Here is a 144,179-nt window from a genome sequence, read left to right on the forward strand (position 1 = left end):
CATAAATTTGTATAGCAAAACACAAGCAGCTCAAGCAGACCATTCAGTCTCGACATTGCAACTCTGTAGCACTGAAGTTTGGTTTTTGAGGAGCGATCGCTAAGTCTGCTGCTTCAGATTTACTGAAATAAATGTCCATAATGTGCATACAAACAGTTGCAAACTTATTCGTGCATGATGTAAATTGCCAATTCGTTCATTGTTACTATTCACCGTCATTTCCACAACACAACTATAACTGTTAACTTATCTCTAAACCACGGTTTTATACATAATCAAATTTCAAATTAGACCACCTGTGTCACATACATGACTTAAGGGTCAAAATCAGTCGTCCAGTAAACATTCCCCACCAATACGCCATTTGGTTCAGTCCAAAAATCAAACACATTCACACACACACACACACACTGTCTCATTTAGATTAGAGGTGCAGTAACATATGCTCATTCTTCTTGTCACATCAACCCTAATACACAAGCCTTCGCCACCAATTTTTCACCCTGCAGCTAATTAAAGCTCCATATAGCAACACAAACATTCGCTCAGTCTGAAACATAGGAAGTGAGTTCACCAGCTCCTTACGCTTCATTTGCACTAACAAACATCAAGAATGCTGGGCAGATGGTAAAAACATGATGACGAACATTAACACCAGACATGTAAACAAAAGAAAATAGGCTTTGATGTTGTAAATATGACAGATTTGCCAAATTTTGTATCAAAGACACAGAATACACAATACTCATTATACTTCCATTATGACGCTGTGCCTTGCTGTTTGCACGCACAAGGACAAAGGAAGGTGAAAGAGGAAAATTTTCAGATTACTTGTGTTTGTGTTTGTCCGTTTACCATTTTTTGCAACAATTTCCATCAAATATTTTATTTCAGCTCACACTGATTTATCTCTCAAGATGAATTCTATCTATCTGCCTTAACCAGCTAACCATAAAACAACATAAAAATGCAGATTTCTTGTTTTGGGTAGATTATCACAGGGACCCTTGGAAACAAAGTGAATTTTCTTCTATAAAGAACATGAGGAGGAGTTAAATGAGAGCAAGAATAAACTGTAGCATGTAATTTTCTTCTTAAGGTAATTGTGAGACAATTATAGGCTAAAGCTTTGTTTAGACAAGAGCTCTGAAGGTGGGTGCAATTATCATCCAAATTACTCTGTTTTATTTGTGTAATATGGTGTGATGTATAAACTTGTCCCTATATGGACAACAGATGTACATTTCATCAGTACATCTGTGGACTTTTTAAATGTAGCTGTCTTTATTTCTTTTTATTCAATATTGTTCTTTTCTCATTTTCTATTCTGTCTCATGGCAAGCGTCTCGCACTGTCATTGCCCCCCCCATCTGTTCCATCCTCTCTCTTTCTCTAGTCGTCTTCCGCCTCTCTCTCTCTCTCTCTCTCTCTCTCTCTCTCTCTCTCCCCCTCTCTCTCTCTTTCCATCCCTCCCTGGCTGTCTCCAGCATTATGCTAACACATTTAAAGGCAGGCTCATGCCGTGCAGTGTAATCCTTCAGTGAAGCTGCACTCCCTTAATGTGTCTGCAGGGGCCTGAGATTCCCCCCCAAAACGATCTATCTCTGGGATGACATCAGCCCCAAGGTTAAACCAGGGTGACACTCACAGGCTGCACACACACACACACACACACACACACCTATGTTTACATGCAGGAGCACATTCACGCTAGACACTTCCGTTTTTGCGACAGAGATTTGTGTCACTTCTAGAACTAAGAATATTTTAACTCTGATTGCTGTGTTTTGTGTTTTTTATATCAGCACTAACATGATGTTTATTTCTCAGTGAACAATGACACACATACATAAACACAGTCATACTTTTGAATGTAGCCATGTGGACTTGCATTACTAATCATGCATGGTTCTTTTGAAATATAATTAGTTGCTACTCTTTTTCTTGTAATCATGATAAGCTCCTTAAGAAACAATAACACAGTGTGTATTCAAGGTAAGCAGTTCAAGGTCATCAGTAACAAAATGAAAAGACTTGCTGAATGAGTGACCATTTCAACAGCGTTCACAAAATTTGTGCTCAAAAGACTTGTTTCGCTTTACTGTCCTGGGACATCATGACTGCATTTAAGAAAGGATTTGCTCACCACATCCCTCTTCATTACTGTGGCTGTTACTGTCATCGGGATCAGAAAGCGGGGGTTGGTTTATGTGATGAGAATGTTATTAGAGCACCAGTTGGAGGGAGTGGAGGTGTAGGACAGCAGATCCTGCAGGGGTTCCATTTCAAGAATAACACCGAAGGCAAAATAGTCTTATGTAATGCAGATACACAGGCTATAAAGAGCAGAGTGCAGGGGCCACGCTTGGCTTGCTAGCACTGATGATTAGTGTGATGTGAGAGTCCTTTTGTTGCTGCTTCTCTGCTGTTAGTAAGAGCAGCAGCATCTGCTGCTAGCCAGCCATGAGTTTGACGTGGAGAGCATGATGTTGAAGGTTCCAATTTGTCTCTCCAACCCCTGAACACAGCCACATCAAACCCTGCAACCTAGTCGTGAGAACTTTACCAGCTTTTTTCCTGAATACATTTTCATTTACTGGACTACTGGGCAACTTGTTTATGATCCCTACTAGCCTATTCTGTCGCTTGTTGCTTCCCCCTCGCGGCTCTGGCAGACAATCTTTGCTGGTTGATGTCAAACACATCACTAACAGTGTGCCAGCATGGGAAAGTCATCAAATGCTCCATTTGAAAACCTTTGGTGCACTGAAAGGTTTATCTGGCTGTCATACAGCATTGTGTGAGATTTTTTGCTTGCTTATACATACATACATTCATTTATATGTAAAAGCTCTTTAATGAAAATTAATTGTGAATAACTCCAGCCAAAGCTGGAGTTTGTCTTCCAGAACTTTCTAGAACATGATGTCCTCGGTCCTGCAACTGAATGTCCAGTCATCCAAAGACAACTGCGCACAATCTTGTGTGTGATTGTTTTGAAATGAGTGTGTGTGACCATTCTGTTCATTTTTTATGTTGACATATGTGAGATCGAGCATATGTGTGCACAGTGCCACTGCTCTGTTCGTTCACTATGTGGGCCTCCTGTTAAAGCTCAGTGTGCAATTTTGATTCAAAGCTAAGCAGGTGTCGCTCTGGCTACAGGCAGATGGGAGACCTCATGCTGAAACCGAAATTGTGTCCTCTCATCTATTTCTCTCTCACTCTCTGATCTGTCTGTGTTTGCCTCTCTCTCCAGTTTTATCATCATCAGCACATGCAGCCTCTTCACTCAGGGGCTTTTACGTTGACAATTTTATACGAGTCTGGTGGGTTTTCCCTAAACCTAAAATTTACAATTATGGTAGGATTGTTTTTGTTTTGTTTTTTTCTTTTTTGGTTGGTCTGTAGTTTATGCGTGTTAAGAATACAATTAATGCTTCCATATACAGTTTACGTCATGAGAAAAACAATGAAAAAAAGAAAGTACATCACATTTGTGCATTCAGCAGACAACAATATTCACACCTCCCCATTAACTCGTGAGGGACATGGCTTGGACTTCAGCTCCTAAATACTCCACTTTGTTCACCAGCTAGTCACTAACTGTGTCTGTCGTTTGATGTATGGAAGTTTTCAGTGGACTAGAAAGGTGGTTGATGATACTGAAAGCAATAAAAGCAAAACAAAGAGCTGAAAGATGCTTAAATGCACCGTGGAGCTGAGGTAAACTGCAGAAAGGGGTGATAATTCTCGGTAAGCTCAACTCATTGTATGTTCAGTAATGTTTAGTTATAATATGTAAGAGTTATACCTAATACATATAAAACAATACATATATTTAGTACATTATATAGAGTTGTGAAGTTTTAAGTAAAGGGAGAGACCTAATAACATTTAAATGTAACAAAGCAGAATTAACTTTAATGCTGTCATTTGTCAAGGTGGCCCTAACTATAACTGTCTGGTGGTCTAGTCCCTGAAATTTCCCTGAAACTGAAAACACACTGCTGTGCAAAGTTTAGGTGAATGTAGTGAAATGTAGAGTTTCCCCATAAAATGTACAGGAATTTAAGTATAAAGTAGTATAAAATGAAAACAGTAAATACAGTGTCAGCATAACTTCATAACAATGGTGGGACAGAACTACACTTAATGCTGATGATGATGTTTTCTGAAGACATATTATTAATCATAACAACAGTAAACACGTATAAAAGGAGGGAAGTAGGGTTAGGGAGATAGCAGACTATTAAACACGGGTTGGAACTCGAAAGGGAAAAATCTCTTTCAGTCAGTTAGCATTTTTTTTTCTCAATACTCCTCCGTGCTGGTCTCTGTTTTTCACTTTTTCTTAGTCTTCTCCCTCTTGTATACACAAACTATAAATCTTTTAAGTCTTCAACGACTTCTTTGTATCACTGGCTTTTGTATTTATTTATTTATTTCTGACTCCTATATCTTGCCATTTATAATGTTGAAGCTGTCTTAGTCAATTACTTAAAAATGTTTTTCCTTTCTCTTTCTACTCCATTTCATATTCTGTACACCCCTTACTTTTCTGTCTTCGTCCAACATTGTATCTTTCATGTTGTCCTTTGCACTCCATTCCTCTCACTGTAGATCTGTCTCACCTACTAACTTATTCAGCACACCCTGTTCACATTTTGTATGTTTCTCTCTCTCTGTAATTTTTCTTTCTCTCGTCGATATGTCTGTCTCTCTCTAAGCACTGTCTCTCCTCGCTCCCTGATGAGGCCAGCCCCTCCATGGTGATGAGACCGACAGAGGGTGATTAAAGTGGAGTCTCATCTGGTGGGAAAACTGACCTCAATCAGAAGTATTCTACCAAGAGGACGCTCCCCTCCTCACTGTTTCCCTCAACTCATCCCTCCTACTCAGTATATTCCTGACTCTTATCCGCCATCCTTTATTCTCCCTGACCTGCTCCCTCACCATGTCAGTGCTCCCCATCTCTCATCTTCCCTCTCCTGCTTTCTGCTCTCATTTCTCATCTTCCTCCATCCACTCTCAGTGATCACTCTCAATTTGTCATCATGGACCACATTGTTCTGTGATGGTAATCCTTTTGGAGAACTCTTTTATTTACAAAAATTATACTTTTTAGGAAATGTTTTTTATTGAAAAGTTCTGGATTTACACGTTATGATAAATGTAATGGAGTTATTGGTCTTGTTCTGTATTGCCAGAAAATATGGTTCACTTTATATGGTTGTTGAATACTGCACAGCACTGGAAATCCTCAAAGACTTGTTGTCTGTTAGCTTGGTTAATGAGCTAGCTAAATCGAGACCCGTGTCAATGCCATACCACAAGCATCCATCCAACCCTCCACTCAAAGCAGCTTCCAGAGCAGCGCTGTCACATAATAGTTAAGCACAGTGTGATGCTAAGAGCCAAGTGAACTCTAACTAGCCCTGTTTTTAGATTGGTTCCTCTGGTTCCTCTGCAGCTACCAGCACATGCACAGGAAAGTTGGGGACTACCTTCCTGCTAAGTCACTCCTCAAAACCGGTTGAGGCTGAGAGCTCTTGGAGGTATGCAGCACCTGAAGAAGACTGAGTGTCTCAACAAGCCTTTGATGTGGAGCTGACAAAAAGCAGGGGGGGAAATAAACTAGCCTTAAGGCTTTATGTTTCAGTGGTTGATAGTCTCACCACACTCTTACCTGAGACAAATCTGGTCCAGAAACTCTCGAGAAGTGCCTCTGGGTAGAAGAGCTCTTTCTTGGCTTTGTATAGTGAACAAGAAGTAGAGCTTTGTTGTTAGGAGAAACAGACAGGGAGCAATACTAGGAAGATGAAGAAGAAGATATATATAGCTAGATATAGATATAGATATATATTATCTCTAGCTTCTTTGCTGTGGCTTAATTATGATAGACCTATAATCCATAAGATGAACAATACAGCTGCAGAAGAACTGCACATGCTTGTGTAGGTATCGTGTGTGTCTGTGTGTGTATGCCAGGTTAGACGGAGAGCCGTGTGTGCCGTGTGGATTCTGCTGCAGGGCATAGTTATTGCATAGTTGTGTAGTTGTGGGAGTGGCACTATCACTAATGATATTAGCCCTGGTTATGTATATGCAAAGCATGAATAGCCTGTAAAGCAGTTGATCACCCAGGCTTTCTGTCATGAATCAATATTTAGCGATACATGTTTTGTTTTCTTGGTCAGTTCCCAAGGAAAATCCAGTTTTCTGCATGCATGAAAGTAAAAACATACTCATACATACTCTGTCACTGTCACTATGTGGCCCAGTGATGCAGCCTCTGTGCTCCAGGACTGCTTCCAGTGCACAGACTGGAGGAATACACCTCCTCCGTCCTCGGCTTTTAAGACAGTAACCTGCTTTCCCAACCAGAAACCCTGGCTGAACGCTGAGGTGAGAGCTCTCCTGAAAGCTAGGGATGCTGCGTTCAGGGCAGGTGAGGCATCAGCACTGAGAGTGGCAAGACTAGACTTACACCACTACCCGGTGACATGCCCCTCTGTGTGTCCACAGCGGATGTGAGGAAGACCCTCAAAGGTATCAACCCCCGCAAAGCTGCTTGCCCAGACTACATCCCAGGGCATGTACTGAGGGACTGCGCACACCAGCTGTCTGAGGTGCTGACAGACATCTTCAACACCTCACTGTCACTGGTGTCCGTCCCCACCTGTCCCCATCCCAAAGTGTTCCACAGTGACAGGCCTGAATGACTACCGACCCAATCACAAGTGAAACTACAAGTGCAATACTACAATTACAAGTGCAATTTGGACTTACAGGTGCTATATGGACTACTTTCCTGGACTACCTCACACTAGCACACAAATGTTTTCTTTCTAAGAATGTTTAGTTTTTTGTGTTTTTTTTTTGTATTGTATTTGTCTTAGCCTATATATTCTACTCTTAGCCTATATATTCTATTTTTACTTAGCTTATATTTCAATTTTTTATTCAACTTTTTATTTCATATTTTTTTTATAAGTATGTAAATGTGAGCTAGTATGACGATAAATGTTCCTTGATCCTTGATCCTTTCTTTCTCTTTTCCCAATTCCATAGGTCCTCTGTAACATCAAGAAGTTAGCTAACAGTTTTGCTTTGGGCTGATTGTCCCTAGTAGACTAACATATTGAAGAAATACTGATCGATGTTCACACTTTGTAGCTGCACTATGAATGCACAGCTGGTAGTTACGAGTACGTGTGTGTGCTCGTGTTGTATGCGTGAATGGGGAGAATGATCCCAGTGTGTCTTCTTTTAAATGTCTGTCACGTGCAATGTGTGTTGTGATGGCAACATTTATCCACAAACTAAATAAATCCTGTTTAAGGTTTTCAATTACTGCCATGCGTCATAACTGTCAGCCTCTGGTACACTCTTTGACTTGTTCTGAAAATGTAACACATATTTCCTACAAACATTCATTAGCCCAAGCCCACACTGAAGTCTGTGAAGTGCGTGAATGAATCATGCATGTGTCATTTTCTCAAGGTGATTGTAATTTGTAGTGAAGCCAGAGGTGTATGCTTTTGTCCCCTTCTTTCTATTGCAATGCTGTATAAAAAGAAGAAGGCAGGCAAACACAAAATAAAAAGAAAAAGAAAAATCTGTGTACGTAATGAGCAGGGATTATTCATTTGTTTATTGGTCTTCTTCATCTTTCTTGTCTTAGTTTTATCAGCTGGCAGCTACAAGGTGCAGCTGTCACACATTTCCTCTCATATTCAGATGAGGCGAGATCAACAGCAAAATTGTAATTCAGAAGTTAAAAGAAGGGAGTTTCACCCTTTATATATTTCGTATGTGATTAGCATGGTGATTTTGTACTTAAAGCACTCAAGGGCAGATGGTATTCAACATAAGTGCATACCCTTGGTGACACTGCTGGGCAAGACATGATTTGAATCTTCAGTCTGCTGGTGATCCTGCGTGCAGGGTCATTTATGACATTATGCATATGATTTGGAGTATTGAATTACTTGGCCACCAGAGGCATTTAACTAGCTCTGCTGAACCGGAAGTGATGCAATCACACCGGCCCCGTTTCCAGTGATATTTAAATCCTTTTCTGCGTGAACGGTCTGGCCAATTGGCAAATCGCTCTGCCTCTGTGCATGCCCTGTTTTTGATTTGATTTGCAAGGAATGTTGGTGCAAGTGTGTAAGTGTGTGGGTGTGCTGTTTTGTGCCATTTGATGTGATTTGTGAAGATGTGTGCGTGTGGCCATCCTTTGGTGCTTAATCCACAATCTGCTGTCTGCCAGAAAGGAATGTCTTTTTTTTTCCTCTGTGCGCTATGCAAAAAAACAAAACAAAACAAAAAACTCTCACTTTGCAGTGACTCCTAAGTAGCCTTGCATTTTCACCCTTTTTGCAGCAATTTTTTAATTTGTTGATTCAACGGCACCTAAGGCTTACTGTTAGCTCAGTGTGTAATTTGTTGGTAAGCAATTTTGAAGCAAACAGAAACAGTTGGTTCAATGTACAATATTAGTCTTAATTATCCAGTGTCAGTGTTTGATATTCTTCTTTTAAATAGCTAATCTCGAGCAAATCACTCAGTTAAAAAGCATGTTTTTGGTAGATAGATAGAACCACATCGAGTCAAAGGAAATATGATGCTCTAATTTTACACAATACAATATTATTGTGTCAGTCCCTTTAAACCACAGTGCTAATCAAAATTGTGAACAGCTGTTGTTATGGAATGTTCTTTTTCCTTTCCTTGTTTTGTGTGACTCACTTCAGGGAAGTTATCTTCCTGATCTTGAATGAGACATTTTAAGAGTGATGACAGTGATGATTATTATGATGATGGTGATTGTCGCAAATGATTGCCATGCCACCTGAAGGGGTACTGCAAGTGTCGACAGATGTGTTTTAATGGCATTTATTAATTACAGTCATTCACTCTAAAAGAAAATGACTGTCTAATGCTCTCTGCAGGGTTTTGTGCTTTTTTTCCTTTTTTGCTTTGACCATTGCCTTTTGACGCTGATCTGAATGAAAGCAGCTGTCATCTCTACAACTGTCACACCTTCATATTTACTTCTGTCTTAAAAGATCCCCTCTGAGAGTTCACTGTCATGTCTTTAATGGACTACGTCTGATGCACATTACCTCCGCTCAGTTCATCTTTGTTGTGTATAGCTGTTACTTTTCAGAATAAGATTTCACGAACAATAAATGCACGTAATACTAGTTATCCCATACTTTTATTAACTGGTCGAAATGATCTCCACTTCCACCAGGTAAAATGCAGAATGTGCTTGTTAATGCCTTAGTGAGAACATTTAAATTATTCATGATATTTTAACATTGTGAAAATGGCCATTATGCCCAAAGAGGACTTTTATTTTTTACTTTTGACACCTAAAGTAAATGTTACTGTTCATACTTTTGTACTTTTGCTCAAGTTAAGTCTTAAATGCAAAACTCAAACTTTTAACAGAGTATTCTTTTTTTCAACATATATGAGTACTCCTTCCCGTAGTGTAGTCACTGTTGCACTGTTGTTTGTTGGGTTGTCAGCAGTTTCTGTATGCTATCACAATCTGCTAGCAGCCTACCCATGTGAAATACGATTAATTTCAGTGTGATTTAACTAGCTTCACATCAAGCAGTGGAGCAGAAAGAGTGCTGACACAGATGAATGCAGGTTTAATAAGTTAAAGTCCCTGCTGACGTAATGGTCACATGTCCCAATACTTTAGTCCATATAGTGTATGTATGGCTTGCCGGTGTGCATGACTGCCCTACATGACAGTGGATTTGTGAGGAGAAAATTATGCAGCTGAAACACGGTGTCAAACACATGAAATGGCTCATGACATACAGTTGAGCTTTATTCACTGTGTCTGTGTGCACGTGTTAGCGAGAGTGTGACTGTTTTCCAAAAGGTGAAACTGACAGGGAGGATCCGGTCAGATGGGGCGTCAGTGTACTATTGAAACAGTAGCTGTGCTCACGAAATGTTAGTGACAGAAAAAGGCACATGTGTGAAGGAGTATGTAAGAGAGTAAAGAAAAGGAGAAAACTAAGACAAGGACACTTTATATTCTACTTTTCTGTGATGTATTTCTTACCTGTACATATGAAAGTGAAAAGAAACTGAATATATGAATGAAAAAAGTTGTCCAATTTGGAATATTTTTTCCTCTGATGACTCATATTTTCAAAATAAGAGTACTGGATTGTAGAATTTTTGCAAGTGGCAGCTTACTTACACAGATGTTTTTCATTAGACAACTGTTACTTAAGTCTGCCACACATGCACAGAACCAATAATCAGCCAATGTTAATATTTGTATCTACTCCAGAGCTTTTCAAAGTTCTGATGAAGGTCACATGCACAAAGGCGAGAAATAACTCATGCACAAGCACAAAAAAGTACATCAACAACACAAAAAATTGTTCACTCACTCACGCACACACACACGTACAAACCCAACACGTCACATCTGACAGTCTTTGAAGTTGTCAAAGTGTTTTCCCTCTCTCTCTTATGATGTTTTATCTTTTTGTTTCCCCCTTCATCTGTGACACACTTGTATCTGTCAGTCACCCCAGTAACAGAGACACATTGTTAGTGCGGCTCATTTAAAGCATGTTGTCTGGTAAGGCGGGTTCTTTTTCAGAAAATCATAAAAACACACTGATCTGTGGACAGTAAGATATGAAATAAATGAGATACTCTGTGAAAATTTCTGGGTCACACTGTTTCGCTGTGCGGAAAAGAACGAAGAACTACATACTGAATTTCTGAGGCCGATACCAGTATGGATATATGAGAGTTTGAAACATCAGCTAATGATATATTGGCCAATTCTATACTTTCTTTCTTTTTTTTTAGCATAAATACCTGACATACCATATCCAGTCTTGTTATGTATCCCATACAGATCCTAATTTATTACTTTATCTTTAATGTTTTATCTGAAGACTGTCCTCAAATTGCTGTATATTTAATGTTTATTATGTTTTTTTCTGTTGTCTACTAACTTTTTACACCTTTTACACTTTTTACATACACGCACTCCTCTGAGGCAGGCCATTTTTTTTGTTGTAGGCTACAGATTGCACTCATATATTTAGGCCTATACACTCAGCATGAAATGAGCATTGGAACTGAGACAATTCACTAATTCATGCATAAAGAACATTTCTTTTTTGAGCCAAACACATCCAAGCATAAATAGATGTGAGATCCTCTTGATGTCGCAGAAGAAAGCCAGATTTGACTGCCCCATGGTGTTGTCTGTCGAAGTAGTTTATAGAAAGTTTGGACAGAAACGAAATACGTAAAAACACGTATTCACGGCAACTAATTCTGATGATGATGATGTCAGAGAGCATTCAAATTCAGGTTTTTCTTTCCAGCAAGATTAGAGATGTATTATTAATTTAATAACAATTGATTAAACCAAAAACCTTGGGTATCAGAATCTGGAAGGACAGATGAAATGCTTGAATCCAGGAAAAATCCCTCATCAGATCACTGGATGAATTAGTTCTGCTGGCACTTTTGTGCTTTTGTTTCCACAGTTGAAACTTTTCTCTTCAAAATGACATATTACCCAAAGACAGGGGCTGGAATGAATCATTACAAATCTAAACTTTTTTGAACATAATCACAGAACACACACACCCACATAGACCATTCAGCTGTTTTCCCCCCTGTGCATTGCTGCTTGTAGAGTGGCGCTTTTAGGAGCCCATGGCTAAATTGATGTCATTACATTTACTGCGGGTTGAATGATGGATGACTGTATCATTATATGGAGAAGTAATGGGACGAGACAAAGCACAGGTAGGAACTATAATTAGCAGCTAGTTCCTGGCATGAACACACACATTCAAGTAAAGATACATGCTTATGTACAACTGTGGGATCACTCGTCCACTCACACTGGAATATGGCAATGGCACTAAATGCTCTTAAAAATGTAAACTGCACTTAATGATTATACTTCAGCCTCTGTTGGTGACTGGTGCGCTTCATGAAATTAATCATAGCACTGGGCAGCTCTTGAATCAAAGCATTTCCAATTATGAAAAGCAGAATCCTTGAAATGTTGCATGTGTTTCCTCTACTGGTCATTAGTTCTTGCTGTGTGTTATTTTATTATAAATCTCTGTTCACTCATTTTGCACAGCAGTTGGTTTCCTGCTAACTCTCGCGAGTGGTTCATAAAATTGCTCACTCCGTGGGCCGAATGTTGTGGACACAAATTAATTAACATTTCTCTTCTCCATTATTAAACGGATAACGTGACATTACCTGAAACTGGCAATAATGTATACTGTTCCTCTCAATAAATTTAACGTTTTTATTCAATTAAACTAATCAAACAAAACTACAGTTCACCATTGTTTTTATCTGCATCCGTATGTAAACTTGGAGAGGGTGGAGTTTAAACTGAAACAGGACAAGAATAAACAAAAGTTGTTAATTACAGCCCGGAATGCATATGGATATGAATATGGAACGCTTTGAACAGGTCAGAACTGAGCTTCAGGTCAATGTTTTTGATCAGAACGGCAAGAGAACTGTGAACTAAGAGTTCTATTAAGTTATTTTATTTTGTCGTTTTTGTTTTAATGTACGTGAATGAACTTCAGTCAGCTATCCAATGACGATTTTGGTTAGAGTTAAAAACAGAATAAAAACAGAATGCAGTTATTTGGAAATGAACAGTTTACTGTCAATGGTTTCAAAGATACTCCTTTCATACCCAGTCATGATGCCTTCACCTGTTACCAGTGAACCTGTTAACCTGTGAGATGTTCCAAAACAGATGTTTTTTGAGCAGTATACAACTTTTCCATCTTATATCTTATATCCATAAAAATCAGTTATACTGATAAAGTAAAACATTTAATATATTAACTGCTTTAAAAATTTTGAGCCATTCCAGTCCCAAAAAGCTGTAAACTGTGAATGGCAAGTCCTAATTCCAATGTTAAACCATTAATAGAGTATTATTTGAGAGCGGACTTGGGGTAGGTGCTCTGGAGAGTTGTTTACATTTACTATTACTCGCCAGATCTCTTTACTGTGTATCCTTGGGTCAAACACTGATTTTATTTCCTGCCTCGCACAACATGTGCGAAGCCAAACATTCACCACCTGTAGATCAGTGGGCTCGTCTGAAACCACTGGTGGGTCTATGTAATGCCTCAGCCATGTGCACATGACCATAGGAATTCTTATGAGCTTGGATGAGACAAAAACAAAACCAGGACCATTTCTTATGTTGTAGTTAACCCTAGAACACTAACGTTAAAATTAGTAACACCATCACTAACGTTGGGTATATTTTACCCGATATAATATCTCGGATAAAATACAGTTTATCACACCAGCGTTCATCATGCCATATAGGACACACAGTGGCCACCTCTTGGTTTTTCTTTCACAGCTGTACTGAGCACACATTTGGTCGAAAGTATCAACACATCCCTTCATTTGGTTGTAAAATTCGATCACTTCAAAATTGTGTGGGTGAAAATCACCCGACGTTAGTGTTCTAGGGTTAAGGAGCTTTAACAGAACACTGGACACCAAACAAAGTTACCATCAAAAATTATTTATTGTACAGAAGCTGTGTTACATTTATTTATTTTAACATTATTTCTGCTTTTATTCAGTATGATGCGATGTTACTTAGGGTTTAATGGTACAGCAAAACACTAAAACAGATTCATTGAGCTTGTGGCATGCAACAAAAATGACATCAAATAGGCTCATCAATTAGCTTTGAGTACAATACTGTGATTTCATGTTTAATAAACATTACATTATTTTTTTCATAATAATTTATGACAATGGAGCACTATGGAGAGGTATATTTAATATTTACCATCAAAACACAAAAATTAAATGCCGGTCCCCCATGTGATTGTAAAAGAATGATCCACAGGGACATTTGTTGAAGTAGCATCTATAATCAGCTCCTACAGACACAAGAAAGAGAAATGTTATTTCTTTGAGTATGCACATTCCTTGTTGTAAAACCAGACACAGTATATATCTCCTTAAATAACGCAGCATGTACACAGATATGGAATTCCAACCTACACATTGTCAATATTGTCAGCTGACTGCTCACTAATTTCCTCTGTTCATTTTTACTCTTTATTTTCTTTGTTTACACAACATAACCAAATATAGCTGAATGCATGGTTATGACTTGCTCCATGTTTAGCAACTTGTTGTCTTTAAGAATGTGAAATATACTAAATACAAGAAATGTAGGACCATGTACAGCACAGTTCTCTTGTTTTGCTCTATGCCTTGTACCTGACTTGAAGAAAAAAAAAATCCCTTTTCATTCATGTCATGTAGATGGCATGGGTCTGCAGTAAAGTTAAACAAGCCTGGGTTTATGCATGTGATGTGATATTCTGCATGACAGCATAAGGAGGCCTATATGGGTTCAGAATAAAGAGACAGAAATAGCTCTCCCACCTCGCTGTATTTAAATGACACAGTGCCAGCTGCTTACTGCTTCTTTCAAGTTGTTGCCCTATCAGACAATACTTAAGGAGATGAATGGATTGTCTCACACTGAAAAACCACTTATTACCATGCTCATACTGTATCATCCTCTCTCTCTCTCTCTCTGTTCTCTTTGCCTGTCCTCCCTCTGCCCATCTCTCATTCTTCCCGTTTTATCTCTTTCACCTCTCTATTCTTCTTTCCATCTGTTTTCTGTGATGCATACTCTCTCTCTCCCCTCACTCTGTCCCTCCCTCCTTTCTAAAGATGAACTGTCTTTCTGTCTTTTCATTATTCTCTACCCATACTCACATCCCCAACACACACACAAACACACACACTCACTCTCTAAAAATCCCTCTGTCATTCTGACTTTCTTCATCTGCAGTTCTTGCCATCTCTTCTTGCTTCTCCCTGTCTGTCTTCTCCAAGAACAATATAAATCATCGGCTTCTGGGCTTTCTCACCTACGAATATTTATGGAGCTGCTGTAGCTATCATTTTCATGCTCCCGATAAGTGCATTGAGTACAGTACACAGCCTCGACAGGAATATTTTATCACAGACTAAATGAGGAGAGGAGAACAGCACATGCTATCTTCTTAAACTTTGCCCTAACTTTCTTTTTTCTTCTGCTTCACATTCTTGTCATAAACCTTCATATTGCCCATTCTCAACCTCCAACAAATCCCCATCCTCTCTTTCCACACACACACACCAACAGAGCAGGGCATAGGAGAGACAGGTGATGTGAATGATGCTAATGTGCTGACAGACTTAATGTTTTTACATTTTTAGCTTTTTAGAGTGAGAGCAGAGAATATTTGGTTAAAACGGACTGGTGACGCCATTATTCCTTATTGTTCTCCATTAGGTTGGCTGGAAGTGATTTAATGTAGACTGTGGCCCTGCTGCATTTTACCTGGAGTGAGCACTGAACTGCACCACACTCTGTTTCAGGAATAGCCTTTTAAATGTGACATCCCTCGTCAGCAATCAGTCATATTTTAACCTAGGAGGCATTTTGGCTTTGTGTGCTCCGATTGATTTGGCAGGTAACATAACAGTCAGAATGTTATTTTGATGAAAACTCAACTCATGGCATTTGCTCCTGGTGTTCTTCACTATTTTTGAAAAAAGAATATAACAGGACTAACAGACCAAAGAACTTCAAAAGTTTTTAAATTAGTGCTGTGTGATGGATCTAAGAGTGGTTCATGTCGATTTTGAAAGCTGTCAGATATTCTTCAGCAAGTCTGCATTGTCATATGAGAATTTTAAATTGTAAAATTTGGTAATAGAATTTGGTGTTGTGGTAGGAGGCAGAACGAGAGGGTTTAACAGGGCAAGATGGAATCTGCTTTTAGGTTAACTCATTATACTACAAACTAATTGGTGCAACCTTTTAATGTTTGTACTGAACCTTTTCATTTTCATTCAGATAGAACAGAAAAGTGCACAAACCGGCCTGTCCTAAACTAGAGAGGAAAAAAGACTGAGATTGAAAAGAATGAGTGGATCACTGTGAAATGAAATAATATGGTAAAACTTGTAAAATATGTGTCCTTTAACTGTTCATACATATCCAGATGTTCTGTAAGCTTGAACGCTACTGCAGTACTGTGCAAATGTGCTTTGATGTAAAGAAGTGAAATGTATTTGTCATAAATTTGTAATCAAAGTAAATGTAGTACCGCAAGGAACATTGGATAAAGGAAACACATCAAGTATCAAGTACTGTAACACGTCGTACATTTTACTGTGCACATTATTCACACTGACTCAGTCCAGTTTGTTTCTGCTCAGCTGCTGCAGAAGATGATGGAGAGAGTGAAAGGAAAAACTGACAATCATTTTACATGAGCAGCTTTAAAATCACATCCTGAGTCAAGTCTTCATCTCTGTGTTCGTTACAAAACAACGGTGTCAGGGGGGAATGCAGAGTTGATTACAGCTATTAGATGACAAAGTGTGGAACAGCAGGGGGTGGGCTGTGAACCTGTGTTTTTTGTTGTTGTTGCTGTAGTGACACTTTTTGACTGGCAGGGAAATGCTCAGTCAATTTGAAAGCTGGGTGTGTTTATGTTTTTAAATGTGTGCATGCCATGATGAAAGATGCTCACTGAGCTATGATATGAATGTGCAAAATGAAATGCTATGACGCTTATTGTATGTATGTTTGTGATTAATGTGTTTCTTTGGAGGTTATTAGAGCTGACATTTGGCTGAGTGAATTGTGAGATGCAGCAGGATGTGTACACTCGTATGCACATGTATTATTATATTGTTCCATCACATCAAAAATTTCCCATCCCTCCTAGCAGATGCCTCAGTCTAGTATTTATGTTCTTAATGATCAGCGAATAAGACTGTGCAGAAAAAAGTTGTCACTGAATAACAAGATTTGATTTTGGGTAAATTCTGTGAAGCCATTCACTGTGATTTTTTTTTATTTTTTTTTTTTAGTTTGGACCTACTCCAGTGAAAATCAATCACATTCTCAGAAACATGGATTCAGACAGCCAGGCCTTTACAAATCCTGTCAACTTGCTGGGTGGTGCTACAGTGCAGCAAGGGGTATCAGAGGAAAAGCTGGATACAAAGCTTTGTGAGTATTTTGCAAGTTTCACTATTTTTAAAACTGTGGCAGAGAAGTCTTCTGTTTTCCGTTTCAAAGTTGCAAAAGGAGAGCCTTCATGTATCACCATTTGAAAGTCAAACTTGCAGAGAAAACATGGGTTTGCAGTAGCCATTAAAGGTGTCAAGATACCAGAATTTTAAACTTTGATGGAATACTAGTATACAAAAACAGTACTCGAAAACTCTTTCCCAGACATACAAAATAGGATTTTTTTTTCTTTTTTTCCCTTTACACACATACAACAACACATTTGTAATAATGTTGTAGTTTTGATAGCATCAATTGTGTGTTTTATCTCAGTCTGCTAGATAATGTTAGGCAACGTTAGCCTGCCAAGTGACATGATAATTCATGGAAAATTGCTGACATTTTGTATGGCTTGGGAATGTTAATGGTGACACTGATCAAATTTCAAAACATTTTCTCATATAGCAAAGGTGCTGAATTAGGTGATACCTTAATTCTAACTATCATCTATTTGGTATGTAATTTTGATGAACAGAGATGAGCTTTTAGGGTTTAATCAAGCTGTTTGAATCCTGTCAGGTGAGGAAATTTAAAATTTAAAATTTCCTCACCTGACAGGATTCAGCTTGGATAGAGCTTGGTAAATGAAATAAAACGTAGAAGAAAATGAATGAATAGTATATATCACACATTTTCATCCGCAACTCTGTGCAAAATACTAAAAACTATGTTTGCCAGAAACTGGTATTTCATTAATGTTAAAAGCTTTTGTGGTCATAGACCATTTCCTGTATTTGATAGTGACAGTGGCCAGCAGTCTGCAAAATTGAGTTTAGGAGAATAACAGAATCATTAAAACCACATCATTCCATGCCTATTTAAAAAGGATGGTGGATGGAGGATGATACTATTTTCAGTTATGATTAATCTGATTTGTGCTGAACTAACTGTGACTTGTAATTTAATACAGATACATATTTAGATAACTGCAATAATTCTATCATTACTGAATTCACTATGGTAAGTAAATGGTGAATAAAAACACTTCTGACCTCAGTGTCAAGGTTGTGCTGTGGGGTCAGCACATGTTGCGTTCCACTTGAGTCTGTCAGTTTCGCCTCTGTGATTTTAACACTGCCTGCGCCCCAAACCTTCACCACACCCAGGGTCAGCCGGTCAGCAGCAACCAGACCACTGGCGATGATCTGGCTAGACAGTGTTTTCTGGAAATGAAATGTAGGAGAAACATGTGAAACAAAGAGGGATCATTCGAAATCAATAAATACAATAATAATAAAAAATAATGTTCTAAATTCAGTAAGTAATATATCCTCTATGTTGTCCTTCATCTCTTTACTGATGAAGACTTAATGTATCTTTCTCTGTATTATTAGGTTTAAGTCTACTATTCTACAAATTTTGCTTCATATGCTTTGCTTTTAGCAGACCCTTAAAGATGAGAAATTCTGAAAGCTTCTTGCCTAGAAATGGTCTCACTCTGAAGGTTCATACTCATGTGGAGCTACAAGAACACATGCAGACACACACACACACACACAAACACACACACCCCTACATTCATATATCCATCCAAAATGGCATAAGATCTGCTAATCTACCAGGCAGCACTGGCCTCATTGCCCAACTTATCCTCATCTTCTCACATCTGCCTGTTCACACACACACACACACACACACACACACACACACACACACACACACACTTTCACAGTCTTTCTCGCTCTCTCCCCCTTTGGCTGTCAGACAGTGTGCCTGTTTTATCGCTGTGTGAAATTGCTTTGGAATGAGCCTGATGGTAGGCAGAGGACAGCCACAGATGTTTGGCCATGGTCGCTGTATGTGGGTATGTGTGTACTGTAGATGCACGCATATATGTATGTGTATGTGTGAATATCTGCGATTAAACGTGTGCTCATTAATATGTGTCTGTGTGGGATTGTGTGCCTTTGCTTGGCTAAGAAGCAAATAGGGTTGGTTTAGTCCCATTAGTCCCAGTGATTAGGGAGTGTCTGTCATGTTGGACTTCAAATGTGATCAAGCTGTGGCCTGGTAAACACTCACTTCTCATTAAACGTGGCCATAAGAGTTAAACACATCCAACACAAACTCTTAGGGCATTATTTTTCTGCGTTCTCACTGTCATCTGAGGTGCAACCGCAGGCACAATTTCATAGTTACAGTCCTGAATGTATCTGTTCCTTTTGTATTATGGCTCGGCATAAAAGCACATATGCCAAGGTCAGTGGGGTGACACAGCTGAGGTTGCGCAGATGGTTGCACAGTGCAATTTTGGTAACCATTTGGCATTAAATTACACCCGTATTTCTGCTGCTCAGACCACCTGTTTTTATAAATGCAAGCACACAGAACAATGTTTGTGGTGTTTTCTTTTCTGACAGACCCTGCAATGCATCTTAGTATCTATGTAATCTGTTCCATGTCTCATCATGTGCTAAGTAATTAATTATTTGTTATTAAATGAAGATACGTTGTTTGACCAAATAATAAGATAAGGTATTCACCAGTTAAATTTGACATGTGCAAATCAATACCAAATAATCACATAATCACAAGGCAAAAGCAACTACAGGAGTATGTTCAAGAGTTTTTTCTTTTTTTTTGTTGTTGTTTTTTTTTTTGGGGGGGGGGGGGGTTCTGGCAATTTGGAGTCAGCGTTTGCACTTGCCAGCTAAAGTCACAAAATTCTCTTTGTGCTTGTGTTTGTGATAAGAGGTTGTCTGAGTGCAATTTCATGCCAAAAATACAAGTACCAGAAATACATGGTGATCTGCATAAACACAACCACAGCTGCTCCACTCATGAGCATGTTCTCTTGGAGCCATGAAAATACTATGCACAACAAAAGCCTTGCACCTGATGAAATTAAATTGTTCCTTCATTAGGATAGTTGGCTTGGTGATGGCACACACTAAAGGCTCTTGACTCTTACTGATACACTTGGAACATTTGATTTCAATATAAAAATCTGCTATAGGACTAGAGTTTTTTTACAGTTACATTCATATTATCATCCCAGACTTAGACATGTATTCTGTACTAATTCTGCTAACAATTAATCTTTGACATCCACCTATTGCAGCCCTGTTACATGTCAAAACATGGGCTTATTCTTCAGTGTCACTGCATTAATAACAATAATGATGATATAGTTAAAAAAGTACTACTGAAATGTAGTTGTCCTTTGAACTCACCGATTGTGCTGTAAAGGAGGCCAGAAGGTATTCGTTTTTCTCAACTGTGTCTGAGGAGAGAAAATAAGAGTGAACTACATCCAGAGGGAGAAATGGAGACAATGGAGGGACAAAGAAAATAGACTACCCGAATAAATGTGAGAGGAACAGAAATAAGAGAATAAATAAGAGACTGCATGAATAAATGAGTATTCGTATAGTATAAGGTTCATGTAACTGACTGGATTTACAAAGAAATAAACGCTGGATAAATGAGTGAAGCATGTTGTGAGTGAGTGCATGAATAAAAAAATCAAAAATTCAAATCCTTTACTTAGGTAAAAGTACTAACACTGTGAAAACCCTCTGCCTTGCACTGAAAAAATGTTGCCATGTAAAAAATATCTAAGCATAATCATAAAAATGTAATAAAATTAATAGGATTCAAAGGAGAAAATGTCCAGTTTGGTTGTTAGACGAGTAGGTATTATCACTTGTTTTTTTGTTTTTTGTTTTTTTTTAAAAAAGCAGCAAAAACAGGATTTTACTGTTGTGGTGGGGTGAAGCTATTTAATGATTTCAGGTGTACTTGTACATATTCATATGTTTTGTGTGCAGAAATCTTAATTTGTAAAACTAGTATCTAAAGCTGTCAATATAAATGTAGTGGAGTGAAAAGTACATTATTTCTCTCTAAATTGTGATGGAATAGAAGAAGAGAGTACAGGGCTTGAGTAAATCCTGTACAGTAGGTACGCATTAATAGCTTTATCCATACAGTGATTTATTATGGGCTGATTAAATGAGTAAACATAGAGGTAGGGCATTTTGAGAATAGGAATGGTTGAATGAATGAGAGAATAACTTATGAATGACTAAAGCACAGATGAGTCAATCTGACTGACAGCAGAGCAAACAGCTAACCCTCTGAAGTCAAACTCAAACATGCAGAACTCAAGAAAAACAGATAATACAGATAAGCAGGAGCCATGGCAAGAGGCAAAGTAAACAAGAAAGACATAGGGAGGCTACACTGCAGACAGACGAGGAGACGCAGGAGAGTGGAGATAAAAGAGGAGTGATAGAGAGCATATCTCCAGGCAGCGACATGGGGAATTACTGTAATAGTTTCTGTCACTCCCCTTCTCTGTCATCCCTCGTTCTCCCTCTATCTCCCCCTATTCTTTGTCCCAATACAAACATGCCTTTCACAGAGGAGTGCATCTTCTCAAGGAAGCACTTCAGAGACTCATTCTGTTCATATATCTGTGTGTGTGTGTGTGTGTGTGTGTGTGTGTAGAGGGACTATGTTGTAGTTGTCTGTGTCTATCTGATAAAAAATAAAATAAAATTCATATTCAGTAAAATGACTCCATCTGCACTCCCATACTGTACATGAATTTCAGACATATGGGGGGGAAGACCTTCATATGGATTTCATTTCCTGATTTTAACAACCTTAGTAGAGAAATAAATGAAAATTCTGCCTGTTGCAACATTAAACAGCAGTGCTAACATTATCATCTGTAATACACAAAATGAATACGACCTTATATTTAATCCTTTTGGTCTGAACACCAGTTTGGTAACTGTCATCTACGCTAATTACATTGAAAAAGTTTTTTTTTTTTGTCAATTATAATATGGATCACATGTCAGCCATATCAAGAGATTTTGAGCCCAGTGGCAGACAAAATTACGTATTGAAAGAAAGCTTTATAGGAAACCGATCTAAATGCTGACCGTGTCATTATTCTATATCCATTACACTGTGCAATCAACATTTACTTCATAATAACAATGACCTCAATAAATTAACATGTAAAAACATTAATTTAAATGCTACTCCCCCCCTCTCTCTATGTGTGCATGTGTGTCTTACCTATTCCTTCTCCATCATCCCAGAAGAGTGATCCTTGAGCAGTCCCAGAGTCGCTCAGAGCAACGAGCAGTCCTAAAGGATTCCTCCGACTGAAACAAAAGGGGTAGAGAGTGCTATAGCATATTGCTAAAGGACAACATCTATTTATACCTGCTGCTGAGGACAAATATGTTAACATTCCTGCTGAGGGCATCCACCTGATCTCACTGCTGCTGGAACACTCCTCACCCTCTAACTGTCTTTGGTGTTCATTCTCACTGTCTCTTTCTTTCACACACACACACACACACACACACACACACACATGATCATCGATGCCATTCATTTTGTTGAGAGCAGGTCACACATGGCAGAGTCTTCGTTCAACCACACAAGCAATACATATGCATGTACCCCCGACCGCTGCAGCAGCACACTGCCCCTCTGCACAGACTGAGGCGCAAAAAAGACTGGAAACACACACACTTCACTCTAAAGACCTGTGGCTCTCTACTGCCATGACATGTGTGCACTTACCTGTAATGTGTATTGTTCTCTGGTTTCTGCCATGGTAAGATATATCCTCCTCTGATATGAAGGTTAATATGGTTCAAAGGTGTAGGCATCGTAACCATTTGACCACGCTTTCCAATATATTTGGCCTAATGAAAGCAGGAATAATTACATTCTATTAATGCACAAAAACTACTATAGGCAATTAAGCTTTGAGTCATTTTATTCAGCAGTTCTTTTGTAGGAAATTGGCATTTGTGTGCCAGTAAATCACAAAGCACGCAGTAAAATATGTGACATCTATAAAGGCTACATCTGAAAGATTTCAGTAATTTATCACACGCCAACAGAATTCTTTTCCCAGTATTCTCCACTTTGTCCTCAGTGCTGTCTCTCTAACAACTTGCCCATCTCTGCCTGCTGAGTTTAATGAAGGTAAGCACTTCTCTTCATTGTCTCATGCCTCAATTTACGCTATTGTTTTCTTGTGCTTTGTTTAATCGCTTATCTAGAAAGTAATAGAGCAATTGGATGATTGTATTTTTGTCTCCAAGTTGCAACTCTCTAATGACGATGTCAAAGATGTATTATGTTAATGTCCTGTGTTTTCAGTACAAGATATGATGCACAGATGCACTTTCATATATTCAGAATATAAAAATGCCTCCACATTATACATGTGCTATTCAGCCACTGAGATGTGGTTACTTCTTTCAGTCATAGATACTGAGCGCCACTCACTGTATTGTTGCACCAGAGGTGTGCTTTACTGTGTAGGTGCATTTTGATTAATAGTATTTTTGCAATGCATGACAGGGAAGACTTTGGATTCAGTCTAGTAATGGACATCAACTCACCGTGTGGTAATCATACCAGCGTGCATCAGGAAAATAGCCATCCACATTCCTCGCTCCCTGTGAGTTACAAAGTCGGTTACTCAAAAGAATGAGTCCAGTCAAATCATACAATGATTTAAGTTAAAGAAAGGTGTATCTATGTTTGTGTATACCTCGTCAAGGGCAGGTGAGATGAGTAGGGCAGGTCCCCAGAGGAACTGTTTCTCAACATTCCATGTTCTTGGATCATTCACAAACCTAAGACACACCAGCACCAATGCCATTAAGTCTGACTGAAAAACATGTTACTTACAATGTCTCCCGTGTCCTCAGCCCAGACTACTGTTCAAGTACTCATTCAGAATTCAGTAGTTTGAAGATGCAAGCCAAATAACCCTGCCAGACTCACCCTGCCAGCTCCTTAAATACCATCTGTGTCTTTAGAAGAGTCTCTTAAAATGAATAAATATGTCTTTTTTTCAAGCAGTTCCACACATTCACATCTGGGAGCTGCCAAGTACAGTCACAGTCATCTACGGCTGGCCTCTATACAGTCACACTGGAGTCAAAACAGAAAGTGCCACAAATGCCTTGCTCAAAAGCCTCTTAATGGCAGCTGCTGTGGCAGGGAGGATACTTCTAATTTTTCGTACTCTGTCAAGATGTTCAAATGAGCATTAAGTCATGAGGGAGGCTTCGGTGGCGATATAGTTAAAAACTTAGTTGAGCATTAAAACAGAGTGTGGCTAAAAACGTGCAGGAGCACTTAAATGAAAGCTCTACCTGTATTGATTTTTAATCCAGTACATGTATACATTCGAAGGAAAAGCAATGTAGCATCTTAACATCTTGGCAGCAAATGAGGAAAAACGATCCATCCTGGTACCAACTAAATACTCTGATTAGGTGATTACAAGTAATGCTTTAGATTTAGACTTTGTGTGTTTTGTGATCTGTGCTTACTCGTGCAAGAGTGGTCTGACTACTGTGCTTCCTTGGGTGTGAGCCTCAAACATCAGTGTGTAAAGGTAGGGCAGGAGGGTGTAACGGATGTTCAGGACATCCCGGGATGCTTCAGCGAAGGCGGTGTCCCAAGCGACAGGATCTTGTCTCTGATGGGAAAAAATAGAATAAAAACAGTAACTACAGATAGGAAGTTACCAGAATTAAATATTCATAAAAAAAAGTAGAGACTCAATCTTATTTAGAATTCACAACATGTTGAAAAAGAACAACTTTGAAATGTTACCATGTGTGACGAGAGACTGATGGCAACACTAGTTAGTTTGCAGCATGCCAAAAATACTCAAATGGCCTGTGTGCTTTAATACTGATGAGTGATGCCCAACCATTCTGTCCCACACATTCAGTTCATTTTAATTAGCAACAAGTGTCCAGTAAGGAGACAAGGACAAAAAAAGAGGACAGGGTGTACTGTCATTCTGTGGATGTGGGTCATTCCAAATGTATTAACTCATTTACTGAAACTGTATTAAGGACAATAATTGGTCTGGTCAACTACATGTGTGCACACGCACGCACGCACACACACACAAACACACAGACGATCATGAAAATTTTTGTCTGAAGTGTCATCACCATATGCTTCTCCCTATTGGACTGTGTGTGTGTTTGTGTCTTGGTGTGTGTTGTTTTGCATATGATTATGTGTCTCTGCGCATGTCTTCTTTTAGGGACATCTTTCAGTGTATTGTGCATTTAAGTGTGTAGCTGTGTGTATGTGAGGCTCATGTCTTCTATTTAAGAAAAAAAAAAACACAAGATACTATCATGAAAATCATCAGAGAGACCAATGAAATGACGTTTTCTTCCCAGCTGCAATTTAGCTGGGTCAGATTTGATAGTAGTTATTAACTGTAGCCCAATGGTCACTAAGTACAGGCCTAACAGCACATGATTGAATTCAGAACATTTCCATTATCTTATGACCTAAGGAGTTTACCAGATTATCATTTAATTTTCTAAGGAAATTTACAAAATTGTAATTATCTGGAAACTGAGGAGTTCTTCTACCTGCCTTCCTTTTAGTAACCCTCCTTTTGCACCCTAATGCCTTACAATCAGATGTGTTCACCAGGAAGTAATTACCATGGAAAGGTAGGTGTGTGCTTGTGTGTAAGAAAGAGACAGAAGCGAGAGTATGATCAAATGAATTTGAATGACTGCAAGTGGGCTTGCTTTGCTTTCACAGTTGGAAAGGACGGATACAGCTCCCCTGCCCAACTCAGACTGGAAGAGTTCAGACAAGGTATTGGGTTTTGAACACAGGCTTTGGCAGGTTTTGTTATGTGAAACCTCAGGCTAATTTCAGGTTTGGTTCTTTTCAGATGTTATTTATTAAGACACTTCTCTCTGTGTGTTGCAAGTAGAAACACAATGCACAGTGGGAAATAGGAAGAGAGATGAACTGCAGTATTGAATCAGCCTGTAGAGCTAATAATCAGTCCAAAAATATTGCTAATAGAGAGCTTATTAAAATCCCAAATTAACTGGTGAAGGACAATGCATAATGGAAACATTCGGGCCTTATTGTGTCAACTGATAAATGTGCAAAGTAGAGACTGCATTGGTATTCCGACGTAGCAAGACAAATCGCATTATGTCTGCAGAGACACACAAGACGTTGCTGCTGCCATTCAGAGCAAACAAAAAAACAGATAAACAATGTTGTCAAGCTAGCATCCTGACAGCTGCTGTCTTTCGTGAAACTACAACAATCAAACAAGTGTGTGGATTTCTGTTTCTGTCAGGCTTAACAGGTTTTATATACCTAGCATATACCTGGCACTTAATTTAGGGGCTGGTTGTATTCAGGTTGGCTAAGGTTAGCTACTTGGCTATTGCTTCCCATTGTGTAATACCAAATACCATATAAGAAATACTATAGAAAACATCTACATTCCTGTGCATCCTTTGATGCATCAAATCCCAAATAAGGTGATGGAACCTTATTATTAGGCTACCTTATTAGGTTATTAGGAGTGTAAGGAAATATCAGTACACCCAAGTATCGTAGTATTGTTTAATGTGAAACAAAATATTGTACTGAATTTTAATTATCAGTTCACATGCAAATATTCATGTCCGTGATTCATTTCCTTCTTCAGACTCATGCCAGTGGAACAACAGGAGCAGCAGAAACAGGAGGAAGCAAGCACTTGTTGCTAACGTAAACACTAAGAACAACAGGATAAACTTGAAAGAACTTGCTTTCTACTTTTTTGACCACACAAATCATGCATGAGTTGACAGTTAGACCACTGTCTGTTGGGCCCTCAAGGTAGACTTCTCATGTGTGTAAAACTAGAGGAAGGACTGATGAAGAGATGAGAGCAGGGAGTGCTGAGGACTGAGAAGCAGACAGAGAATCCATCTCATGAATTCACCTAATTTACGGTCACATTTATAGGTGGCAAAAGGCCTTGTGACACACTGATTGTAGACGGATATATATTTGTGTGTGTGCACCCCTACTTGCACAAACACCTTCAAGGAAAAATTAGGTTATCTGGCTGTGTCAGCCCTTCTCATCTTTTCTCTCGCCTACATGGTCTTTCTCTCCATTTATCTGTCTGGAATCTACTCACTTGCCCCATCTCATAAACCTCCTGAGTTTCTGTCATGCATTGCAGAGCTCAGATCATAAAAAGAAAATATATTTAGACAAACAGCGTGTCCCTTCGGGTGAATAACAATATACATGACTTGAATATGACTACACTGCTGAAACAACTATTGGTGGAGAATATATCTTGTTTAATTAATTTCTCATTGTTCTGATCTGACTGTGAACATTGAAGTATATTGCTGGTGCAGTGAAATTATCTCAATGTCAACAGTGAAAGTTGTCTGAGGGCAAAGAGACACTAGGCGTGACGGAGCTCTGGGAATGACTCTGCAAAAACTCTCTTCTCTCTTTCTCTCTCCGCTGTCTCTGACCTTGTGTACCCTCTGGCCTGGTTTGTGGTGTTAATACTTTGTTGTCAAATGCCTTGTTAAGCAGACTGGAGGTTACAGTGACTAACTGTCTGATGATTGGGGATTTTGTATGGCTGACTGGAAAAATAATACAGTTTTTAAAGTAGACCACATAAATAGATGACCTTGATTCCCATTTTCTGTCATCTCTCAGATCTGGTTTGTGTTTGTTTTTTTTTTTCTCCTTTCACCAAGAACCATCCTCACTCACATACCTTTTTTGATTCAGTCGCAGGTGTTTCATTATCTAACCTGTGTCACCACCGTTTAACTTGCTAAATTTTCATCTTATTTTTATCCCTCGTCTCTTTTTTCTCGTTTTCTGTCTCATAGTTTATGAACTTCTCTTCCTCTCCTTGTTTCTTTATCTGTATTTGCTTGTCAGTAATTTACTTCTATTCTTTTTACTTATACATTGTAATAAAACCTTCACTGCTGTTTGTTACCAGTTCTCTCTCTCTATCCCTCTTACTATTTTCTCTTCCAAACTTCTCTTCTTCTGAGACTGTCATTTTATACTGCCCCCTCTCATGCTTTGTATGTGTTTTTTTCCGACAATTTTCTCCATGTTTAAACATCTATTTGCAATCTATTATTAAATGATTGGAACCATGGGGTGTATGTGTGTGGAGTGGAGGTTAGGTGGTGTGCAGTGGTGCCCAGATCACCTTGAGAATTCAATTATATCCCCACTCCATGCTGTTAAAAAGCACACACACACAGAGGCATACACACTCACACACGCAGACACACACATCTGTGTCCTGTCTAGTATTGCAGACTCCGGTGCAGAGAAAGTTCGCCCGGTGGGATCGATCTCCGGACGGGCGTTATTGGATTTCTCAGATGTGTTCCAATGCTCTTAAAGGTCACAGCTAGAATGAATGCCACTGACACTACACCACCAAACAGGTCTATCTTTTTGTGTGTTTGTGTATGTCAGGCACAGATTAAGACAGAGGCGGGCAGAGAAAGCAACGTTTTTTGCAATTTTTTTTTGGTAAGTATTTTTTGTATAATTATGTTCACATAACTTGAGGCCCCATTTTACTGAAAACAGGGACATGCTAGCTGAAGCAGATATGTGGTCATCTCTTTAGCACCAGCTTGGTGGCCAGCGTAAGGCCACTCAAAGTTCTCACACTGTCTGAAGACTTTTGGACTCATTTTGTGTAGCTATAAAGCAGAACATGCAGAATGCATTCAGATTCCTGCTATTCCTCGGAATATGCTGTATCACTGTTATCATGGGATTTGATGAGAAGTCCCTGGAAATAGTTCAATTACCAGCTTTACAGTAAACCTTGTCAAATGTTTGTGGATGCAATTCCACATGACTTTAAAGTCAAGTGAGGTTGAGTGCACAGTAACAGTGATTAAGCTGTGAAATGGCAATAACCACAAATAAGAGCAAACGAAAATTAATTTACAGCCCATCTCTATGTGAATGTTTTTTCTCCTGTTTTGAATTCACTCACCGGGTTACCCTTGCCATTGTGGTTGCGTGCGTATGGGTAGAAGGCACCCAGCTGCATCCAGCGAAGACACATCTCATAGTCAGCCTTATTAAAGAACCCACATATGTCAGCCCCGGTCTGAAAAAGAGAGAGACAGACAAAAAGTTTCAGTGTATTCTGTATGTGTATGTATGAGTGAGGAAACAAAGATGGACTGATAGATGGGGAGAGTTCATTTAAATATTTTTTTTTAATGTACAGTCAAAAGAATTTCAATTGGAGCTGGTGTATTTATTTTAAGAATAGCGAATTAACTTTTCATGGGCACCAGAGTGTGGGTGTGACTTGAGTTGTGACTGAGTTATGTTGAATCACCCTTTAGCCACACTAACTGAGGTCACACTACTTTTGTTGCAAGCATCATGTTTCTGAGGTGTCTGAGTGCAAGACACCACATGAGTGAAGAATGTGGTGTATCTGACCTTCTAGCTGGGCTGAGGCCATGTAAATGATTTCCCATACAGGGATCAATAAGGTGTCCGATTATAATTATTATTAGATACACAGAGGAGGTGAGAGACCACAGTGAGCCAGCATGGGAGGGAAAGAGGAGAAATAAAGACAAAGACATGGAAGGGCAAAATAGCAAAGCCGGGACAACAACATATAAAAGAAAGTTTCATTACAAGACAACTTAATAACAAATGTTCATAGGTATCTCAGTCAGAGTAAGGCTTGTAGTGACATGCCTCACATTGTTTCTCAAGATGTCCTCTGATCAAAGGGTCTAGCAAACAAAATAACATCACTAAGGGTGCTGTAATCTACTTACAGAGGACAAGGTCACATCAATAAGATTATGTCTTGTCAAAACTGAGATCAGATGATGATACTTACATAAGGGATGCCAAACAGACTGAACTCCATCATGCCTGAGGAACAAAGGAAAATGGGGAGGTTTTTTTGTGTTGCACAGTTTGCAGGCATGTGTCACTATCATCAGATTACTGGTTGCAATGCAGACTGCCATTGCTCATTGTAAGTTTTATTGCAAAGAGGATATTTATGCATATGTACCTATAATGGATTTGTACAGCTGGTCCCAGCTGGCTACGTTGTCTCCGAGCCAGTGTCCTGCCCATTTTCCACTGGAGGGATAAGTGGACCTGGTCACCACTATGCCTCTTTTATTTGTCACATTCAGCAGGGCACTGAAGAGAAAACAAGGATTTTTCATATGCATGGAAATAATGCAAAGAAATAAATAAACTAGCAACAAGAAGAATGTATAAGTGTCTTTTCCCTCTCAAAAAGTGCATTCCTTTTAGAAGGGAGTTAGCCAATTATCTGCAATTGTTCGCCACAATGGGCAACATAAAAAAAAATTGCCACAATGCCAACGTGAAACAGTTCCTAAGTTAAAGCATATGAGCTCAAGGCCCATTGGTGCAGAGCATCCCTGGGCTCCTCCATAGCTAACTCTGCAATCTGGCCTCCCTGCGGTGAGAGGAAAATGTCACCACAAGGACCAATGTAGTTTCACATTGGTGATTATTACCATAAAGATTTGATGAGACTGTGTTTCTGTGAATAGCTTGAAGATATCAGTAAAGCATCTCCCGAGTTTTCATTTTCTTCCTAAATGTGTTTGCAATAATAGTTTCTACTCTTTCTGTTCTCTTTTCTCTTCACATACATCTGATCTGACTGTGTTCAGATTATGAAGAACTGAGATTATTATTGTTTACTTCCAAAGTAGTCTGGTAGAAAATATATTTTTTGGAATCACACACATCTGCCAGAAACATGTACTGTTAACTCCATTCAAATATCTCAAAAATCCATTAAACAGGTACACATAAATATCAGCACATATTCACTTACTCATAGGTGGGCTTGGTGTGGGACCAGCCATACAGGTTGTGGACATCATAGTGTCTGACTTTCTTTCCATCGCTGAGTATTTGCTCGCTGTTCATGCACAGAGTCTTATGATTTAAGCCAAGGTGTTGAGACTCCAGGGCTTTTGGAAAGGCACATCAACAAAACAAATTACATAGAAGCCTTTAAAGGCATACTCTTAATGTATTATCATCACTCAATAATGTAATAAGAACATGGGGAGAACAAAATATAGAATTGTTTGTATCTTACGTGGCATATAGGGAGGGTTCTCTAGAAGTGGATTACCGAGACAGTTCCCTCCAACTGTGCCATGGACAAAACTGGCAGGCTCATTCATGTCCTACAGGTGAAGACATAAAAGTCAAAAGAAAGTCAGGCAGAATGAGGTAATAAGGCTACTTTGCTACATTTTGTTTTCTTTCAGGTTACTCACAATCCAGAGGCCATCAAACTTCATGGTTTTCTCATAGAAATCCTCGATTTCTTGTCTCCACCACGCTGCTGTTGTATTTCGGAAGAAGTCAGGGAATGCAGTGTATGACCTGTATAACTGGACAGAAATGACAGGAGATGAAATGTTGAAACCTCAGATCTTATTGCACTTTAACTGTCCATCACTCAATTATGGCAATTTCAGATCCTGTCTGTCAGAAGTTGGAATGTTTAGCCATGCTTTTCCATATGCTGGAAGTTAGAAAATGTCAGTGTGGTGAATATCGAAAATATTGTACCTCTACTTGGGTATCCCAGTCTAGACTTTCATCTACTGTGATATTGGGATAATCTGGCCAGACCTGCAATAAAAAAGCCAAATAATTATACCAGTGTACATTATGCAAAAACAATCAATTTGTCTGTTGGTTTCGATTTCTCCATATCAATACATGCTTTGTTTTGCCATCCCTTCTTTCTTACCTTCCCCCACACAATTTGATCACTGAGGTTTTCGGGCCATTTGATGAAGACGTCTGCTGCTTTACCTCTCTCAAAGGCAGGGTAGTAGCGTGTCTCATTGCCTGAAATGGCTGGATCCTGGAATTATAATATGTTGTTAGTATTCAGCAGTAGAGACTTACTAGTGATTCAGTAATTTAACATTCAGCCTTCACAAACATAAGCTTTTAGACTTCTTTGATATCCCCCTGCCTTATGGTAGCTTATCACTGAGTGCCTGGCAATGTGACTTTATCTGTAGTTATCTGGCATATTTTGCCTTACCAGAATGAAGATGAACCTCATGCCCTCTTCTCTCATGCGATCAACCAGGGCAGGCAGTTGGGTAAACTCCGGGTCCAAAACAAAGTCAAGTTGACGCTCCATGTAGTCAATATCTGCATACTGCACATCCTGGAAGAGACACCAGTTAAAGCTCAAATTAACTAAAGTAAAACTGACTTTGTTTTATGAAAAACAGCAGAACCAGACAGGAATTAAAACAACACAGAAGTAATTTAAACAGGATGTCTCTTTGCATAAAATTCGAGTGTTCTGTTTTTATTCTATTGGCTTGACAAAATCACAGTAAGAAATACGACATTTAGTTTACTAGGGCATATAACTTTAGTCGCTGGTTAACTGTTTGATGCGCATTCAGGTCCCAGAACTTTGCAGCTGGAATGTTTGTCTTGACATATGGTGTGCAACACCTGAAATATGACAAAAGTCGGGGTTTCATCTGTTTCTAGCAGTGGAAACAAAACTTAATCTGCTCTGGCTTTCTGCTGTGTCTGTGGCAGTTTTAAGGTTGGTTAATCTATAAAGCTAACTTATGTGTTGTCTTAGTAAGTAGCTGCATTTTCTGCTTCTTTAATTCCAGTTACTGTCAGGGAGCATTGCTGGTTCTGGTACAAACTGGAAATATCTAGTGACTGTGAAATCTATACTGAAATGGATTTCAAATGGAATTTAAGGTCATACTTCATTAGTTTAAACTAAACGTACCCAATGTAATCCATCACAATACTGTCTCCATTTTTCTTTAGTCCAGTAACTTCTTTTGTCTAATTTAGTTTTATGTAGTTATTGTCTGTGTGCACTAAATCATATTGTAAAAAAATGGGTGGATACTACGTTGGGGTTTGCTCAGTTTAGGGTCATGTTCCTCTATTGTGTAACCTACTGTCGACAACATTATCGGGATGCGTTTGTTCGAATGTGGACTATAAACACATTCCTTGTGTTGAGACAATGCAAATGCATGGGGCGCAATGCAAATCTCACGAGAGCCAACAGTTAAAACTTTCTGCTGGAGGGAGTGGGTGGTCCAAACACTGAACTGTGGGATTTTAGGCAAACGTTTAGGCAAAGTGTTTTTCTTGTCAGAGACTTAGGCAACTAAAAGCCAAAGTACTTATAAGCACTAACAAAACAGGTTCATTTTACCCTGAACATCCCTGCACCTAGAATTGGCAGTCTATTGAGCCAGTGGGAATGGTCAGAATGTTCTTTTTGTTAGTGGGAGTGGAACACACACATTGTGGGAACTGATGGTAATGGTTAGAAATTCGGTAATGGTCAGGGGGAGCAGGCTGGATTACCTGCCTCACACAGAACTCTAGATTTCATTTATGAAGTTGTGATAGCTCATTTCTTTTATCACAAATGCATCATGGCTGGATGGATGGATGGATGATTTTATCTGGTGCAGTGGAACCTAAGTCAAAATTTCATTTGGAACATATGATAGGGGAATTTCTTGTATTCTTTCTTCAATGTTAAGAATATTCTTTTCTGCTATACATACTCTTGTGGCTTTTGCTCCTCTCATTTTGAATTCGGACATATTAAAAAAAAGTCTGGGAACTTACATAGGGTATACCAGCTTCTAACATGTGTTCGTACAGATCTGCTATCTCCTGATGATTCTTGTAACCATAGCGACAGAGCTGGAACCCAAGGGACCAATAAGCAGGTAGAACAGGTCGTCCAATCAGCTGTTAAGAAGAAAAACAAACACGGAAGTCAAAACAGTTCAGCACAAAAAAAGTCATTTTGCAGGAAATCAGGACAGTGCCCATGAAGTGTTTGTTTGATTGTTTGTGTGTGTGTGTGTGTGTGTGTGTATGAATCTCTGTGTGTGTTTAGATAGGCTAAATGAGAGAGCGCAATGAAGCGAGGAACTCCCAGCTGCTACAGTCCATCAACAGCGGCCCAGGGCCAGACACAAAACACACACACGTAGGTGTAGGAGCACACAAAAATGCACACACTCAAACAGACCAGAAGGCCAAGAAGACTTACTGCAGTGTACTCTTGCACCACCATTTCAGGCGTAGGTCCCATGACCATGTAGAAATCCAAGATACCTCCCAGAGTTCGGTAGGTTAAAGCTGGAGTGGGCTGAAAAGTCACATCTGGAAATAACACAAACAAGACATTTATGTCCCTTAAAATCTTATATTCAGCAGTATGTACAGTATGCATGTTTTAGTACTTAAAGAGTAAGCAAGCAGTATAGGAGGGGGTGATACAACTAAAATATTCTATCCTATAAAGGTGTACCACAGTATGTGTTGCTGTATGAATTAGAAAATCATTAAATTTAGATGTCTGTTTTGCAAGCAGAGAAATGTATTTATATAGCAATATTTGTGTATGCGTGTCTATGTTTTTAGAGTGCGCATTAACGTTCAGTATGCAAATATTCAAAATGAGTTGAGATGAGTAGAAAGTACTCCAGTTTTTTATTGGCCTTATGTAGGACGTGCTCAAAACATGGAAAATGGCTCGCTCATTACAGTATTGCACAGAGAAAATGCTCACTGCATAAGTAACGAAGTGTGTGAGCAAGTGAATGTGGTTGGGTGCATTTGAATATTACATGTATGGGCAATCTATGTGTATGCATTGAAGAACGTTTGTTTCCCTCACCCATGGCATTGCTGTTTAGTAGCAGCACACCGTGAGCATCAGTAGTGTTTTCAAGGCCCATGTAGAAGGGATGCACTCCATAGCAATTCATCTTGTACTGCAGCAAGGAGACAGACAAGATGAGAAAAGAGAAACAAGTGTGAGAAGGGTGAATGAATGCTAAAGAACTGGTTTGTTCCGTGGTTTGTACTAATGTTTGCTTAAGCACCAGTTTGTTTATTCATGAACGTTTGTCTTTCCACCTGACAGGGCGTTTCTCATTGTATTTATGGGTATGACAACTGTGCTGCCGGTGCCGTCAACATTCAAAGGCATGAAAATTAATGTACCTTGAGTAAAACTACTTTTTGTCTTAGTTGTAGCGCCCAGTTGTGCTCCAAAATCTCCAAAATTTTTCTCAGGCTTGAGTTTGGGAACTGAAGCATTGTAAGTGGACTTAAGTTGCTGCCAGGAGCTGTAGTAAAATCAGGAAGTCCTAAATGTAGCGTACAGTATATTTAAATTACTGACAAAATTGCAGCTGTCAATGAGCTCAGCTTGGTTCTTTATCTGAAATAGTTCACAGTACCTTCTTAACCACTTACTGAGTGAGTTTGTATGACTGAAAGTAGTTTATCATTTTGTGTTCTTTTTCTGAAACATTTTATAACATGTTAGTATACAGCTGCCTTTTGCAGATGCATGTGTGCATTTGCTTGTCTTGATTTTCTGCATGCACATAGAGCAGTGTGCTTCAGTAATTATGCATATGTAACAATATGTTGTTGTAGGCTGTAGAAAGGAGTTGAATTTCAAGGTGTGAACTTCTGTAACTACTGTTAGGATCCACTGTTGTCTTCAGTGTTTAGATGAGGATGGAACAAGACAGACTGGGCTAAGAGGAACAGATATAAAGGTGGCGGGGGACTGGAAATCTGCCATTTTCAGATCCTGTCCTGCAATGAAACCCCATGGGTATGTCACACTCCATCAGCCTTGTGCATTTCTGGTAAAAAGTTATTAAACAGTAATGTATGAGGACTAGCCCTGTCTCTGTGTCAGTTTTGTTGAGATGTGTTATTTTCTTGATGTGCTATTTTCTTGCTCTGTGCGCATGTGTGTGTATGTGTGCGTGTGTGTGTGCGCATGTGTCCCGATGGCCCTGCTACATGGTGTGATGGCCTGACTCAAGAAGGAGAAAGGTCATTAGCTCATCCACTAACAAAGCCTGACAGGCAGTGACAGAGTTCTCTTGGTCCCATTCTGTTGGATTTTCCTCAATCATTCCTGGCACATTTACATGGATTGCAATTTACTGTGTGCCTTATAAAACTAACATTACTATCAATTTGTGAGAAAAAAAGTTGTATGTTTTCTGCAGAAGAAGTTTCGGCCTTGCAGTCAGTTATCAAGAAGTATGCTTTATGTTTAGCTAAAATGCCATCAACAATTTATCACCCTGTTTTGCATGCCTTCTTCACAAATTCATTCAAACTCTGACTCTTTCCTTATTGCCTTGCGTGTGCTCCAGAGCCACTTGAACTGATAACACAGCTTAGTGAGCTTTTAGCAGGTGCAGTGGAGGAAACAGAGAGTGACTGAGAGTGAACAGGACATATGAATGAGTGGCAGGGAGAGGGTGACTTTCTGATCACCAATTCACTGGCTCAGCCTGTTAGTAGTAGTAGTGGACTCTGTATAGAATAACTAGAATAACATCATTACTAATCTAATGACTAGTGACTCAACATGTAATTAAGTGATTTAAAAAAGTGAATTTAGTCATTCTTTAAATAATGTCCCAGACAGTTAATTTTCAATGTATTAATATAATTACGCTGTGACCTAAGTTAGATTAAGCTAATCAAGTATGTGTTTATGTGGTGAACTCCTATTTAAAGTGTAGTCTCATCTGGTTTAATATCAAAGACTGTGTAAATACAGGATCTGAGTCATCTTGTCTGCTCCATATTTTTTGTCTCTCATTTTCCTCCTCTTTTCCTATCCCTTCTTTTTGTAACTCTAATTCCCCTGCTCTCTGAGGGGCCCCATAACATTAGCCTGAACCCTGTGGAGCTGTCTTGACAGCTCAGCAATTAGGCTTGATAATGCTGATGCACGTGGAAACCTCATCCTGTCTGGCCTTGACACTGGTAGGGGAAAAACATGATGACACTCTATAACCGCCGCTCTTATCAGCAGTACCACATCAAAGTGACACAAATGTGAGAGAGACAAGTTTACATACTGTGCAGGAAGGTTGTTTACAAGTCACCTCTGGAGTCTCTAGACATCTAGTGCAGGGCTCTCGGTTACATATGTCACATCGAACACAAAATTGCTTTTGATGGAACATGCCAGCGCTTTAAAAAGGAGGACGAGGTTGCTACTGTAAACAATAATGCTAAATTTTGTTCATGGCAATCAGTACCAATCAAACATGCCTGCAACAACAACAGCACAGTGCAATAACAGATAAAACTGACAAGCACATGTGTGTGAAGTTGTGACATGTACATAAGTGTGATACTTACACCAGGCGGCTGGTCCTTGGCGAACATACCCCAGGTGTGATAGTTGAGGTTGTGTTTATAGGTGGGATGCTCTGTCTCCCCAAAGCCATAGATATACTCTGATGACAGCAGAGTAGACACTTGGATGAACATGTCTGAGAATGTAAAACCTGGCACAGAGGAGTCCCAACTGAGAAAAGTGACAGAGGATTAAATCAGTGAGAGATGGAGGAAAAGGGGAGAGGGGATTATTGTCAAAGGGAGTTATTCACAATGTGTTTGACACAAATAAGCATAATAACCCGTCGGAACTGCAGGCATCACTTCAACATACTTCATAAATTTTAATTAGCAAAATTTCAACTGACACGTCTAAAAAACAGGGAAGGCTTAACTACAAAATAATGTCACCCATACTCAAAGACATGCTTTGAAAAGTCTTTCTGACGCTTGGGTGCTTCGCGTGACATCATCACAAATGCTGAACAAGAGGAAACTACTTCAGGCACTCATAAACACCACGACTTTCCTTAGCATATCTGATTGGGTAAAAGTGCTAGGGGAGTTGAGTCAGCACTGTTACTTTCAAAAGAAAAAAAAAAAAAGTTTTTGTTTGGAAATAGTTGAATAGAATTTTTATCCAATGTCTCACGTTATTGCTTGTTAATGGGAGCATCTATATTGCCTGGTATATTGCCTGGTGAATCACTGCCCTAAAGGGGCCAATTTAAAGGACAATGAGAAGCAGCTGAATCGTGATTGTGAAAACAAAATATAGCATGGGGTGCATATTCATTTACCTTAATGATTAGAACAGTATGCAGTTTATTTATTTATTAGACTCTTATTTAGCCATAAAATTCTCTTTTTTGGGAGCCACACAGGTGGGCAAGAGGGCAGCAATAACAAGGAGTCCAAGGATTATACAAAATATGTCACCATGTCAGAAGGCCCAGTGAGTGAGATTTAGGGGAGTTTAGGAGCAAAAGTGGAATATAATATTCACAATTATGTTTTCATTTAAGTCTAAATACAACCTCTTGTTACCTTGCACCTTAATTTGTGGCCAGAATATATGCACTAATTAACAAAAAGGATTTTGACAGGACCTGAATGCACTGAATGCCATGAACTTTACACCATGTGCTCCAGATTGTTTCAATAGAGCCTAGTTTTTTAACTGTTGACATTTAGACATTATGTGTGTTCATGAGAGCAGTCGTAAAGCATAATGAATGCATTATTTTACACCATTAATACCCCCAATGCACAATAGATGTGGTGTTCATAGAAGTTGCCACTGCTGTTGTTTGACTTTGTTAAAAGAGTTTCGGTCTCTAATAGAAAGCACTGTAGTGGATTCCACTTTGTTTTAGAATATGGAAAAAAAAAGTGAACTACTCATGAAACAGCTGCAATAAAACCCCAAACTCATAAAATAAAACAACCTGAACCTTTCATATGAATGAAACACTCACATTTTGGTTCCTGTGCTTTTCCTTATGACCTGGATTCCGAATGGGTTGTGGGTAATAAGGACTTTATAAAGCCTCTTGCTTTCATTAGTCTCAGGATTATCAGGAACTGACAGTGGCACTGGAACCTCATAACGATCTGTGGCTGGGTCCCAGATCTGGACAGGGAAGGGATGTGAGTTAGTCACTGTATGTGTGTGTGTGGGTGTGTTTATATGGAGCGGGTAAGCAGCATGGATGCATTGCAAAGTAGTCAGAGAAAGACACTGAGAAAGAAGAAACCTGATACACAAGAAAAAGCTACAGCAAGCACAAACACACACACACCTTGAACTGCAACATGCTACTGGTGTGGTAACTGATCTCAACACGGAGTGTGTCGATGTCTGGTGAGCCTGGACGACCACTACTCCTGTACTTCCTGTTACGCGTGATATCAACAGTCATGCCTGAGGGGCTTTCTGTGGTTGTTGTAACGGTGTAGCCATAGTCTTTGGGATAGAAGCACCACGGGACACGTTCTATGTTGCTTGTCTGAGTGAAGACAGAAATGAAAGCGTATCAGAATTTTATAGCAGTTAAAAAATAAAATAAGTAACAATGTGTATATGTGCATGTGAAACTCATTTGTGTCACCCCTCACCTCCCATATGCAGCCTCTGGCCGTGCACTTAGCCTCACTGGCCTCCTTTTCTGGATAGCAGTCAAAGCGCTGGTACTCCTCCGGCCACAGTTCCCACTGCACCATATAGGTCTGCCCCAGAGTCAAGGAAAGATCACGCAGGAATAGAACCTGTGTGTGTGTCATGAAGTGAAAGTGACAAAAAAGAAAAGCAAAAATTATTAAATCCAAGGATGCCATTGTGAGAACATTCTCCTCAAGTTGTCTCTAACTGAACTATCCTGTTATGTAAGCCTATACTTGCTTCCTTGAGACAGAATGTGTGCTTGATGTTGCATGTGCTATCAATTAGGACACAGCTGTTAATTTCCTGCGCTGTTTCAACAGACCCTGTCGGGAATTATGAGTCATTCTCATGACAAATCTTGGGAAGTCCCCTTTCACTCCAGTCACCGTCACCAGCTTAGGATGTTTCAGATGAAACAAAACGTTTTCATCTGATACATCCTAAAGGCACAGGCCACACAAGTGGTTGCCTAAGGTGCTGCAATCTGGTGGGCGCTTGCTGCCCTCAAAGAAAAATAAATAATAATAAATAAAAAAATGTCTCAGTTCTTTTCCGCATTTCCTGTCTTGAGGTAGCAAATGAACAAATAAATCAATAAAAGTACAATGTGCACCCCTGCTCCTCACAAGTTTTCATCTGGCCTGACTTGTACTGTATGCACTGAAAGTGGGGGATTGTTGTTTTGACAGACAGCCCAAGTCTGAGACAGATGTACCAGAGACTGCTGATGATGTCCAGATGTCAAGAGGCAGATATCTATTGCATCAAGAGGAGGAAAACAAGAGAAAGGAGGGGGGGAAAGAATCTGAATAGCAAGCCAACAGCTAGCTTTCCTGATACAGCAACGGTTCCTTCCGAGAACAGAAGACATTGTGTTGAAATATTGCTAATCAGTATTGGCATGTGTAACAGTTAAGTTGTTATTTAGAGCTATGTTATAACTTAGCTCTGTGATGCAACTTCTTATGTTTTAATAATGTGTAAATCACAACTAGCTATAATTTACATTATAACTAGGCTAAATGTGAACTTAAAAACAGCTGGCGCAATAGGCTTCAACAGCTGTTTGTCCTCGACTCTGCAGCTACATGTTTTGCTCGTAATAGCCTAATATCTATTTTATGTATCTGCAGAAGCCCCCAGCTGCTGGTGAGGGAACATTTGATTTTCCATCTCCTGAGCCCTTTATTTGTGGTCTCTGTTTGATTGATAATACAGTGTTACTGCTTCACTGTTGTGGTCAAATCATTATTATTATCGTTATCGTTATCATTATTATTATTACTGCTATTATCATGGTTGTTGTTAGTGGTGTTAGTAGTACTAGTAGAAGTAATATTAATGTTTTAATGTCCCTAACTAAAAGTAGACCATCATGACACAAAGACATGAAGGGCTTAATTCAGTGGTCTAACAGTGTGAATCTACTTTATGTGTATGTTTGACTACAGCTGCATGCACCATATCAAGCACTACATCTTCTTCCGGTGAAACACAGCCTGCAAGGATATTACCAAGAGGTAAAAAGGTAGCTGGTAAGTAGCTAAGTAACTGGTCATACTTAGCTTTAGCTCAGCTTCAGCATTATTTGATACAATTCATTTGTCTGAGATTTAGTTTAATTTTTCTTAAATCAAAAATATATATTTTTGTCTTGAAACCACTTTTCTGCTAGGGCACGAAAATGGCAAGAACCATCCCTGGCTCTAAAGAGAGCACAGGGACCATTAGGGAAGCATTTTACACATACACTGTGAACAATATAGCAGGCAGCAAGGCTATATAAGACGCAGGAAATGGTTTTAAAAAACAAATGAAATCAAGTAGAAAATGAAATGAAAGAGAAAGAGCCAAAGTGACTCATGTATTGTACTGTTCTATTTAAGTGTGTATGGAACTAATGATGTTTGGCAGCTGTGAGCTGTATTCAAGGCCCTGTCTGAGGAGGCACGCGAAGACTGATGAACATGACAAGCTGGAGTTTAGGTTTAACAGCAAATTCACCCTTCACCCGCAGGAAATGATTACTGCTGAGAGTCATTTGATAAATCCTTGCTTGCGTGTGTGACCAGAGAGACCTTGAGTATCTACGCAAGCATAGCACAAGGCCACACAGACATGAACACATGTGCACACACAAATATACACAAGTATACAAAGCAAAACTTCATAGTATCACTTAAATGAACCTCTTGACACTTTATAGATGCTTGTCTTTTGCTCATCCCCCTGGGTGCGCACTGTGGGATCATTACTCTTAGTCAATTAGTTCTTTCTCTCTCTCTCTTCTGCTTCCTCGTGTGCACACACACACACACACACACACTTACACAGAGCTTTTCCGATGCTCACCTAACCTAAATTGCCACATTTCTTACACTTAGAAGATAACCTTTCAATGTACAGCAATGGCTTCACTCCTGGTCATATTGAAACAGATGACAGACACCTACAAGAGCAGCCACTGTAGAACTCAACCACTCTGCATCTGCCCTGCATATGCACGGCAAGGTTCTTGTGATGAAGACAAATATGTGTGGTTTTGACCTTTTCACATTATCTCTGTGTAGTTATATCATGTCATTTGACACATTAAAGGCCAGTATTAAAACAACAACCACAAAAAATTAATACATTATTTAAAGCAACATAAATGATTTTTTCTGGCAACTCAAAGGCAACAGAACAACCTGTAAACAGAGCATTGACATCCCATTTTAAAGCTGTTATGGCAATCCCCAAACACTTGTCTCTTTACACATTCATGGGGTCACATTATTATTTATTTTGCATTGACTCTCTGGTCACGTGGTTAATGTAGTCAAAATTCACTCTCTTTTTAGTTCTCTATCAACTCTAGGGGGGAAATATCAAAGTCCCTAACCCTTAAATGCTTTGGCATGTTAGTCACTAACTTTGTATATCTGCTGTTTGGTGCCACAAAGATGGTGTACAGTGGGTTTATCATTTTTTATTTTTTTGCTGCTGGAAATACAGTTGTAAGAGAAGAGAAATAGAACCTAAACAGCCAAGTTATGGGCCATGAAACCCAAATGGTGAGCTGAAAGGTATGTAGCCAAAGGGAACTGCAAAATCAAGTGATACTGTAGCTCTGTGTGGATTCAACACTATAAGCGCAACTCTTCAAATTACAACACGGTCATGTAGTCCATTGTTGATAGTGCAATCATATGCCTCCACACATCCTAGAAAGTGTAAGATTATACCTTGTTCCTTGTGTGAGCATGTTCTCCAGTTTAACCTGACATGATAAAAATGGTTTCTGTTTTTGTTTTGCATGTGTGCACGTGGATGTCTGTAAACGTGTGTTTACCTTTTTGGCTTCATCGTACTGTATGTTGTTTTCCGACAAGATAGTCACATGGCTTTGTGATGGAGTGATAACATGAGTCACAGAGACAGATTTGGGAGGAGCAGGAAAACCAAGGATTGTAATGTTCTCAAACTGCAGGTTGTTGGGGTCCTCGTAGCCAGCATGGGTCACCTGCATTGTGAGTTCTCCCTATAAGGCAGAGGATACACAATTATAAACCTAATTTGAACCCACTGGAGTAATTGCATGCTGTCAAACGTAAAATGATAATTACTGCTAAATTTACTTTCTGCAGCAGACAACAGCATTTCCTTTTTTTGCTCTTTTGAAGAGAATGGCAGGTTCATATTACAAGGTACAACAGTTACAGCTTACATTACTTGGGGTTATTACAAGCAGCCAATTTATAAACTCATGTCCTTCAGTCAGACAGACTTTTTGAAAGATTTTCTTTCTGTAAACCCCTCACCATCACCACTAAAATGGTGAAGAACCTAATGCTAATGCACAGGAAGACATCAGTGTCATACATTAAATATACAAGGCAATACTAAATCCTGTGTGAAGTGGGAACATGAGGTACTTGATCCAACAAAGCTTCAGCAGTGTAACATGGATCAATCATGCTTGGTGTTCTGCAGTGGGCAAGTCTAAAGTCTCTGGTGGTTTTGAACTTTGAACTTGAGTTCAGATCAGAGGGAATATGTGGAAGATGGTGTGGACGGATGTGATGGAAACTTACATTTGAAACGGAGAACTCGTAATGGATGTATTTGCCTGTTTGGACTGTTTCTGTAGAAAACAAGAGCAGATGTCTCAGCAGTTTAACAAAACTGATGTACAGTCATGCAGTGACCACGAATTTTTATATATGTCATGATTTATTTGGTAAGTCTGTTTCTATTGCACTATGTTGCATTTTTATTTTGATGATGCAAGTGTGAAAATGTTGTTCACTGGAATCCAAGACATAATAATCCATGACTTTTTTGACTTGTCACTGTTTCCAGTCAGGTTTTCAGGTTTATACTCAAAATGAACACTGGTGCAGTGGTTAGTGCTGTCGCCTCATAGCAAGAGGGTTCCAGGTTCGAATCCTGGTCTGGGCCTTTCTGTGTGGAGTTTGCATGTTCTACCTGTGCCTGTGTGGGTTTTCTCCGGGTACTCCGGCTTCCTCCCACAATACCAAAAACATGCACATTAGGTTAATTGGCTACTCTACATTGCCCCTAGGTGTGAGTGTGAGAGTGTGTGTTTGTCTGTCTTTGTGTGTCAGCCCTGTCCAGGGTATACCCGTAGTCAGCTGGGATAGGCTCCATCCCCGCCGCGAGCCTGACAGATAAGCGGTATAGAAAATGGATGTATGTGCATGAAAACAGGTGGATGGAAACCCACCTACTAACTGATGTGATGCGTTGTACTTAACAAGATAAAAGCTTTAATTTGACGCTCATGAAAACTGCCCATGAGTGAGTAATAACGAGATGCAGGTGATCCTATCTCTCAGACACACCAACACAATTTACACATAGTACCTCTAGAGTCTCCATCATCCCAGAATAGCTCCCCAGCTGCCTGGTTGTTATCATCAAGAGCGATGATCAAACCCATGGGGTTACGGCGACTAGAGGCATACACATAAACACAGGTACAAAAGTACAGACAACATATACACATGTAATTATAATTTAATGAATTAAAGCACTACTAAATACACCTGTGCGCATGAATATATAATATAGGAAATAAAGTTTGTGATGCTGTGCACTTGTGTGAAAATGGGTTTGCTTATCTGTGTGTATGCTACTGTGATAATATGAATGTACATCACATGTAATTACTGACAGCTTTCTGAAAATCTGAAATCTAGCATTTTTCAAGGTGGTCTGTGTGTGTGTGTGTGTGTACCTGTATGTGGTGGTGACATCAGGTTTCTGTATTGGGAGGACTGCACCACCTCTGATGTGTAAACCAAGCTTTTCAGGTGGTAGATACATATCCATATAGTTTCTGCGGTTTTCCAGTCGTTCCATCTGATTGGGCAACAGAATCTGTTAACTCATTCATCACCACAAGTGATACTCAGCTGGCAGCACAATCCCTGTGATCAGTGGCCTTCATTTTACTCAAGTTTGGGCTGGAAAATATTGGTTTAGGGCTTGTGTGAGGCCCCTTTAACACTGAAGCAGAAATGAGGAAAACCTGTCTTTGTCATTGTTGTAAATGAGTGAGTTATTAGTCTGGGTCTGGAAACTGCAGATGTGGTCTGTGGTCTGCTAAGACATTCACTGTATGCAAAGCTACTCTGCAGTCAAACACAGTGAACACAAGATACTATAGCAACTGGTGTTTTACAACAGCATAATAAAGCCAGAGATATTGATGATAATTATAGGCCTGCTCAGCTATAAATTCCACTCTTAAATATAGCAGATACTTGAAGCTGATTGCATCAGTTGCATAAGGTTTCATTGTATATGCTCACAGAATAATTTGAAAAGTAATCAAAAAATGTTTTGAAGGTCTGAAGTCCAATAAATAGATGGGTAAATAAATAAATATATATATTGTTTTACTTTAACTTTTCTCAGTTACCTCCACTGGTACCTGGCCATCCACATGACCTTGGTTCTATGTGGCCAAGTTTTCAGTTATTTCTTTACTCTAGATACTCCACAGACCTCACTGATTATCTTTATTGTTTTTTTTTGTTTGTTTGTTTGTTTGTTTTGTTTGTTTGTTTGTTTGTTTTTGACAAGGGTGTATATGACGGTGGCAGTTTTGAGCTGACAAAAAAAGTTGAAAACACAGTGAGTGAGAGACTTGAGAAAGATGTTATTTTTGCTATTTTAAAGGGAAAAATATGCTAGGCTGCACTGTTCTGCTGAGAAACACTAACTTAAGATGAGGAGACAAATTCCTCTCTTCCTCTCTGTGTGTCTCTCTCTGCCCCTCCACTCATTTCTCGGAGGGCCTGGACAGAGTACAGTTAATTCCTGATCCCCTGAAGACTGAATCCTCAGACCAGCCTAAAACAATTTAAAACTCTCTTCTCTCCATCTCCTCCTACCCACTTCCTTCTCAGCGTCCTGTTATTCTCTCTTGTGGTGCTCTATTTTTTTTTTTAACCCATTTTCCCTCCATTCCCATGGAGGTGTGTGTGCGTCTGAGTGTATGTGTGCATGTACCATTTTATACAGTACAGTAGAGTATGGGCAAGTGTGTGGGCTGGAGTTAGTGGAGCGTCTACAAGCAATTTCAGATCTTATCAACTCTCCCATTGTCTGCCTTAAGGAGGTCTTCTCTAGACTTGTCTTCGCTTCTTCTCCTTTTTATTCCTGCTGGCCAATACCCATCTTCTCACAGCTCTAATTGTCATCCCGCTTTGTTTCTCTTCTCATCTTCCTCTTTGTTTCTGCCTTTCTCCCTCTCTCCATGTCATGTATTGTCATTCTTTTCCCGACTTTCTCTTTGTTCAACTCCCATCAAGTCTGTTTTCCCTCCTTCATCTCTTTGTTTATCTATTTTTCCTTTCCTCTGTAACTTGTTTTTCGTGGTCATTTTCACTACATAAGTAACACTGCCCTAACAGCCACCACCACCACCACCCTTCCAACCTCATATCCAGATAATCACAAGGGACCAACCAGGACAAGGGGCTTGCAGCAAGACAGCCAATCTAATCGTTCATCTGATCAGTGGGCGCTTTACATCACTACTGTGACACCCAAATAAGGTCCCAAAGGAACTCAACACCTCTTTTATCTCTCTGTCAGGGAGATAGTCTCTCTCCTCTCTTGCCTGTCTCCTCTTTCACTCTATCTTTGTCCTCACTCTTGCTCCGTCTTATCTCTCTTGTCTCTCAGTTTCAAAGAAATAAAGGAAAATACTTAAAATAATAACAGAAGTTGTATGGGTATGCTTCAGTTCCATGTATATTACTTATAAGACCCAAATGCAATCATTTTTATTTAGCATTACATGGTTGTGTTACTAATTAATACTGAACACCTGTACCACCCCATCTATTCTAACACAATAACCCTGCAGTTTATTCTGTTTAAGCCTATTTGCTATCCAGTTTTCCTGTTTATAATATTTATGAGACTTATCACATTGTCAGAGATGTTGATTCAAAACTGTGTTGTCTAATTCAAATATAAATGGAGTTTTCTCACAGTGCCTACTAGAAAGACTTTTAGAGCTCTCAGACAAGAATGTTAATCATCTTCTTGTGCATTTTGCTTGGAGAGCCATCAGTTTGTTGCAGGTATAGTTTCTTTTTAATCAAACAGCAGTCACTGTAGTGTCTGCTGTAAGTATATAAATGAATGCATGGATATTAAAACAACACATTTACCAGATGCAATTATCCTAATTATCATACTACTGAAATTTTCTGCTGTGATACATCTGAAGAGGAAATGGATGTGTTTTCCAACAAATTATTTAAAAGTGTGTAGAATGGTCTTACCGTCTCATAGTTATACCATACAGCATCTGGGATATATGCCCTCACTGTGGACACGCCCTGCAGAAAACAAGAACAAAGATGCAAAAAATACAAAAAGTACATCTGATTTGTGGAGTAAACAACAAAAGGTATGAAAGCATGTCTGCATTTGATTTGTGTTTGCAAAGAGTAACACGTGCTTAAGCTCACAATCCTAACACTTTAATCTTTCAAGGCTAAACATGAGGAGAGAAACTGCAATACACCACAAAGGATGCTTGGATATGTCTTGCTGCTATGAACCACTGTGGCTTAATAATAAATAAGAAGAAGATAAAATGTTTCCATCAAGGAGGGTTATTTTAAAACTGCCTATCATCTGATATAAAGTTTCCACAAAGCCCTTGTGACATTTCAGACTACAGTGCTTTAGTGCAACAGATGATGGAAAAGACAGCATCAAGCCACGACTGATAGGTGACACCCTTTGATGGCTTAAGGTGGTGGACAGACAGGAGCAATCAATAGAAGAGCACCAAGCCTTTGATAGCGTTGTCACTTTCCTGCTCTTTCTGACAGGGCAGAACAGTGAGAGAGAGAGAGAGAGATAAACCTAGAGAGCGAAAGGCAGAGCAAACCACAGATCCTTCTCAAAACACACCAAAAGCTATATAATATGTCAGCTGTGTAGGCCAAGGCCATCTGTTAGAGGCACCAACATCTTTCTCCTTTTCTCTCTCTCTCTTCTGATGCATGTCCTGTTTTGTGGCCCTCTCAGGCCCATTATTAGGAACAAGAAAGAATGGTGACAGAAAATCAGGAAGAATTGGACGGGTAAGACAATATGGAGCAAATGATAATTAAACACAAGCGAGCAGAGCAGATTTGAAATGCACACTACCAGAAAAGTACATGCAAAAGGAGAAAACAGTAAAATATGGTAGAGACATACTGCTCTAATGGCCTGCTTACCAAAATAAATGACTTAATGTCCTCTTTACGGACCACATTTGCAGTTTGAGGCATATCACCTGTCACAACCACTGCACAGCCTGTGGGATGACAGCCTGGGGAAATGGATGCTCCCTCTGTACTTCGTTTTCTAGTGTCTGATTTGCTCGCAGCGCCTATCACTCAGCCCACTGACAAATGGTCGGGGACCGCAGGACTTAGCATGGCTGCTAAATGTGATTGAGAGGGACAAGTCATGAGGCCTGTATCCTCGTTTAGAGTTCTGAAGCTCAGTTAGCCATAAGGTAAGGTTTGATCAGGTGAGCCAACTATTCATACTGGCAGAATGATCAGATGGTAGCTGAGGTAGATGAGAGAGGTAGAGAGAGACACAGAGACAGTGAGGGCTGGTGGGGGAGGGGGGTGGTGGTGGTGGTGAAATTGGATCACAAGGGTGAGTTGACAGCAGCTGATTAAGAGAATGCAGATGAGATAAGGGAGCCAGCATTTGATGAAAGGATGAGCTAAAAAGAAAAGGGAGTAATGGGCAAGAGGAGGAAGAGTGGAAGCACGGATGAAGACCAGAGGGGATGACACAGAGAGAGTGGAGAAGATCGCCCCAGTTTATCACTGAGATCAAGGTTAAAGCATCGACTGATCTGAAGGATAAAGCAAGAGCATCATTAGAGAAAGGGAGAGGCAGGCAGGACAGAGCGATAAATAGAAATAGACGGAGAGAGATGAGAATAATGAAAAAGGAAAGTGAAGGTAGGATGTGAAGGGCTGTTAAAGATCAGCCTGTGACCTTATTCAAGTGGCTGACACTATCTCTTCATGTGGCCCTTCACAGCCTGATGCTTCTGTAACAGATAGCATATACTCTATTCTTAATGCCTGCCCTCACCCTGGCTTAAACCACAGCACCATGGCTCAGCAGCACACTGTCACCACAAAGGATGAATATTCAGCCACATTGGATGTGTCGTTTGGAAAGAGCCCTTTTCAAGGAGTGGGACACAGGTCCAAATTGCTTCTAAAGCTTATGTCAACGTGCTGTTCTGCGCTGCTATGTTTGTCACATTAAGGTTTTCATATCAAAACAGGCCATGTTTGTAATCTCGTCTCAGATATCCTGGGGAAAAACAGCTCTATATACCATGAATGAGAAGATAAAAGTTGTATTTAAACACAACCTAAAAAAAAAAAAAAAATCCCTTAAGTGACATAGCTTGTACCTTTTTGGTATCTCTCTGCCAGCCACGAACTTCAATATGCAGAAGTGGGAAGTTGTAGTATTCCTATCAGTATGGATCAAGTAGCATGGTGCAACTTTGTTTTACTCTGGTATGTTTTGACTCAAATTCAGAGCACATGAACAAATGTTGATCAAACACTCACAAACTGTGTTTGTGAATGATATGTTGGCCGGATTTATTTTAAATCTAACCTCTCTCAAGGAAAGGAAAAAGCAGTATACTGTACTGAAATTCACACCACAGTGTGAATTTCTAGTTTTGAACATAGAGTTGTCAGAGTTTGCCATGATGCATTAAGTGAGAATTGTAGGGGTGAATGCCATGTCTGCACAGGTCAGGACTTCACCATTAGATGCCACCTACAACCAAACTGTTCCTGTAGTAGCATTCAGTGGCACAAAACCAGCTGATGAGCACACATTTGATCTAAATCCCTATTAAGTTTATCTAAAATACTTTTACAACATGCATGATCACAAGAAAGGTCATGAATTTTACTCTTTTTAATTGTCAGGTCACTTTGATGCACAGCACATTGCTTTTAGAGGTTGGTCATAATTGATACCAGCCCCTAACCCACCCACTGATAATGAATTTCGTTTTTATCCTATCCTGTTTCCAATTGCACTACGGTTTACCTGTGCCTCTGGCCTAGAAAGGACCCAGAGGAGGTGCACTTCTCACTGCTGTTTGTGTTTATCTTCTTGGATTCACAAAAAGAACAACGTGCATGGTTGCCTTCTGGCCCTTTTCCCCCCTGCCCTGAGGAGAGCTCAAACCCAAGGCACTGCAAGCATAAACCCTACACTTCTTGTATTAGAAACTTTTCACACTGATGGAAGTTACTTTATCCCTGGCCCCATGAATCCAATTCGCTTTCGACTATTCCGTAATTCACAAGAGGCCTTGCTAAATTGCTTATTAATCAGGCCACTTTGACATGACCGCAATCGCTGTGTATGCACACATACACATGGAAGTACAGACACACACATTTACACGTACACACAGGGGCACACATACACATACACACTGAGACAAACATGCACAAACACACAAGTCTATCTGCACTTCTAATCTGCTAGTAATGAGGTCAGTGCTCTCATTAGAGCTGAGAGAAAAGAGGGAGGATATGAAAGAGAGAAGAAAGAGGGATGAGAGGAGGGGAGGGCAACAAAGAAAATCCCATGTCATGTTTTCCCAGTGGAGGTCAGGGTGTGTGTGTGAGAGAGAGAGAGAGAGAGAGAGAGAGAGAGAGAGAGAGACTAATCTCCATCATCTACAAGACATGTGTACTAAATGTACATTTCTGTATGTACTGTATGTGGCACTTGCAACCTAGATATGACAATATAGTAGATGCCAGTGTATTTGATTAATCACATGTAATTGACAAACTAAAGCATGTTCATGTAATGTATCTTCATGTGTGTTTTGAGAAGTTTTGTTTTTTCGTTTGTGTGTTTGCTGACCGGGTCCAGTACAGGTGTGATGAGCAGGTGTTTTCCCCAGAGGAACTGGCGGTCCACTGTCCAGGTGTTGCTGTCAGAGTAGAACCTGGGCAGTAACAAAGAATAATGTAGAATCAGTTATTATTATTATTATTATTATTATTATTATTATTATTATTTTTACTATGATTTTGATGATGTTTATTGTGTACAACCAACATCTACTTCTTTTGTCAATAAGTAAATTCCCTACCTGTCTTTGACAGTTGATGGAGCAATGTATGTTATTTTTTTTAAACATTACGCCATTGTTTCCACCCTCACCATTCATTATTCATTCAAGATTTTTCAAAGAAAGCAAAACTAACAAGTCATGGTGCACAAAATTTTCACTGAGGCTTGCATTGTATTTCAGATACAGGAACTTTGTCCAAGCTGATAAAAAGACCACATATTTCTACCGGTCACATAGTTTCCCTACCGGGCTGTTTAAAAATGCAAAAACAGCTGTTTGAGTGGCAAACACTGCATCTTCTTAAAAATAAAACTATATTTATATTTATAATAACAATATTCTACATTAATGTGTAGTTTAGGGGATAAAGAAAACAATGTTTTAAATAATCTATATAATCCAAAATGGAAAAAAGTATTAAACAAAGTACGGGGCTATTTAAACATCAGACAGAGCACAGAGGTTGCACTTGTATTGGCATTAGCTGTTGCAGTATGGTTTACAGTAACTGGCTCATTCACAGCTGTTTGGCAAGTAATGTCCAATCATATTCATGCAGGCGTACACAGGGGACATTACAACCTGTCAATCCGCTTTCGACCTTGACAGCTCACCTTGTACAGTCTGTGCTTCTCGTTTTTCTTTTCTGCATTTTAAAGAAGTAAATGATTGCAGATGCATGCTGTCTGCGGCAGTCAGCTGGTTATCAATGGAAGCTGAGTTTCCCATTGCTCTATTAGGAGACTGTTCACTGGATTTCCCACATACAAGTGTGCCTGGGTCTAAGCTAAGTACCTGCTGCTGTTCTGCTTGTGCTTCCATTATTGCTAGTAATATGACATGCAAAAGGAGGTTGGAGCAGCAATTTTAAAAGTGTGGTGCTCCTACAGGTTAGATGTAATAAAGAGCAGTAATATTGAGTTAAAAATGTACATTGCAGGAGCATGTCCTTCACTCCATGGTACTACATTTTAAAGAAATTCAACAGTGATGGAATAAGTATTCAGACCCTTTACTTGAGTAAATGTACTAATGCCATTCTGTGAATTAATGCATTCAAAACCTTTTTTAAGTAAAAAATGCTGCAAAAAAAAAAATGCTGGAAATGCTGCATCTGTGCTTGTGAGACGCGTCTCTGCCACAGCCATCTTGCAGAGATGTTTAGACCTGTAGTAAGTCTTAAATTTATCACAATAAGCTGTCCTTATTTTAAGATAGCATAAGCTTAAGTCACTGTCCTATATATATATATATATATATATATATATTCTCCACATCTAATTGCATAATCAACATACATGTCATAAATGGTCAATTACTTGACAAAAGTGTCTCTGGCTGAACTGATATGATAGGAGACAGTTTTGAATGACTTACTCGTGCATGACAGGACGTACAACAGTCTCCCCTGTTGTGTGGGCTTTGTAGAAGAGTGTGTAGAGGTAAGGCAGAAGTGTGTAGCGTATCCTTAGGTAATGTTTAGAACTTGCCACCAGCAGTGATTCGGCGCCATATGCTGCTGGATCCTGAGGCTGGAGACAGATAGATGGATTAAAAAGAGATGAATTAGTTAAAAGAAGGGAGGAAAGAAAATCAAGATTTGTCTTTTACCCTTTAAAACACATATGTCAAACTGGTCCACAGGAGGGCCGGTGTGGCTGCAGGTTTTTGTGCCAACCAACCAAGAGCACACCGTTTGACCAATCAACTGTCTGAAGACGGAGATCAGTTGATTAAATGAGTCAAGTCTGGTGTGCTGCTACTTGGTTGGAAAGAAAACCTGCAGCCACACCGGCCCTCCTGTGGACCAGTTTGACATGCCTGCTTTAAAAGGAGAAAGAGGTTAGAGGATGAATAAGGAACTTGTTTGAATGAAATTAGAAGGGACAAAGAGAAACACAGAACTATTTATTTTTAAGCATTTAACCAATTTCATGATAAATAAGTGGACACTGACCTTATTAATAACGATTAAATGTTACTTAACCTTGGACTAATCTAAAAGCAGCATTTAAACGGAGAACAAGTAAAAGAAAATTTGAAAGTAAGAAATTAAGTAAGAAAAAGTGTGTGAGAAAGAAACATAGAAGATTTAATTTCTATGATAGTGGAAAGTGAGAGGGTGATTAGCTGCTAACAGGCCGTGCTCCTCTCATCTAGCTAATCATTTATGCCCTTGGCACCTCTGAGAGTGTGATGAGAACTCTGTGTGTGTGTGTGTGTGTGTGTGTTTGGACTGGTCTGCATGACCGTGTGATGAGAACCATGATTAGGGCAAAGCAAAGGTCACACATTAGCTGTCTCGTTTAGTGGAAATCGTACTTCAAATTCATCATCATCATGTCCCTGTCCTCCAGCAAATACACCCCCTCCCCCAACTTCCTCCTTCCAACACACACCATTTCTTACTCACCCCCAAATCCTCACCACCGCCACCACCACCTCCTCAATGCTGTGCTATTTTTGCAGCAGTGATGAGCATGGAAATGTCACGTGTTGGATGTTACGAGAGCACCAGTTTTCACGCATTTGGATGCCTGAGACTGACTTTTCTCTCATTATTTGTGTTGATCTTCAGCAATAGCTCAGTATGTAACATCAATATGAACGCTGTTTTAGGCTCAGGGGGTGCTTTTCCTTGTGTATTGCTGCAACATTTACTTTGATCTTACATGTGACATTTAAATTCATAATCTTTTTTAAAAAAATCTAAACATAAATATCACTCTATTTTCATTTAAGTCCGAGTTATTATTATCATTATTATTACTGAACCTGTTGAATGTTGTTGTACTTGTGAATCTGGTCTGCTTTGGCCCAGGAAAGGTCTTAAATAAGTAAATAATAGGGTACTAATTATTGTAAAGTTAAATATTAAATTTAAATAATTAAATTATCAATTAATTTCATAAACATAGCAAACTGCTAAACCCCTCCAAGCAACTGTCTACTCACAGCTTAGTGTCTGTAACTCAGCAGTGCAGTCCCTTTAAGCTTTGGATTCATTATGAAGCGGTTTGTATGGAGCTGACATACATATATAAAGACTTAACATGGTGTAAAACTGCAAGGGGTGGATGGTGTCTGTCTGCTCTAAAGAAAGCTGCTGACATTAATATTGCCGACTGTTGAGCTTTCACAGTATCCAAACAGCAACTATCTGACAATTACATTGTGTAACTTCAGGCACTCTGTCTGCCCAGGATATGTTTAATACGCAATATGTATGTCATGTAAACAAACCACGTACATATTAACTGAGTGCTCAAGATCAAACTAGAGATGCAAGCACTCAAGTAAAAGATGGGGGAGTGGTTTCTATATTTCTGTGTTTGTAGTTTTTAAACAGAAAACACATTTATTTTCTGATGTTCTGATATGTTTCTTTACTGGAAATGACCAGCTGCCACAACTTTAAAAAGTCAGCCTGACATACCATTTCTACCAAATCACGATCTAACGTTTCTGTAGCTGAATTAGCTAGTTGTTACAGCTGATATAATCATCATGACAGTTTGTCTTTTCAAACAATCAATGAACACCACGAACTGAGAAAGCTACGTTTATCTGCCACTGTCTGAAATCTAGGACCCACAGTTTTGAAAAAGAATATGATTTGTTTTGTGCAGGAATGAAATGCTTGACAAGTGTAGCAAATTTAGGGGCGGAGCTGAGTGAATTACAGTAGCACTTAACACTAGCTGTTCAAAGGTCAGTGGGGGGGCATTGAAACGGAAATTGCCTTGATATTTTACAACACATTGGCCAGGTATCTACCATATGGCACATCATTATTTTATAGTAATTTAACATAGTTTAGCATTAACATTATCTCTTACTAAAGCATAAAATCATAACCTCTTTGAATACAAACTACATCTACAATAATTTGCAAAAGCTTACATCAACAGTATTAAACCCAAAATCAGAAGTCCCACTGCTCACATTTTATAACACAGTTGTACTAGTGCTGGGATGATGACAGTCTCCATGGATACTGAAAGAAGTTTCTATTTTTAACCACTTGGAGTTCATAGCACCTATGCAATGTTATGAAATGAAGGGATACCCTGCAGCACTTTAGACCAAGCAATGGCTATGTGATACATAAATCTAAAACTGACAGTCTAATATAAGAATTGTACAACAAAGTGACTTTACAGTACCTTGTAGCCTTCAGCGTTGTGGTTCCGGCTGAAGGGATAGAAAGCTCCCACCTGCATCCAGCGGCGACATAACTCTTCACTGGAGTCGTCAAAGAATCCACAGATGTCAGCTCCGATCTGAAACGCATGAGGGGACAACAGTTTGACATTTAGTCTGAGCTTGCATTATATTTCCATTATATTAAAAGTTGAATTCAGTGTATCGGAATCCTGCAATGACAGACTCAGAGAAAAGGGGATGCCATGGATTCCACTTGAAGCTTGCATGTTTAAAATGAAATAATATAGCTCTATGTATACAATAAATGTCAGGAGGCACTGTCAGAAAGATAACTAAATCAGAGGTCAACGAATCTCAAAGTGCCAAAAAAAGCGGCGCTGATGTGATAGCCGAGAAAAAAACGTTTTTCTTGATATTGGTTCAATTTAGTCAAGGTTTACTGGCAGACAGCAGATGTGGGCAGCAATCTTTATTTACATTAATTGCACAATGGAGTCCAACAAAGTGACTCAGTCAAAGGCCAGTCTGCTGAGACCACTCGCCTTCTATTGTTTACTACTGCCCCCATTTTACAACAGACTCAATGATGGGGGGGGGGGGGGGAATCGATCCAAATCCATTTCTCCTGCTGCCTCTCTTCCTGGCTTTCTGTTTGTGTGAGCGTATGTGTATGTGTGCGTGCATGTGTTGAAGAACCTAAAATCTGCTTGACACAGTCCCAACAGGATGTAGCTGGCATCTATAAGACCACCTGATGTGCACAGCTGGAGGAGTTTGTGTGTGTGTGTATGTGTGTTTGTGTGTTCATTGGACTCCCTGTTGCTTTCTTACTGCTGTTTGGAGGCAGTGCACTGCAGATACACACATGCAAGTAGAGAGTGCACTTGGGTACTGACGGGCAGTAGTGTTTCTTGAACATGGTGGTGCTGTTGTAAAGAGAGCCAGTGTTCTTCCAGACATTTTAATGGATCTCGTTCCAGACACACTTTTTCCTTGCCTTCCCCTTTGTCTTCATACCTACACCTCAACATCGATCTCAATTAGTAGCTGATTACTGTTCTAAAAAAGCAAAAGAGAACCCTGAATGCCAGAACTACATGTTAACTAAATGGAATCACATAATACGAGCTGTGACTGGCTCACAAGATCTTGTTTTTGAGCGCTACAAGCGTTCCACATACCTCATAGCATTTCTGTCTTACTTTCTGTGTACTATCTGAGAGGATTTTGTGCCTCGACTGAAATGTGTCTGAGTCATTGAATATTTGCTAAAAAAAATTAACCAGGGTGCACAGAGCCCGACTCATATTAAGCACAACATGAATCACATCTTTTCTTCATCGCCCTTCTATAAAGGTTTGCTACTCACATAAGGAATCCCAAAGAGTCCGAACTCTAGCATGCCAGGGATGGCCCATTTTATGTCGTTCCAGTTGGCTGCATTGTCCCCCAGCCAGTGACCCGCATACTTTCCCACACCAGGGAAAGACGAGCGGGTCAACATCAGGGTACGGTTTCCTCCAAACACCCGCTGCAGAGCTCTGTGGGATGAAGAGGAGGCAGTAAGGAGAGAAGCAGAACAAGAGGGGGAGAGGGAGAGAGAAAGGTCATTAAGATAAAAAGGACATGGGGACTGAGAGAGAACTGCACAAGGGAGAAACAGACATCAAACACACATACACGAACACATACATGCTCACAAGGAAGAGCAAGATAAAGAAATATTGGATGGGGACAAAGCCAGAACTAGAAGTACTTTCCCTCCCCATTGTACACGGTTTTATTTATTTATTTATCATTTGTTTGATGAGGGAAATCGAAGTAGTATTGATTTCCATGACAATACAAATCCCCAATGATGTTTACAAAATGTGTCTCCTGCCAATAACACATTTTAATTAGGGGATGGTGAGGGTGGAGGATGAGCTAGCTAGCTAAAAGCACAGCAAGTCAACTAATCAGAGAGCTTGTATTTCATGGTCTCCAGTGCATGTATGTCCCCATCTGTGTGTGTTTGTGTGTATAATGGTTTCCTTGATATGTACATTTTATCTTTGTGCACTTGTATGTATAGTATTCTGTGTGGTTGGGACAGGTAACACTGTACCAAGAAGTGCTACGATTTTATTTTGCAGTCAGTAGGTTTTCTGCAATCAACAGCTGGGTTTCAGTGACAGATATTGATCCTACCTGAGGAACTTTTAAATGGTAATTTCATTACTGAAGTGCAAGCAGCAGAAAGCCCCAAAAACTTAAGGTCTGACTATTTAGACTATATATATTTTCCTTAACATCGATGTTCATTATATGTGACAGCCAAATATGAATGAGCCTCTCTCTATGCATGCATCCCAGTGATCAGGGGAATGTCTTGTATACAAATGTCAATATCAAATGAAGGTGTCACTTTAAGATAAACATGTTACAAAAAAAGTGGAAACAATATACAATATAAATCTCTTGTCTTGCACCTGCAGACACTGTACTAAGCAGTACAATAGCATTCGAATGCAGCAGTTTTTATTGGCATTGGCGGTACATCTGAAAGCATATGAAAGTGATGAATCAACAGTTCAATCGCCATCTTTACTAGTTTCTCATGTTTAGGCTAATTATATACCTCTTCAGCAAAATGGTGCTCTGAATTTGTTTGTTTTTGTGGCGTGTTTTTTGTCCTCCAACAGTTGACACCTATTTATGTAGGTGTGTACTGCTTTCTCGCTATTTCCCATACTATCACTATTGTTACATATTAAAATTCTGCAACTCAAACTTCTCCAACTTAAGCCTTGTGTGACGTGACTTGCTAAGGGCTTTCAGACTATAGAAATTCCTCTGCCAAGATAAAGCTGTGGTTGCAGCTTTTACTCTATACCTCTGTGGAATTTGAGTGAATTGTGTTTTTATGCAGCACTTGTTCGTGTACTCATTTGACTATCTTGACTATAACATTGATAGTTTATGAAGGACGATTCTTATATGCTCTGGTAAACCCCTTCTGCTACTCTCTTTTCAAACCACTTTGTGCTTGTTTGTGATTTAGTGATGGAAACACATACATGACTTCAACCCCCCCTCACTCATTACAGTATCATCATTTTTATCATTTGGGCAGTGGTGAGGCAAGTTTTATGTAGCATATTTTATGTGAACTTAATGAACTTTACATCCATTAGCCATATTTCAGTATAGGGTGCCACCTGCATGCATGATACACATAGCATTCAGCATAGATTGAAAAGGTTTATAGTTACAAAGTGCAAAATGTTTGTACTGAAGCTGTGTGTGTGCATTCAACTGATGAGGGTATTCTGCTTAATTATCAATAAATAAAGCATAAAACAGCTTAAATAAACCCTTTAATGCTTCATCAAATTCCACATCTCAGTCATTATGTCCTATACTCATCTTGATGTCTTAGTAGGTTTTTGTAACTGCTTTAGCACCAGACACAGATGAGAAATTCATTCACTCACCCTGGCAGCTGGGTTCATTAAAACACGTTTTTTGCATTTATTTCAGGGGATTCAACTTGCAAATTTTCTGCAAAACTCATGGGCTTGATTTAGCGATGGGTATAAGTCACTGCACTGTTCTGAGGTGACAGATTGCTTCATTGCACTTTTGCACGTCAGATCCATATGTTTGTTCCCAGGCCATTCCTCATCTGATGGTACGACCCTTGATTTTAAAGATTTTTCATGTTTCACTGTTTTGACACATAGTGCATTTTGAGTCTTCCAATGCCTCATTGCTCTGAAAGGCTGGTAGCAAGTTGGCCTCCATACCACAAGCCAGCCAAACTCTTCCTATCATTGATTATGAATGCACTCACTTTTCAGTAGCCAGCACCATAGAGTAGCCATACAGACTGTGGACATCATAGTGGTTCCCCCATGCCTGCTTGGCATCCATACACAGAGTCTTACTGTACATGACCTCATCCAGAATCTCTGGGGGAGAGAAAAGATGAAGCAGATAAAAAAAGGGGGTAATGTGAGAGGATGGAATGAATACAAAATATAGAATGCAGTCAGGGGGAAAAAGAGGAAGAAAGGGACAGAACTAGAGAGACATTGATATATACTGCAATAGGAAGTGAGAACTATGAGGAAATGAGACACGGAGCAATGGAGGAAGAGGATGACTAAGGAGGAGTGCAATAAAAAGGTGGCATCAAGGGAGCATGCCTTTTCCAGTTATGATCATCCTGTCTGGAACACAGTTGGAATAAAAGACATGGCAGAAGAGTCATTTTCCGAATTCCTCACCAGGGACCTACTATTCTAGATGACTTTTCCTCTGGACCTGAACTTACTTTATCAGCTATTGTAGCAAATTTATCAACTTGTGAGAAGTATTTGGGCTACGGGCTGCAAGCCAATGACATCCTCTATTTCTTTGTAGTGCAGTAACCTCAGAGTACTCATAAACTGTATGTCTCTAACTGCTGCCATGACAAGGTTTTGAGACTCAACAATATCTCCAAAGGAACACAGATTATGTAAACTGCCTAAGAACAGTAAGTATTTAGCTTGGCTCAGAGCACTGGTAGAAAGAGTCTTACTTGGAGTGTAGGGAGGGTAGTTGAGGTTGTTATCAAGACAGCCCTTAACTGATCCTTTCTTGAAATTAGCCACCTCATTCATGTCCTGCAAGTACACGATGAAACGTTGTTTGATAAAACACAATTGCATGGTTAAACAAATAATTACAATAGTTATTAAATACATGTCATAATGATGCAAACTGTTTTAAGAGAGAATTATTCACATCCAACATTTTCTTTCTCTGATGAAAATTGATAAAGAGACCTTGTGTGAGCTAAGGCGTTTACAGTAAAATGTGAAATTGTGTGTAGGGCACCACACAGACTGAGTAATGAATAAACCAAGAACAAATTTTCGGCTGAGAAATCATAAACAGTGGAATATGAATTTCAGTCAGTAATTTGTGTCAGTCTGTGTTTTGTGCTCTTTATTGGCTTTGGTGTTCAAGTCACAGTGAACTAATTGCCACAGAAAATTACAAAAAATGTAAACTTGCTGAGAAATGTCAGTTTCAGATTTTTCAGTTAGCAAACAGCTAATTAGCGAATGTGCACCTTGAGATTATGAGTTTAAAATTGACTTACAATCCAGAGGGCATCATGTTTGATCTCCTTGTAGAAACGTTCGTACTCATCAACCCACCAATTGATGCAGTTTTCGCTGGTGTAGTCTGGGAATACTGTCTCTCCTGGCCACACCTGAGGGTGAGAAGATATGAGATGGTATGTGTTTACCCACACTTTTTAAAAGTTGTGGAATAAGACTGTGAGAACATTAGGTTAGCATCACTGCTTTTTTAATCTTTTTTTATTTCAGTTTTAAAAGCATCTTGGGCATGTGTATAACTAGGAAAGAATGGATCCCACACAATACTGTGCATGTAAACAACATGATGGGGCATGATCAACTAAGATGGGGTGGGCGTAGGAAGCTTTGCAGAAGCAAAACCAAATAAGCCTACTGAAAGAAAGAGAACAAAAGAGAAGAGAGGATGAAGAGAGTGTGTGTGTGTGTGTGTGTGTGTGTGTGTGTGTGTGTGTCTGTGTGTATGGGGGGGCAGAGAGGCAAGTTGAGGAAAAGGGAAATTGATAATGCAACAGAAATCTCTAGACGTGACTGTGTTAGAAGTCGTCCTTAATGACATGTATTGAGAAAAATTATTAATCCACAGAGAAACAAGATTTAGCCTACGTGTGTGTGTGCATGTGCACGTGTTAGTGTGTGTGTGAACCCTCTGTAGAGCACAGCAGATATTAAATCTCAAGGTTGCTCCTCACCAGCTATCTTTTACCTTTTTACTTCCACTGCCAATAACTTTACAACCCAGTTTGTAGCAAAGACATGAATCACGCTCACATGTCCACTCACACACACCCATCCAAATACATACAGATTTATAGGCAGATGTTTTTGGCAGGTGGTCAGAGCTCCAAGGACAGAATTTATTTATTGTTAGTCCCTTGCAGTTGCTGTCTTTCGTTTTACAGTAATTTATTTCTTCCTTTACCTCTAGATTTCGTCTTTCTGACGTCTCCAGCTGCTAACTAATATCGACGCACCAGTAAACACTCTCAGCAAATCTGCCGGCATTTGTAGCTGCATATCTCACTCTATCTTTATGTCGATTTGTCTGTTTTTATGCTCTCCTGTCTGTCATCCTGCCGATCTACGTCGTTACCTGTCTGTCTGTGTTTTCTTCTGCTCGTCTCTATCTGTCCCTCTGCCTGCCTCTGCTCAAAAGTGTCTTTCTGCCTTTTGTCGTGTCTGTCCCTTCTTGTATTTACCTGATAATCTGACTTTTCGTCTCTTGTCTCTCACTGTGGCTGACTTCCTGTGTACCTCCCTGTCACTCTACCACTCAGAAAGACAGCAAGTCTGTCTCCCTGTACATTGCTCTCTAATCTATTATTTGTGGCTGTCTGTGTGCCTGCACCTGCCTTCTTCTCCGCCCATGTTGCTGTCTGTCATCCCTACCTTTAAACCCACATAGACTCCTTTCTCTCCCCACTGCTTTGTTTACTCCCATCCATTTCTTCTCTCTATGCACTGAACAAAAATGTTCATCTGCGTGAGTGAGGTTGTGCTATGATTTTACTCTTACACTGAAACATATGGGCCAACAGAAAAAGCTTTTATCCTTATCTTTGCAAGTAATTAGCTGTCTTAAAAGCAAAATAAATACCAGCCTGTCATGTATCTCCTTTATTGCTGAAACAACTAGCGCAAAGGTCATTTGCGCAGACCCCACTGTTTTCATAACCAGGACGCATACATTCATATGGAAATAAACTAGAATCAATTATAATCACACACTGGCATGCACACACATAAAGCACAAACAACCAAGAATAGCTTCTCATTTAGAGACATGGATACACATACATGCACACAGACCTTTTTTTCCTCTCTCACTTTCTGTCTCTCTCTCTCACTCTCTCTCTCAAACACACACACACACTTGCACACCTCACCTAATCTGTGATGCGACGATGCAGAACATTTTAAGATTATACACTAATGCGGAATCAATGCATATGTTTGACCTGTTATAAACAGCATGAAAAAGCGATTAGCACAGGGACCGGGCCTAATCGTGTGCATAATCAAAAGCAACACTATAAAAGCATGGGAGCAAGAGACTTTTACCCCCCACCTTCAGCCTTCTCTGCAGGAGAGAGCTTTTTAAACATGTGCTTTGTGGATCAAAAATAACATACTGGAAGCTTGAACTTTCATTAGAGAAAATCAGGCTTTGACAGAGACTGTGGAGAACCAGTCATACAGACTCTTGCATACACACAGCAAACAGCTTATATTTCTGATTATGTTGCACGATATGTTGTATAATGCAAAGACTCAAACACACTTTCTATGAGTCAAGGATTCAGCAGGATCAGACTTGCTTTCAACAGGTATCTCGCCAACAGCATAATGTTACTCAATTCATGCAGATTCTTTGATGGCCTATTCATCCTCTGAACTTAATGCAATCTTCTTCAGTACCAATTTCACAAGACTGGACTTTGATATTGTACCTCAGCAATACAATTGTACAAAACACGTGCTCAGGGTCAAACTTGTGCCACAAATCACTGTGCCTAACTAACATTTACAATGCCAGTGATAATCATAATTTCTTCCACCCTTAAATGACCTCACCTTCAAGATAACTTATTGTAGCTGCTTGGCGAAAGTGTTGTAGGGAGGTGCCGTTTTTGATAAAAGTGTCGGTAGATGCACCGGAGTATTTTGAAGAATGTTTCAATATTAATATTCAACCTGATGTAATCTCTAAAATCTATATTTATGTATGCTGACTAACCCCCCTTGTTACACTTAATACCTGAGTTTGACCTGTGCTTAACTCCCATTGAGGACATCTTTGCAATCAAATGATCTGAATATGACTGTGACAAGTCATAGGACATACTGTACAAAGGAAGCTTGGTGCCAGAGTGGCATTACTGTCTGGAGGAGGGAAATCTTTGAGTGAATAGAGATAAATACATAAGCATGGGGCCAAATGAAGCTCACCTCTCCTAACAGATGGGTATTCCCATCCGACTCAGTGACCCAGGCGTTTTTCGCAGTCCCACGGTCGTAGGACTCATATGGAGCATTTCCTACCCTCTTACTGGTAGCTATGGCTGGATCCTGGATACAAAGGAAAACACTCATAAGAATATGAAATAATTTCTGATGCATGTGTGACAAACATAGAATCTCAACATAGAGATACAATGCTCTTGGAATGCATTTTCTGTTAATGTGTCATATACACAAATTGTTTCATTCACAGTGAAGCACATCTTACCAGAATGAGGATGTATCTCTGTCCCTTTTCATGAAGGTAGTCAGCAAACTCAGGCAACTTAGCAAACTTAACTTTGTCGTAAGTGAAATCTTTCTTATCTTCCATGTAGTCAATGTCAGTGTACTGAATGTCCTGCATGGAAAGAAGAAAAAAATTGCTTGGAAAACAGTTTGTTACATGAAAACTTAATGAGTTTCCTTCAAATAGATTAGATGTCATTAGCTATTCAAAGCTTAATTGGAAATGAAAATATGGTGGCTTGGCTTCCATGTATGAAAAACATATTTGCATCTTGCATGAATATAATAAATTTAAAAAAAACTCTTAATACCTTTAACATGTACCTCCATCATACTTCCCTCTCTGTATAACTTGGATGCATTCACTCAAAATTCTGCACCTTCATAATGCATCATCCAAACTCTCTAGATTAACTGCCAGCATGTCTGCTGACCTGCCTTTGCTGAACCTTTGGAGACGTGACGTGAGCAAACAACTTGGCCAATGTGCAGCTAAACCTTGGGAGGACAATGTGAATGTTAACACATTCTTCTTTTTGTCAGGGTGTGACTGCATGCTGGCTCTCTGTCTGTCTGTTGTCTGCCAAAATCTACTTCATATCGATAGAGCAGATGGTTTGAAAGGCTTTGCCAGATCCTTCCTCTAATGGTAATCAGCTCCAGACATATTAGGGAGAATGTGATAATGCCCTCTGTGGTCTATCTAATGGTTATCAAATATGTCCCTGAGTACAGCAGGAGAGGAAGCAGCTGCACCCTAATGTCTTTGGATATGAATGTGAGACTGGAGATTGTTAGAATGAAACATTGAAATAGGTCAGAAATTTGTTTTCATGTGATTTTTAGATAAGACAAGTTCAAATCGTGTGTGCGATTGGTGCAGCCATTGCTAAAATGTGATACAATTGAAGTGCTTTATGGGGACATATAAAGACTGTGATTAGGACTTGATCTTATTAATTAAGCAATATAAAGTACATCAAACATCAGTGCTTGGTGTGAAGGAGATGTTTTATGGTTACTAGTCACAGGCCCAAGCAAAGATAAGCTGTGAGTCTCATTCCCAAGAAAATGTCAACCAGAACTGGTATTTATCAAGTGTCTCCGAAGGGAAGAGGTGTTGGAATAGTTTTAACATTGAGATCAGGATAAATGAGATACTGAAAGGTACGCCATCGATTGATCTTTGATCAGCGCTAACATTCAGTGACGCTTGAAAAATAGTTGTCCCGGCATTGAACCTATAGAGCTCGGCAGACTCTCCATTATTTGACAGAAAGCTGGATTACCCCGTCTAAAGCTAAAGGCCATCGCTATCACTCTGACTGTCCATCCAGCTCCTGCTTCAACCTTCATATCACGTCTTCACAGATAGAATAGTGGTTAAGGTTCTTGCCTCTGGAACCACACAGTAGTGCATGAGTGGTTCAGATTTAACAAGGAGTGCGCAAAGGTGATGTATTGATTTCCTTCCCTTGCCCCCCAAAAGCTATACAGCTGTTGTAGCAGCACATACTATACATCATCACAACAAGGTTTTAGACATTTGGTCTTTAAAATGCATATTTTATCTCAAGAGAATCGAGTAATGTCCTTCAAATGTCTTTCACAAATTGAAATCTATGGTCAAAATCAAAAATCTATTTTATTCTCAATTTGCAATTCTAGCTTAAAGAAAAAATGATGACCAGCATACACATACACATATCATCACGCGACAAGTTTCCATTTCCTAGTCAGTAGTACATTGATCAGCAGTAATGATCTCAGGTTTCTGATGTTGTGGATGGGTTTTGTTTTGAATTTGCTGCTATTTCACCTCGACATCAAAGCCACATGACTAAAGAACTGGCCACTCCACCTGATATGAGTCTATTGTACATTTTTAATGTAATTTTTATGATTGAGATTTACCACACAGAGCTGAGATATTGCATATAAAACAATCTGAACACAAATCCACAGACTGCATCAGACCTGGTAGCAATTTTAGACTGAAGACAAACACACAGGTATGCTGCATATAGACAGCTAAAAGAAAAAAATACAGAAAAGGAAAGAGAGCAGAATCTTACATATGGGAGGTCCACGGCACGGTTTCTCTCCACCGTGTTGTTGACTTCCTCCAGGCTGCCGTAGTTCCACCGAGAAAGCTGGAAACCCAGTGACCAGTAGGGAGGAATGACAGGCCTGCCAGTGAGCTGGACAATACAATTGGACATATTGTTAATGCAATTATGGTGCCAAGACAACTCAGAAAACTCTTGTCCAGAACTCTCTCCCTGCATATTGTTATATGCAATGCCTGTGCCTCACCTCAAGGAACTCCTGCACCACTTGCTCTGGTGTGTCTCCAAAGAGAATGTAGAAGTCAAGGACTCCTCCGATCGTTCGGTAGGTCACAGCGGGAGCAGGTTGCAAAGTCACCTCTGAAAAAAACAACAACAAAACACCAGAAATGTAGACACTGCAAACTTAGTCCAAACACCGTTCTTAAATGACATACCCTCTCAAGTAATTCTGAGTTGTCCTCATGTTTTTGTTCATTATTTATTTATTTATTTGAATGTTGGTTGACACATTAGCAAACACATATCATCAATCTATCAGTGCAGACAATCCATAACAGGAGAAAAAAGTTTTGATCTGAGCAGCATCAGAAAACACTCCCTTTGCTTTCAGTCAACCTCTTCGTAAAATAAAACAGCAACAGTAGCAACAGTATATTCATTTGTGTTTGGAGGATGAAGCATAACTAGTATTTCACATGCTCTTGAACTAATGGGAGGCTATGGATGCATATGTGTATTATGCTGCATTTTCAGAATAATGATTCATGATTCATCCAAGTCATGCATTCATGTGTTTCTGTGTGCCAGCATATGTGTTTGGATGTCCGTATGTGTTTTATCTGTACCCATAGCATTGCTGTTCATGAGAAAGACCCCGAATGACCTTCCACTCTCATCTTCCAGGCAGAGGAAGAAGGGATAATGTCCATAGAGGTTGTGGGTTCCCTGCAGGGTGGGAAGACACAGGGAGACAGAGAAATGAAGGGACATATAGGGAAGGTCCCACAGGAGAGACACGACAGCCTTGTTGAAGCTGAGGGCGTGACTTCACTACTTAATCATCTTACAAGGCATTCAATTATAAGCCCTTTGCTGAGAAGAACTTACATGTTGGGAACACATGTAAACAAGGCACTTATACACACACACACACACACACACACACACTAGGTAGACATACCAAGAGTGAGCCTTTGAGCACACAATATGCTTGGCACAAAAAAAAATAAAATAAAATAAAATACATATATCTATACATATATACATATATCTACGCATAGAGAGAGAGAGAGAGAGTGCATGACATATTCATAGATGCAGATGAAATGTGATTAGCGGAATTAGGATCATCTGTGTGTGTGTGTGTGTGTGTGTGTGTGTTTGCACTTCTCACCCCATTAGGGAAAGCATCTCTGGTGAAAATTGGCCAAGTTTTCCAGTTTGTGTCATGGCGATACTGTCTATGCACATGCTCTCCCAGTCCATAAATGTTATGGGATGGAAGCTTAGCAGACAGCTGTAGATATTGGTCTTCAAACACCAGAGGGGCGAATGTAGTATCAAACCTGAATGTGTTTTTAAAAAAAAGAGAAAAAAGAGGAGAAAAGGAGACAAGAAACAGGACAAAAAAACAGGTCACTACTACTGAGACAGACTTATGTGAGAAAGAGCAAAGGGATGTGAAAAAATAGAGTAGCTGAGAGAAAATATGAGAAACAAAGAAGTAAGAAAGAAAGTGAGAGTGAGACGCAGCAAGATGATGGAGTGGAAATGAGACAAGGGCATGAGGAGGAGTTGAGTTTTTTAAGAAAAAAACAGGGCAAAGACAACTATCCTATCAAATGCTAAAAGGCCTTCCATAGACTTCAAAACAAGACATACTAAGCCTGCATGAGGTGTACACAGCTGCCAACACAAGGCTACAGTACAGAGACAACACATACAAGTAAATTCAGTAAATAGCCATTTACTGCAAATGGCTTTTGTTATGAAAACACACACACATCAGCCACAGAGGTCAAAGAGCAGAATGATTATGATTGTGCCACGTGCGCACATTCTTTTGTTCTCTTTATCAGTCAATTAAACTTTGAGTATCTTGAAATGATATCTTAAAAACGATGATGATGATGATGTTATGATGTTCTAGTCAAGTTTTTATGGCATGAATCTCTGTTATGCAAGTGTTACTGGTCAGTTGGTGCTCATGTGATTATCCAACAGTTATAAAAACACTAAAGAGTGATTGCAGTATTGCTCGTGATAACAACTGCCAAAACAGGAACAACACAAGTCTCCACACTGGCAGATTATTATAAATTTATTTTTCTTCAACTTGGTTTGTGTTGTCTTCACTGTCTCTGTTCACTACACACTGCCTGCTGTAAATAAGTCTACTTTAATCTACACAAAAAAAGAGAAAAAAAACACTAAGCATAAGCATACAATGAAACTCTTAACATCGTGTGGTTAAAAATGAATTGTATACACTTAGGAGCTGCTAACTGTTAATTAAATTCCTGTAACAGGTGAAATTAAGCCAGCCTGCAGCCCTCCTTAAGAACTGGATTGAGGGAATGCTGATATTTTACTTAAATTCTAGTGAACACTTTACAAAGGACCTGTGAAATGTTCAGATTTAATTAGGTGTTGTGGGTGTTAATATGGGTTTTGGTATTCCTGAGACAGGCAGGAACCATTGATCTCAAAAAGTTAAGTGAGCTCTAAGGCAGTACCCTGTGGCTGTCCTTTCCTCAAAAGTTACACTGTGTATAACTGAGAGAGAAAGAAATTCACTTTTGGGATTAATAAAGCATAATCTTTTTATTGCGTCAGTAAAACCTTCAAAACCTTCCGAGGATAATGGCAAGTCATATAAAAAAGCAGCCTGATAACAACATTTATGGCAATATAATTCCGAAATAAAAAGCTGATAATATTCAGAGCCATCTCACTGCTTCTGGTTAAAGGTCATGCGCAGTGTTGAGAAAGCTAACAATGCTGCCCATCACACCAATAAGTGATGTAAGTTGGTGAAACAAGCCAAAAGTTGTCATGTGATGAAGAACGCTTAACACTGGGGGAAAATAACCATGAACGGCATACATGAAAAGAAAACAAGTATCATTGCTGGACAATATATAAGTCTCAGTTAACCAGTTCAAAAGACAAGCTTTGGCTTTGTTCTTCCCATAAAAGAAACTTCTGAGTCATGGATTAAAGATAAACGTTTGCCTTGCGGGAAAAATTTGTCATGCGCCATAAATGGCAGTCAGTTGTGATTCACTACAACAGAGCTCAGTGATGTGCAAAACAGCATAAATGCATAAAGTCATAGTTATGATGTGTTTGTAATAATAAAAGCTACAAAAGTCTTATTTATTACAAACAGCCACATTCTATATAGTATCAAGGATAATAGTGGTTTAATGCCTTTTGCTATTTAATGGGATGTGTGTGAGCTGTGTGGGCACGAAGCTCTGAGGGGTAATTGATCACTGGGATGTCACCCCAGGGCTAACCAAGTGGCCTTGGTTGACATGAACATAATTACTCATTGCTGTGGGAAGCTAACGTAACATGGGAAAGTGTTACCTGTCATCGTGTGGAAATAATGCGTGATAATGAGATTATGTAGTACACAGATCACCATAGAGTTTTTTGGACATAACTGCATCAGATCAGACACAGAAATTCTATACAAATTTAATTCTATAGGACGTTTGTGATACGACTGCAAATGCAAAGATTGTAGAACAGAATATTACATTCATGCAATCTACCGTGACCATGATTTGTAGTATCACCTCAGTAATATTCAAAATAATAATTTCTTAGTGCAGTAAATGTTTCAGCAAAAGAAGGCACTTGTTCCTCTTTACAGATACAGCCATATGGTAGAATGTACCTTAACTATACAGTATACGCAGTATACTGTATAAGACAAAAAGTAAACATACCTGAATGCACGTTATTTTGTTTAATATTCACAATCACGTTCTCTCTCTCACACACACACACACAGAGTTTATGTTTTTCATGCCCTATGGGGACATTACATAGACTTACTGTGACCATAACCATAACCATTACTTACCTAACCCTAACCTTTACCTGAACCTAAACCTAACCTTAATGCAGGTCTTCACCCTAAAACTTAATCATTTACGTTATGTGGACTTGGATTTTGTCCCCACAAGGAAGGAGACTGTAATTATAAACATTGTATAACATTGTTATACAATCACAGTGGGTGACCCTGAGACTCACTCTGCCTTTAAATTAAATAAGTTATATTACAGTCACCCACTGTGACTGTAACTGTGTGAACAGGTTTTTGTCCAACCAAGAAAAGAAAAACACACACACACGCACACACACACAGTGGGCACTCACAGGACTTTTTTGTTCTCCTTCCTGCGCACAGTAAGGCCAAAGGGTTCGTTTGTCATCTCCAGTGTGTTGCTGATGGCACTGGATGGGTTACTGTTGATGTTGCTGATGTGCTCATGGGGGACCTCAAATCTCTTGTTGTGGGCATCATAGATCTGAGGAAACAGCCATACAGACAGAGTGAGCGTGACCTCATATCTCAGGGTCATGTTCATACTTTGTTGTGCAGATTGTTATTTTTGTCCTCTTTTGTTCCATACAGCACTCTTGTTAAAAATGCTTTGATAAAAACTGCGTTTGAAATGAATTTGACCAGACAAGATTTATCTCAGTGTTTCCTCTGTTGCTGTCAAAAATGTGTGTGTGTTTGTTGTGTCGATGTAGACCTGAGTGTGAATTTGTATGCAAGTAAAACAAGGTGTTTAACAGAGGGAGAAGGGAAGAGAGAGATGGTGAATGTCAGTGTGTACCTTAAATCGGAGTCGATTGTTTGACTGCATTTCTGCGTGAAATGACAGCTCTTGTATATCAGCCCCGAATAAAGAAGGAGAGGCCATTCTGTTCAGTTGGGCTTTAATTTCTGCCGAATTAAACACATGACAAAAGGAAGTCGAAGGTTATAATACAGTAAAATTTTCATTTTAAGAAACAATATTACGTTTACCTTCTTAACCCCAAGCTAAAGATAAAATGACACGAAAATAGTACTGTTTCTGTTCTATTTTATTCTATTTTAGTCATTATTTTAGTCAGAGCACAAGTCGGCAAAAATGTTAGTCTGTTGTGTCTTTTATGGTTTCCAGCTCCTGAAATTGTGTAAAACTGACAAGTTAGACAACTGACAAATAGACAAGTTTTTTTGCTTTATCATATCATATCATATCATATCATATCATATCATATCATATCATATCATATCTATTTCCAGTAGACTAAACGAATGAAAAAACTAATATTTGTTTGATTTGATAAGACAGCAAGCAATAATACCATGTGGAAACACTAAGTCAGTAGTTTAATGCAGCATTAAAGTCCATAGTTTTAGGCATTGTTATCATTTTCTAAACTTTGTGGAAAATAGTATAATATTTTGGGAAATAATCTTATTCACTTTCTTGTTGAGCGATGAGACAACTGATACCACTTGTGTCTGTATGGGAGATTAACACCAAAAGTGTGGTAGCTTAGCTTAGCACAAAGACTGGAGACAGGGGAAAACTTCACCAAGCTCTGTCCTAAAGGTAACAAAATCTGCCTATGATCACGTTACAAAGCTCAGTCATCCATAAACAGTGTAAAACAACATGTTTTGGTTTTTTGTGGGATTTTGAGCTGGACTTTTTCTTGGTTTGACACGGGATCTCCACAACACAATTTCAATGTGTTGTGTATGTGCTGTACATATGACAGAATTGACAATAAAGCTGACTTTGATTGATTCTTTGATGTATATATGATTGATATCTATCCCCTGCAACAACAGAAATTAACAGTTACAATCCTCAGTTTGAGCACTCCGCATGACATGCATCAGGTGAACAGGGATGGAAATCCATTCAAATACAGATATATTCCAAGGTTATTCATTTACTAGCATGATCAAAGGGTGCAATATGCTTACAGAGCTTACAGAGTCCTCAGCTGCCTCTGAGGGAAATGGGTTAATTTGCATAGTAGCCTTGAGCAATACCATAGCAGAGTGCATGTAAAAATATTTGAAAACAGTTAAACTTATATAAGAAGAGTATTTTCATTTTTATGCAATCTTTAAAGTCCCTGTTGAATAACATCAAGCCTTTTTCAGACAGACCAATGCAAATTGTTTTTGATAATGTTCCTGACAGTCTTAGCATTTACCATTTTTCAATTTAACCACCTTTGTCAAACAAAAATAACCCCAGTTTCAAATAACATTCTTAAGCTATTCGAACAATGTGAATGGGAATGTAGTTCAGACTTAAAATGTCTTGTTTCTTTTAAGACTGTGAAATCAAGCAGATAATGGAAAAATCTGCAAAATCAGTCATATTTTCTGATATGCCATCACATGTCACATTTCACAGAAAACCATGCAAAGTAAATGAAAAAAGGAAAAAAAATGTGATATACAGACTGAAGAAACATGGAGTAGTGAGAATTAGAAAATGAGGACAATATGAAGCTAAATGCTTTCATTAATTTGTAAGGGCATCAGTGGGACCACAAGGTAGAGACAGAGGAAACAGACACTTACCAAAAGGAGTTGGGTGCTCCGTTGATTTCACTGAGTATCCATGGTTGGTTGAGAAGAAACACCAGGGAACATTTCTCTCATTCTGTGGGCTCCAGCAACATCCACGTTCCTCACATTTTTGCTGTGCAAGTACAAAGTTTCCTGTTGTTATAATTATCATCATCATTGCCATTGTTCTACTAATCATTATAACTAGGTTCGCAAAAATTAAGATCATCAACAACATTATTTCAGCTGTGAAACAAATAAGAATTTAGTTGTATGGGTTGTAAAATCAGTCATTAAGGAACCTTCAGCTTCTTCTCAATGCCCATTTTATTGGCCATTTTGTTGGCCTTTGAAAAGAACTCTGTAAACATTACTTTGCGTTCTTGGAAGTGATAATGGTTCATACCTTTGAGGCTCCAGCATCAGGAAAACAGTCTACTCTTTCAGCAAGCGCAATGTTGGGACATGATATTTCAATGGTTTCTAGTAAAAGATGAAATGTTTATTTAGAAACAAACATTCAAAACCAAACTCAGTTATTTTAAAAATACATGATGAATTAGCGTACAGTCTATTCAGTAGTATACCCAAGTGAGCTATGAATTGATATTCCTAACTAACTGAGAAAACTGAAATAATCAGTCATTTCAGCAAAGCCCTCATGTTACATGTTGGTTAAGATGAAGTTTATAAGATATTCATTGTCATCTCTTAAGACAGTGACAATGTAAAAGTTAAAGATTAACATGTCATTTAATTTTGTATGTTCGTTGTCTGTTGATGATTATCTACAATATATAACAATATATATTGACATCTTTTTAATGAGCTTTGGTCTCTGAGGAATGCAAGATTTTTATAGTCTCAGGCTCAGCCCCACGAAAAAGTTTGGATAGAGATGCTGAAATGTAGGATCAGTCCAAGACACTTGGAAAATATGACTGACAGAAAAAAAGTACTCCACCTCCATTAAAAGGTGCCTCACGACAAATTCAAAGCAACCACAATTACATTTAAAATGGTATGTATTTTACTAAAATATAGTAAGGGCTTAAATTAGTAGCCATTTTACAAACTGGGGCTATTACTCTTCCTTATAGGCTCACTCAAGTGAAGTAGCACCACCTTACAGTCCTTCCTCTGAACATTCTTCAAGTGTTTCCAGGACATATCAGTGGCTAGCCTCCATAAAACAACCTTGGATTGGTTACCAGAATGCACATTTCTAACTAGTATGTGAGTGCATGGGGTGTGAATGTGTTCACCTTTCGTCTCCCGTTTTTCAGTCAAAAACAGAGCTATGAGAGTAATGGCTACCACAGACATCAAGAGGAACAGGATGATGAGGGTCACCTCGAACCCTGAGAACCGCTTTTTCCCCATCTAACACATATACACACATGCACACACACGTACACACACGTACACACACATGCAAAGAGAGTGATTACAAAGGCCAACATCATTAACACCCAATAAAGACATCAAGTTTACTAATGGCAAGGTCTCAAAGGACTCCAAAAGCTTCACTGCTTAATGAGGCCTATTGGCAAGACACACATCAACATGAACAGACATGCTTGTAGTTCTACCTTTGTGAGGAAGCTACTTGACATAATGCATTACCTAGCCCCTCATCCTAACTTTAACTATCACAATTAAATGCCTAAGCCTAACCATAACCCTGCCCCTAACCTGCAATTCTCACCCAACCCTTAACAGTTTTTTGAAGACTGGCCAAAATGTCTTCACTTCCCAAGAATGTACTTATTCTGTTGGTTCAAATCTTTTTTTCAGACCTCACCATGTAGCTAGTACAAATACACATAGTAAATAAAAATCTGACACATACATATTTTCCTTGCATTAACCTTCGACTCTGTGAAAGCTTTCAGAAGTTGAGAAAAAGCTCTAAACTGAAAAAAAAACACTGAGTTAAAAAAAAAGAGGAGAACAAAACTTTATTGAAACTTTATTCTCTTTTTTAAAGAGAAACAAGACGTTAACAAAGCTGCCTGACAGGCCGAGTGTAGTCTTTGCAAAGGCACCCATCATATTACTCAATTCGGCTTCCCTCCAATGTACTTTTGAGACAAAAACAAGCCGAATGTCTGAATGTGTGTGTGTGGGTATGTGTCTGGTTGGTTGAATGAGAGGCTTATAGCCATCCTGTTTAATGTGCTGTGAAGAGCAGGCGAGGGCAACGAGAAAGAGACATAGAGCCAAATGTGTGTGTATGCCCCCCTGCACATCATAGAGAAGCACTGAAAAACGCCTGCAAACATGCAGTTTAACATCAAGACACACAGACACAGAAATAAAGACACACAAACATTAATACAGTACAAACCCTTCAGCCTCTCTCTGTCTTCCATTTAGCTACGTGCCTAAAAATAGCTTCCACCCTTAACAGTATCATTTTACTACACACTGAACAACAAACACAGTCACTTTACAGCTGCACTGTTGATGTTCCTATTTGTAGAGGCAGTTTAAGATATTATCTGATATTTCATTTGAACCTAATTATAATTCATTTGTTACTTAATAACTTCGCTGGATATGTTGAGACATATCTTATCTCATACATATCTTTAGAAAAGTTAGCCCAAGACACAGTTTGTCACCTGTGATTAGACTGGTAATGTGGATCAGTGCAGTGTCTATATATGTATATATATATATATATGTCCACAGTAATTTGGATAGGACTGCATGATACAAACATCTGACAGAAAGTTGAAAAAAGAAAACAAAAAGAAATTAGAAATAGCCATAATGTGCAGGTATGGACATTATTATACACAGTGTAAACTGTGTATAATAATATTGAATAAACATGATTAGGTTTTTGGAAAGAACAGATAGACAGCCCTCAGCCGCAATCTTACCTTCGTTCTATCCGATGTTCAGGGCAGAGTGGCTCTGAGTTCAAGTGAGATAGAACCTTATAATCTGCAGTATGTATTATGGTCATAGGGGCTCTCCAATCTCTGTTCAGTGTGGGTGTGTTTTTTTTTTTTTTGTTTTTTTTTTTACAGGCTTTGCATGTGGACCTCAAAGCCATAAAATGCCAGATAGCCATCTACAATCTGAAAAAACAACTGCTGCCTAAAATCTCCATATCAGCTTGTTGCAATCAGTACTGGTATCATGTGCTTATGAGTGTGTGTGTGCATGTGTTTGTGCATGCTTATGTGTTTATAATTTACCCAGGGATTATTGGGTATTTACACTGTTTTATGTAAGCTGTGACTCAACACGAGTAATCTTTACCCAACTGTGACCACATCACCACTTGATACACACATGTACACACACCTGACAGTATTTACTTGTCGGAAAAAGAAACTTATTTAAATGTCTCTTTGTAATATATTGGTAATACAACCCACTGTGATCAAAATTCTACTTACTTTTCAATTTTTATATGACAGATGATACGGGAGTCAAAGCAGTCTGTACTGTTGTATGTGAAATATTCTCAACATCATTGGGCAGCAACAAGATTGTTTCTTATCCACTATTGGCACCATTATGCTCCAACTGAAATGTTTGTACATGGTTAGTAAAAAATCGTAAAAAAAAAAAAAAAAAAAAAGGTAAGTGCATTCAAATCTGATTTTAATAATAATAGCAGCTAAATTTACACTTAAATTATCACGCTGAAATTAGCTGTTCTCTGCCTCAATGAAAGAAATGGCGCAAGTAAGTTTAACATTTATATACGAAGTGTACTGATGTAAAACCCATCCACATCAATATGAGATGATCAGAACAACTGCACAATGCAATGTAGTTTACAAATAGAAAAAAATCTCAACATGTCAGTGTGTGTCTGAGTGAAGTGGTATTAGGCGACCAGGGATAAGAATGGCTTGGGTCATTACACATATTAAATTTGACTTTGTAACTCAAGCAGTGCACACATAGCAGTGTGTGCTCTCCATTTGTTTGACAGGAATCTACCTCTGTACATGATGTCATGAACAGGAAGTTTGCTGGCCTGATATTCAAAGTGCCCAAAAAGAGCTGCAATTGTTGATTTAGTCTGTAAGGTTAGAAAAGACCACAAAGCTATGGTTTAAATTATGTTCAGTTTTTATGGCCAGACATCCATTCATGCCAATACTCTGTAGTTGGCCGATGGCTTCAGTCCATGTCATCCCAATAAACAGAATGGAGAGGATCAACTGAATGAGCTATTCACTATCTAGAGACACAATCATCTGCTCTTCCAACACTGAGCTTGATTGCCATGGAGTGTACGATCGAAGAAGCCGAGATGAGCTCTGGGTCTACGCTCCACGTGTGTGTGTGTGTGTGTGTGTGTGTGTGAATGGGTCCACGTAGGTGAGACAGTAAAAGATGGAGGGTTTTAACAGTGTCCATAATTTGGCTGAGTTACTCTGTGTGCTGCAATGACACAAGAACGTGTTTTGTGTGAGTGCACGTGCATGGAGATGGTGTCCAAGTCCTTCTCCGATCATTTTAGTCATTCTTTTCTGTCCTCACAAATCCAATTCCACTCTGCCACTGCCAATTTCAGGTGCTCTCCCTCTGGAATGCAGCGGCAGACAATTTCAATAAAACAAACTGAAATTGGCAATTCACTCCCCTGTATCGATTCAGTCACTTTAAAACTAGGCACTCAACATTGAGAGCTGCCAACCAACCAAGTTTATATATATGTGTGTTCATGTGTGCACATGTGTGTGACAAGGAACCCTCAGCAGTATCCTGGAGAACCAGCACAAGAGAAACACAAAGAAGTTAACGAAGCTGCTTTTAGGCAACTTCACAATTTAAATGCTAAAATGTTTCTTTACTGGGAGCATTTGGAGTTGGAGCGCATGTGCTGCTAGAGATTTGTTCCTCTATTTTATTACATTTGCAGTGTTTTATCATCTGCACTCGCATTGTGTAACCCTGATCTCTAGAAGCCCAATAAAACATTCAAGGTCTCAATATAATAAATGTGTTTATAAAGATCTTTATCTGAGCTTGGCTCTTTGACTATGTGCCTCAACACTAAATTATTCTTTCCGACGCTAAATGCCAGGACTATTAATAACTGACCACATGAAGGTAAAGTCAGTGTTCACTCAGGAAGACTACTGTTCTAATGCACACTATCAGTTTAATGCTTGGTAGAGTTATTTCCACACTGTGACTTTTTCTGTCACGCAATCAGTCATGTCACTCCCAGCTTCTACATTTACACTTGCCCAAGCCTCTCCGCATATCATTGCGGATGATATGGTGTAAGGGAAAGATCTGTAGTCATTTTTGTGTGCAAATCAGTCATTCCTACCCTTGAAACGCCAAATAAATGTGGATGACCTAATTCTTTTCCTTTAGTTAAACACCATCAAATTAGCTGAAAGTGAAGGTAAGGGTTCATTTAACTCGTTTGAACACTCAAGAGTGTTATCAGCTGGCTAGCACCTATTTTTTTTTAGTGTACGTCCTCTAAAATTCCTGATTACATTTCCAAAAACTAATATTGCCAAGCTATTGTGCTCAGTCAATTTGTCCTTGTGTTCTCTGTACATTGTAAAAGTCAGCATTCATTGTGTGCTCTTTGCTGGCTAGCTCTGTTATACTGTGCAAAATAAGCACTGAAAGTTGTCAAGTAGTTGACAATGTGAAGGTAAGTGGCAATGCAGTACTGTAAGTTTTAAGGTGTGGTGGAGTGATTAATGCGAAAAATGCCCCCCTCCTCCATTAGCCGGCTGATGTGCCCTTGAGCAAGGCACTAAACCCCCAGTTTGCTCCCCAGGCGCTTGATGCTGCCCACTGCTCATGTGTGTTTTACTGCATGTATTTATCTGGGTGTTCAACTAAGGATGGGTCAAATGCAAAAGACAAATTCAGTGTGTGTATGTAAATATATCTATCTATCTATATATATACCGGTAAAGTGATTCTTCTTCTTCTTTCGCCTCTCATCCAAGAGGTTTCATAAGTTTATACTCATCAAGTCTACACTAGGCTAGTTTGACCTGCTGGTGGGGAACACAGGTATTTAGCCTCTGTGGAATCATTATCAGGGCCATTGATACTTTAGTTCAGTGGTGGTCCAGGGTGTGGCAAATGGCCAACATTGTAGTTAACAAGGTCTTTGGAGTCACCTTTGTTAGTTCCCCATTCTATTATAACGATACGAAATGTCAGAGGCATACTGTGGACGACTGTTCTCAGAGGCTAAATTGTTAAGTCTCCTGGGTATAGATTAAAGGCATTGTATGTGGGAGATAGGTAGTGTTGCAGACGTCATCCTCTGTTGATCTGATGGTTTTCCCACTTTCACATAGAAGGCTTTCTTTACTCCTCTTTCAAACCATCTGTCTTCCTGGGCCAAAATGTGTACACTGCTGTCCTCAAAGGAGTGTGCCTTCCCCTGTGGGTGCAAATAAACAGCTAAGTCTTGGCCCGAAGAGTTAGCCCTTCATGTTGGGCCATACGTTTGTATAGTGGTTGATTGGTTTCACCAATATACAGGTTTGGCATGCCCTATCATACCAGACCGCATACACCAGGTTGCTTTTCTGGGTGTGTGGTGTGCTGTATTTTGCATGTACCAGTCTTTGTTTGAGAGTGTTATTGGGTTTGAAAAAACAGGTATGTGATGTTTGACCCTGAATTTCTTAGATACTCCAGGCACATACGAGATAACTATGGTATTGCATTTGTTTTTCTTTTTCTCATCACCCATAGCGGTGTTCTTTCTGGAATGTGTTTCTGTTTTCACAAAGGTCCAACTGAGATAGCCACAAGTTTTGAGGGTGTTCCTCGGACGTTTGCTCTCTTTCTCTTGGGCCTGAGTGCTGTGGAGTGCCGTGTGGAGGTTCCTGTCATCTCCATCTTGTCATCTTTCACATCTCTCTAATATACAGGATAACAGATAGGCATGAGTTTCACCTCATGCACACAATTTATTATGTTGTTACTCTGATCTGTGTGTATAGATTTTAACCCTGTTACCTGCTGGGATCTGTAGTGTTCAGCTGTTGTCTCAGGGCTGCTACTTATGCACTAGATCCACACACCAGCTCATCTTTTGTTGATCCTTTGCGTCTCATGAGGATTCCATTTCACACACGTAAGAGGTCCATCTGGAGAGTCTGATGCATGAGAAGTTATTCTAAATACCAGATTGTTTTTTTTTTGTTTATTTGTTTGTTTTTTTGCATTCTGGACAATTACTGTTTTCCATACAATTTTGCTAAACTCTAGTTAAACACAGTGCATGAATATGTGCCATTGGTGGTTGCAGAGACCATGCTGGTCTAGTTGCAACCACCTTGTGGTAGTCTACTACTTACCATTAAGGTATGTGCTTAGCAAAACAAAAATGTCATTAGAACAATAACCACATATTTTTTGTCTTCAGTAAGTACCCTTGTGGTACAGCATATTTATATCTATATACCTAAACATACTGATTAAGAGTCTACTTCAACTTAGGTCTGCCTCCTTAACAAGCATCTATGTTCTGTTTGTAGCATAATGGGCAGGATGTAATTGCTGCCCATGAAAACATGCTCAGCACTCAAACAGCACCACCACAAATTAGCTTTGTATACTGAGCTTTTGCATGTGAAAATGAAAATCTCTTAGCATTGTGTAAGGTAGGGGAGAGTGTGGGTGAAATCTTTACATCACAACACGGTATAATAATAAATGAGGTGAATAGGAATGCTAATTTGTGAGTTGGTTTATTGGCATTTGATTTGCATTAAAATGTATTGGGTTTTCACTGCACCAGCACAATGTTGTAATACGCCTTGTAATGGCAAACTCCTTAATAGTCCAGTGCTGGAAAATGAATATCTTTGTCTTCTGGCCGACAGATATCAAGCCGGTCAAGGGCAACACAGCAATGAATTGTCTATGTTGACAGAGTCATTAAACCTCCTCTGGGACAAAATCATCAAACAGTTATTCTGTGGTGTTTCAGTTGTTGTCTGTGTGTGTGTGTTTGTTTGTAATTGTTATATCACCAATGGCTGCACAAGCTATTATATGCAGGTGGCCTATCTAAGCATTCCCATTATGCAGTTTTCATCCTAAAGCATGGGACAGATGCTAGACGCCTATAAGGGACAAATAGCATAGTGAACGAAGAGGAACATCATCATATAGCATATTCACAACTACACAAACACACACACAATTGTGTTTCCATGTTTCCAACACTTCTGGGACATTACATAGACTAACCTTAAAGCAATTCTTCACCCTAATATTCAGTGATTCACATTGTGGAGACTTGAGTTTTGTCCCCGTAAGTAAGACAGGTCCTCACACTGTGACTGTGTATACAGATTTTTGTCCCCACAACTACAGGAATACGTGTGCACACACACACACACACACACAAACACACAGACACCAGGTTTCTGCTGCGTCATTTCTAAAGGCAATGTCTTCTATCCTTCCCTGCTGTTACTCTCCAAGTTTTAACAGGAATAGACTGTAACACACACCCACCCATGGGTACAACTGTCTTGATAGCTACTATAAATGCATGTCCTGTGTGTATGCTACATCTGGTATATTTGGGGGCAACTGTGGCCTAGAGGTTGGAGAAGCAGCTTGTGACTGGAATGTTGCTGGTTCAATTCCCCCACCGGACAGGCAAAAAATGCAAAAATTTGGGTGTGGTAGAGTGATAATGTGCCCCCCCCAATCCCCCTTGAGCAAGGCACTCTATTTTGCTCCCTGGGCACTTGATAGTCCTGTGTGTTTCACTACATGTTGCATGTGTGTAAATGCAGAGAAGTAAATTCCCAGTTTGGGATTAAAAAATATTCATTAACCATATTTATTTGTTTGTGTGGTGTGTGTGTGTATGTGTGTTTGTGTGCGCGTGTATATTTATGTTGTTTCTCAGGTTCAGTGCAAAGCTCAGGAATTTCTGCTATCTGTCAAAAAGAGGTTCAAAGTATGAAAATGCCTCTGTCTTGTTGTCTTATATCAGTCCAGTTGTGAAACCCCACAGTGACCTTGTGAACTCCAGAAGGCCTGGAGTTCCGTGGAGTTGTAGAATATTACCCAGGAAGCAGAAAAGTAGGAAATCATGGGAAACTTTTTGCTCTCCTTTCATGTGTTGAGGTCTCAAATTTACTACTGCTGCTGTGCTGCTGTCTGTGGAGTATCAATATTTCATTATTTCCTATCTGTGAGGAGAGCAAATGAGAAAAACGTGCTGTGTGTGTATGTGTGTTTGCATGAATGTGTGTCTTTCTGCGTGTGCACGTACTCATAAAATATTCTTTAGTTCTTGGATGACTCTCTACTTTACCCCTGCCGTTCTTTCAGATTGGAGATTTCAAAGCTAATATAATCTGACAGCTAATTATCTTGAATTGAATGTGCTGATGATAGCAAAATAGTCTTGTCATTAATGGATAAACACTACACAAATGAAACTCACAGTCTTCCACAGATAATTATTCCATTATTAGTATATTCACACTTTCTTCCCTTATATACCCACTGAGCCACACTATACATTACAGTCATTCAAAAGAAAGGAAGCACTAATCAACTCCACAGTAACCTTTATTGATTTGGAGTTATGAAAGACATTGAGATTTCCAGTAAGTGTAAGGTGATTTTTGTTCGCAGATAGATATATGGAAGATAGCATTAAGCATAATTGATGGGGCAGTCATGGTTTTATTACTGCTGACACCAGATAAGCTTGGGTTCAGCTCCTGCAGTGGCAAACATCTGCCCTGCTGAAGTGCTCCCTGCTCCAGAGGTGTTGTTGTGCCGCTGATCCTATCCTTCAGCCTGCCTAGAAATTTTCTCATGGTGATCAATAAAGCTTGTTAGTGACTTTATGTGTAACTCAACATTATGTCTTTTTGCATGTGGCTTTCTTGTATGTGGATATGTATACAATACCACATATGTATTTGTATTACGTATTATTTTTTTTTTAGTGTTTGACAGTTTTATTGCATTGTTAAAAAATGTCCTTGCATATCAAGCAAACTCAATTCTATTATCATACAAATTAATAATCATAGAAATTAATCCTATTTTTACCTGACATTTTGTGACTTAATGACATAATGTTTTTAACATTTTATAAAATAAATGTAATAAATTTAAAAATCTGTGAAATAGTCCGAATTCGGTTAGTAGTGTTTATTCAGATGCTGCTTACTTTATTGAGTTAATGACATGCGCATTTGTTTTGGTCTGAGATGCTGGTGTTTAAGTGTGATATCTAGTGGCAGCAAATGTCATACATTTCACTTTTAAATGAAGATTTATTTGTTAAGTAAACAAACTTTGTAATAGTGTTTGATTCTTTTCAGTTTAGAGAAGTTTGGAGAACAATTGCCATTTCTTCAGTATTTACTCTAATTATTATCTACTAGAAATCTTCCTCTTTGTCAGTATTTTGGTTCATTTTAAAAAAGAAAAAAGAAAGATTTAATGGACCCTTTAAGTAAAGAGGTAAAAAAACCCTTTAAGTAAAGAGGTAAAAATGAAAGTATGGTTTACATTTATACATTGTATCATCCTTCTAAAGTGTTACTTGTTTGAAAATGATAAACAATTATTTTAAGTCTATTTTAGCTTTAAAGACACACTTAAATTGTTGATAAAATCATCATTGGCTCATTGTGATCAGACAAAGAATGAACTGCAGTGGTATGATCTCTGATCACTGAGCACCACAACACAGCCCTGTAAATAATAAATGTTTCTGCCCCAAAAAACAAACTAACAAAGTGCACTGTATATTTGATGTTGCAAAATAACATGTTGGTCAAACATTAATTAAAAACCACTTAACAGATAAATATGGTATTTTTGTAGCATGAGATTCCAATTTGCTCAGTTTTCTAATCAAATTAACGTCCTCATTTAAAGTTCAATTAGCTGTTTTATCTTTTTTTTTTTTTTTTTTCCTGTCTTCATCAGGCTGGGAGTCAGGCTGTACGGGTAGCAACAACGAATCTCCTCGTTGCCATGGTAACTCTGAGCGGGTGAACTTTTGTCAGGTGCCAAGAGCTCGCTGCAACAGAATAGTGTTGGTTATGAGTGTGTGTGTGCGTGCGTGTGCCTGCACGCACTTGCACGTGGTGTCACTGTGAGTGTGAGGGTTAGCAGGATAGAAAGAAAAGTGTGCTTATCTTTGAGACAGACTGCAAATCCTCCTTCGGTCTGTCACTCTCACTCCTCCAGCAGCGTGACTCTCTTTTACTTTGTTTCTCCGCTTCTCTCTCTCTGTGTATCTTACATGATCTTTCATTCAGAAATATCATCATTTCATACATCTCCCTATCACTGAAAATAACTTAAAGAAACCATACATCTTTGTCAAACATCTTTGCTCTCACCTGCTCCCATGTCTTTTTCCCTGGTTCCTAGCTGAACACAGAAACAAAATATAAAAACTTACTGTGTGTACTTTACTGTTTTTCTACACCTACTCTCCTCCCTCACCGTGTTCCATGATATGCCGATTCTTAGCTCTCAACGTACTGTATTGATCTTTTCCACCCTCCCTCTCACTCTCTATGTCTCTGTCTCTCTCTGTACTCCCTCTATCCATTATCCTCTCTTCATTCTCCTCCCTGCATCTCTAATGACTTCTCTGCTGATTCAGAGGCCATGAAGAGTTATGGCATATCTCTATTTCTATATGAGTCTAACGATAATTAGAAAAACCTATCAGTTCCCAGTCAAAGTTAAACAACGTGCAGCTGCAGCTCAACACAAAATTGTTCTTTTTAGAACATCTGGTGGTGAAGCTCCTGCATCCAGAGTTATCAGGAAGATTTTGGAGTGGAACATATCTGTGTGTGGGTATGTGTGTATGTGTGTCCTAAATTAGGTGAATGACTTATTGTTGCTGTGTAGCTCTGCCTGCCAACACAGAGGCCCTCTCTTCGACTTCACTTAATCAGTATGCAGCTCCTCTCTGCATCACTGTCCTTGTGTTATAAATACTTAGACACACACATTCTCACACACACATACACACACACACACACACACACAGGCACACACACACACACACAGAGTCTTGTTTCCATCACTTTTGGGGACATTAGGTAGACTTACATTCATTTCCTGGATGCTTAACCAGCATCTAACCATAACAATAAACATTACTTGCCTAATCCTCACCTCAACTTAACCTTAAAACAAGTGTTCACCCTAATATTTAATGATTTACATTGTGGGGACTTGCATTTTGTCTCCATAAGTAAGGCGGGTCCTCACAATGTGACTGTGTAAACAGATTTTTGTCCCCACAACTACAGGAATATGTATCCACATACACACACACACACACAAAGGTAAATAGACACACATGCTTCATCAAAATTCTGTCCCTGACTTCATCACTGTCCTTGTGGTATAAATATAATGTATAAAAGAGAAGGAGAAAACACAGAACTTGGACTGAGTCCAGACTCCCAAACACATATATGCATGTGTGTTTGGGACCACTCCCTCCCCTCTGTCCCTCACTCTTGCTCTGCCCCTCCCTCCTTCTCTCTCTCTTTCACACAGACATATACACACATACACACACTGAAATGTAGAGAGTCCCAAATATGTGAACACATACATACACACACAAGCACACTCACTTCGGGGTGATAAATAAAACGAGGTGCGAGCTCAGCAGTAGCCCTTTGCCATGTCAGACTTTACTGATGTCTAGTTCAATCCGGGGGAGTGATTCAGTCAGGTCCCATAAGACCAATCTAATCTGAGACCCACAACATCTACACAAACACTTAGACATACAAACTTAGCTGCAAAATGGGATTTTTCATCTTTTTCTCTCGCAAAGTGACTTTTCCCTTTTTATTAGTTGGGCCAACTGTTTACAGTTTAGCACAATTCAATTTCCTAGATCAAATCATCAAATAATGCTGTCACAGCTGTTCTCAAAAAGAGAAAACAGCATTTTTTAAATTTCCATTTGTTTGACAAAATGTGAGGCCAGAGATGAAACTTGACTAGCAGGAAAAAAATGTGATGACATTAAATTATTGGAGTAGTGTTTGAACCGGCCCGAGTGTCAGGGGCCCTGATAATCAAATTATCATAAAATTGTAGATTTATAACGTTGGTAAACTTTTCAATTTATACACAAATAGTCCAAGGCCTAAGTCAGTTCTTAGTGAAAAAAAAGTCACTAAAAGCGACTTCACAACAGTGCATCAGCATCATAGACAACACTAAACATCAAAACACAAAGACCAGGGCAGCATGGAACTCACAAGCTCCCTCACATGTGGCCTGCCCGTTAACATCTGGTCTGGTTTGAAGTGAATTCAAACTGTAAACTTGACTTACAGGCAGACTTACAGGAAGTCTCCTTGCAGTTTGGACTCTCATGCATACTCTCTCTGCAGGCACACAGAAGAAACCATAACTGTGATAGCGTACACAAGAGAGAGAGAGAGAAATCTTGTAAACCATGTTAAACATACTGTATGCATTTACTTATATGCATTTAATTTGGGAATATGGAATGTGTATGCACTGTCCTATCTTCAATCTTGCTTCTTCCTCTGACTGTAACTGTCATTTTCCATTCTTTTTTCCTTTTTAATATAAAAAATTAAAATACAAAATAAATATGTGCTTTTCTCAAGAGCTTCTACCCATCCTGTCACTTACTGTAGCGTGGTTTGTACTTGTTTCCTCTGCCTGCCATAGATAGCCTGTGGCTTTTGGCCAGAAGCTCAGTGTCAGTCTCCAACCTCTTAAAGACCCTGGCTGTTTACTCATGCATGCTTGAGGATTTATTCATCCAGTAAATAGTCCAAAATGCAGAGAAAAATGGATGGTGTTTGTTTGTTTGTTCTTTCTCCACTACACCAGGATGATCAATATGCAAACAGTCTGGACAATTTTGCTCTTGTGCAATAGCAAAGTCTCAGATATGTTGTGGTAAAATGAAGATAAAAGATTAGGGTGCTATTTGATGAAGTTAAAGATTTTATCTTTCGGGCACAATAAAGCACGTTCATACAAAGTATCCCTGGAGGTAATCAATAATTTTCTGCTCCTAGCTTGACTCCACCAAGATCACTGCAGATACTATTGCATGTAAGATTATGAACTCTTGCAATCACTGCACTTAGGCCTACATCTCATGCATGAGATTATACGTGTCAAAGGGTTAATTGTGTTAAGTGAAGTAAGGAGCATTAGGATTAAATTAAAGACCGAATCCATTCGTTTAAGGCAAGATACTATAATGTGATTAGCTAGCTAGCACTTATATATGAATGTAGAGAAGTATCAAATGGTTACAGGAGAAAAAAGATATACCTATGTTGTAAAAATGCAATATATAACAGAGATACAACGACTCCCAGCTAGACAAAAATGAAAGAGAAAATTGGATTTCTAGCGTCTGAGCAGTGCTTTTTCAAGAACATACAGTATCATTTCTTGCCAAAAGTTAGATGAGAAGACTGATACCACTTTCACTTATCGCTGTTAAATATGAAGGTCCGTCTGCAGCAGGTCAACTTCTGGAAGCGGGAAAAGCAGCTCGCTGGTCACAGATTTTCTTAATTTTCACGCTTGCTGTTTTACTCTATTTTCAGTCTTTTTGCTAAGCTATAGGCAGACTTTCTCCTGGTTGCAGCAGTATATTTAGCGTACAGACATGAGAGTGAATCAACCTTCTCATCTAACTCTCTGCAAGAAACTGAATAGAATTTCGGAAAATGTCAAACTTTTTTTTTGTTAAAAGTTATTAAGCCTACCTATCAGTAGTAAGTGAGTAAATACTGAGTTTCTCATTGACATTCCCCACCCATTATTTGTCTGCCAGGCCAGAGATTTGTGTCAGAAATCTCCTGGTCATAGGTCAAGGCTGCTGCTGCTCCCAAACTGTCACTGCAAAAACCATGACATGATACAGAAAGAGGGTGAAGAATGGGGAAAATGGATGGGGTCAAAGTATTGGCAGATGATTTTAGAAATACAGTGGACAGGGGCACGGAGGGAAAAAAAAAGAATAAAACAAGAGAGGGTGAAGAAGAGCGTGAGGATAGCCACCTCTTCTCTCTTTCTTTCTTTCTTACACCCACACACACACATGCAAGCTGTGTCTCTCCATCCCTGCCGCTTACATCAACCTGCCTGTCAACCCTGCCGACCTGAACGATCCATCAACTGCTGCTGCTGCTGCTTCTCCAAGAGATGGAGGAAGGGATAAGGATGTGAGGTGAAGGAGAGAAAGAAGAGAGTGAATGAGAGACTCTGATTAGAAAGATGGACACCACCTTTTATGCTGTTTCCAACATACAGCAAAACCGTGGGTAGGCTGAGGAAAAGGTTTCTGAAACCCTGGAGGCTCCATCTGCTAAACAAGCATATTTCTCTCATTGTTGGAGTGGTTTCCCTCTCTCTTCATTCTCATTATTACCACTTTTTCTTCTCACATTTTGCCAACGACCTCTCCATTTCTTTTTCACATTCAGAGAACTGATACTAGCAATAATGCTAAATGCTCCAATTAAACGAAGCAGCAATCTCTCTGTAATTTCCCTGTGACATCTTTTTTTGTTTTGTTTTGTTTTTTAATACAAAATAATTTGGTTTAATGGCTGGTGAAAATTATGATAAATTGCACTGGCTTCTTCCTTAAGTGTCAGTCCAATTTACTGCCTGAGTCCTTGCTGATAGAAGGTACAGTATTACAGCTTTGCATTTTACAGTTCATCATCCTCATCCGCCTGTCCATCACCTGCTCTCCTCTCCTCTTCACGGCTGTGTCATTCTCGAAAACCAAATTATTCATATAGCCTAGAAAATTATTCAGTCACAGCAGTTAAGTATACATCAGGAATTTAAAAATTGTTCCGACCCTTCACCTCCTACCTCTTCATTTTTCAGTGTCCTCTTCCATAATTTCGCTTCACGTCCGCAGTGTCTACATTGTTTATCTCCTCATCCTCTCTTCTTCTTGCCTCTCCATCTTATCATTCTCCCCTCTTCTCCACCTGGTTTCTTATCACATCCTGCCCTCTCTTCTCCAGGCAAGATGGAGAGAAGGGGAGAGAGAGAAAGAGAGAGAGAATGGGAGAGGAAAAAGATCTGGGAAGAAGGGGAGATAGTGAAGAGAAGAGTGACAGCAGCAGCTTATGGGGAAGGGGGTGAGGGCTTTTTCCTTCCTCTCTTTCTCTCTCTCTCACTCTTGCTCACACTCACACTCTCTCTCTCTCACACATACACACACACACACACACACACACACACACACACACACACACACACACACACACACATACACACACTTTAGCCATCTCGATTCTTCGCTGTCTGGTTGTGTTTCCTTCAGGGTTTTCAGCTTCACTCATACAGCTGAGATCTGCCTGGTGCTATCCTTACTGCCTGACAAACTGCTATATGTGTGTGAGCGCGTGCACACACACACACACACACACACACACAAGGAATGAATATGTTGTATGCATGCTTGTCTACACACAAACCTGCAGGGGAAAGACAGGAATATACTCTGACAGAAAATATTTTCAAAAATACACTGTCCATGGGCAAGCCAAGCAGACATGTAAGACACACTAAATTTGCAAAACCGGCTCCCATGCAGTTTGCTGCTGTAGAGAAAACACACTGCTTTTCCCCGGTTGTGACTGTGAATCAGCATTCTGACTGAATCATAGGGCTGCATTATGGATTCTCTCCACAACCCACATGCTCTCTAGATATTGTTCAGAGTAACAAACACACACACACAAGTACACACCACAGCAGCTACTAGACCAACAGACATCAGTGAAACCTTTTTAAATAGCGAAAAAACAAGCGCTTAAAGTCAATTTTCTCCTGTTAGTGAGACTGTTTTTTACACCACAGAAATTATACAATGGCTTAGTCTTGACAAGGAGAAACACATGCTCCTGCTACGTTTACACTTGCAGGCAGAGCTCTCTTAACATGATAATAACCTTTTCTTTTTTGGCAAAAATTAGAGCATTTGCAATTTTGGTTCCATTTCTACCTTGTGTCCTTAGAGCCTGTGCTTTGTGGGCCACTATTCTATCTTTTGTTATGGGCTTTATTCAATTGTAAGAGAAAACAAAGATATTGTTAAGAAGCTCGGCAGGGTGCTTGATCGAGGTTGTGTGAAGAAAGAAAGGCAGAGGTGATACAGATAAAACTATATCAATTAGCTCATTAAACAGATATTTCCAACATGTGATCAAACACCACCACCAACAACATCATAATGTTGCTGGCTACTTTATATTCATGTACGCTGTATAGGTATATTTATAATGAATTCACCTGACAATACTTCACCCATTAAAAGTACATTTTAAAATAATTTCTCCTAAATGCTTGGCCAGACGGTTGGCTATAAAAATCCTCTGGTGTCTGCAGATTTGTGACTAGTTAAATACTCACTGCCTACAGAAATGTATAGTCTGGTATGTGTGTGTGTGTCTGTGTTTCTGTGGGTGAGTGCTGATCCCTGAGAAGCAGTCAGGCCTTAATTAAGCTAACTCCTGTATTGTTGAGCTAACACTAACAATGCAAGTGATCCCTGCTCATTAAGCAAAAATCTCAACAAATCTCTCCCCCCTCTCTGCTGTAGTAGTAGTTACAGAGCACTTTCACTGGCACAGCAACAGTTACACATCATTACACACAATCTACACACACACACACACACACAGTACACACACATACAGTGTAGAGACACATTACGCATCATTACGCTCACTAACAGAGCATAAATGTTTGGCTAACATCAGGTCAGTGGGTGAGGACACACCAGTGGTCTGTCTTTGTCGGCTGCAAGGCAGCGAGTGCCTTCACACATACCCACACACACACACAATGCATTTCTCAAGGTAGACTCTGGTATGTTGGCTAAAGTGTCATCTGACAACCCTAGTTTAAGATGCAATCCTGTTATGACATTTAAGAAAATCATCTCAGACTAATTAAGACATTTGGAAATACAGTACATCAAGAAAGAAAAAAGTCACCTGTTTTCAAATATGAGAGATGTATAACTCACCTCGAATGTGACTGCTGTTGATTTACCGGTAAAAGTACTGAAGATCAGTTGTGCTGCATAATTCCAGTGGAAACCATGGCATCAAAAACATATTGTTTTTTGCACCTCAGTCCCTTCTGTCTTTTGCCATATGTCCTAAATAGGGTCTCCCTGCATCTTTCTTCTCTTTTTTGTTGCAGCCTTGTGTCCTACTTGCCCTCTCCTTATGCTACTACCAAAGCCTACAACTAATGGAAGCCAATAAATAGCCACAGTAAGCAACACACACACACACACACACATTCATAAACATAGGTGACACACATTGACAGTTAAAGAAAAACAATTTCACACAAAAAAGTATAAATCAGCTTTACTCGATCTTGAAAGTCTGTTGTTTTTCCTGTGGAGAAGAAGTGTGTGTGTGTGTGTGTGTGTGTGTGCGCTAAGTACTCATATAATTTATTCATATGCATAACCATGAATAAAAGCAACATTTATATAGCTCAAGGTACAGAATAACATTACACCTCACTTGACCTCATAAATTCAACTTTGCATCATGTTGACCCTGCTAAAAACATGAATCATTCATTTCACATACAAATGTACTTTGCTGTAATCTGTGCTACATTTTTGAAGCAACAGTGTGAGTTGTTCCATCCATGAACACACAAACAGCCTGAACAGCCAGTGAGTGCGCTGCGACTAGTCTGCACTGACAAAGAGCAGAATGTGAGAGACCCAACACTTTCTCTCTGTCCCTGCTTCCCTTCTTTTTTCTCTCTTTATCATCTCCTCTGCAGTCATCACTTCTGCTTCCTTCTTATTTATTTTTCCTCTCATTCACAATTTTAATGTCGCTCAAATTCGTAGAGTGTGCTGGCGCAGCAGTCTGCATTACACTATTCAGGGCTGGTTTTATTGCCATAAAATTAACACATGCTTTGATGCTTTTATATTTATATCGGCAGCAAGATCTTGCTTTCACGAAATCTCTGAATACCAGCTATTCCTAAATCTGCGACAGCGCTGAACCCCATGAAGGCTGCTTTTACATGGGAATTCTACATTATACTCTTTAAACAACCACACACATCAGCTACACAAGCCACCAGCAGGTGGCCTTGGCCAACTAAACCATTCATGATCTGAGTAGAGCAGCTGAATGTCAAACCACTACACACAGGCACAGTATAGACAACAGTATCCTTTATGTTGAACTCAATTTCCTTTTAATGATGCCTCAAAGAATTCCTGCTAATCTCAGATCCCTAAAGAGAGTGCTGATGTTTAAACGGTTCAATTTGAAGTAAAAATAACAGGAGAAAATCAGAAAGCACCAAAAGGAGTTGAAATGTTTAAGCCTGTCCCTTGAGACTTGTGAAACAATCAGTCTAACCAGTCACAATATGCTTATCTTCAGAATGATATTTTGTACACCCCCTTGCTGCAATTTTCTTTGCCAGCAACCCAACAAATGGCTGAATTTTAACAGCAGAGACTCGATGCATCGGATTTAAAAAAAGAAATGCTGAGAATAGGCTTATTCTGTTCCTCAGTCATCAGAAGCTTATTTCACCTAGTCCATTCTCTCAGCTCACTTGTAGATGTGATGGAGCACTCTCTGAAAAGCAATGCACCTGCTTCACACACAAAGACAGATGGACACACACACATACATCCCTGGAGACTCGCCACAAGTGCAGTCGTGGCTCGTCAGGTAAAGCAAAGCGCAGAATACATGATTGCACTAAACTAACATCAATGGAATATTACCCAGCCGAGATGACGGACACACTAGCAGCAAGGTCAACAGGTCAGCAGTTGGTTGTTTATCCGTGTACTAAATAAGAGATGTGTGGATGGGCAGAGGTATGTAGATGAAAAACAAGGGCGTAATGGGTTAAAAAGAAAAGGGGAAAAAAGTGTAATGGTGGGAAAAACCTATGAGATAAATGAGAGAGGAAGAAGAAGAGTCCTTGGAAAATTCACCACAGGTTATTCTAAGGCACAACTAGGCCCCACACTGCGGAACAAAGACAGAGATGGCCTATTCAGAACATCAGACAGGGACACTCTGTTCCATATTTTATTTTATGAAATTGTGCCTCTTCTTCTTCCCTCCCCTTCCCAGAAAAGAATAACGACACAGATTGCTAATCTTTCTTACACACTGAGGCTAAAAGTGTAGCACACTGCTGAGCAGCACAAATGACTGCAACTTTTCCAAACTTGCAACATTTTTTTTTAGACGGGAGAGCGGGTCATGTTCTCCAGGGACCCAAAACTCGCAAGGCAAACAATACAAATGCAGAGTTTTACAGCACAGACTCCAGCACAAGTAGCAGAGGGTTGAGAATCACCCTCTTGCTCTCTCTCTCTCTCTCTCTCTCTCTCTCTCTCTCTCTCACACACACACACATGCTTTTCTTCTACACCCCTTCTTTCTCTTTCCTTCTCCCCTCCCTCCACCTCTCTTTCACCATACTGGGTCAGTCAAGCTCCTGCACTGCAGCACAGTCAAGTGATGTGTTAAAGGCTTATTCGTGATTTCAGGTCTAAGAAAACCGTGCCAGTTGGATTTTTTTTTTCTTCTCTTATTTTGAAGTTACCTTCTGCAATTCTTGGTCTGTTTTGTTGTATAATGTACCATTTGTTCCTGTTTGACATGTTTGCGATATCATTTCAGGCTGTCTAGTGACAGTCCTCTGAGGATCATTGCAGTTGAAACACTTGGTGCAGTACACAGTACAGCACCAAATGTAAATGTAGAACACGTATATAAACTGCATTTTTTATTTTTTTATCTTGAATAAACATGGCCAAAGCTTGTCTTTGCCCTAAAAGATGCACACACAAAGAAAAACAGAAGTATGTTGAGCCACCAGCATATTAACAATAGATTCAAGACAGCTGATAGACACATACACACAGGTAGGAGAGCCTCCTCCACAGTTCCTACCACACACACAAACAAGCACGCATGCATAAAAAGTGGAACGTGCCTTTCTGTATGCAGCACCTGCAATATACTGCAACTTCAGCACCCTGGTCAGAGACAGACAGCAAACTGGAGATAATTCCCTGTTTCCAAAATGAAGAAAAAACACCACACAGACACACATAAGGCAAAATATAAGTGGTCACAACCCTCTCTCAGTCCCTTCATGACATCCTCTCTCTGCTTTGGTCTCTCTGTTTGGTTAATTGGACAATTACAGCTTCTTTCAGTGACAAAAGAGCAAAAAGAATCCCTACTTTGTCTAAGTGGCACATCCTTCGCAATCCTCTACTGACAACTCCATGTTCTCTCACCCTTCCCTAAGCCGCTTGTCTGTGCTCTCCCTCCCATCAATAGCGCTCTCAAACTGATCCCTTCCTCCTATTTTTTTATTCCTCTCACTACTCATTCCGTGCTGCCATTGCAAATCATGTCAGGGCTAATTAAGACTCTCAAACACCCATCCACAAACACACACTAATAGAACAGAGGAAAACAAAGGAACAGAAACACCTTGCAAATATGAAGCCACCACAATGACAGATGGTCCTATGTATGGATATATCTAGCTGTCTATCTCACATTATCCACCCTCTCACTCTCTCTCACGTTGCACAGTTACACACATGCACATGCAGACACACATAGGTGCACTGACAACTGACAGCACCCCTCTTCCACCATGCAATGCAGTCACATACCAGGCAAACAACAGCCAGAGGCCCAAAAATATCCTGAGCAAAAACGCCAGAGGAGAGGAGAAGAGAAAAATATCACACTACAGCTCACATGAAACCACATCCCCAGGGACCACCTTAAAACTGTACACAGTCACATCCAGGTGGCTGCTGCCACTCAACACAAAAAATATCCACTTATATTTACTGACTCAAAATGGCAAGGGTGAATTGTGAGAGCCTACATAGGCTTTACTAATGGGCTTCTTGTATCTCATATCTCTTAATTGAGCTCATTTTAAACATTTGCGTCATGGTTAAGGTTTAAATCAGCCAATTGTTATAAAATGATGTGTCATTATGTGTGTGTTAATAAGCATGCATTATATTTTGCATTATGTACTATTAAGAGTTTAAGATAAATGCCTGAAGGAAAGTGTGCCAAGATTTCTTAATTTTTTTTTTACCCAACTACAACGAGAGCAAAAGCAGCTCCAGAGAAAAGCCTTGCAGAACATTTATAGCATAGCAGTGTATTGTCAGCATTATTGCAGTTTGCAGCAGTGTAATTGTGCCAGTAAACAATCCATCAACCATCATCAAACCAGCGCAAAAGGTATCTTAATCAAGTAAGCACAGCTTAAAGCCAAGTTGTAGAAGATGCAGGACAGCTAATTAAAATATGTGGGTTTCATTCAAATAATGCAAGTGTCAAAATTTCAAGACTGTGCAAGATAGCCAAGTGAGAGATTTTGTAAGCAGTTAAATTAGAAGACAGTCTGAGAGATTTCTTTCATCCAAAGACAGGCAACACCTACAGACAATTTTTCTTTCAACATACTTGTGTTTTAGATTGGTTTAAATTGTTCAAACCAACACAATGGAAACTTAACTGACACAAGCAGAAGGAGAAACTGTCAGACAAGCCAAATGTTAAAGAATGGAGAAACAAAACAGATCACTATACAAACTCAACTTTAAAGCAAAAAGAAATACAGAATTAGACAATAGACAATAATATAGAAGGGGTGGGGGTGGCACAGAGACAGAGAAAGCAAAGGACTGAAAGAAAGGCACACACTGCATTTACCGCGCTGAAGTCTTGCCAGAGTACAAACCTCAAGAGAGATGTTGCAGAAAAGGTGAACTCCACTGCAAAATTCAAATATCACTGATGTGAAAGAATGAAACAAGAGAGTGCATGTTTACATATCACACACACACAAAAGACACATTTAGCCAACCTTAAATCCCATTGGTTGCCCCCACCTAATATTCCACCAAAGTATGAAATCACTTGGAGATGTTAGTGCAGGATAACAAGAGGATTTATTGGGATAAAACCAGTCAGCACTGTATAATGGGACAAAGCCCATATTGTGAAATATTGTGGTGGGTGGGTGACAGAAGCGGAGGATAAAAGGCTACCAAGATATGGGACTATAGCAAAATCATCAATGATCGCAAAACTTTATTTATTTATTTATTCATCTGGGGTTTGGGGTTGATGGTGAGGGTTGAGGTTAACAGAGTAATGCATTATGTTTTTAATCAAACTGAGTGCACACTAAATAAAAAATGCTGACCATATAGTCTAACCTCTTGGTCAGGGAAAAGAAGCCTGTGTGTGTGTGTGTGTGTGTGTATGTGTGTGTACATGACTGTGTGTGAGTGAATAAGTAAAGTGAGTAGACAAATGAGGTGGGGCAGCAGAACATGAGGGTACAGCACTGAGAAACTTTCTGCAAGTCCAACAAAGAGCCTTGACGCAATGCCACGAAGCTTACAGAGGCTTTATATGAAGGTGACCTCCACTCCGTTGAGCAACAGTCAAAGAAATGAAACAATGAATACAACACAAGGTAAAGAGTTCCATATCACGCAAGCTTAAAGGCTGTACCACTGATGATAAATACTGGAGATGACTAGACTAGATTAGCTAAGAGCCTTCCCGTTTAACAGAGAAGTATGTGGTTTGCTACATATCTTATATCTTCTACTTATTGTAAGTTGACACATCTGAGAAACTGTACCACCCAATTGCAACTGAGGATCACCACTCTTAATAAACCTACCAAAATCAGAGCAAATCATATGTCATGCTCATTTAAAACAGAACAGGAATGCACCCTCCTCTCCATAGATGTTCACAAATTCATAGACATCAAGATTGCATCATATTTTTCCCAAATTAAAATGTCACCTTAAGGTAAGAGAAAAAAAATAGTGCTATGATGATGTGTACTTTAACACCATATTTACTCCAAAGCTGCGTCAACCTTGTTTTTTTTTTTTGTTTTTGTTTTTTGTTTAGTTTGTTTTGTTTTGTTTTTTTTAGTTTGTTTGTTTTTTTTTGTCTGCTTGTAATTTTTGGACCCAAAAATGATCAGGCTAGGATATTGAAATATAAAATATCAGAGATTTCACAGGAATAAACATTCACTGTTGAGGATTAAATTACCACTTGGGATTTCATTGCAAAAAATGTTAGTAACCAACAATCCAAAAATGGATATACCAAGATGTAAAAATGTTTCAAGATTGTTTTCTTTTTTGAAAATAATTTGTGAATACAGCTAGACGTGGTCTCCTTTATTCTGCCATTTTCCAGACTACTGGTTGAAATAAAGCAAGGGCAAAGAAAAGAATGAGCAGGAAGTAGATGAAACTGCACTGAAAAGAAAATTATTTTATGTAACTTGTAGAATTTTTATGTTTTACAAAATATAATTATATTTACAAAATAAGACTGAATATGAGACTTAATGACTTCTTAGGATAAGCATTTTGTGCATTACATTATACTGTAACTGCATCCAATCTACTAAATGCCCAATGAATTTGAACGCCTTTTTTATCGCCCTCCAGTGGACTGAATCCACACTGCTACTTAAGAGGGAGTCAGAAAAATTAGATATGCAAATTCAAAGAGCGACTTCTCTCACTCTCAATTACTTGTTATTAGCCTACATCAGCAATACCCGTTTAGATAATTGAAATTGCAGTGTGCCTCGCTGATTTGGTATATCCTGTCACATCATCTACTTCAAAACCAGCAGAATTCACTTCACTTGATTTCTTTATCTTTTCCCTTCAGATTACATCCAACTAGGACAAGCAATGTAGTGGCATATAAAAACTGTGCGTGATGATATCCAGCAGGTGAAGATCACAGGACAAACTATCAACAGTAAAAAGAAAAAATTATATTTTTCCAGGAAAAAAATAAAATTTTTTCCTATTTCTTAAATCCATTTCTATACTAATTTGAAAATAATGAAGAGCTAAACTGAGTTTAAATGATCTTGTCCCCCACTACATTCCTGTCTAGCACCCTATTGGATCAGCAGCTATTCCACCATTTCCAGCAGCATGACCTCAAGATGGTTAGTCACAGCTTCAACACGCTACTTTAACAAGACCACAAATACACAGCCTGTTGGAAGTGCTCCACACACAGGTTCCCGTGGCATCAACCCTTTCATCATTTGATTGAAGAGTTTGTTTTTATTAAGAAGGCTATACCAGACGCATAATCACTATACATTGATTTAACATTACCTTTACAATTAAATTCTTCACTGAAATTACAGAATAAATATATGCACATTTTTCTTCAAATCTTTGTGAGAGAAAACATTAAAAGTGCTTCCTACAAAGCCGTTAGTGGATGACAATGGGAAATCCAGAAGCAATGGAAGGGGGGGAAGGGTGTCAACAAAGTGCGTGGAAATATCCAGAAAACCTTGAGCGTTGTCTTATAATAATATTCACAAATGTTTTACCATCCGTACGTCGGCGCGTCCTTTTTACGAGAAGCACCCTGATATTGACAGAAGTCCTCATTTATAGTAATAACCATATTAATCAGATATAAAAATTAAATAGAACACTGAACTGTAAATGCGTCGCAGTATCTCTGTTCACAATGTGATGTGGTAGTTCTGAGTAAATCCCCCCACTTCCTGCACTGAAGCGAGTGCATGCAGCAAACTGCAGTTCATCTTAATATATGTATTTTTTCCTTTTTTTGATCTTTTCCTACAAACTTTATGTGCACGGCCTCCGGGTGTTTGTACATCCTAGTCAGGAGTAAAAGAGACAGAAGAAAAACCCCCAAATCAGGGAGACGTCCCGCTCCCGTGTGTCTTTCATATCATGGTAACTCCATAAAAAGGGGTTTTAGTGACAGATGTATTTTAGGATGTTCTGTAAGTTTTATTCCCCGGTGCCCCTCTCATTCCTCTTTTGCTCTTTCTTGGGCATATAGAGATATTTATATGTTATAAAAATAACGGCTGTTGACATTGCTGGCTACTCTGAAAAAAAGGCACTTCATTGAAATATCTGAGAATGGCCTCTCCTCCAAAGTGATTTGGGGGCGGGGAACTTGTAACTGTAATATAATATTTTATTTTATTTTATTTTATACCATGCTTCTTTTTCAAGTTTATTATTTTTTTGTATTGGTTGTGGGTGGTTTTGTTTAGTGGGTGGTAAAGTGAATGTGTTGATTTTACGTTTCGTTTTTTCCTTCTTTTTTTTTCCATGGGCTCAGGATGTTAAAACCGGTAAGATTTTTCCAAGACTTCGAGGTAATCCGGCTTGGTTTGAAGTTTGGCCCTTAATTCGAGGTAATCGCTTTGGGACGGGTCAGGGTAGCCTTTCCCTGCCGTGAAAAGCAATGTCTCCTTCAGCCGTGCATCCTGCTGCAAATCCGGGTACTGCATGCCTGGTGGATGCGCATGCGCCACGTGCATGTCCTTTAGTTTGGGCACTGTCCCATATAAACAGTCTACAAAGCCCACTGTTGGCGTGGGCCTCTGACTGTCAATAACTGTAGGGCAGAGCCCTCCATTCTCATGAAATCCTGCCATGTCAGCTGTGGTGTGGTTCACTGTGACGATGGTGTTGAGTTGAGAATTGGAGACGGCCAGGGTCCACTCTCTCTCTTTCTCTAACAAGGTTCTGTAGTTACTGTTGCTACTGCTGCCATTGTCTTTCTTCTCTGAAAACTGCCCTCTGTCTTCTTCTGCTATCTCTCCCTCTCTGGGCTTATAGATAGGGTTGTTACACATCTGAGTCACAGGGTGGGGGATATAATCATAAACGTGACCATGGGCATGTGTGTGACTAGTGTGAGTGTGTGCGTGCATATTAGGAGCCGGTTTCTCTGGTGTGCAAGTGTTGCCAGCACTACTCTGCCTTGGTGGGTCCTCAAAAATCCTGCATTGCATTTGGATCCCCGTCAGATCTACCTCAGAACGTTTCCTGAAGGGCAGCTTCTTCCTGCGACGAAGAACAAAAGCGAAAAGCCCAGCAGCCACAAACACAGCACAGATGAAGAGGATGAGTAGGCTGAGGATGAGGACGGACAGTGGGACAGCCCCTCTACCACCTGCCTCCTCCATGTCAGAGCTCCCTGTGGTGAGATCATCCCCACCAGGTAAGGCTGGTGAGGGGCCTGAAGAATATTTGAGTTCAGGACAGATGACCTCAACGTCCAATGAACGCAGGTCCTTTCCAAATGCAAACTCAGGTGTCTTGCAGATGACATCTCCAACCACAATGACAGAGGAGAGCTTTTCCAGCCACTGTTTGAGTGGGATGATATCACAGGAACAGTCCCAGGGGTTCTGATGGAGATCAATCTGGACAATGGAGGTCAGATGCTCCAGAACACCACGAACAGGCAAGGAAAGAAAGTAGTTGTTTCGGAGGTTGAGACGTGCAAGATTGGTGCCAGCAAAGGCGTCAGTGGGGAGGGAGCGTAACAGGTTGTCATTGAGGAAAACCAGCTGGAGGTTTGGCATTAAAGAAAAGGAATTAGGCTGTATCTCTCGTATAACATTATACTCAAAGTAAAGATAACTCAACATTTGAAGCCCCCGAAACATCCCAGGAGTGAGTCGCTCAATGTCATTCCCATTCAGATATAAACTTTTCAGGTTTGGCAGATTAATAAAAGCGCCTTCCTGGACATAGGATATCCGATTATTCCCTAAATGCAGTAAATCCAAACTTGAGAAGTTCCAGAAATCAGAGCGGTAGATTTTCTGGATTAGGTTCCCACTGAGGTACAATTTCTTGGCATTGAGGGGCCGAGGCAAGAGCTCAGAGATGTTATGAAAGCCTTTCTCTTTACAGTTCACTGTTAGACCCAGGTCATTGATGTGAAGGTTGCAAGTACATCCAGCTGGACAAATTATTGGGATGGGAGGCCTTGTTTGGTAACCAGCAATAGGGGGCTGGTTCATGCCTGGGTAGATACTACGAGGGGTTGGGGGGTTCTTTGTGGGCCTAGGTCGTTTGGTAGGCTTGACAACTCTTTCCTTGTATTCCACAGAGGAGGCTGTGTTGTGAAAGGAGGAGAGCATGGAGGAAGGTTTAGTAGGCCATGTGTTCTCGTTGCTAAATGGGACTCTGGGAATTCCTAGCTTGGCCTCAATCTCTGCATCGGAGAGCAGCGGACAGAGCTCACTGCGCTTGATTTCCCGTAAATCTTTGCCATGTAAGTGGAATGGGTACTCACATGTGATCTCACCAACCAGGGCTGTATAAGGGATTCTCTCCAGCCATGTTTTTAACTGAACAATCTCACACACACAGTTCCAGGGGTTCTCCTCCAGCTGGATTTCCATTAAGCTCCTCCCAACGTATTCCAGTGTGCCCTTATATGGCAATGTCTTTAGTCTGTTTCCTCTCAGGTCCAGATGCGTGAGTGACACAGACCGGAAAAGATAATTTGGGAGCACAGGGATCAGATTGTCATTTAGTATGAGAACTCTCAATTTGTGAAGGTGCCTGAATGCACCGCTTTCAATCCGTTTGATAACATTGTAGTCCGCCTGGAGATACTCTAAACTCTCCAACCCAAGAAAAGTGTCATTCCGAAAAACTTCTAGTTTGTTTTCATGTAGAAACAGACGTTTGAGTATTCCTAAGCCATTGAACGCTCCAGCGTGGATATCTTGCAAGGCGTTATTACCCAAATTAATGGATATGGCATTGTTGAGATGCAGGAAGCTGTTAAAGTAAAGCTTCCTCATGGAGTTTCTTTGCAGATTGAGCTTGAAAGGCCGGCTCCATATCTGGGAGATCTGGCTGACATTTGTAAATCCTTTACTGTCACAATGGACGTGGAAGATGCCCTCTTTGACCTCGCAGTAGCAGGGCTCAAAGCAGGGCTCGTCAATCTCCTCGGAGTCCTCTAGTAGTGGGATCGGAGTGGTCCATCCTAAGGCTATGGTGCTCAGCAAGGTAACCCACAGCATCCTCGCTGACACCAAGGGGATGAAGTCTTGGCTCCAGGGACAGAGCCACTTCACAGCACTGCAACACAGAACACAGAGAGAGAATGGGATGGAGGGTAGGGAATACACACACACACACACCCTCACAAAGTGAAGTTTGAGGTGAGACAGGGAGAAAGAGAGAGAGTAAGGCTGCATTAGTTTCAGTAATTTTGGTAGAATGGGAGAGCTTTGAGATGAATATCAATGAATTACAGAATTACATTGTAGTCTACTTAAGATGTTGCAGTATTGCTGAGTACCTCAAGCAAAATATAAAGGCAGCACTCTTGGATGGGTAATATGATACCCAGCAACTCAAACGAATCTCTGCACTCAGACAGTTAATGTCAACGTATAGGGGGAATTGCCATTTATTATACTGCAGATATGCTGGTAAGGTCGCAATAAATCACCTCTGAGATGCTTATCGCCATGAATAAAGAAGGCAACAGCAGGTGGGTGAGGTTCGTGGTGAGCAGACACCGTCCCCAGCTGTGTTTATTACATAACAGGGACCTCAATCCCTCTTTTGGTAAACGAGAGTCCAGAAAAGCGCGGTGGAAATGAGAGTAGGTACATCGAAGGTCTAACGCGGAAAGAGTACGGGAGAATATAATTCAGATTGGTGACCATTAGTGAGACGAGATGAGGGCTGTTGAGGGACTTGCAGAACATTCATTTCGTTAAATTGAAACTCAACATATTGCGATAATCTCGGTTGATAAAAAGGTGAACTGTACCACATGCAGAAAGGAATGCAAAAAATGAAAGCTAAATTTCCTAGTGCACAGATGAAAAAAATTTCAACAACAAGAATGGAAAAAGGAAAATAGTCCAGTAGGTCCAGTGATTCCCCCCGTGCACAAAACAGACCCGTAGAATAGACTAAGATATTTGACCTTTTCTTGGATTAAATACCCCGTTTATAAATCCACTCAGTGGAAATTATTTATTGTAACTGTACGTGACATTTGCCCAAAATGCAAATAATACAACTTCTGACTTTCCCAATTGCTGATGCCGTTTGAGGGTTAGAGGAGCAGCGGCACAAGTGAAAAGCGCAATGGGCGAACCTGCTGCTCCGAGAAGCTCAGCTATAAGGCTGGGGCAGGCCGGCCTAGAAATAAATAATATCATATTTAAAAATGATTGAATTAAAAAACGGGGTAATAACAACATTTATAATGATAATGATCCCTCAAAATTTGCTTTGATTAAAAAGTATGTTGATCGAAAATTCCGTTCAGTATCTCCGTGTTGTTCAGTGAAAAAGTCACACACGCGCACATCAACACAAACATATCCATACACACATACATAGCCGGTGATTATCTTTTCTGTAGGATGTGACTTCTCATACACGCACGCACACATGCACGCACAGCGCTGTCCGTTCAAAGGAGAGTGCTGAAAATCCAGAGGAGATGCGCCGGAGCAGAGCCGCTGTCCGTGGGGCTAAAACAAAAAACCCAGCAACAGAGAAAGCGAAAAGGAGAAAAAAAAGGGGAGGGGGACTGGGATTTCCCACAGACAAACGTGTCAGTAAAACAAGACAAAAAAGGCTCCTTCAACACGATCTCCTCATCGTGTTGAAATCATTGTTTTCATTTCCCCCTCCATGCGTAATCCTTCAGGATTTATTGATTCCGTTTCCACGATAGGGAAGAAAAGTAACAACGACATTTAAAGCAGTTTAAAAAATAATGCGTGCCATAATACCTTCCCTTTGAGGTGTATCATATCGGCTGTTATACGTACTTAGTTTAGCGGGATTCCAACTTCACATATCCTCCTACGGTGTGTTCTGTCGTCGCCCGGTGCGTCCTGCTCACCGTCCGATGCCGGGCTGCAAGGAAGAGAACGAGAAATTGGGATGACCGAACCGTTAGAGGAACAGGGGAAAACAGAGAGAGAGATGGATGGATGGGAAGAGAGAGCGAGGGGGAGGGATAGAGAGAGAGATGCGCATTTGAATGAGCTGTGGATTCAAAACCAAGCTGGGGAGATTCTCCACAGCACTCACATGAGTAAAAGTGCTGCTCATCGCGAGTGGCAATTTCAATAAGACCCATTAAAAGATATCAATCTTGGACTTAAATCAGACTAAGTTATTGAGAGACGATGATATCTGACAAGCTGTAGTCTGACCGTAACTGCTGAAGAAATCCCGCTTTCGTTGACTGAAATTTTCCCTAAAATAACCTTGCTGTCAATACAGCGGAGAGAGCAGAGCGCTTGTTGAAATACATGCCAAGCATAATGCAGCAGCTTTTCGTCGTGACATTGCCAGGAAAACGGTGAATAAAGAACAAACAGCTACGGATCAGTCGACTGGATCCCCACGATCCGCTTTCCTAGATGTATGGAGAGCTTGTGTTCCCTTTTTGAAGTCCATGGCTATGCAGACACCAATGGGCATATGAACACACGCGCATACACACACATCTGCATAAGATTTCCCTTATGATACGGCTCAGACAAACACAACTGAAGCACTCACCTTAGTTTCGCACTGCAATTGGAAAGCATCGGGGAAAAAATACCACAAGTGTGAATCTTGTTAGATCTCTCTCTCTCTTGCTCGTTCTCCTTCTTTCCCTCTCTCTTTTTCTCTCTCCCCTTCTCCTCTTGCCCTCTCTCACTCAGTGGCTGAGGCAAAAGAGAGGAGAGAGGAGAAATGAAGACGTGATAGGAATGCAATCTCCTCCGCTCTCGCTCTCCGGTGACTGACTCTCTCCCCTTCTTTCTCGTCTCCTTTTTTTCCTAAGCAGTTTGCTTAAAATGCAAGTCCTCGACTTGTGCCCGTCCGCTTCCTCTTCCTCCCCTCTCCTCCTCCTCCTTCTCCTCCGCCGCCGTCGCCGCCCCCCCGGCGAGCGCTCAACAACAGTGTAACCGGGTGAGAGTGTTCTCCTCTCGGCTTCAGGACCGTGTCTGTGTCCGGTGGAGCAATGGCATGAGTCTGTGAATCATATCGACGGTTGGGTCAGCTGCTGCTCTCTCTCTCTCTCTCTCTCTCTTTTTAGTCTTTCTTTCTTTCCTGGGGTCCGTATCCCTATCGTGCGTCAGAGGAGTGAGGGGCTGAGCCGGGGAGGTGGAGGGGTGGGGGGGAGCAAGTGGGTGAGAGACGCAGTGAAGAGAGATCTGGTGGTGAGAGAAAGAGGAGGAGGGGAGGAAAAGACTGATGGGGACGGTTGCGCTATAGTTCTGGCTGCTGTCGAGAGGAGGAGAGGAAGCGAAGTGAAGAGAGGAGAGAGCGAGGAGCGCTCTGGGTTTCGCGGCGGGGACGCGCGTCAGGAAAAATAAATAAATAAATAAGAAAGACGTAGCGCGCCGTGCAGGGTGGGTGAGACTGGCAGACCTGTGGATGACAGTCAGGACGCAAGATGACTCTCTCTCTCCCTATCCCTCTCTCTCTCTCTCTCTCCCTCCCTCCCTCCCGCAGCACGGTCTTCATTTTTTTTATTATTGAGATTTATATGATTATGATCACAACGATATTCAATTCTTTTACCGGGAGTAATTTCATCAGTGGCATTTGGGCGAGCAAAATGTGGAGTTGGCAGCTCTCGATCTGCCAATACCTCTTCCCTGTGCTGTGGAGACGAAGAGGGTGGCCGCAGCTATCTTCGGCAAGCGGGGGAGAAGCAGGGAAATACGGTGCGCCTCTCTCTCTACTCCGTTTGCGTGCCTTCCCCCGCCTCGCCTCCAGCGGGCAACACAAGCCCGCGTTGTGAGCAGCAAGCCAAGGCTCACGAGCACGACTGAGGCACCATCACGATTTTTTACTTCTCACAGCTCTGCAAGGAGGGGGCTGATTGCAGTGGAAAGTTGAACTCTCCCTACAGTGTCTCTGGTTCGAACACATAACCTGACAATCTCTACAATTAATACATTTTACAGTAAAACTGCTGTATTTAAACTGTCTTGTTGATGCATCAGAAACATTCTAGTCTATAATACAGGGCTTCTTTTACATGTCCTTCAACAGCTTGCACAGTTGGACAGGAAAGATTCACTAAAGTTGGTGGGATCAGGTTAGATTTTTAGATCATTGGCCTCCTTTTAGATGTAGTTCAAGATGACTTATCAAAGGTGGAGAAAATTGTGTTTGCAATGTATTCTCTCTGTGACCATTATTAATCTTTCTACGGGGTAACCATGGAAGCTGCTCACGGCTCCCAGCGGTCCCCTAATGTCCCTCACACAAACATGTACTGATTATTTCTAAAATTATCCTGTTGTAGGATTAGAGGAGTAAACCTTCATCACATTTGTAACCCCTGTTGCGATTCAACCACTTTATATGTCATAGTGGATTAAAACAGGCTAAATGATTGAGCTCTTGGGAGATCCACATCACCTGGGCATACAGGAGATAAATGTTGCCTGTTGTTGCCATTCTAAATACAGTTTCATAGAGGTTAGAAAGACTTTCTATTCAGGATCAATACAAACCATAAATTAAAATGAATCAGTGACTGTATTTTTAAATAGATACCTCAGACATCATCTTAAAGAATGCATGTTAGTGTACAACAACGCAAACTGTTTGCTTTGTCACTTTATTTGAATCGGTCCATGCCCTATACAAATAAAGTAAACCGACACAGCCCACCACGTGCACAAGCAGAGGATGAGCGGCTAGGGAAGAGTGTTTTGGAGCAGCTGGTGGTCTGTAAAACTGCTATGCTTCTCTATGAAAAGCCATCACTCGCTCCTTCAGCCTGTCAGCTAATGACAGACTGACATAAGGGCATCACAAACCCTTCATTCAACTCACAGGACATGGATTGGCCAGAGCTGGTCACAATGAACCTTAAGATTACAGATCAGGGCTAATGAGATCACCAGTTAGGATTTCCACTTTGAGTGACACAGCAAAAATTGGACATTGATCTGTTTGGGTTTAGGTTTGACAAGTATCATGTCAGAACGAAAGCTCTGAAATGAAACTCTTGGGATTTAGTGACACAAAAGGTGTTGGTGTAACAGTGAAAGATCAAATCATGAAGAATTTATTTGCATAGTTGATAAAGCAACTACTTTATAGGGACCAACATTATTTAACAAAAATTATCTTCACCGGACTTCATTGGAAAATCAACCACATTGGTTGACGTACAGTGACTTTACATTGACAAGCTACTTCTTTCTGCAAGGGGAATATTGACTGTGAAGTGTTCTTATACTGACATAAAATTTCTGAGAGAGAAGATGATTGGACCTGCAAAGTTAAGGACATTGACAGTAGAGTCTGCAATTACACTACAGTACCAACAATTGATAGTACTGTCTTTCAACCATTACTGGAATTTTTGTGTAACCTTCAGCAAGTAGTTTTGGTTGTTGTTTAACTGCAGTGATGGCAGATCATAATTAGTTTATGTGAAACATTTTTTGTAACTGGCATAACAGTCATTTCGGAAAGCAGTGAAAAACAAAACAAAACAAAAAAAAGAGATCAGAACGCTCATACGGGTTTATCTCGGGGTCAATTTCTGTGCAGACTTTGTCATTTGGGTTGAATGACTCTGTGTCAGCAGAATACAAATGGACTAAACCAGAGGAGAAACCACAAAGTACAAAAGACTATGGGGTGCAAAGACCGAAAGATGTTCAAATCTGTCATTTGACTCAAATGTTCATAACAAAAAGGAAAGTAAAAGTGCAAAGAAACGCAAAGTCAAAATGTTTGACATGCGTCTGGATATTGTAACGGCTATTTAAGTCAACTCTGTTGTCACTGACCTTTTAAAGTCATTGCTGCGCAAAGAAGGGACATCAGTGACAACTGTCATTGTGGACAGCAAGATGCACTGCAACCAGTGTGGAAGGAAATGACTGCCAGTACTGCTCAACCGCAGCCACATCTTGAACTGAAAAGAGACAGTACATATGGCAGAGGGATGTCATTCATTCACTCAAGCTGACAGTGCTTGGTACATCTACCAGTGTGGTGATCAGTCAAAGACTAACATTGCAGGGACTAACTGCAACTGGATAAGGGTCAAGGAAAAGAGTGCATATTTCATTAAGATGCTATCATATAACACATTCCAGTCAAGAGGTGCTGTGATAACAATATCAATTACAGTGTAACTAAAAATGACCATGGCCTTCTACTTTAAGTTAAAGGGGGAAAAAGTTTGGTCTCCATTAAAACTTGCTGTCACCTTCTGAAACTTTCCATTACCCCTTTTCTACTTGTCATCAGGGTCTTGGTGACATAGCTCATGCCACCCGCCCAAGTCTGTTGTGGACCACAAGGGATGGTGGGAGGCACGGTCAAATAATTCCCTATTTATCAGTATGTCTACCTATCTGTCTCTCCTCCTGTCAGTCTGCCTGAATGCTTGGGAGTCAATACGTCTGAATGCTGGTCTGCCTTTCTTGCTGTCCACTTAAATTCCCGCCTGGCTGCCTGCCAACCAAACCAACCCGCCTGCCAGTCTCTCCCCCTGATCGACTTTCCTGATTGGCTGACTGACTACCTGCTTTCATGTCTGTCTGTCTCTGGGCCGCCAAACCTACCTGCTTATGCTTGTCAGTGTACTGCGTGTCTGATGGAGTTCCTTTCTGAAACCATAAGGATGTGCCTTGATCTTAGCTATTCATACAGAGGAAAAAACAGTCTTACTTTGGTGGATAATTATTTATACTGCATGTTAAAAAACAAATTTTGTGAATTAAGAATATCTCTTCTGTTGCTTAGCGAAATGGAAATATCTTGCACTCTTGTGTCTGTCAAGGCATTTATGGGCACGGTCATTGAGTCCAAGACAAATTTCCCTAAGGGGACGATAAAGTATATCATATGTTATTATACTTATCATCACTGGAGGAAATAGTTTTTTAGTTCAACTCTTTACCTACATATCTTATCTCTTGCAGTAAATCTGTCCACTCACCCCTGTGCAGGGAACACAACATGACTTATGTCTGTTTTCTTCTTCTTCTTCTTCTTATTATTATTATTATCATTATTATTATTAACACCGTTGTTCAGTTTGTGTTTGGGAACTGTTACCTGCTTTTGTTGATGTTTGAGATCAAGAGATTATATTTAAAGCCCAGAGAACATTTGCATGACCCACAGGACAGTAAAACCACAAATATAAAAAACTAAATCACATGTTGTTATATATCAGTGCTTGAGGAACATAACAGAAAAACAAAGCTTTACGTAATTATGCATATGGCTTTGTTCAAATAAACAGTATTGTAAAGAAAACATGCAAACTATCTAATTTGATAATTTGAGTTTTTTTTTTCATATGATTTTCACCTGATTGTGGATTCTAGTTTAATTAAGATGGATTTATAAGGGCTGCTGAAGTCTGGCCTAGGCTTGAAGAAGTGGTGGCTAGGGAGGAAAACCTTGACTTGGAAAACAGAACTGAAAAGATTCTTTGAGGAGATCAATTTATGTTTGTATTCAATTTGAACAATGCTCTTATCTTTTTTTTTTATTGAGGCCTCAGAAAATTCTTAGTGTAAATTAATCTAAACCCCATGTGCTCCCTTTTAAAATAAAACCAAGTATTCTAAATTTCTATTGTAGAGGCAGACCCTCATGGGATTAGTCACTGCAAATATACTGGGGCACAGAATAAGTTAAATGTCACCCTGGAGTTTGCTTTGGTGAATTTTTCCTAAGTTTGTGAACTCTCTCTCTCTCTCTCTCTCTCTCTCTCTGTTGTGTGTATGTGTGTGTGTGTGTATGTGTGCGCTTGCGCGTGTGCCTGTGCGTGTGTGTTGGCTGGTGAGCAGAACTTTAATGTGGTCACGTCTGAGTGATTGGTCCAATAGTGCGAATGAAGTTCAGGACAAAAGAGCATCCAAATATAAAACGCAGACAAATGTTACCCTTCTCCTTCTTCTTCTTCCTCTCCGCCTTGTTCTTCTCTCTTTCTCTCTCTCTCTCTCTCTCTCTCTCTCTGTCTCTCTCTCTCACACACACACTCACATACACACATTCTGACACTGAGATGGACAAAATCTGTCTTGGAGCCATAGTCTCATGAGAACATTGCAATGTAGGGCCTCATAGTGTCTATTTCATACCTTTAAAAAGAAAACTGCATTGCCAGGTCCAATCCAGGAAGTGGACCTGAGGTACTTGGTGGTTTCACTTGAGCTGGCCAGCCTTTGCCTTGATACCAAGAGTCACATGCAACACTTGGTTACCATTCCTCTCTCAGTACAGGATGATCTCCATTACTGTGGGTCCCCAGGACACCTGTGAGAACACTGCTGAGTGACGAGTTACACCACAGTGTTCACAGATGTGCCCCTGACAGAGTGGGGCTTCCTGGGGCAGCAACGGGAGGTGTGTGGCTGGCAATCAAGTCCTGGCATATTAACCTACTCAAGTTGCGGGCATTGTTCCTGGTTCTGCAAACATTTCATGATACAAGGTAGACATGTGTTGGCAGGGACTGACAACCACACACACACCACCAATGGCTTGTCATTGCATATCAACAGGCAGGCAAACTTTGGTCTGCTGCCCTGTTAAAGTTAGCAGAAAAGATGTGGGCTTTGTAGCAGCTGTTGGCCCTCAGTTCTCTCTACAATCTGAGTCTGGAGAATAGGAAGTACTGACCGCATGTCCAGGGACATGCTACTAGATGATTTGAGCCCAGTTCAGGGAGGCATAGGTGGATCTATTTGGCAACTGCTGCAACCTCCACTGCACACTGTTATTGTGACGCCTCAGGACAATCCATTCTCGAGGGTGGATCCATTTACATGCACATCGAGGCCAACAAAGCTGTTTTATGAATTTACACTTCATCTCATCCCTTCCCTGTTTTAAAGAGTGACACTGGATCAGTTATCTGTCATTCAGGAAGCTACAATTCAGCAGGCAGGCAATTCAGAGCTATGGTATGCAGAAATGACTCTGATGTTGCTGATGTTGAGCCAAGACAATTCTCCAATTTTGTGACACTCTGTCGCAGGAGACAGGGGCTATAGGTGCATTCCCCAACCTGGACCAGCCTCAACCAGTCTGGCTCCTGAAAGGGACAGGCTGGAAAGTCTGGAATGTTCATCCAGGTTGTACCGGACATCCAAGTGATGAAGCTAAAGATCCTTTCACTGCCTGCTACAGGGAGAAGTGGTTAGTGATCCAGAAAAGGTAAAGGGAAACCCGAGCTGTATATGCACAGGCTAAGCCATTTACCTATGGACCCTGTTGCTTCAGTGCTGCTTGCCAGTGGTTTCATGGTCTTATGTATGGCGGGGTCCCCACATACTCAAGTAGGCTGCCTTGAGTGACTGGTTACATTTATGCAAATCTCAGTCGGTGAAAACATGATGTTTATAGGGAAGAGCATTACCTACTGAGTCAGTAGAGGACAATATCATAACCTTTCCTTAGTGACAGAAAGATTGTGGTGATGCTTAATTAAAACCTGGATGTTAATTGCAGCGGGACATTCCCACTTTCCCAGAATCATATGCTCCAAGGGTTCAGTCTTCCCCAAATTTATTGGGCATATAAAGGGACCAAGTGTCACATTCCTTAGTTCTACATATGTGTGCTCCCAGGTTACTATGTTCCCAAAGAATTTAGGAACACAGATATGTTCGCAGATCTGTGTCAAGATAACTCGTTACATGCCAGTTCACCAACATGACTGCCTCACATTGATTTCCTCCTCACTATGCAAAAGACCTACTATTTCCTGCACTGTCACTGAAGGTAGGCTCATAACATCCTGAGATGTGGAATCATCCAATACTGTTTTAATTCTTAGAAATACTGAGCTTCTATGCTAGATGTCTAAACATTAACATTTACCAGTGTACCTTACACTGAACCTTCTCACTATCCCTCAAATTATGAGATCAAAGGGGACAGTTTACCCCAATGCATTGTGAATTTTATTTTGCAGACACTTCATTTAAATAATATTTCAAAGCCTAACAATACAAGACTAACTACATTCAACAATCTTTCACACCAGAGCATCTTGCACAAACCTTTAATGACCCCAATCAGATCATTGACCTCGAGAGAATTACCACTGATTATTGCATTTGTGTGCGTGCATGCATGGAAGCGTGCGTCTGGGTGCACCCGATGTGCATGCATGTTTTGTTTATTCTCTAGTAGTCATGCTGGATGAGTTTCTGAGCCTGTGGCCAGATGGTGTCCTCGCCAAAAGCCTGTGTGGCGTGGTATACTCTCTCTTTCTTTATCTCTCTCTCTCTGTGTCTTACACACACACACACACACACACAAATACACATGCATATACAGTCTACAAGCCTACCATCCCATCTACTATCTTTCTCTGCTTGCTGTAGCCCCAAACTGTCGGAGCAAAAATACAACATACCTGCTGAGAGACCTAATTCTCACACATTGCTCTCCCTGGAGAGCTAAAGAGAGAGGATGAGAGAGAGCAAGCAAGCAAGATAGAGGGAGAGAGACCGTTAGTTGCTGCCTCAACGAGTTTTTGGGGGTAAATTACAATGGCAAAAGGAGAAAGAGAATGATGCAGAGAGGTCTAGTGAGAATGGGGTAAAATCTGAAAAAAAAAACCCACACATGCACACACACGCCAAGGGAGGGAGAGACTAATGGTTTAGAATTTAGCCTTGTAAGCGTAAATGTCAAACACCTCATCAATGTTGGATTCCAACTCAGCTTTTGTCTAAGAAAAAAAAAGCTGAGGAAAATGAGACAATGATGTGGTTAGAAGGAAAAAAACTTGTGGGAGCCTCATGGGAGTCAGCATTGGAATTCATAAGAGCCTCTATTTCAACTTTATCTCTCTTGTCTTTCTTCTTTCATTCATTTTCATTAGCCTTGAACATCTTTCCCTTGAGTTCCGAGTCGCAAATGGAGGGCAAGGCAAGACAAAGTGGGAAGCACTAACAGGCTGCAGACTCAAAGATTCAAAACTATATTTGCTTTTAAGTTAGAATTATTCAGTTAGCTGTCCGTGCTGCCTGCATAGTCTGTCCCATAACCAAAGAGTGACAAGTTTGATACTCTAACATTGTGTTCTTCAACAACTGTGAAAAAAACAATGATGTCAGCTTTGAGCCTTAAACCTAAATGTAAATGCAGCTGTGTATAAATGTAACATCATGTGATACTCACAAAAGAATGGCTGGTAATAAAACAGCCTTTAAACTGTGTACTGAAAGTACTCGTGTGGTCCTTGTAAATTTGGATTAAACTTGCCTAGATCAAGATGAATCAGAGCTACTGCAGCCATTTTGGGGTGTCACGAAATCGAAGAACAACATGGTAATTCTCTTTTCTACTTTCTTTCCAGTTTCACATTTACGTGTAATGGTCAGATTGTTGGTGTCAGAAGGCAATGTAAGGCAGTGACATTGCTCGTTGTTTTTCAGTATGTGAGTGCCGCTCTGACACGTTTTCCCCTGACATACCGGTTTTGACAGAGAGAATGAAGCCAGAAACAGGAAGAACTGGGTCATCTGTCTGACATCTCTGTGACAAGATTAGCTCTGGGTTTTAGACAGTTTTTTGTGAGTTTTTGACCGAGATACAGAGGCTACACTGATACAGATGTACTCTCTGACAGCTATATAATCATAAGCCAAAAAAAAAAAAGTATGGGAGGTATGGTTTGAAACTCATGACAAATAGCAGTTTTTATACTCTTTTCAAAGCTCCATCTCATTTAGAATGAGTGCCACCAGGTTGTTAAATGTCCGAATTGTGCATAAATAAGCATAACGCTTTGTCATCAAAAGGTTGATATTTTCTCACATTTTTATTTCACTTTCACTTGAAAAGAACTGTATGCATAACCCCGCATGGCTTTGCCAGAAGACTGTTTGGTCATTGTGCTCCAGGCACACAACCATTATTAAAGTTGCAAGGTGATGAAATGAGTCACATGTTATATATAGCCCAATGTTTTTGTGACCATATGCATAAAATGTAAAAAATTTGAATAGTTAATTAATTCATTGAAGAATTCATTTGAAATACATTACTTACTTTTATAATATGGTATTGATCTGAGATCATCTGTAGGAGGTTTTAACCAGATAAAACCTAGATATTTATTCATTGAAAACATGCGAAGTAACTGACTTAGCATTAACAGGTGCAGCTGAAGGCCAGTGTCTGTAGTGCATTTACCCTACAGCCTCTCAGGCAGCTGCTGAGTTTCCAAGTTACAGGTGTAATAATAAATTAAATTATAAGGCCACAGGGGAGCAATTTAAGATAGAGTCCTGTATCACACAGCAAATAGTCCAAATGGTCCACCTTTACAAATCCTAATGCTGTTGATGGTACTGGTAATACTAATATTTGGTATATTTTGGTATTACCATTACAATTATTACAAAAGCTTTTATTTCTACCAAGCAACTAATTATTATACTAAGTATATCTGACATATACATAGTAATTCTCTATTGTTGAATTTTTAGGTTTTTATTGGCTACAATGAATTTGTGCATCTACAACATCTGTCTTGGTTACTTTTGCGGGGACACGTTTACCCCTGGTGACAGAGGAAGTTGAAAGGAGCAGATGTTGGGAAATGGTATTGTTTTCGTTTTTTCTACCTTTCAACCGTTCCTGATATGGTTTTTCCTGCATTCCAGTTTTTGACCGAGGGAATGAACCCAGATAAAAGAACTGGGTCAATTCTGTGACCTCCATGAGGCAAGAGTAGCTCTGGGCTTTGGTCAGTTTTTGAATTTTTGACCGAGATAAAGAAAGAGGAACCCATAAACAAGCAGCGTTGCAGCAATAGACAAACGACATGAAAACTGATCTTCTTCTGAAACACCTAATAAGGTGGCAATGAGATCGTAATGCTCATGGTGGTTTTTCAAGTTCCTGATTGAAGAAATAAATAAAGGACATCGTAAGGGCAACTAGAAAATGGGCACTGATGTTAGTCTTCTGTTCTGTTCTACTGTTAATAATAATCTGCCTTCACCCTTTATCCTGTATCATTTAATTGTATATGTCACATTAATGGAGGCAACTGACAAAACAAACCATGTGACTAGTAATCTAAAGAGAGGAAATAAATATTATAAAACAATTGTTCATTTGTGTTCTCCATTCAGAAACTATACTGAAACTAACTGGGAAATAGTTGACAATACGATCTCCTTTGTAAAGTAGGTCCTGAATAGGTTGAGCAGTCCTCTTAGGGGCAGTTATTGACTCCTTTATGAACTGGGATGGGACACAATTGGAAACCATAATCAGGATATGAACACAGAGCTTTGTCCTTCCCACAATATTAGAAATCAGCAGCTCTTCCACACTTGGTTATGCACACAGATGCCTGAACTGTCCAGTTGGGCCTACAGGGCTGGGGTGCTTTACAAGCCAGGTGGCACTCAGAAATGGGGACCTAGGTGTGCTAATTCCTGGCATGGCAGAGTTGTGGATACACCTAGTTAATACAAGTATGGCCTAATACTGCAATAATAATAATTCAACTGTATGATCATTTTGCAGGCTGCAGTTTGTGGTGCTACTGAATTGTACTGCATACTAATAGGTCGGGTTTGTTTTTTTTGTCCACTGCATTTAAATCAGTGAGGGAAGACTAAGCACCACAAACTTTATCCTCTAAAATGATTATAAAGTTGAATCTGCAGCTCTCTATAACTTTCAACAAAGCCAGACATTATAACCTTCATGAAGGGAGGATTTATTGCAGAACTTATACATGACACTGCATTAATTTAAGTCAAGTGTACCAAATTAACAGGGAAATAAGTGTATTCTGTTGGAAGATTTATGGCCAGGTTTAAGGCAGAGGTTAAAAAATCTCTCTGAACTATTTTTGTCCTTTGCTGCTACCAATCTGTCCTACCATCTGGCCAATGGGTACTGAAGGTGAAAGGGCTATCATGCACATCATCCTGTTGGTACCAATGAAGCATCGGTGACCATGCTTCCACTCTGTGGCAATGTCCTTGGGGATCCAAAGGAAGCAGAAGAAGGTGTCAGCTGACAGATGTCTGTTTATCATTCTGTGTGATTAGTAGGATGGCCTATGAGGATTCACTCCCACCTGGATTGCCAGGAGACTAGTCTAGTCATCTGTATCAGAATGCTCCCTCTCTCCTGTAATGTTGTTCAATACAAGGACTACATTTGGTCTGATAGCAATACCTGAAAAAAAAACTGCCAGTCATCACTGGATGTGGAAACTTAAGATGAGTGGGTAAGACGAAGGTGTACCATTCACAAGGAAAGCTTATGAAATACAACCCAAGAAAATCCAATTTAGCCCTTTAAAAATTGAAAGGTCAATTTTATTTATTTATTTATTTTTTTTTACAACAAAAATTACATGTGTGTTTATTTCCAAGTTAAACTGCTTGACTAATTTGAACTGAATGGATGAAAGCCAACTATTTCAGAGTGGGAGTGATTGCAGGTCACATTGAATATTCACAGATAGATTTATATTTGAATCACACACTGTGCCTTTAAGGTTGAAGAAGGACAGAATAACAATAATTTGCCTGTAAAAAAATGCAAAAGGTCAAACAGAATGAAGAATGAAGAGATCAGCCGTTGCTGATATCTTTGTTGTGATGTTGACACTGTCACTCTGTTGCAGCCTGTCAAATTACAAAGACTTTCTGCTTCTGCACACTCAAGAGATTAAGCGCTTCAAATGACATACAAGGGCAGATGCATGTCAGTGTTTGTATTATAATGTAATGTGTGTCTGTCTGGAAATGCCTTTGTGTTTCTATATTTTTTCTTATACAGCATATTTGTGTCACAGGCGGCTGTGCACACAGTATGCCTCTTCATGAGAACAATAATGTGTTTGTGTCAATGTGTGTGTGCACACAGAACATAGCAGATAAAAAGATAACACACGAAAGCGACTTGCAATTACGCATGTACGAGCAGGCATTCTACTCTGATGCACTATAAATATGATTTCACAGGAAATACACAACGTGGTTTTGTGTACTATTTCAGTATTATTTTTTATTCTAATGCAGATTTGAAGGATACAATGGAAATGTTCAAAAAAAGTTCACTATTGAAAATTCTTGATTTAGATCATAAATATGAAACCAGCTTCTCTGAAGATTCCTCAGTATATGTTTACTGGCTAGGGCTATTGACGATTTCATATGGTAACAATGTGTGTTTACTACTCTTGAACAATTTATAAAGTATGTATTCATAAAATCTAAGCAAACGAACATGTTAAAGATTTTTAAATATGTCCCTAGTTGAGTGTTGGCATTGCAAACAATAGTAGTCGTAAAGTCATGCATTATGAAAACTACTGACATAGCTGGAATGTGTTTTGTAATATACTGCTGGGCTTTGTAAAAGATATTTTGCAGCAATTCCAAACATTTTACAACCGATGGTCTGTGATGTGGTCGAATCAATTCACTGCTCTGCATGCCTAAGCAAAAGTAGACTTTTAAAAGTGAACAATGTAGTCACAGAAAAGTACATGTATACCTTTAATGAACATAATGTGTAGATGCCGTCATATGTCTGTCAAAAATGTGAGGCTGCTCATGGAGTTTTAACAAACTAATAGAGGCCTTTTTCATGAAATTATCCTAAATCATAGTTAAATCAGTAAAAAAACTTTTTTTCAGCCTAAACCACCACTATTACCAGATTTTTGTAGCGGTTATTAGATGGAGACAGACAGTACAGTCATGCATTTGACTGACTTAATTAAGTGTCACTATTGTTACGCCCCACACTTACGATGGCCTTAGGCACAAACAACACTCCAAAAATGACCCAGAACAACTACAGAAAGGCACCTTTAAAACACCCAGCTGATTTATTAACATTAAAATAAAAACAATTAAGATACTAAATCAACTCTAATGAAGATTGCAAGTTCAAACACAACAGTGACAAATCCCAGGCTGAGAGCTATCAATACCAGCAGTCCCCGCTCCAGAAGCCTCCACCTCAGCCGCTGGCAGGTGATTTTCTGAACACTTTTTTCTCAGGTCAGGTGCACCTCATTAAACAATTAGGTGTAGAACACCTGGTCAAAGGTAGAAAAAACAAGAGGAGAGAAGGGACAAATAGCACAAAGGAACACATGAGGCCTTAACACTATGAGGTCACGAGAAACAAGTTTTAGGTCATCATCTCACCACCAGTGAGAAAAAGAAGTCTTACACTGATGAATGTGAAGTCTTCACATCTGTGAACTCTTGAACTCAACTGTAATTGCTGTTAATGGAACTATTTACATAATCAAACAATTATGGTTTGTTTGAAGTTGTCTTGGAGGAACAGGAAAAAGAACTTGAAGCATCATGTCAAGAGGGCTAGCTCAGCTACCATGACTGAACCTGAATATCATGCCTAAATTTTAATGGATTTCATTTGGAATTGTAGTATCCACCTTCAACACACACAGATACTGAGAAACACACATACTACTGCTGCGTATGGTGTAAATCGCTCCCCTTACTTAATGATGTCACTGCCCTGAGCAATAGTGAGTACTGGCAAGAAGTCCATTGTCCAATGGGATATGAGAGCATACACCCCAGCCCAGCTAGCAGCCACTCTTGGGACCACAATCACCTCTCCCAGACACAGCGAGCGTCTGGGCAAAGCCCAGAGTCATCATTTCATATCTGATGCCAACTGCTCTCCCTGTCTCTCTGTCTGTCTGTCTGTCTCTCTCTCTCTGTCTCTCTTTCTTTATTCTGTCATAAATCAACTGCTCATGCTTTCTGTTGGGCTACAATATTATATTTGCAAAATGAGAGACTAACAGACCTGCTAAAACTGCTTGTTTAATGCATGCTTTTTCTTCTATTATGAAAATGCTTGAAACAAGATAGAAGACAAGATTGAAACTAGATACCAGTTACACCGTGCTTCAAACATTTTAAATATTTTCTGGTATATTTGTCTGTACGTTGTTGTTACCTTTAAGATTATGGATTTTGGACTAGATATATGATAAAATATACTATACACTTCACACGCAAGTCATATTGTTTATCATATACTGTATCATACTGTGGATAAGACAGGTGGAATGACAGGATGCACCATTCTTAACTTATTCTGTATTTGTTTCCTGATAGACTTTAATTTGCCTTCTGAAGCCACAACAAATCTGCTGTCCCGTTACCTTGTTACAGTGAGGCTTCTGAACTGCTCTGTGGGATGTTTCGAGCTAGTAGTGCAAAATGTGACATGATGAATACCAAGTTTATAAATCTGGAAATTAGGGATTCATTATATGTTTAGGCAATGTAGCCTATAGTGAACATTAGAAATACAATATTGATAATATTGTTCTCAATATACGAAGAGTTGCATCCTGAATCTGCACCAGTAATCTTGACTGGTTAGGATGAAACTCGTACAAACATCAGGATTTACAGTATACTGTATGGTGAAGGTGCACCGATCCTTCCTTAAATCAATATGTGGAGAACCTTTGTGAATTTGTCCTGGGGAATCCAGTGTAGCATTTGGTTCCCTGTCAGTGTTATACTTACTACAGTCATGAGAGCCAGTAATTGCTTTTCCATTCCAAGCTCTCTTCCAGCTCTTGCACTCTTGAACACAAGGCCAAAAACCCAATCTCCCGGGACTATGAAAGTAAATGGCAATTTGAGCCCCAGCACTTTCCCAGCACTTTGCCAGTAGACTGTGAGGATTATAGTGTTCTTTCTGCTATGTTGCAGTTCTGCACGAATCAAACAGATAGAAAGATGGACAGTATTATGGACAAACTGACCAGCAGACAAAATGACAGACTGACCTACTTAATGGCAGGCTGACTATGATGTGGATGTAACTGTGACCAGCTGGCTGAATGAATGGATGATTGAGAAAAGAGGCTTGCTGACTTGACAGATATACTAGTATACAGCATTATTGTCACTGTAAATTAGTATATCTAGTCAGTCAATTGATGTTCATAACTAAGAAACTGACAGAGAAGTGACAGACCCGTAAAAGTGATATGGGAGAAACAGAGAAATTTTTAAAAAATGAGAGCACAGCTGCAACCAGCTCTGATCGGCTAAACAGCTTCAGACACTTCTCTTTACAATGTCAATAACCTCTCCAACTTATTTACAGTCCTCTCTCTTTGTTTCTCTCTCTCATACACACACCCACAAAAGACTCCCATTTTCCCATATATGACAATGAAAATTAAGGACACATATTTTTGGAAGCAAAGCAGAGAGCATAAGCACTTTGGTTTTGGTTTTAATTGCCCCCATTGAGTCAATCTCATTTCCCCCCCAATAAGCACTTTACAAAACGCTCCAACTCTCTAACTAAACCTTTACGTTTCAGTGTCAGCTTAAAATGACGGTGGATGTGTTGGTCTCTAGTGACTGTTTAGGCAGAAAGTGGATCCCCCTCCCTCATGGAAATCGGTTAGAGTGGAAACAATGTTAAACTGTAAATGGAAACACAGTGCGATTAGTTGACAATTAAGTTAGATATCAGGCAAGAATAAACTGTTGCAGAGGTGTCATTTTAGTGGATAAAACATGATGTAGTACCTTATAGGCCCTCCTATATACCACAAAATTAGAAGCATTGAGTACTTATAATTTGCAAATTTATAAATCCAAGTTATATCAACCAGGATTTGGAACTGTTTTACCTTAAATGTACCATGACACTGCTCACAGCTGGTGCCCTTTTAGACAGTCCTGTTTGTGTGTGTGTGTGTGTGCATGTGAATCCACATGTGGTGTGTTTACACAAATTCATGTCAGCTGCACTGACAGACCCCTGGGTCTGAACCGTATGGTCTTTTTGCTTATCACACAGTCTGACTGAACCTACTCATTTAAAATATCACACTCTGTTCTTATCCCATGATATAAGGTTTCTTGAAGTTGAATGTGTAGATCCCTGTATATCTGCCCAATAGGGTTGTATGTTTGACATGGTTTTGCCTTGTGCTACCTTTTGCACTACATCTAGAACTTGTAACTCATCCTCTGCTGCTAAGTTCAGTAGTGACATCAACTTCCTCACTAGTTTCTCTGGCTTGCCTCTTTCTGAAATGAAGAATATCTGAATACTCAAGTAAGATGGAGTGTGTGGAAAACATCAACACAGTTTGCTAGTAATTTCTCAGGTCTCTACTTAAGACTTTTAAGATGAAGACAATTCTAGAGCTATAAACCTTGCTACTCCAATTGCAAATAATTGGTCTCAGCCAATAGTGTGAGCCATGTCTTTGAGTTTCCCCCAGGCCAGACCAGGCCAGATATTAGATCCCACCCTCAGAGAACAGAAGCTAGAATAGAAGAGAAAGATCTTATTTCTGGCTTATTTCTATCCACTGATGCTGGACATAAATCCATTCTTATTCTCCTGGAACTAATCACAGCATTTAATATACTTTGACCTGATATACTCTTAGACTTACCTTGTGAAACCTGGATGGTTATCAGTAACACTGCTCTGCAATGGTTTATGGTCCCAAAAGACATGCATTTCTGCATTTGTATATCAAGTCAGCTTCAACAGATGTTCACTGTGGGGTGCCCCAAGGCTCAGTTTTGGGTAGTGTCCTCTTTTACGTTTCACTGGTCCTTCTTTGCCACACACAGACTGAAATCAATTTCCATTTTTACGCAAACAATACTCAGACCTATCTAAACTGTGACCCAGCAAACAAATCATCAAAAGGTCTTGATTCCGTTAGTGTCATCAGTCAAAACCTCAGCTTATGCAAATTTGTTAAATCAGTGGTTCAGTTCTGCTCTCATCATCTCAGACACATTTCAAGAATTAGAAGAATTAGTTTCTTTCTACCAACAATCTTGAAGCTGCACACTTTCGTAGCTAGTTGATTAGACTAGTGTAATTCCTTGCTTTCTGGTATCAGTGAAAAAAAAATCCCTTTTCTGCCTTCAGCTCATCTATAACTCTGCTGCTGTTCAGAAAGGTTTATTATTATTTATTATTATGGATGAGCAACAAATCAGGCACAATTATTTTCCAGTTAATATGCATACACTAAGTGTCAATGTTGATACACCAGTGGGAGAAACTGAATCGTTATTTTCATTAAATCACAAGCAGAACAGAATATGGCACTTAAAATATTTAGCACTTTGCCTGTCTCTGCGCTGTGTGTCAGGAATGGTGAATTCAGTTTCCTCTCCTACATGTATCTATCTTTTATAACAATGCTTTTGCATGCAATATCCCATTTAGACATCAGCTGCCTGAGCATAGCTGACACATGTTGATTGCGGTGCTGTCTGCCGGAATCTTCAACTTCTGAGACTTACCAGTCAGTGAATTATTTCTTATCGTCTGTGAAAGATTGTTAACATGCTGTAAGTACAATAGCATAAAGCAGCTGACATCGAAGCGTTTGATGTTAGGTGTTTTATGCCAGCATCTGAAGGCATCAAACACAACCAGGTCTGCTGATGTTGTTTGTTTTGTTTTTTCTCAAAATCTGATCACGGAATGTACTCTGAACATTCCTACACGATTCTCTTTTTTTCTTTCTTTCTTTTTTTTTTGGAGAAAGAGAGAGAATTTAGATGCTTTCTAAGAAGACACAAGAGTGAACCTGAGCCAAATATTCTAAAGTGCAACCTTTGGCGCATGCACACACAACACACACTCTCACACACACACACAAAACAACACTGCTGCGACCGAAATAGCAAGGACAATATGACTCATACGGTAATATGAGAGGCTTGGAGTGTGGGTGTCATCTTATATTAGCAGAAAGAGCTAGCATAATCTCCCTGGACACAATTGCACAGAACACACTCATGAACATAACAATTCAGGTTTAGTGTTGACATCAGACACAGTATGTATTACACACCAATTATGTGCGTAATATTCAGTAAGTGTTTACTGCTTTTTGTTTTTGATGCTGATTTTGTAACACTATGTTAAAAAAACAGAAACCTTCATGAAACACTATGAGGTTCAGAGTAGAGCTTTTTTGATCCACAACTGAACAAATGCAAGGTGTGCTGTAGATTTACTGTTGGCGGCTGAATGGCTCATGTATGGACCAATCAAGGCTCAGGTCTCGCAACAAATACACTTGCAAAGGCTTTAATCAAATATGTTGATAGCATATTGTCTGGATGTTCACTTTTATATTTATGCCATTGTGTGAACCATCACACTGTTTGCACTACCTCATTCCACTGTTTGCACTACATATATATATATATATATATATATATATATATATATATATATATATATATATATATATATATATATATATATATATTTTTCCCTTTCTTGTAAATATTTTATTCTTCATTTTATTATTATTATTGCTATTTTGTATTTTGTATGGTGCATAGGACAGAGAAAAATCCGGAGTCAAATTCCTTGTATGGTCACACATACTTGGCAAATAAAGCTGATTCTGATTCTGATTCATTTATTCATTTTTATTGATCAAAGTATCATGGAAAAGAGTCCAAAAATTGTGAAAGTGATCTTGAATTACTTGCCTTGCTCTGGGTCTCAAAATGTTCCCACCTTACATAAGTGCAAACAACTCTGACTGATCAGAGTCAGTCACTGTTCGAGAGCCCTGCTGTTCCACCGAACAGTCACACCTGGCAAAACCACTATTATGCACCTTTGGTGATACAGCTAAGATATTAGTATTCACACACAGTGCAGTTTTGATAATAGGGCCTGCAGTATTTACTGGCTGTACACGTGTTGCCTATTGTTTCTGCAAGATTGTCAGGAAAGCAGAAACACTTGAGTTTACGATGCAGTCAAAAAGAGCTTAGGTTAACAGTCAGATAAACACACCCACTCCCAAAGCTGGGCTGGTCTGAGTGTTCACTGTTGACAGCCGCCCACTCAGCACATACTGATGCATGCAAGCACTGGGACTGGTTCACTGAGAACAATGCCAGTTTCTCTGTCACTGTGAATGACACTAAAGTGGTTTTCTCTGAATAGACCATCAGATCAGACTGGTTTGTTTCTTTATATACATAGAAATTTCATATTTAAGGCAAGCTGAGGTACTGCCCTGGGTATTGAAAGATGAAAACGAGACTTTTTATTTTATTTATTTATTTTTTGCATAAGCAATTGGTCTTTTGTCAAGTTCTGCGTTAGGTGTTTTGGGCTCTAAAAGACTGCATTGTTTGCTCCATTTGCAGATGTGGCCACCCTGTTCCACAGTCAAAAATAAAATTGCAAGGAGAAGCTCTTTTCTCACTGTGCACCTTTCCTTAGCTGTGATTAGACAAGCACATTCTTCTGAACTTTTAAGCAGACCTACTGTTTCACTATCATCATTTTACAAAGAAAGATGAACAAATTAGCAATAGTTAAATTTGGATGATGGGTCCTAACCAACCTTGGTTCATTCAGAGTCAATCTTTTAGTTAGCTCACTGTTAATAATTATCAATAACACGGGTTCCTGCAGATGTGAATTGGACTTGTGTTTCCTGTTGTGTGCCTACGGTGATGTGTATTGGTCTGCTGGAAAAGTGCAGAAGAATGAGTGACTATATAAGGATTGGAGGCCAAAGAAGAGTATGTTCCCTTTTGCGGGTTGAATATCTATCAATCTATAATCTATAAGTTTTTCCTCTACCTTCTACTACATCCCCCTGTGTGTTCCCATTCACAGTTTAGTTTGTTCTCGTTATCTCTGTTAGGACGGTTTGACTATGTGCGTGTGTGTATGTGTATGTGTGTCTGTGCATGTGATCACTGATACATCACAGTAGCAAACCTTTATAAAAATTAAGTCTTTACAGCAGATCAGCCTGAGCACAAGTACTCACAGGTAGCACTTCAGTAGGGAATGAGCCTGTGTGAAAAGGAGTGAGAGATAAAGAAAGTGATTGTGAGACAAGTTACAACTCATTTAACAACACAATGGTCTGTTGCACCTCCAATCAAGTCACATTCAGTGTAGGTCATGAAGTAAGTGACAAAGCAGTTTTTGGCAGAGAGAAAAAAAAACAGAGACAGAAAATCATTCACTTAAAAGTGTGACAGCTTGTAACACATTTTCTCTGCATGGATGTGCATTATATATGTAGCAGCCAAGCACCTGCACTGCATGTTTCATACTAGCTCAAGACATGAATAAATTCACCAGCCAAAAAGAACAGTGGGGCAGCCTCACTTGTACCTGAGCTGATGTAGAGGTGAATCATATCATAAATGTGGTTGCTGTGATCTCCTCTCAGGAGAAGCGACCCAGGAAGAAAGGGAAGAGTCATTTACATGATTATCCTTCAGTTAGCAGTCAAAAACAAGAGAGAGGCAGATGATCTGTGAACAACTGAGGTCACTGTGAAATTCTGCTATTGCTAGAGACATGAAAAAGGTGCCTGACTCACGCTGCTAGGCCCTTCTCACACTAAGTAATTTTATTTTATTTTTACCAGTTGTTAGGGAAGAGTTTTCTGAATATTAAAATAAGAATTTTAGTATTACTTTATCACACTATTACTGCACTATTACATGGCATTTCCCCTGAAAAACAAAAAGCAGAAAAAAATCATTTTGAACACAAATAATTAGATGCTCAAAACCTGTGTTTTGTTGTTAATAAGTGTGTAAAACATAACATAGTAATGTTATGTTTTACACACACCAGGACCCCAAAGCAGAATACACCCACACACAAATACACACAGAGGCAGGTGTAACAGTTCAACAAAGGTTTATTGTAACCCAAAGTCATGGTAGCAGGTGAAGTCAGGAATCCACAGGCTGGAATCATGTGAGGGGTTTCGAGCGTAAAGGAAGTGAGGTGGACTGAAGGTCTTTAGGGATCCCAGAGCTTGCACATGGCTGAACGAAGAGTAGGTAGACGGCAGAGTCAGGACAGGGACTGGCAGAGCTGGAGCTGAGTGTGGTCTGGGTGAGCAGAGATGGTTAGGCTGATCATAGGCACATGGAGAACACAGTTAGCAAGAATTCAAAAGCACAGAACAAGGTCAACAAGAGACCTGAGTCAAGATACCAGGCAGGGCGCTGAACAATCTGGCAGAGAGTGAATGAATGAGCCGATCTTTATTTACTGCAGTCTTGGGGTGGAGCTGATTGAGGTAAAGGAAAGACCACACCTCACTCTGGACACACATACACACAGAGAGACATGGAGAACAAACAAGAATAAACCAAAACACAAGGCAGGGGAACACAGGAGAACACAAGGATTCTTCCTTGACAAATAATTTTGTCATTTAGGTGTAACTACCTTGTCTTTTTCTGACATCAGTGGTGATGGAGAATCGAAACAGTAAAAGTACCATGATATACTGAATGCCTTCTGAGTTATTGGTGCTGGTCTGAGGTAAACATTGCCGCTGGGGTGAAATCCCCAGGGCGGGGTTGTCAGATTGTCTTTGAATATGCAGGTTAATGCTCTCCAGCCCAATCTCTTGCCACAAATGCCTTTATGACTTTTCATGCCCTTGTCACTGAGGAGGACACTTTGCCCTGTTTGTATGAGAGTGTGTCTCAGCTGTGTTTGCACTACTCTCTGAGCAAGACAGAAGGAGAAGAAAGTTTTGGCAGTGCAATAAACAGTGATAATCAGCTGCAGGGCTTCACATGAATATGCATGAGCAGAGTGACAACAACCAGGGGATGGAATGAGAGAAATGATTCCTTTTGGGGCGTATGCAAGAGCAAGATGGAGAAGGTCCTGGTAGAAGAATTAGTCTTTGCACGGTTGGTAATTGAAGAACACAACTGATGTTTCAGTGAGTGAGTGACAGAGTGACATAAATTGAGTGAGGAAGTGATGCAAGCAAAAGAAAGAGAGAACGAAAGCAAACAATCAGGGTGTGAAATCATTCTGCAGGAGATTAAACTTGTGAGTGTGTGTACAAGCCTGGGCAGGGAGAGTGTGAGTGTGTGTCTTCACAACAAAGGTGTGACAGAATTAATCTGAGTAACTTGGAGCTTGTGTGTTTGTGAGGATGCTGAAGAATATGACCTTAACTTAGCACATGTTCCCGCACAATTCATTCTTACTTGTTCACACCCTGAGCTTCTAAAATGATCTGAATAGACTTACAGTCGCAATCTAAACTCATTATGATAGCAGCATGGTAACAGTGGAAATATCATCAACTATGTTAGATACTATTGCATTATAATTACATCAAAAGAAAGCTGCACTATTCGAGTGCCAATGTTGCATCAACAAAGCTCCACAGCAACTGAACAATCACAACAGAACGAGTGCTCATCCTATGCAGCACAGACTGACCTCCCTCTGGCAATCAGGGAGGTTTCAGGTGCATTTGTACATCGATTCTCTGTTTAGGCCTGTGTGAGGAAGCAGATGGCATTTCTGTGCGCGCGCACACACACACACACACACACACACACACACACGCACACACACCCACACATGCAAGTGGGCACATACATGCACTTTGTGTCCACCTTAATGTCAACTTTAAGGTCCACTGACAGCATTTGTCAGATTTTGAATGCATCTTACTATCTTTGGGATCTTCAAGGTGGGAAGAGCCAGCTTGATCTCACGCTGGTTGTCCACTGACCCTTGGTTAATGAGTTTTAAATTTCTCTTTATACTGCAAGTGTTTTTGAAGTTTGGACACCTTCAGATTGTATCCCTTCTCCATGCTCCTTCAAAGAAAATCAGATAATGTACCACAAACCCCTGCTCTGATGTCTCACCTCCTTTTCACTATCCTTCTCTTCACTGATAAGATGTTCTGCTCTGTGTAGGCAGGTCATCGCTGCTGATCTGTTATGGATGTCCACTTCAATTATATCAATGAGCATAGATGAAATATTATAAACCACCTCTCAGTAGCTTATAATACAGACAATTCAACAGCACCGCTTAAATACCCATTAAGTTTAATCAACACATCCCTAAAACAGTATCAAATCTGAGCATTTTAACAGTTCCTGAACTTTATAATATAATATAAAAATTGTATTAGATATGCAATCTAATACAATTTTTATATTATATAGTTTTAGTCAGCTGTACCTAATATACTTTATATATACATACATATGTAAGTTCTTACCTTACATATGTATGCATATGGACCCAGACCCCCTCTCCACACACTGCACCAAAGAATTACCAAACTAACCCACTCTTTCCCTGCTCTGTGCTCTTCTCTGTAGCAGTATTAGTGCTGGTAGGAGTATAATTGGTCACTGGGGTGACTAGAGTAAGAAGCCAACAACAGCTCCAGGCTGGATTTAGACATGAGCGACCAGACAAATCTGATTTCAACACCCATCGTGACATAGATGTGGTTTTCACTTCATAAGCTCAACATGGCAAAACGCCATCAATTTTGAGGTCAAACAGGGTTAAAATCAGATTTTAGGGATAAATCCAGCTTCGGAATCCCAGATTTTGCTGTGTTTGGAACCACACATCCACAGCAACATTCAATTTTAATAGCACAGCGGTTGTTGGGGATGGGAGGGATTGATATGGATCAATCTCACCGGGTGAAGTAAACAAATATAAGGGCTTACAGTCACAGTTGCACATCACTGATCTTATGGTTGTTTCACATGATTACACAAACTGAAAGAATGAGGATTTTATTTTGTTGTTGGTTCATAAGTGAAATATTTCGCTACAGCAAAGGAGTTCACTTACTTTCTTACAGCCTGGTGAAGGCATTTTCTGGTTCAATCACAGAACACACAGATGATTCACTATGTGGGAACACACATACAAATAAGCTTATACAAACTGTGTTAACTTAAAGGTTAAATTGCAAATGTTCATGTATACAAACAAATAGATGCAAAGATCCATCATTATGTCAATGATGTTTTCATCATGGCAGACTTCTCCTGTACAAGAACAGAAACAAAACAAGAAAAAAAGAGTAGAAGAGGTGATGTGAAAGACATTGGCTACTATAAATATGCCATATTTGTCTTTAAGGACAGAGGGAATGTAGGACATGTTTTTACAGCTTTGCTAGAGCATCCCTTAATCCTTCACACTGTTGAGATGAAGGATACCTTGACGTACAAATGTGCTACATTCATGCATGACAGAGCCAAGGATGTGTGCTTTTTTTATTTTATTTTTTTACTTTATTTATTTATTTTTTGAGATTGCACAGCAGCACATAAGGTCAAGTTTACAAGATAAACCTTGCAAAAGATGTGCCAACAATGACATGCAATAAACTCTGATGTGTGTGCGTGTGCGTGTGCGTGTGTTTGTGAGAGAGAAAACACTGTGTGGTTAGAAGCATGGCTGATCCAAATGTCTCTACAAGATCTCATCTGTGATCGTTTTGATCATTTTTAGACATTTTGTTCAAACTACCTTGTCACTTATGTCATGTCAAATATAAATCTCTCCCATTTAACACAAGATAATTATTGTATATCCATATTCATTTTCATTTTTGTAAAAAATAAGTTGATTTATCTCATGGAAAAAAATGTCATTTCAGCTACATATGGAATTGGTCACAGCTTTATACATGGCATAACAAATAGCTAACTATGCCTCACAAGTATCTAAAAAGTCCATATGGAAACAAGCACCACACAGCGACACTGTTGTCACACCAGCCTCTGACAGTAAGTAGCAATAATGTAAATACCCTCATACCAGATCACTGCCGAAAACGCTGTTACAACAAATGACCAAAGCTCATCAGATACTTTGCTCTGAAACTCCCAAACCTGTCTCACAGACCCTGATCTTTCATGAAGTCTTTTTCCTGTGATCTGTTCTCAGCTTCCATACTGACTTTTGCCCTTTACGTAAAATATTCCAAGTATACGTTGCTGTATTGAATAACCTATGATACATTAAGAGTCTGTGTGTGAGCTAAAATGTGAGACTCATTGCTAAGCTTATGTCACTGATGGGCTGTAATCCCTTTTTTGGCAATTTATCTCTGGGGGCTTTGAAGGACATTTCAGGATTTTATAAGATTTGATGTTGGTGATTGTGTTGCAAGCTGGATAAGGCTTATACCACCAACACCACTGATAAACGCTGTTACAACCAGTTTGCATGCAGGTGAATGTGTGCACGTCTGTCAGTGTGAATATATTTAGGTGTCTGCGTGTATAAATATGCATGAGGCCTGAAAATATCCCTGGGAAAGAGCACCTGAAACACCTATCTAATTCCAGATGGAGACCTGACAAATCCAACCAGACTTCTGAAACTTTGCTGGAATTTACATATGGCAGAAGAGACCTATGCATTTTATATACATAATACAGGTTTAACACTCAGCTCTGATGCCATTTTAAGGAACTGCACAGAAAATTGCATGTATGATTACACATTAAAAATGTGATGGCGCATGTATTTGTACCATAGAGGACATGTTGTTTTGTATCCCCCTAAACACAAAAATTAGAAGTTTATATGATATGATATGTTGACAGAAGTCAGTCGTTTAGGGGACAGAAGGCAACATATGCATCTTTACGGAGCACCTTATTGGTCATGCAAGGAAACATGTTTGCACATGGAAATATGACTTTGTTGTTATCTGCATGATTGTTCATTCTGGGGTGAAATGGAACACAACAACTGCAAATGTCTATTAGGTGAGTCTACATGTCAACAAACAGAATGCTGTCAAGTAAATCAATTGCAAGTTTACGCATCAAAGCAAACAACCATCTTTTTACGTTTGTGTTTAATGTTCAGCTGTAACACCATTGCACGACATGTCAAACACATGTGCGATCATGCTGACTTATTTTTTTTTTAATTTAAACTCGACTGTCTGCTGACTTGTTTGCTTTTTGTTTTGCTTTTTGTCATGTTGATCATTTATCAAATCGTGAGCAGATATGTGTGTGGTCGCTGCAGTATCAGTATTTGTCAGAGTGCGGATTCTGTCACACCACATGCACTGCTGAAAATGAATTCCATTCAGATAGGATTTTTGTGTAGAGTGCATCAACGAGCTTAGATGGCTATAATTAGTAATGAAAGACTGACACTGATGGAGAGTAGGAACTGTGGTTCAGGAACATTTGATAATAGTACTACATATTAAGGAGAGAGTGTCCTAGGTTGTAATGAAAGCTGAGATCAACCTGTAAACTTTTTGATTGTCAGGTTTCAGATTCAGTTTAAATACAGAGGAGTCACTTTTCAGGTGCAGGCTTTGGAGAGACTGGCCTGCAGCACAGTGGGGTCTCAAATGAATTTTAATGGAAAGATTTATTGCCACGAAAATTATGTAAAAGTAATTACTGGCAAAGCAACAGATACAAATACACATTAAATTGGCAGTGCTTATAATAACAAATTAAATGCAGCACCTGTTCTCAGATTGGCAGTTGAGCATATATCAATTCTGAATTAGGCATTTAAAAAAATAAATAAATAAATCAAATTTATACAACGATAGAAAATGTTGAAATCAGGCCTTTCATTGGCAACACATTTTGTTATAGGTCACTATATAGAACAGAGAGTTTTAAATTGGTAGAAAATCTATGTTTTCAACATGCGTTTAATAGTTCGTGGGTGGATACAGTATGTATGTAAGCACTGAGCATGGAAGCTCACAGGATATGCTAGAGTCAGAGCTCGTCATATGGGTGTAAGTGCTTACTCGGGAATATACGTTTTGGTATCTACGTGTGCTTCTTTATTTACCCTGAGAACTGCTGACAGTAGGAAGTGTGTGGCCCTGAATGAGTCATAAGCGAGGACATGACATGTGCCAGAGAAATAGGAACAAGGAAATAGAGCAACAAAAAGGCTGAGAGAAGCATTTAGAGACAAAACTGAGATAGAAAAAGAGGGAAAATAATGGACAAAGAAGGGGCAAAAGGCTGGTGGTGATGGTCGGGGGGTTGGTGTGATGGTGAAAAATCACTTGAATCTGGTGCAAAATTACAAGATACGCATTATAATAAATTAATTTCCGTGTGATTTCTATCAGCGTCTATGTAATGGACTGGGGGAGAATACTGGTCTATGTGATAATATGAGTGGTTAAGAAAGGCATTGTTTCCAGATATGGCTGGCACTAATCATACAATGCAGCATCACCTATTCAATTCAATGTGGTGGGCAGATCACAGCAGAGCGGCCATTTATCAGGCTCCATCCACTGAACCCTTAGAGTCCAGTAGAGGGTGGAGCCTGCGTGAGCCAGCACAAAAGTTTACATTTCTGTTACACTAGCTCTGTAAGCACAGGTGGAGCACTCCACCTACAGGTCCTGCTGCTTCTGCTCCACTAGCTCAAGAGGGTACTGAATATCATCTGATGGTGGTTTCATGTCCTCATACACAGTGAGGTCCCCACATATTCTGGCAGGCCATGTTAGAGTCACCCATAGTCCAGTAGAGAATTCCACTTGTGCTTATGGATGTACAGTTACAATAATGTAACCTTTATTCATCAACTACTACAAGCACAGCCTATGCAGACATATGAATCAATTGCTGTGCCAATGACTCCCAGTATGATGGGGCCTTAATTGCAATCTGCAGCCAATTAGAAAAGTTTGACAATTTGACACTTGTACTGCTCTATAAACATCACAAGAAATCATTTTTTTTTTTTACCTTCAGAGCTTTTGTGACTGCATGATTAAAGTTTTCAATCCTGAATTCTAATTATGTCCCTATATAACTCTTACTCTGTACAAAAATGTATGTCTGTCTCAAAGCGCACCCTGACTCCTCTGCCTGACATTCTGTACTGTATGTTATTCTGTTTCCTTCTTTTTCCCTCCTTTGTTCATTTACTCCTCCTGCCTGTCCCTTTATCACTACGCCAGGACAGAAATAATCAATAAATGACGTTTATACTGTCTTTCTCTTGGTCTCTTTCATAAATATGTATTAATGTATCCATAAATCTACTGCATCTGTCTGCCTGCTCCCTCTTATCAAAAATGCTGCTCCATCTGTAGCCTGTAACACATTACGCTCCCCCACCCTCATCTTTTTCTGGGAAGAAGCAAAGTGGTGCTCACAGCACATACCATTACTTAACAATTACCCTTTCAGATGGAACTCCATGACTATTTATGGTCTTCCTCATTTACTTCAGCAGGGCAGAAAAACGCTGATTGCTTTTAAAATTTCCATTTGTGGTTCCACTCAAAGTGAATTGGATGGGAGGATGACTCCACGCTGTTTGTGCATCTTTGGGTGTGGCTGATGTTTGTCTTTGTGTGTGTGTGTGTGTGTGTGTGTGTGTGTGTGTGCTGATTTTTTTCTGTTTTATTTATTTATTACAAAAAAAAACACATACAAACAGCAAATGGTTCAGTGGTGGAGAGTTGTGTAAACTGATTTTCAGTAATTTGGGAATTCATGGGACTAACTCTAAGTTCTTACTGATTTGTTTTGGTGTTTCGGCTAAGTAGTTTGACAGTAAAGTTAGGGCTTTACATCCATTGAATTTAGGAGGTTTTTTTCTAAGAGATAAGATAAGATCAAGATATTTTGCGGATACAGCCCTTGGAGGCTCTTATGGTAAACTTATTCATCTCTCTAAATAAGACAGTCCAGCCCCTAAGACACCAAAAAGGAATGATGTGTTTGAGTTGTACCTGCTTACCTGTAAAACTGAACATTTAAAGTCAGTCGGGTTTTTTTTAGCTGTTGCTGATAAAACAGAAAGACTTCTAATCAAATATTTTTTACCTGGTGCTTACTTATGAGAAATGAAGTCATTAGAAGAGCGGGTAGAATAGCTAATCAGCCATGGGGATTTGCCAAAGATATATGTTTACAAATACACATATGCACACAGTGACACATATTTTCTGAAAGTATGACTGTAATGTTATAAATAAGCATGCACATGTCTTATGCACATTGTATTACAGTGGACACACTCACACATAGGTACAAGGACAAAGAGAAAAAGACAGAAGAAGGTGTGGGGGAGGGAGAGGGATGCAAGGTTGCTGTGTCACATGATAATTAGCATCTCTCATCTCTCATGTTCTTCAAGAGAACCATGTTTCCCTTGGGGGGACTTAAGATGCCATGCAGCGATACATCAGAGGGTTCAAGGACACATAGGCTTATTAGGAGAATCCTACTGTTGGATTTCCCTGTTTGAGTAACACTTTCCATCGCATTGGCTTCAATCTCTCGATGTTAGCAGCAAAGGGAATCCTCGATGTGACCTCTCACAGCAGCATTGTTATTTATGCCGTTGCCTGTTTGAATACTGATTAAATGGAGAGGATTGCTAACTTTGCGACTGTAGTCTTGTCATGCTTCTACAGTACTGTACCACAAAGATTAAGGTACAAATTTTGTGTTATTTGTCAATAACAGTGTTGAGACATGAGACATGTCAAAGGACATAGGGCTATTTACTGCATCATATGGTTAAATACTTATTTGTCAGAAGTCGTTATACTAGCTAATTTTCTGGTGGTTTTCCAATGCATGTACATTTCACTTATTTCATGCACTTATATATATATATCACTTATTTCACTCATGCAGTCTATAAATTAAAGAGATCCTCTCCTCAGAAGTATGTTTTCTTGAATGTTTGACCAAATGATATATATGCAGAGTTTGACACTAGAAAGATCTTTTAAAGTTTGTGTCCTGAAAGTGGAAAGTTCCTCTGTGCTCAGTGAAAATCCAGTTTTCAGCGTCAGGCCTATAAGCATGATTTGTGACATGACAAACAGTCATTGGTCCTGTCCTGGTCCAGTATTCAACTTGAAGCTGCCAGCACACATGCAGTGAAAATGAACTGTACATCAAAGTAGGAAAATTTTATTCGGCTTGTTGGGCAAAAAGCCAACAAGAGGAAGTGTTTCAAAAACAACAATTATGTCTTCCCACTTCCCCATTGCTTTTGTTCAAACAGAAACCTCATCCTATATTAGCCTAAATATCTCAATATCTGACTCAATTAGGCTTCCCTTTTGACAGATAAATGAGTTGCACTTCCTGTGTCTTTCTATCAGAGTATCTGCCCATTAAAAAAAGGCACGATAACTTTCCCTGCCACTTCATTTTGCTCCCGTAATCATTTCACCCATCAGCCTGTGTGTTGAGCAGGATATTGAAAATGACAGCAGAGTTTTATTGTGGTTTCAATCCATTTGAAACAGGGACATGAGATGCACACCTCGTTCAATCACATCATAAAAGAGAGGACGGAGGAGCAATTAATAATGCAAAGATTAATTATGCAAGTACTGCTATTTGTACTGTTAAAATTTCACTTTGAGCCCTTTGTATTTGATCCTCACACAGAAAATCTGAAGTAGTAACAGATAAACAACTGAAAGTTTTACAGGGAAAATGATCTTGACTATTCTAATGAGACACAGGGACAGTTTCCCAAGAGTTCATTTTAATAATTTATTAAGTTAAACATTTTTTGTTGTGTTGAAGTTTTATACATTTCCACAAATAAGTCCAAGGCAATGATGCAAGAATGCAGCTTCAGAGTGAAAGACCACAGAGTTTTCCTCAGTTCATCTCTCCATCCAGCCACCCTTCATTTTCAGGTAAGTATAGCTCATATTTAAAAAACTTAAATATCATAGTGAATTACATTTTTGCCTTATTTTTAAAACTAGAGAAAATTCATTCTGATGCTCAAATGTTGAAGCCATCATTGTAAGTTGATTCATTTAACTTACCACAATTGTTGGTTGGGGTTGGGATTGAGGCTGCAAGAGCAGTGATGTGCAGCAGTGTATTGAATAGCACTGGTGATGCAAATGATTACAGCAAGAGCTGTGGCTGTGTGTGTGTGTGTGTGCGCGCACTCTTGCACTGGATTGTGTTACGTACAAAGCTGCTCTGTGTGCTGTGTTTTGCAGATAATCTGAAAACTCCTCTCTCCATCATTCCCTGATTTCTGGCTCCTGTTGGCTGGCCTTGAAGGACTCTGTCAAGCTCCACTTTCTCTTTCTCTTTCTCACATTGCAGTGAGGTTCAGATATGTTACAAGGCAGCATTTTTATTTTGCCTTGTAAAAATAAAAATGTGTTTATTTGCAATCAATTTGCTTTATAGTTTGTCTCCTCTATCTTGCATCTCTTAAACACTGGTAAAACCTATAAGCATATTCCATAACGGCAAAAACACACTTTTCCCACAAATAGACACTAATACAGCTAACGCTTTTGATTTTGTTCCACCAGCATGACAGAAGTATTGCTTCAAATAAAGAATAAAGGAAAACTCATCCAACCATAACAGACAGAAGTTGTGAGCTTTCATGCTAAAGAACTGAGAGACAATAAAAAAAAATGTGAAAAGATGTTTGCTGTTCCATTGCTGATCTTTCCTGAGCAACATTTCCTTTTGGAATGTAAACTTGTTACCTTTATTAATGCAATTTAGGAATACTTGAAAGGGGTTGCACCCTTTTAAACTTAAAACAAAGCCAAGCGGAGGAGCTCTCTGTTTTAAAAAGTGAGTCTGTAGGATTATCAGATGTAAAACAGGAAAACTCCTCAGTGGTTTTATAAAATTCTCACTTAGAAGTTGTCATGCATGCATGTGTTTCACTGTATGCGTGTGTTTTCATTTGAGTTTTCATAAATATTGCCGTGCTCACCTCGTGCTCACAGAAAATACATTAAAGTTGATCTATTGACTGATGTTATAATAACATCCACTGGGGGACAAATAAGAAAGAGCAAGTTAGGCTAATAAAAAGGATTTAGAACAGCAAACAAAATCTGTTTTTGGCTTTCTTAGTTTTGAATAAATTCTACCCATTCTTTCCTGTGTGACAGCATCCACACACACCTACTTGTCTTATTTTTCTCAGTATTTTGCCTTGTGTTCCCTCTCTTCACTGCTCTGCATCCTTTCCTTCTTTGCTGCAATTACATTCCTATACAGACCTTTATCTCATTCTTCTTTTGTATGGCTGATTAGTCCAACTGACTCATATGTTATAGAAAAGTTTGAGATATGGGACAAGTTTGTGAGAGGGCTCCCAGCTAAAAGTACACCAGAGGATGAATCTTCACCAAATTCCAAGGCAAAGACAAGAAAATGTGATGAGGCATGCATCGCCCTCGGATTCAGCAGTACAACGGTGGGTAAGCAGACCACAGTGTGTTGTGTATCTGAAAATACGAGCTTCTGACAATTTGAAATGCCACTTGGAGACAACACATCCAGAGCACATCGAGAGACAAGCCAGTTGATTTATTCAGCAAAAAAGCATCATAAACTTTCCTGCACAACAGAGTCGCGTTACTAAAGGTGCATCTGTACCTTTAAGTGCTCAAGTCACCTTGTATAAAGATGATTGGATATGATCTGTGTCAGTTAATACAGCTCACACTGCCCTGGGAAGCATTTCGAGTCAGCACAGGTGTAGTAACAAGACACATTCAATAGTTCAGTAAGATCACTTCATAGCCACACTGAAATGAGGTCTGAGTGGCCACAGAACCAATGTGCTACTGACAAAAACTAAACTGTCATGTCCTCAGGTAAAGTAGCTCGTGCCAAAGCTCTTCACCACCTCCACTGCTTATTCATCCCATCTGCCCTTTTGCTGTTTTCATCTCCTCTCTCTCTCTCTCTCTCTCTCTCCTTCCACCTCTCAGAAGTGAGGACATAGTTGAGGGACCACTGACCCACATTACCCTGGCAACCACTCACTTGACATGAATAGTTTCTGCGTGTGTCTTGGGTCCACGTAAGGCATGAAGGCATTTGCTTATATCTGCAGTGCAAAAAGGATGTGCTCAATAGAGCTAGCTGACTGAAATACTCCAATTCTCGAGAGGCACCATCACCTCAGAACTCGTCAATCATCGCTTACTGTGGCATGATGATCCTCACATCTGTAGAGTAGTTTGGCTTAAATGTCAAGAAGCTGGTAGGTAGGCAGACTCAGCAGACATCTTGATTTCCCAAAGGCCAAAATTTATTTACAGTGCTGTCTGTCCATTACACATGTAGCTCAGACATCCATCCATTTTCTATACTGCTTATCCTTCAGGTAACTCAAGACAAAAGAAAACAAAACAAACAAAACAAATAAAAAACAAACAAAATAACTAAAAGTAACACACATCAACTCAAGCTAAAGGCACATGTTCATGGCAGCACAACCTCACCTTTTCCTCCAAAAGCAAAAACTCACCTTCTTATTGAAAATGATCAGTTCACACCTTGACTACTTCAGCCAGTACCATAACATCAAAGGTCAACATACACAGTATCCCTAATACCACGAATACACATAACATTGACTCATTTAGCTCATTACATCACTAAATTAATCTATGCAGATATGTTATCTCAATGCATTACCTGGGCATGCATTTAACAAACCAAACTAAACATTCTTACTGAAGAGGAAAAACCCTCTACATGGTTTAGCCCAGTGATGTCAGCCATGACATCACCAACACCATAAAAATCAGGAAATGGTGTTTGGTCCTTTTCCAAACAGTTGTCCTGCATGGTGGGTCCAAACAAAAGAACAGTGGTAAGTGTGAACAAAGAAACAAACAGCTGTTACTAACTTAATTAAGTTGTGGTTGTGTGTGTGTTTCAACTTATACATATGCTTTGGTGTAATCAAACTGGGGATAGTTAGTGAAGCAATGCTACTCTTACAATGGTAAATTATAACAGAATGAACACATGCAGAAAACAATATGGAATAATGTGAGAAATAAAGTGCTTAGGGACAAGTGGTAAAAAGAAAAACAGCATCTCTAGCAGTATGTTTGACAGGTGCACATATGTATTTGCATACAAATATGTGCATTAGTCAAAATGGTGTCCAGATCTTTTTGTGTGTATTGTGCCTGAGTCACATCAGGCGTAAAAATCACATTTATTTAGTAGACATTTATTCCACTATGCACTTTACCTTACCTTTATATTGTTTTGCACAATTAACCTGCACTTTATAATTAATTTCTGAGTAGCAATCCGTTTACATATGTTTACACTGTGGCTCTTTAGTCTCTTGTTTTATACACATTGTCAATCTGGTCGACCTGCTTTCTCTGCACTCTCTTGTACTTTATGTAGCATATGTTAGTTTATTTAGTATGTTTAGTCTATTTTTCCCACTAAAAGTTAAGCCTTGTTTGGTTGTTTGTTTGCTTACTTTTGACTAACCTACACTGCTGTAAAGGGCTACTGGATGCTTGAATTTCTCTCGGGATCAATAAAATACCTACCTACCTACCTACCCATGCATATCCCTGTAGTTCTGGGGACAAAACTCTGTTTTCACAGTCACATTGTGAGAACCCGTTTTACTTACGGGGACAAAATGTAAGTCTCCACAATGTAAATCATTAAATATTAGAGTGAAGACTTGCTTTGAGGTTAGGATTAGACTTGTAATGTTTAATGTTATGGTTAGGTGGTGGTTAAGCCTCCAGGAAATGAATGTAAATCTATGAAATGTCCCCAGAAGTGATAGAAATGCAACTTCGTGTGTGTGTGAGGACAGTTAAAAAAGTCTGACTGACTGTGCCCATTTCATCAACCATCCAATCAATTACAGTGTATGCTTTCTTTTTGTCTTTTTGCACGGGTTATGATGACCACGGGGTCATGGGCTGGTCAACGTTTTATTGTGTGTACGCATGTGAGTGTATTTATTCAAAGAAGCAGCCCTCACCTCCTTCCCTTACATTACATCTTCTTTTGTTTTTCCTACTTGAGTTCTTTTCTAAATCCATCTATACTTTTCCCATCCCTTCATGTACAACTCTCTTGTAAATAGCTGACAAAGATCAGATGTACTGGTTTTCTTTTCCCTTGTGGCTTCAGAGTGATTTTACTTCAACTAGAATTTGCATAATTAACCTATTTTACCACTAAAGTAGCACAGTAAACTATTTGACCTTCCACAGCAAACACAGCTGGATGAAGTTTTGAAGATTTATACTCTCTAAAATGCAAAGTCTTCTTCCAGCTTTCAGCCTATAAGTGGCAGACTCATTCAAATACATTGAGTACAATTCGCAAGGCCATTAACCTATAATCTGATGACATGAAATGATGCTGCATACCTTCAACAACCTTCTGAAATGAAAGTTTGAAGTGACAGCGAGTCAGAGTGCAGCCATGGCTCTCCTCATCCTCCACATTAGACTTGCCAATGCTCCCAGGGGAAGAAATTGATACCATGTTCTGTTATCTTTCCCCAATGAGGTTTCTCCACTAGGCAGTGAGGTTTGCTCTTAAGTGTTTATAGTTGGATACACCAAACTCTGTTGTGCAGCAAGAGAATAAATCTGTTCACATGACTGGATCATGCACTCTATATAGATAAAAGCATTGGTATGGAGCTGGTTTTCAGGGAAAGGAAATCTTTGATCATCTTAGACAATGTTATGCTCCCAACATTGTGGCAACAGTTTGGGGAAGGCCACTTTTTATTCCAGCATGACTGTGCCCCAGTGCACAAAACAAGGTCCATAAAGACACGATTGAATGAGTTTGGTGTGGAAGAACTTCTCTGGCTCATACAGAGCCCTGACCTCAATCCTATCAAACTCCTTTGGGATGAACTGGAATGGAAATCATGAGCCAGGCCTTTTTGTCCAACATCAGTGCCTGACTTCATGAATGGGCAAAAATTCCCACAGAAACTCCCCAGAATCTTATGGAAAGCCTTCCCAGAAGAACGGAAGCTGTTATGGCTGCAAAACTGTCTATGTATTTAGAATGCATTAAAGTCACTGTTTGTGTAATGTTCAGGTGCCTCAGTACTTTTGTCTATAGAGTGTATGAGGCCTAGTGAGTTTCTCGTTGCTGTCAATCATATTCTGTAGCAGTATTTGGATGTGTTGGGGAGGGAGGCAAATCCATGATGGTTAATGGGCACTGATCAATGCAACAACTGAACAGACTGGTGTGGGAGCTGGGTGTTAGGCATAGTTGTCTTAGGAGACTCTTGAGACTGAAATGGTAACTGATGGCAGGCCAGTCAGAGTAACAGAAGGATGTCCTCCCATGTTGTCAGACTGTCAGTCTAACACAGAGTGAGTTGGCTCCATCTGGGAAAGGCTAAGCCACCATGTGTCGTTGCTAGTCAACAGTCCCTTCCATGTCAGCCGCAGCACCCTGCCCACCACTTTCTCTATGGAGGCACTGTAGCAGCAGGCTCTTTCATTTTTCCTCAAACAGCTAAATTCCTATGTTGCAGCCAGACATTTATTGCCAGGAAAGTATAAGACTTCACTATTTATTGTCAGTCAGTAAGAATGAACGACTGATAAATATTCATTATGCCAATCATCATTTATACATACAAAACAGAACAAACAAAAGTGCATAATAACATATGCATGCATTTTCCAGTTAATGACAATAACCAGCTTACATATCCATTAACCAGATTACGGTATGTGAGGAGGAAAATAATTGTCATTCTAACATCCTGGTAGATACATCACATATCATCACTGAGGTAATAAGTGTAGTGTGTGTCAACCTTTCCCTCTCTGTGACCCACAATGAAGGGGATATCTCTCTTCTCCTCAGTCTGTAAGTGACAGAGCAGCAGCGCAGCATCATTTGGTCCATATGGTTTTGGTTGTACTGGGGGCATAAATCTGGCAAAAGTCCCTCTGCAACAACAGTTTGGTTGAATTACAACATGTGGGATATGAATAGTCAAGTTTAGTCTTTGAATAACAATAAATGTAAATGAGCCTTTGGAGCCATGATTCCTCCCTTAGTGTCTTGTAATTGTCTTATCCAGATCGCCATTTCTGATTACTCCCTCGTGAGTATGTATGTATTAGTTTAGAATTAGTGATCTCATTCTGTCTACAAGGACCTCAAATGTCCATTAAAGAACATGCAGCAAGCACTTGCTGGATCAGCTGTATTTAATGATGCTAGTGGCATGGCTGTCCACCTTTTAACTGAAATGTCACAACAAATATTGGACCAATTGGATTTTGGTACAGATATTCATTCTGCCCTGAGGATGAACCCTACTGACTGCGGTGATGTCCTGGGTGTTTACAGTGCAACCACCAGGTTGAAATTTTCACTTAACAGACTAAACTCAGATGGGGATCACAGTAATCATCATATCTGTTCACTTCAGCATATTAGCATTGTCTCTGTGAGCATGTTAGCATTATATAGTTTTTAAATATAATTACACCATATCATATAATATAATAACACCACCACAACAACAACAGTAATCGATATTGCTGGGATGACTTGCTGAGCAAATTGGTGAGTGACTGAAACACTGACAGCCAATCAAAATCCATCCAGAGTATTCTTGATGAAACCATGTTGTTGTGAGAAAGAGTGGCAGTAGCTCGTCCCATGTGGCTGAACAAAAGCAGGCTTGAGTTCTTAGTGCACTTGTGTAGAGACAAGAACAACAAAGCCTATAAGTCTGTAAACCAACTTCTGCTCCAACATATACGATCAATGTTATTTCAACCTCGGTAAAGAACAATTGCATTTGATTAAGCCTCTAGACTGCATTACATTACAGCTGCTTCAAGTGTGAATGAAGTACAAGTTGTTTTCTCAACGTTACAGAGTAGGATCGAGTGCATTTTCTTCTGTTGTGGTGAAGGCCCAAACTTTCTCAACGTTCCTTGTTGTACTGTGGCTGAGGTACTAGGGCAGAAGCTCAGAGTGCTCTAATTTCACACCACGTTGTTTAGAAAATAGCTTCTGTGGTTCTGTGTGCTTGTATATGGGTTTATGTGTCTATTTAAAAGTGTCTAAGCATGTGTAAAATGGAGAAAATGCATGTGTGGGTGTGTGTGGGCACACAGCACTTATGCGTGGGCACGTTTAGGTAAAACTGGTGTAGTGTGTCTGTGTGAGATTGTGTGATGTGAGGAAGAGAGTCACACAGGTGTGTATGTGTGTGTGTGTGTGTTTAATTCCTGTTCTGTACGGATGGCTAATTCCCTCAGACTTTGCTGTGATAGTCTGATTAATGACCCAGAGCCCAACTTGAAACAGCAGGCGACAGGATGAAGGCACAGACACCTTCTCTTTCTCCCATCCTTGCTGTCTCTTTGGGTTTGTTTTCTCTTTGTCTTTTTCTCCTCTCTCCCTCTTCTTTTTCCCATGCTTGGCTTTCGAGTCATTGCCTCCCCCTCTCTGTCATACTGAATCTAATTTGTTTACCTCTACCTATTATCCTCTTTCCACCACCCTTCCTCTCTCTTGACTTGCTTGTTTTCTCCTTTGTCTTTCCTTCTTGTTTGTCTTTTCCAAAATGACCCTTTTGACTTTTTCTTTTTGCCCTTAATGTTTGGGACCCCCCCCCCCCCCCCCCCCCCCCCCCCAGTTTTCCTGATTGTAAGGTTTGTGGAATAAACAATATTTTTTTACTACTGAGATTTTTATTCGTGGTTTTCCTTTGCGGTAAGACATACATTGGATTTGGACAAATTTGGTTGCATTAGTTGCATAATAGTATACTGCACAGTCTTTATTCTTACTTACCTTGGCTGGTTCGCCTGTTTCATCAGTATACTGTCACTGGCAAATAGTGCTACAGGCCTGATGCTGGTTTCACAGAATATGAACCTTGCTGGACATGCACTGTGGTCTAGTGAGTGCAGAGGCTTATAGTGCACCACCTCAGTTTATAAAGAAAACTGGATTACTTTTTTTTTTTCAGTGTTTTCAAAGGCTTAACCTGCTGTTCTGTTTGATCATTTCAGTGCGGTCCTTCCTCCAGTTACACTTTGATACATCCCTTTTGCATTCCTCCACACATACACAGCGATCACTTGTGCGCTTCGGTGCACAAGCCCCTGGCAATAGGTTCAAGCACCCATGGGGAGCACCAATCAAAAAACAAATGAATTAATAAATCAATAAATATAGCTGCATCTTTCAACATGTATGTGTAAACTGCATGATTAATACTAAGTTGTGGTATTAATATGTGTAGGTATCTTTTTTAGGATATTGCTGTTGCTTAGTAGTGTTATAATTTATAGCAGAGTAGCATCACAATTAATTGTGGTTGTACACCCTACATCACAGTAACTACTAAAGCAAGCTCAATAAAAGGGATTTTGTGAAAATCATCAACTTGGTAGGATTCACTGCATTTGGGCACCCACAGGCAATAACATAAATTGGTGTCTGTGCCTCCACAAACGTATGTGGGTATTTTGCCGGAAAGTCAAGCCAGTTTTATTTATATAGCACCAAATTACAACAAAAGTGATCTCATGACACCTTCCAAATAGAGCAGGTCTAGACCAGACTCTTTAATACACGGCACTTGGCAACAGTGGTCAGGAAAAACTGCCTTTTACCAGGCAAAAGCATTGACTCTAGGTGAGCGACCATCTACCTTGTTTTTAGAGAGAGAGAGAGAGAGAGAGAGAGAGAGAGAGAGAGAGAGAGAGAGAGAGAGAGAGAGAGAGAGAGAGAGAGAGAGAGAGAGAGAGAGAGAGAGAGAGATGCATAGCAACAGTAATAATAATAACAGAAATAATAGCAAACTATATCTATAAGCTTTATCACAAAGTGACAAAAACAAACCATTTGTCCCTTTATCATGCATCAGAAGCTTTTAGTACTTGTGTCCTTTTCTGGGAAATATGAGTGAGCCCTAGAAAATTGCACTCAATCTAGAGTCTGTGAGGACAGCTTTGCTAACAGTGACTTTAGCAAAATAGGTTCATGGGCTTTTGTACTCTGTCAGTCCACCCAAGCTGCTCATTTGTCCATGGGGATCACAGTGCCTGTCTATTTTGACTAAGAATAAGAGCTGCCCAGCTAAAGACTTGATTCTTTTCTATTCCATAGTCTAGAGGACATTAAACTGCACTCATTGTGTGCTTCACCTTGCTATGTGGGATA

The 144,179-nt window shown here is 39.7% G+C and overlaps 2 protein-coding genes across 2 annotated transcripts; both read right to left on the reverse strand.

The window, feature by feature from the left end:
• Nucleotides 1-13,587: 13,587 nt before the first annotated feature.
• Nucleotides 13,588-75,335, reverse strand: si (sucrase-isomaltase (alpha-glucosidase)). Its single transcript, XM_046388879.1, has 48 exons — nt 75,239-75,335; nt 73,613-73,730; nt 72,754-72,830; nt 72,360-72,480; nt 70,597-70,706; nt 70,130-70,281; nt 67,128-67,299; nt 66,580-66,679; nt 65,979-66,091; nt 65,738-65,863; nt 63,643-63,774; nt 63,363-63,482; nt 60,413-60,526; nt 59,846-59,930; nt 59,114-59,231; nt 56,648-56,819; nt 55,278-55,394; nt 52,489-52,643; nt 50,898-50,982; nt 47,240-47,296; nt 44,674-44,798; nt 44,301-44,389; nt 43,508-43,557; nt 42,766-42,954; nt 39,386-39,535; nt 39,070-39,276; nt 38,746-38,900; nt 37,289-37,457; nt 34,776-34,872; nt 34,146-34,258; nt 33,713-33,838; nt 32,124-32,252; nt 31,821-31,937; nt 31,637-31,699; nt 31,339-31,455; nt 31,155-31,245; nt 30,885-31,023; nt 30,078-30,211; nt 29,898-29,932; nt 29,022-29,138; nt 24,508-24,656; nt 23,718-23,802; nt 23,566-23,622; nt 22,733-22,857; nt 22,217-22,305; nt 20,356-20,405; nt 18,175-18,345; nt 13,588-13,970 (listed from the first exon to the last, which is right to left on the reverse strand). Exons 2-48 carry the CDS (start codon nt 73,728-73,730, stop codon nt 13,893-13,895), a joined length of 5,460 nt encoding a protein of 1,819 aa, XP_046244835.1. The 5' UTR covers nt 75,239-75,335; the 3' UTR covers nt 13,588-13,892.
• A 19,725-nt stretch (nt 75,336-95,060) lies between these two features.
• Nucleotides 95,061-104,743, reverse strand: slitrk3a (SLIT and NTRK-like family, member 3a). The gene is made up of 3 exons (XM_046389379.1): nt 103,867-104,743; nt 103,125-103,212; nt 95,061-101,403 (listed from the first exon to the last, which is right to left on the reverse strand). The coding sequence occupies exon 3, from the start codon at nt 101,343-101,345 to the stop codon at nt 98,634-98,636; it is 2,712 nt and encodes a 903-aa protein (XP_046245335.1). The 5' UTR covers nt 101,346-101,403; nt 103,125-103,212; nt 103,867-104,743; the 3' UTR covers nt 95,061-98,633.
• Nucleotides 104,744-144,179: the final 39,436 nt, after the last annotated feature.

The sequence above is a fragment of the Scatophagus argus genome, chromosome 5 (genome assembly GCF_020382885.2).
Source record: "Scatophagus argus isolate fScaArg1 chromosome 5, fScaArg1.pri, whole genome shotgun sequence".
In the NCBI taxonomy this organism is placed as follows: Eukaryota; Metazoa; Chordata; class Actinopteri; family Scatophagidae; genus Scatophagus; species Scatophagus argus.

What these genes read in the sequence shown, in the direction of transcription:
- si (XM_046388879.1), bottom strand. Translation starts at nt 73,730, where the DNA reads ATGGGGAAAAAGCGGTTCTCAGGGTTCGAGGTGACCCTCATCATCCTG. An exon ending in GTGCCGTGGACCTCCCATAT is followed by an intron (nt 63,775 to 65,737) that starts GTAAGATTCTGC and finishes CTTTCCATGCAG; the next exon opens with GACATTCAGTACACTGACAT. An exon ending in ACTGGGATACCCAAGTAGAG is followed by an intron (nt 31,456 to 31,636) that starts GTACAATATTTT and finishes ATTTCTGTCCAG; the next exon opens with TTATACAGGTCATACACTGC.
- slitrk3a (XM_046389379.1), bottom strand. Translation starts at nt 101,345, where the DNA reads ATGCTGTGGGTTACCTTGCTGAGCACCATAGCCTTAGGATGGACCACT.